The sequence below is a fragment of the Pungitius pungitius genome, chromosome 8 (assembly GCF_949316345.1).
Source record: "Pungitius pungitius chromosome 8, fPunPun2.1, whole genome shotgun sequence".
NCBI lineage: Eukaryota > Metazoa > Chordata > Actinopteri > Perciformes > Gasterosteidae > Pungitius > Pungitius pungitius.
This window is the reverse complement of record NC_084907.1, coordinates 17,687,057-17,825,499: the sequence shown is the minus strand read 5'-3', so window position 1 is coordinate 17,825,499 and position 138,443 is coordinate 17,687,057. Positions and strand designations below refer to the sequence as shown.

The 138,443-nt window shown below is 44.5% G+C and overlaps 11 protein-coding genes across 20 annotated transcripts in view; 5 read left to right on the top strand and 6 right to left on the bottom strand.

The window, feature by feature from the left end:
• The window catches only part of myorg (myogenesis regulating glycosidase (putative)), a 5,957-nt gene extending 3,114 nt beyond the window's left edge, over positions 1-2,843 (bottom strand). The window contains exons 1-4 of one of the 3 annotated variants that reach the window (XM_037447863.2): positions 2,713-2,814; positions 1,686-1,750; positions 381-725; positions 1-276 (exon numbers count right to left, since the gene is read on the bottom strand). The exon at positions 1-276 is cut by the window's left edge and continues 3,114 nt beyond it. In XM_037447863.2, the coding sequence (XP_037303760.1) occupies positions 1-276; positions 381-643 (539 nt within the window). In that variant the 5' untranslated portion in view covers positions 644-725; positions 1,686-1,750; positions 2,713-2,814. The other 2 variants (XM_037447864.2, XM_037447862.2) reach the window with 2 other exon arrangements.
• A 2,952-nt stretch (positions 2,844-5,795) lies between these two features.
• On the bottom strand, positions 5,796-10,944 carry zgc:109965 (Nicalin-1-like). The gene is made up of 16 exons (XM_062563950.1): positions 10,887-10,944; positions 10,547-10,737; positions 9,659-9,849; positions 9,439-9,583; positions 9,258-9,355; positions 9,077-9,154; positions 8,883-8,986; positions 8,613-8,701; positions 8,352-8,491; positions 8,088-8,266; positions 7,899-7,986; positions 7,752-7,790; positions 6,745-6,917; positions 6,624-6,677; positions 6,471-6,549; positions 5,796-6,362 (listed from the first exon to the last, which is right to left on the bottom strand). Exons 2-16 carry the CDS (start codon positions 10,704-10,706, stop codon positions 6,306-6,308), a joined length of 1,674 nt encoding a protein of 557 aa, XP_062419934.1. The 5' UTR covers positions 10,707-10,737; positions 10,887-10,944; the 3' UTR covers positions 5,796-6,305.
• A 442-nt stretch (positions 10,945-11,386) lies between these two features.
• Positions 11,387-20,446, bottom strand: fam219aa (family with sequence similarity 219 member Aa). 3 transcript variants are annotated; one of them, XM_037490986.2, is made up of 7 exons: positions 20,199-20,446; positions 19,649-19,744; positions 15,883-15,979; positions 15,558-15,651; positions 14,898-14,978; positions 14,255-14,330; positions 11,387-13,817 (listed from the first exon to the last, which is right to left on the bottom strand). In XM_037490986.2, the coding sequence occupies exons 2-7, from the start codon at positions 19,670-19,672 to the stop codon at positions 13,659-13,661; spliced, it is 531 nt and encodes a 176-aa protein (XP_037346883.1). In that variant the 5' UTR covers positions 19,673-19,744; positions 20,199-20,446; the 3' UTR covers positions 11,387-13,658. The 3 variants fall into 3 exon arrangements, with proteins under 3 accessions (XP_037346883.1, XP_037346881.1, XP_037346882.1); XM_037490984.2 differs by lacking the exon at positions 19,649-19,744; XM_037490985.2 differs by lacking the exon at positions 19,649-19,744 and having other exon boundaries at positions 14,276-14,330.
• A 252-nt stretch (positions 20,447-20,698) lies between these two features.
• dnai1.2 (dynein, axonemal, intermediate chain 1, paralog 2) lies at positions 20,699-35,345 on the top strand. Its single transcript, XM_037448339.2, has 20 exons — positions 20,699-20,893; positions 21,133-21,192; positions 21,327-21,419; positions 21,599-21,679; positions 21,935-22,061; positions 22,344-22,399; positions 22,512-22,667; positions 22,841-22,900; positions 23,011-23,139; positions 23,324-23,408; positions 23,520-23,637; positions 23,844-23,887; positions 24,058-24,305; positions 24,556-24,645; positions 24,887-24,959; positions 25,356-25,438; positions 27,527-27,675; positions 29,107-29,206; positions 31,343-31,528; positions 34,800-35,345. Exons 1-20 carry the CDS (start codon positions 20,885-20,887, stop codon positions 34,899-34,901), a joined length of 2,049 nt encoding a protein of 682 aa, XP_037304236.1. The 5' UTR covers positions 20,699-20,884; the 3' UTR covers positions 34,902-35,345.
• An 8,113-nt stretch (positions 35,346-43,458) lies between these two features.
• Positions 43,459-45,214, bottom strand: LOC119194189 (transmembrane protein 233). The gene is made up of 3 exons (XM_037448341.2): positions 44,889-45,214; positions 44,390-44,524; positions 43,459-43,964 (listed from the first exon to the last, which is right to left on the bottom strand). Exons 1-3 carry the CDS (start codon positions 45,066-45,068, stop codon positions 43,953-43,955), a joined length of 327 nt encoding a protein of 108 aa, XP_037304238.1. The 5' UTR covers positions 45,069-45,214; the 3' UTR covers positions 43,459-43,952.
• Positions 45,215-46,744: 1,530 nt separating this feature from the next.
• On the bottom strand, positions 46,745-67,217 carry LOC119229727 (RNA-binding protein Musashi homolog 1). 2 transcript variants are annotated; one of them, XM_037490393.2, is made up of 14 exons: positions 67,078-67,217; positions 66,509-66,549; positions 65,729-65,810; positions 65,453-65,537; positions 58,017-58,058; positions 57,463-57,555; positions 52,297-52,345; positions 51,622-51,704; positions 51,314-51,431; positions 50,276-50,356; positions 49,894-49,950; positions 49,155-49,214; positions 48,803-48,957; positions 46,745-48,722 (listed from the first exon to the last, which is right to left on the bottom strand). In XM_037490393.2, the coding sequence occupies exons 1-14, from the start codon at positions 67,134-67,136 to the stop codon at positions 48,648-48,650; spliced, it is 1,080 nt and encodes a 359-aa protein (XP_037346290.1). In that variant the 5' UTR covers positions 67,137-67,217; the 3' UTR covers positions 46,745-48,647. The 2 variants fall into 2 exon arrangements, with proteins under 2 accessions (XP_037346290.1, XP_037346291.1); XM_037490394.2 differs by having other exon boundaries at positions 46,745-48,689.
• A 6,808-nt stretch (positions 67,218-74,025) lies between these two features.
• LOC119194116 (protein unc-119 homolog B-like) lies at positions 74,026-78,188 on the bottom strand. Its single transcript, XM_062564055.1, has 5 exons — positions 77,778-78,188; positions 76,945-77,058; positions 76,635-76,725; positions 76,265-76,437; positions 74,026-75,196 (listed from the first exon to the last, which is right to left on the bottom strand). Exons 1-5 carry the CDS (start codon positions 78,004-78,006, stop codon positions 75,084-75,086), a joined length of 720 nt encoding a protein of 239 aa, XP_062420039.1. The 5' UTR covers positions 78,007-78,188; the 3' UTR covers positions 74,026-75,083.
• Positions 78,189-79,170: 982 nt separating this feature from the next.
• Positions 79,171-96,508, top strand: LOC119229677 (golgin subfamily A member 6-like protein 24). Of its 2 annotated transcripts, XM_062564049.1 has the most exons (12): positions 79,171-79,436; positions 81,616-82,620; positions 83,488-85,002; positions 85,213-85,486; positions 85,517-86,134; positions 92,873-92,979; positions 93,538-93,631; positions 93,805-93,949; positions 94,094-94,233; positions 94,345-94,544; positions 94,654-94,739; positions 95,568-96,508. In XM_062564049.1, exons 2-11 carry the CDS (start codon positions 81,626-81,628, stop codon positions 94,727-94,729), a joined length of 4,164 nt encoding a protein of 1,387 aa, XP_062420033.1. In that variant the 5' UTR covers positions 79,171-79,436; positions 81,616-81,625; the 3' UTR covers positions 94,730-94,739; positions 95,568-96,508. The 2 variants fall into 2 exon arrangements, with proteins under 2 accessions (XP_062420033.1, XP_062420032.1); XM_062564048.1 differs by having other exon boundaries at positions 85,213-86,134.
• An 842-nt stretch (positions 96,509-97,350) lies between these two features.
• On the top strand, positions 97,351-98,661 carry crybb3 (crystallin, beta B3). The gene is made up of 5 exons (XM_037490640.2): positions 97,351-97,428; positions 97,569-97,684; positions 97,820-97,952; positions 98,029-98,171; positions 98,296-98,661. The coding sequence occupies exons 1-5, from the start codon at positions 97,354-97,356 to the stop codon at positions 98,582-98,584; spliced, it is 756 nt and encodes a 251-aa protein (XP_037346537.1). The 5' UTR covers positions 97,351-97,353; the 3' UTR covers positions 98,585-98,661.
• Positions 98,662-99,117: 456 nt separating this feature from the next.
• Positions 99,118-133,878, top strand: cita (citron rho-interacting serine/threonine kinase a). 3 transcript variants are annotated; one of them, XM_037490636.2, is made up of 50 exons: positions 99,118-99,230; positions 99,475-99,597; positions 99,712-99,853; positions 100,260-100,435; positions 101,348-101,449; positions 103,919-104,061; positions 104,436-104,529; positions 104,623-104,829; positions 104,966-105,119; positions 106,371-106,560; positions 110,459-110,564; positions 111,089-111,232; positions 111,399-111,518; positions 114,000-114,170; positions 114,381-114,434; positions 114,532-114,585; positions 114,909-115,049; positions 115,197-115,322; positions 115,868-115,963; positions 116,105-116,221; positions 116,962-117,071; positions 117,614-117,788; positions 119,320-119,517; positions 119,731-119,784; positions 120,271-120,468; positions 120,635-120,828; positions 121,058-121,193; positions 121,432-121,536; positions 121,776-121,916; positions 122,115-122,222; positions 122,306-122,498; positions 122,891-123,052; positions 123,726-123,749; positions 124,229-124,366; positions 124,498-124,678; positions 124,767-124,858; positions 124,938-125,042; positions 125,252-125,421; positions 125,786-125,830; positions 127,525-127,605; positions 127,786-127,921; positions 128,262-128,401; positions 128,541-128,633; positions 128,754-128,862; positions 129,015-129,143; positions 129,739-129,819; positions 129,923-130,001; positions 130,244-130,426; positions 131,542-131,929; positions 132,071-133,878. In XM_037490636.2, exons 2-50 carry the CDS (start codon positions 99,496-99,498, stop codon positions 132,092-132,094), a joined length of 6,411 nt encoding a protein of 2,136 aa, XP_037346533.2. In that variant the 5' UTR covers positions 99,118-99,230; positions 99,475-99,495; the 3' UTR covers positions 132,095-133,878. The 3 variants fall into 3 exon arrangements, with proteins under 3 accessions (XP_037346533.2, XP_037346535.2, XP_037346534.2); XM_037490638.2 differs by lacking the exons at positions 123,726-123,749; positions 125,786-125,830; XM_037490637.2 differs by lacking the exons at positions 123,726-123,749; positions 125,786-125,830 and having other exon boundaries at positions 115,194-115,322.
• Positions 133,879-135,652: 1,774 nt separating this feature from the next.
• On the top strand, positions 135,653-138,217 carry myl2a (myosin, light chain 2a, regulatory, cardiac, slow). 2 transcript variants are annotated; one of them, XM_062563948.1, is made up of 7 exons: positions 135,653-135,729; positions 136,086-136,178; positions 136,783-136,858; positions 136,965-137,054; positions 137,181-137,259; positions 137,490-137,538; positions 137,771-138,217. In XM_062563948.1, exons 1-7 carry the CDS (start codon positions 135,727-135,729, stop codon positions 137,873-137,875), a joined length of 495 nt encoding a protein of 164 aa, XP_062419932.1. In that variant the 5' UTR covers positions 135,653-135,726; the 3' UTR covers positions 137,876-138,217. The 2 variants fall into 2 exon arrangements, with proteins under 2 accessions (XP_062419932.1, XP_037346730.1); XM_037490833.2 differs by having other exon boundaries at positions 136,965-137,069.
• Positions 138,218-138,443: the final 226 nt, after the last annotated feature.

The following is a 138,443-nucleotide window of genomic DNA, read 5'->3' as shown; positions in this document are numbered from 1 at the left end:
GTAACGAATGGTTTGGGAGCATGTTGGCCAGAAATAGAAATAGGCCAGTGTTGAATTGCTGACACTGCGCCCCCATACCAGTGTGCAAACGTGTACGTCATGGCATGCTCAACCGGAATGTCAGGAACCAGTTCCTCCCAACGCACGCGGTAGCATTGCACCGTGTCTTTGGGTCGCACTGTCTCGATGAAGAAGTTCAGGTTCCTATCGGTGGTGCGTCCGCAGCTCAGAAGCTCCCCTTCTTTGGAGCATGAATCCAAATCCAGCGTACCTGACCTGTCGGGAGTAACATACACATTAATTTTAAATATTTATTTGACGTACTTTTACATATTCTGGAGGTATCTTAAATATGTATCATTATACAGAAAAATACCAACCTGAAATCCATTCTGAAAACAATAGACCCTCCCTGGTTGCGGATAATGTAGCCATCTTTATTCAGATCCAAGAGCTGAGTCTTAAGCAGTTCAGCTTTGCGCAGAGAGGCTATGTAATAACACCACGCAGTCACTGCTGCAATTAACAGAACCAAGCCGATTACTCCAGCCCATACCAATGGTCGGGTGTCCTTGCTGTGCTTCTGCTTGGGGATAACATCTGTAATTGTGCCTCCCGCTCCTCCCGGAACAACTTGATACATGACTTGTGCCGTTCAGTGCGCAAATATGAGAGTTGCTATTCCAAAGACCATAGAAGGGTTTTCCAGGGAACGTCGAGAGAGTCTGTGGAGAGAAATAACAAGATGTGAAAAGTCAGCGACAAGATTTTCACGTGGTACATGCTTTTATATCTACACTGGTTTTGAAAGGGAAATGGGTTTAAAGTAGTAACAAAAGAAGGCTGCTTGTACTAGGAGCCTTTGCACGTGGCATTTTGCTGAATATTGCTTATGAGTTCCGTTTTGTCAAATCATCCTTTCAAACCACTGAACTCTGAGGGACATCAAGGAAAATATCCCCGGCCGGAGCCACATGAGATGCCGGCCCGTTTGTTGGTCGATCTCGTTTGCCTGTCAGTGTAAAGCCTCTGCAAAACCTGCACTAAGTGAGTCCACAGCACTTAGAGGCATTACACTGTCAGGATGTAAACTTTAAAGATGTGTCGGAGATTTAACAGAACAAATCTACTGTCAATTATCCATAAGGGGATAAAGTCGAGGTTACCAGCACTACTTCTAACATATTGGTTTTATTGAAAGAAAACTCATTTGTATGTAAGGAAGTAGAAAGGGGGATTTGGGCCTTAAAGCTATGCCAAAGCTAGGAAAGAAAGGAAAACAAATACTGAACTGTGTGCTCCTTTAAGCCAGACCAACAAAAGTAACCTGGTTCATTTGAGCCAAAAAAACGTTTCATTGTCTGTTGGATCTTGACCTGGCTGTCCTTTCCAGCAGCGATGCAGCAAAGACTAAGGCAATCAACCGGTTGATGTTAGTTATTGTGGCTTTAGCTAATCACAGTTGATTAGATTACGATGCACAGCCGACATTCCCTGTTTGCTGACTAGTCCTAACGGCAATTGACCCGATGGTCTGCCTTGGCAGCAAGGGTCGATAATAAAAAATGCGTGCGATTAATTAGCAATCTAATTGACTAATTCTGTGTTCAACTACCTTTAGTATGGATTCCCCACAACAACAGGAGCGATAACATTAGCCCATCATTAATTAACGGAGAACTTACTGTTGGTTCGGAGATCCACTGCTGGAATTGACCAGGAAAGTCAGATTTACTGCACTTATCCCCTTCTTTTTGAGTAAAACAACAGATATAAGAGTTCTACGATTCAACAGTCACAACATCAGTCTTTGTTATCAATCAATATGATGATTTTTTAGTCCATAGAAATATACTGAAACTAGGTCAGATATGTGCACGGTTAAGTCAATTGTTTTAATCAATAAATTATCAAAATAGACTATTTTTTAAATAATCAATTGATTAATTGCTGCAGCTCTAGAGAACACATTTCTAACTGGAGAAACAAAATTATAGTTTAAAAGGTTTTTTTCCTTAAATGAGTCGATCAATCAGTACTTTTCACACATGAAGTGGCTTTTGTGAACACACCATTTAACGCTAACGTGTTTTTCTCAGTAGTGGAGAAAATGTTTGACTGGAGCCCTCCTTAGTTTCAACCGTGCGATCTGCCACTTCAGCCGATTCACCATCTCCTCCGACTTGGAGTAAATAAACACAGAAGCGCTGATGCAGTCGGAACAGAAACATGAGAGAAGCTCACCAGCCTTAAAACGCGCGCGCGCGCGCCTACAGGTAGCGTGCGTGTGAGGTATGTGGCAGCGATCTCATTATTCTGCACTACTAAAGTTACCTCAGTCTGCGAGTCACAAGCCCAAATTCTACTGGAGCTGAATATTAAGCGGTAGAACTTTACACCGCAACTGTGAACGCGTCGGATTCTGAGACATTTCCAACACTTGCGCCCCGCTGGGAACAAGCCTTTAATAAACGCAACGTGCCGCGCGTACACACGTGTTGATGAAGTGAATAATCGTACAGGAAGAAGAAGAAGCCTCATATGTGTGCCGAAGCCGTCGTTGCGCGCGGTTGGTGCGTCCTACAAGAAAGTTAACGGTGCGGCAACGCGCCCGCGATCCGTGCCAGAGAAGTGCCGCGCTGCCGTCCTTGTTGCGCGCTCGGTTTCACTCTCAGCTGTTCGTTAAAAATACACAATAGTTTGTTTTCCTACCAATCAGCCTGCAGCCGCTCCGAGCTCAACTTGTTTTTGCCACAGATCACAGAAAAACCCCAAGACATGCGTGTCAAAACGAGTCCGCCTCCGCTACGCCCCTCGCGGCGTGGGAAATGTAGTCCGGAAGATGGGAACAGGCCGGTTGTTTTTTCTAGGACAAAAATGTCACACAACACACTGGATTCGAGAGACGCAAGTTTGGTTTTAATGAATAACTGCGATTAGCCAGAAGAAAAAATATAAGTGCACACATCGCTATTTCTGTGGGGATTATCTATGCAATGCAGAGTGGCATGGCCATAAATTACCTATAATAATTAAAAAAAACAATAATAAAAATAACAAGTATTTACTTCCCCAGTGTAAAGTTTCATGTTTTCCAGTAGTATAACTGTTCAAACCGTCTAATCATGCATTAAAGAACTCCCATATCACGAGTATAAAACACTATTAATAGTGGGATATAAATTGAATGCCACAGATACGTAAGGGGCTCAGTGCCACATCCGGTTTCATCACCACGAGCCCCTTATGGGGAAGATCTTTGCTGCTGATTTAGTACTGAATTGTAAAAGTGGCCCCGCTGTGTGTAGGGGGATAATAGTGGCGAGAGTGCAGCCTACCGTTGCATTATTCATTCTTACATCTTGTCTCGCTGGGTTAATTAGTGGAGAATTAAACAACAGTGAAGTGGATGATGTCCTCAAGGAGCTCGCAGGTCCTAAGGACGGCATTCAGACACAAACTCTGGGTGTATGATGTAGTGTCCCGCTTCGGAGGGCTTCACCACATGGAAGCAGCTGTAGCACCCGCTGTTGAGAGGCCATCACACACAGGAAAATTAGACCTACTTGGTTATTATTTACGACTTATTTTTAATGAAAAGATGTTTTCATAATTTGCCCCTATAATCCTGGCTGCTACTATAACTAGACCTCCGGTATTGTGTCCGTGGAAAGCGGTGTTGTGGGTTGATGGTTTGCGGTCTTGCCCGAAGCTGAGCTCCTCCGTGTTGCCTGTGGAAAAAAAGTATATTTAGACACAATCAGCAAAAAATCGCGCAGTATTGATCACCAGTGTATGTTGTTTTTCAGGTTATCAGGGTTTGAAGGTAGCAAAGAGGGGTCAAAGGTCATTCTCTCACCTCTGTTGCTGGGCTGAGAGTGGATAAACATTCCTCTGATAACTCATTCCACTGATAAAAAAAAGAATGCAATCAATTAAAATCAATGTGAATTTGCAGCCATTTTGGAGCAAAGGTCAAACTGGTGTACGGCTACCTAGTTGTTTGGAGTTTAAATCCGGTGTCAGAAGGAGCCTCAGTCAACTGTAGGCTGTGGAGTCGGCCAGCAGGGGGCAGAGCCTGTACCGTGGATGGGCGGGCAGGGGGGTGGTGGTTTGGTTGGTCCACTGTGGTCAGGTAGTCTGGACAAGTCGTAAGGGGACTGTGGAATGACACATGTCTGACAGGTGGGAAGAGTGGCCCTTGGCCACCGTCCGCAGAGGGGGAGGCGTGTGGCAGTGTGCTGCGTGACCTGAGGTCACTCTGAAGATTACGGGGAAACAGAAAGTCCTGGAAAACACGGTAAATGTGTGAATAGATAAGAAAGACAAGATAAGGGCAACCTGGAACATTAGTGTCAAAATGCACCATACAGCAACTCACATTCAATATCGGGTTTTTTTTTAATTCTCATTGATGAAACCTTCACTGAGAATAGAATGTTTTTGATCTTTTTTTGGTAAACAAAGCTTTTAAAATGTCGTTTTTTCCTAAATCATTAAATTACCCTCAAAACCGTTCTTTTTTAAATGCCTTTTCAGGTGTTTTCGGTACTGTACTCTGTGTTTTTAGCTCTGTTTACTGTATGCCAGGATAAATAAATAGGCATGAAGGAAGTACTGAATAATAGATGTCATGCAGCTTTCACCAAGCGCAGTGAAATGTAAACAACCAGTCGCCAATTAGTGCAAGAGTCCTTAGTCTTGCTTAATGAAGAGCAATAAAGAGAGTGCCAATAATAAGTGTTCCAATTAGCCTTGTTTGACCTGGCATGCAACACTCGGAAATGTGTTTAATTTAGTAACGTTTTATTCTAGAAAGCAACACAAAAAGGAATATTAAGTTGATCTTCTCTTTTTCTCAAGAAATCACACCCGTCTTCACAAACAATGGCTTTGTCCCTTTTAAAAGCAGAAGTTCCATGTGCCCGGGCCTCTTACCGGACGGGGCTGGGGGTTGTTCCTGCGGTGGGTAGAGGTGGGTCGAAGCTGTTCTCTGATCGCTGTGCCAGGAGGGGCAAACTGCTCTTTGTACATGGTGAGGTAGAGCTGGGGAGCCATCTTCACTTATTCTCTTACCGCTTTCCTTCCAGTCCGCTGGAAAGTCACAAACAGTGCTCTCCTCCCCTGTCACCTGGTGGCTCCTCCCCTTTCCTCATAATGTCTGTGGTACCTTTACTCGCTCCAAAAAAAGAAAAAAAAATCTATGTGTGCATTCTTTTTTCATCTGAAAATGGCAGCTTGGTTGTGCATGCAACCGGTTTTGTTGATGTATAGAAAATCCACCTCTGTTTAATGCATCAAACCTGCATTAATCAGTGCATGTATCAGCCATAAAGCCATCAGTAGCTCCTGGGATCTCCATCAACAAACAGATAACATGGAGAAAACTATGTTGAACCGGTAGCTATTGTGATGGATCTACATGTAGGGGGTAGAGAAAAGTTAAAAGCATCATGCCGAACCAGAACGACGCTTTGTGCTACCTGAGCACTTGGCCACCAATTCTGCTGAAGCCCAAGGCCCCCTGCGGAGACACACGTGCCTCGGGTCTCTGTCCGTGACCTACTTCCCCCCCCCAGAGGCCCACACAGACGACAGACCAGCACTGACCTCCAACACTCACAGTTAAAACGCCCCCCTTCGTACCAGATCTATAGAACTGCAACAAACCAGAGAGATGGGATGGGATTTCTAAGAATCTGCCGCCCCCCCCCACCCCCCCCACCCCCCACCCAGGGTCACCTCTCTTCACTGCCAGCATGCCACGTGGGCATCAATAATTCACCAAGCGCCGCAGGGTGCTTTTGTTTCGCCGCTCCTCTCACGGAGTTATCTGTGACAGGGACGGGCTGCTCATCTCGCCGCGGTGGGCCGGGCCTTCGTTGGACAGCCGCGTTAAGCCCAGTCAAATCCATGTCAACAGATGCAGAGCAGGGGGCATGGGGAATCATAGCAATGATGCCTCACCGCTGCTTAAATCAAATCCAACCCCACGGGTTCCCTTCCCTTTTTCCGTATACTCTGCTCTATAGGTAAATCCCATTCGCTTTTTTTTGTTGTTGTTACATTTACATCTCCCCCACACAACAAATTACAGTCTGAGAAATGGTCTACAATGCAGTGTATTTATGAGAACAACATACATTTCAAAGGCAATGCACACGTTGTAAATTGTGCTTATGATTGGTCATTGGAAGATTCGTGCTGCAATGCTTTCATCTTCTGCACGGCCGGTGAAGCGGGAGTCCAACATTGTGCGATGCAGACTTCAAAGCCCTTTGCAGCGATTTAGTATTCAGTTTTATTTACTCGCGCTTGTATTTCGCTGCCGCTTTGAGTTTTGTGTAGAGATAACTGAAATTCTGTAAGAGAGAACAGAGAGGTTGCGTAAGAGAACAAACCTGGTACGTCAAGCGTTAACATTGTGTATGGTGCTGTACAATACAGTACAACAGTATGTATAAACAAACCTGGATGGCATAGTAAACAATCCCCAAATAGGCAGCAATGCAGCCTCCGAGGAAGAGATCGAAGGCTGCAGGTTTCACTCTGGGAAAAAAAAAAAAACATTGTCAGCGACGTAGTGGCTTATTGAAATGAGGAAAATGCGTTCAGATATTTACCTGTACATCACTACAGGTTGGTTCATCTGATCGAAAAAGGTAATATCAGGGTCCCTGTGTGAAGAAATACAGTTAATAATGGGTGGTATTTGTTGCATCGGGACAACATTTCACGTTTTACCTCCTATCCTGTCGGTAGGTGTGTCTGTGGACTTGCTGCAAGTAGCGTTTGAACTCGTGCTCCAGTGAGTTAACCAGCAGGATGTGACCGGGCTCCTTGTCCAGCAGCTGGGCGGCTCGGGGCACCGACGTGAGGAAGGACATCAGACTGCTCATGCGACTGTCGTGAAACTCCTGCATCAAGAGTTTTAGATGTGGTTTCACAGAACGAAGAAAAAAGGCTTTATCTGTGCCATCATATAAAAATAAAAGTACTCAATGTCAAGCATGAACAAACTCATTTCTTACACTGCAAAGTATACACTGACTGTTGAAAATAAAAGTTATTGTCCCAAACAAAAACACAAACTGATGGCTGAGAGGACAACTCTGACCCGCAGTGGAATAAAAATAGAAGAAATCCGTCATCACTGAATGAAACTAGAACCTTAGCATCAACATTTTTGCAGATTTAAATAGTGTCAAGTGTCAGTCAATTCTGAGCTGGAATATTAAAAGGTGTGTTGCTTTAACAAGGCTACTTTAAAAACATAGAGATAGAAATAGAAGGCTGGTGAGCAATATGGGACACGTATCACAAAACATCAGCTGGACAATCAGATGATTGTATCAGACATCACAGTTTGAATCTCCTCATGACAATCATCAAGTAGACTATACAGGGTCCAAATGATATTATGTTCTATTAATCCAGGGTGAATAATGCCTTTCAGGACTGAAAAATATATTCAAAATGTAGACTAAACAAGTCTTTTAAAAGTTACATAATTCTTATTTTAGGGCTCAAAACTATTTAAAATCGGAATTATATTGTTTTTCCCTTTGTTTAAATAGTTATTATTGAAAGGAGATCAATGTACCAAGTGCCTCAAAACGTTTGCAGTCTAAATAAGGGGTTTCATACAAAAACGCTTCCATCTTTAAATGAAGGCTGCAGTGCTCATGAGCTAACACTAGAGGTCAGCACTTACCTTTTTGTTACCAACCAAAATGAAGGAGCCAACTTACCAATTGACCCTTGAAAACTTGCATATCTTTTGGTGAATCCTTGAATATAATAAAGATTAATCACACATTAAAATGCTGATGAAAAATGAAGGCACAGTATATGTATTAGGATAGATGCATTTCGTTTTTTGTATGAATTTCAATCACCTTGTCAGAAAAATTGTACATATAACGGGCCAGTGCTTCTGCTATGATGATGCCATTTCGCTTCATCTTCCTAGCGTCCACTTGTGACCTGAGAGAAGAAACAAAGCCATCCATGATGAGAGTCTTTTCATATCATCTCATCTCCTTGATCATAAGTCATAATAATCCAAAACACAATAAAGAACCCACATGGTGTCAAGCATGGAGCCACGTAATTCAGATTTGGGGTCTTCCAGATGAGACAGAGTAAAACTTGGTATCCGGCGCAGGCTATAGCGTTCATGCTCCCACGTTACTGTGGACTCCACCAAATTGATCTTCTTGTGGACCAATCCCACCTTCACCCAGGGAAATCTGGAGGACACCACCTAGCGGAGTGATCACACATTTAGATCCATGAACACGGAAGAAAAACCTGCTCCATATTTTGGACCTAGCAGTATAGCTTGTTACCTCTTCCAGCTGTTGGATGAAAGCGTGCATGGGAGTGTCGGGTTTGGGAGGGCGGGACACGTGCATGTACAGCTCATCACTGTTTCCCAGCGTGTCCAAACACAGAACAAATGCCACATTGTCATGGAGCAGGCTGGACTCTTGTGAAGGACAAAAAATAAAAAGGTCTGGATCCAATAAACCAGAGTAATTGTTTTTTTTATGTAGGGTGGTGCTGCAGGATACTTTCAAAAAGTCCAAAAGAGTTCAAGAAAAACTCACCAGCATGGTCCAGATTATCTTCAATCCATCTCTTTGTGCCCAGGAAATTATACTTTCCTCCTCCAGTTAAGGAGAACATTAAATGATATCTTAAAAAGAGCAATCAAGCATTAAAATAGTATGTTGTTTGCCTTTACATGACAGGAGCCATTTTTTCAGAACACAGCAACAACATCTATACAAAAACCAGTGGAGCCCTGGGAATTGATGCCAAATCAGGAGGTATCTCTGGGAGAGGGTTAGGGGGGGGGGGGGGGGGGTGTAACTCACGGTGGTCTGGTACCGGGGCTGCTATAAAGCTTTTGGAAGAGACGCGCCAACTCTAGAAGGATGGTGACCCCGCTGCCATTGGAGTCTGCTCCGTACGACAACCACTGTGTTGCAAACAAACCACCCGCCATCAAACCAGCATACTTTCACCACCAGTACAGGAAAGTGCGTTCCAAGCTTTTCATGTGACTCACTGGGGCCAGTCCGTAGGAATCATAGTGGGCAGCGAGGACGACGGTGGGGGCATCCTCCCCCGTGCCGGGGAGCACTCCCTTCAAGGAAACATCAGGAGTTATACGGTGCAGAGCCGAGGACAGAGGACCAAACTAAGTCTAAATGCATCGAGAGGTGGTCAGTGGTCGGTTCCACGGTCACCTCCAGTGTGGTGATGATGTTGTCAGTGGTGCCCTTAATGGGGGCATTGTTGGTCACTATGATCTGAAATGCCGTAGCTGTGACCATACTTCGAAGCACTGCGGGAGAAAACAAAACACATCGCATATGAAACCAGAACCCAGAAATAAAAAAAAATATCACATCCTGTTGCTCGTCTTACCTCGGACGAAAACAGGTGAAGTCCTGGCGGCTGCGGCTTGCTTGACCTCCTCGTACATGTAAAGCAGCTGCTCGTCCTCAGGCACCACATACACCGGTATGAGGGTCTCCTTCAGCAAGGCCTCGCTCTCACTCACCATGAAGGACTGCGAGGGGGGAGGAGGAAGCACTGATCACACCACTTCACTAAAGCACAAGAGGTGCCTGCATCCCCTCGTTACCTGCACAGCGTCACGGGGGAGAGCGGAGATGTTTTTGGGCAGCAGGATCAGGACGGCGGCGGCGCTTTGCCTCTGGGCCTGCAGGTATCTTTCTGTGGTGAAGTCCGGCACCTTCATGACGACGCAGCGGCGCGTCAGCACCGGTTCGTCTGCCGAGCGCGCCTCCGCCAACACGATGGCTCCGCGGCAACCTCGCAAAGACACAAGACAGGTGACACTGGTAACCAAAGCCACTCCGCTCCGAGTGCTGCACTGGTGCTTCATGTCTGTTCTCAGTTAGGCGGAAATTTAGAATTTGTATTTGGCTGATTTGGTCCGACCGTTGACGAATTAAATGTTCAAGATACCTGCAAAACGGATTAATGTGTCAATATGGATTCCCCAACAGTATACGTCACAAACATCTAGTATAAGTATATAACATAATGTACACTCTGAATCAAGTCACATGCATTATAAGTACCTTTATTTATGAAAGATCGAAGGGGTGGGAAGACAAAAAACTGTTCTGCAGCACATATTTAAACGTTTTCTTTTATTTTAATCTTCACTTTTTGCAAAATATTGGATGATTTGATCACAACAGTTATTTAAATGTAAGTCAGGATGGTAAATCCCTCTTTAACAAGTGAGTGATCTGAAACAAGACAAAGCCCCTCGGCTAGACTTTATTAGCTTTATTATAAGAGGTCACAAGCCAAAGAGGTACAAGTACAAGTAACTGTAAAGTAATAGCAATACTGGTAACTACAGGTACTGATAGTTCCCTCTGAAATGTAACGGAGAAGAATTAAACGGTTGCAAAGCACCTCAACGCTTGTGCAGAGCCTGAGTCAACGTGCAGGACACAATCGCTCTGGAGTTGAGGTGTGAACTCTCTGAACTCACCATGCGTCCTCTGTGCCAGGTTGAACTGTTGCATCCTGTAGGCCGTGAACTCGTAGGAGGAAACAGCAGGGAGAGCGGAGCCCTGCAGGCGCCGGGCACAGATCATCATCAGCACCAGCAGCAGCGCCTCGCCAGCTACGCCCGGGTCTCTAGGCAACATGGCGTCACGTTCTCGACTTCGTCTTGCTGATCTACGAGGGAGAGCTGATGTTACGGTCAGCCAATGCCGTACTGCACACGGCACCACGGACCCACTCCCACAGTTTTTACGACAACGTATTCTACCAGTGACCATCGAGTCAATCATGTTCGAGCATTCTTTTTGGGGAATTTCCCTCACCCGTCTCCCAGCGCTCCCGTCTCACGAGCCTTTGTTCTGCGTGGACACAAACCGGATCCTGGGATTCAAGTCGCCTTCTGTAGGTAAGCCGCCATTCGCCATCTGCTCCTTAGGGATCAACTCCAGGCTAATCACAGATACCCAACCCCCCCCCCCCCAATCGCACACACTCACTATTCTTCCATCTATCTATGCGTACCTTCTCCCCGTTCTCTTTCCTGACTTTAAATGTTGGCCTTCAGTCGCTCTAGTAGGTGACCACACATCTCCAGCAGAGGCCTTCGCCATATACAGATGGCTGTTTGTTGCATGTCATGCAGGGACAATCCGTGTGGAGCATTCTGAGGAGCTGATCGGGCAGGAGGTCTGGAGAGCCGACCGAGGCTGCACAAAGACCTGCCCCCCCCCCTCTGGTCGTTGCATCCACTATTATAGAAAGTGGAGAAAAAAAACCCACTAATGGCTAAATGTGTTAAAATTAAAAAGATGACAGAAACCCATGGCATTATCACACTTCAGATATCCAATATTTATTTTTTGATATGTTGCACTATACACAGAACGTTGACACTGTTAAAATCTAAATGGAACCAGTTCACGATCATAGTAAACACGTGACAAAAAATAAAATTAAAAAAAAATGTCTGCACATGAATGTATCCCATCTTAAAAAATAACTTAAAGTCACATGACTGCAAATAAATAGCTTATGTTACAACGCATCGATTAACACTCTGAAATCAAAACATTAGTGAAGCTACAACCCAAGTGAGACGACGTTGGCGCACGCACACACGCCACGGCCCGTGTGCGAGTCTATATGGATGACGTTAACGAGAGACAGAAAATATCAGCACCATAGTCATTTACAGTCCGTCCTTACATGTTAATGTGAAGTGCAAACAACCACTGGTCAAACACACACCTCAGCTAGTAGCTGCATAAGTGACATAACACCTGACCTAGTCTTCTATTCTGGTATTTTTCTACTTATTACAAGTCATTTTATCATCTACACACATGGAACCTGGAACTTGTCTTAATGCTTGTTTTCTTTAGTGCTGTGGAAGCATTGGGGCATTTTAACCAGGTTTAGCAGTGGTGCTCTTACAGGAAAATAGATTGAATGAGCCTTAGCTTCTGAATCTCAATTTACATATTGAAATTCATTGAAAAATATGCCTTCCTTTTTTTTCCCCTCTGCTTAAAGATCTGGAATTTTCCAGACACATGTCTATCTAGGTTTTAGTTATTATGATTAGAAAATATCTTTTTAGTTGTGAAAATGTGCATTTTGTGTTTTTGGGGTCTGTTCTTCAGTCTCATTTGTTTCAAAACAGATTCTCATGCAAGTGACTTTTACCATCTGTAGCTCTAACAAGGTGTGATGTAAACAGTACAAATAATCACTATGCATTATTCCTACTCAACACTATTGGAAAACATCCATTGGCATAAAGCATCGACAATACACAGCTGTGTCCGGTGCTACATACACGGTCCCCAATCAAATAGCTCATAATGTAATTCAAGGGGGAATATGCACAGATGTACAAAAAAAAAAAAAAATGTATTTCTATCCAAGCAATATGGAACCACTTTAAAGACATTCTTCAGAAGCCATAACACAGGTACAGCCAACAACTTTCAATGTATTTGCTGATTTTCTAACCCTCCCACTAATATTATTTTATTTTTTTTGTGACCACATTCCCTGGTGGCGACTGCCGCTGCGTTCCTCCTGCACATCCACTCATGTCGGGGCTTTACTGGACAAACACAAAGGTAAAGGAAGGAGTAACGCGTGAGCGGTTTGTGGATGAACCGAAATACTAGTGGGTCCATGTTTTTTTTTTTTTTTTTTTTTTCAAAAGCACGCAGCACATATTTGTCTCTTCAGCACAAGGGTGCGTTTAGAAGTTGACAAAGACTGATAGATCATCTGCACAAGCCGGTCAGTAGGACGCCGTGTTCACAGGCAACATGCAAAACGGTTTGTTTTCAGTTTCAAACTGAACAACCAAAGTGGGACGGACCAACCAAAACCTGGGATTACTCCCATTGTGTCGGAAAAAGTGAGCATTAGTGTTTCACCAGCGGCCTGATGGTTTAGAACCGCTTCCTCGGATATATTTAGACACACATATGTCATTTTCACGGTTGACACATTTATACACACGGGAAGACAAAGCAGACTGGCTGAAAGAGAAATGAGAAAGACAAAGAAAACGCAATGGCCACAACAACACTTCCAATCTCCTCTTGTCCTTTGTTTTGACACTTTCAATGACACACCAGTAGCAGAAGTGGACTCCATTGATGACGCACTGTCACGGTAATGTCACCTCGTCACCATTTCGGGTGCTCCAACCGACGCTCCGCTCTTCTACAATGATGCGCGGTCCTCGTAAACCAAAATATCCACAAGCATGAGATGGAATTCAAACGAAGGCGTAGCGAAAGCAACACGTTTCCCTTAATGTTTCTGCCCTCGCCCGAACCAACAACGCAGTGAAGTGAGATGCACAGATCCTACCATAGGAGGAACGTGTGCACAGGTACTGTACATCTCTGACGACTTCTCCTTTCTCCATCTCCTGACTCAGCATTTCCAACCGTCGTTTTCCCTTAGTGCCACTGCCAGCTTTTCCTCCTTGCAGACACTCCTGTCCGTTGTTGGCCTCAGCGCAGGTGGCAGGCAGGAAAGGGGGGTGCGGGGGGGCGGAGGAGGAGGAGGGGGAGGGGGGGGGGGGGGGGGGCGGTTTGGGGGCGCTATTGGATTTGACAGGCTGTAGAGGGAGCAGCTTGACAGCACATGCAGGTGGGGTTGACGGCTTTTGGGGGGATCAGATCCAGGTCCTCGTCATCCGGGATCTCGTCGAGCCGGTACCCGTCCTTCAGGAGCTGGATGTTCAGGTCCTGGTTGATCTGCTGCAGAGGGGAGGAGACACAGAATGAGCCGGGCGTCGGGACAACTTCGACAAACCCTTCAGCTCGCTAACGACCTCGTTAGTAAAATTAGTTTAAAAAAAAAAAAAAAACGTTGATTCTTCAAATCTCACTGGAATTCACTTTTACAGAAACAGAGGGCAGCGACATGATTTTTGCAGGCAGGTTATAGGTGGCAACGGGGGGGAGGAAGAGCACGGAGTACAACAAAAAAAGCATTCTGCTCTAATGAAGAGGGATTTGAATGAGAACTATGGAGAAACCACTACAGATGACTGTGACTATGAATCCTCAAAACGTAAAACGTTTGTTTCAGGCGGGTGCACATGTACCTGGTGTGAAGTGGTGTGACAATGGAACGGGGTGATCGGGCGTGGACCAAATGACGCTGTGAAACAGTATAATGCGTGTATAGATACCTGGTCCCTCAGACATCTCACCTCGGCTGAGGAGTATCCTGACGAGGAGTATCTGGACATGTCAAAGTCATCATCACTGAAAGACAGGGGACCTCACCGGTTAGACAAAGGTTTCGAGAGAACGCCGAGACGTCGTGCATGAGTGTTTAAACTGTTTTGTTCAGTAGTTTGCTCTTCACCCCCATCATCTGCTTTCCAAACAACAAACAGGGCGCCATTGTTTTCCGAAGGCTCTGCACGCGAGTCTAAACTGTGGACAGTGAACAAACTGGTGTCCTGTGTCCAGTCAGAAAGCTTTTCACATGATGTAAGCTTGACTGGCTTCCAGAGTTCACGTCAGTTTCCCGTGTGGCAGCAGGCGGAGCGCACAAAGGGTGACACTCGCATGTGTCAAAGGCAGACCTGCTGGTACGGGGGGGGGGGGGGGGGGGGGGGTGCTCCCTCTGAGCCGCTTTTCCCTGCCCAAATCCTCGCCCAGCTATCCTCTAATCCCGCACCCTGGGAGCTGCTTTGTCCCCCTTTTTATGATCCCTTCTGTTAAGAATTCCAGTTTAAGTTGCTCCGTGGATTAGTGCAATCCGGCAGCGTGACAAATGTCTCCTGTTCTATCGCGTCAAAAAATGTACATATGTCACATACATACCTGTCAGTGTCCAGTGCCACCAGGGGCTTCTCATCTGGGCTCTGGTCCAAAGACGAGTAGCCTTTGTTTGGAACCACCAACCTGAGGGTGGGCGCAGACAGTGAGAAACAACTCGGGAGAAGACAACGCGAAAGCACAATTTCTGACATTTCAGAAGTGTGGAAGGGAACAGGATCATGGTCGCTCTTCTTACAGGCTACAAAGAAAGAAAAATAATACTAATCGGTAGCCTTCAGGCTGCAGCGGTTTCTAGATTCCCTGTCTACCTGTGGGACATTGCGGTGCATAGCAGTCGGTAGTCTTTCTTATATTTCCACTAATCCACCGGCGAGTGGGATTAGACAGATGAGCCAGTTGTGAATGTTGTTGGTTACAGCGGGTTTGGGCCCGGCGCTCTTGACTCTTTCATCACGAATCCCAGCAGGGAAAAAAGCCTCATTCTCTAAAACGCTCTGCGGAGCATTTGGTTAAAACCGTAAGAAGGTCTGACGGCACCCAGAGGAGGCCGGCAGAAAGTACAGCGCCTTCATTAGCAGGCCGAGCGGGCGACACTTATCTAAAGAAAATAAAAAAAATGAGATGCTAATTGATGCAAAGTGTAACGCTTGTGTTCGAGTTGGTCCACATAACAGGAAACAAGTAGGCAATGGGAGCGGTTACCTTGTCCTAGCATTCTTCTTGGGTTGTTGATTGACAGGACTGCCCACGGTGCCATTCTTCACTGATCCCTTCCTGGCATGGTCCCTCTGTTTCTCTGGGCAACCGCAGGGTGGGAGGTCATCAGTGAATGCATCGAGAAACCTCAACTTCATGACCATCACACCCCGATTTATAGGAATTTGTTTGTCTCGGAAATTCAAATGTGTTCAAAACAAGGACTATCATTTTACCAACGAAAAGGACTCTCTGTAAATACTGTGCGGTACTGGATTAGAACAAACGCTGAACTTTATGATGCCTCAACACAAATGATTTGCTGTGATACCTATTTGGACTTGCAGTGGTGAGGGCTTGTAGTTCATGGCCACGGTGTCTCCCTTGGTGTCAGCGTCAGCCTCTGAGCTGGAGGACGCTGCGGGGTCCTAGAAACAGCACACAGCACGTCACCTTTCACATGACCAGATTACAACAATAAGAAAAGACTTCTACATGTGTGCTATCATCTCATCAGGGACTAAATTGTTTGCTGCTGCAGTGGCCCGGCGGGGATTCAACTTGGACCCCGAGTTGATTCGGGGAATACGATTTCAAACCAATTTGTGTCAAACTTCCACTGGGAAGCTAAAAATTCAACAAAAGGCCCGAGGGCCCAATCAAGTCAGTAGCAAGAGCAAACCCACTGATTTATCGCCCGGCCCACACAGACCAGGAAAATCAGCTCTTTTTTCAGAACCTGCTTGTGTCCAGTGCCCTGGCAATATCCCCCCTCCCCCCTCCCCGAGGCCTATGCGCTACTATAGCTGCCTGCTTTTCTGCATCAATGGGCTCGAGTGTTCTGGCTATGGGCTCGGCTCTGCCTCTTTTATGTGAGAGCAGTGATGGCATGGGGAGGAGGCCCGGGAGAGAACAGAGGGGGTTGCTGTTGGAGCCACGGTTTCCCCAGATCGAGAGAGAGGGGAGCCGGACCCGCTCTGCTGACAGAGCTCCACATTATGTCGACCCCACAGTCCTCCCCTTGTAGCCCTCTGAGGGTCTCCACAAGGACTACCAGGCCTTTTGGCTTTCAATAACTCTGTGGTCTGTGCAGAAAAAATGGCTGCTACATTTAAACCATCCTTTAAGCAAATAAACAACTGGAGCTGAAAAACGTATATTGGTTGAGACTAGTGCTTTATACTCACATAGATTATGCTACTTATGTAATATATATTTTAATAAATGAAAAAGAAATGTTGGGTAGCTAAAAGGAACATAACAAGTAATGCATGTTATACTATACTTCAAAAAATACTTTCATCAAATACTAAAGAGTCTTTAAAGGTTTCAAAATAAATAACTAGACACAGATATGCCTCGATCTTTTTCATCAAAAACCCTTTCATGGTGTCACTATGAAATACTACAAGAATTTAGGCCAATTCAGTGAAAGCAATAGAGCTTATCCAATCTCGCAAGGCCTGATAAAACATTCATGAGTATTAGGGGAGACGGTGAGAATATCAATTCTCTCGTAGCGCACTTAAAAACAAGCTGCCCAGGAGATAAAAAAAATCTGGTAATACATCAAAACGTAAAACGCTCATATACAAGTGATGTCTAGTTAATGCACGAGCAAAACAAAACGTTTTTTTTTTTTTATCACCGGATAAAAAGGTTTATATTGTGTCTTTGAAATATTTCCCAGCAGCCATCCAGACCCGATCCACCTCGAAGAGTGATTAGAAAAATAAGCTCTGTCCATTTCTCCACTTGTCTACAAGAACTAGTGCACTCGGGCCTAATGCACCTTTCATGCATTCAATAGTCCCATCCTCATCCGGCAGTGGAGCATCATCCATTTAACTGGAATAATTAATGAGATCCGCAACAGTGACTAGCAGGAGCAGTGAAGGCAGGGCACACAGACGGGGCATTCCCACCAACACAAGCTCTTTCTGTTCGCTGACAGGCCCTTCCCTTGGATCATTAAGGCTTACCCACGGGATTTATTTTGCTTTCATTCTTGTTTTCCCCACTTCCCTGCCACCACAGACAGATACTGTGATGGAGGTAGGGTCATATTGTCTGTCAAGTAAATCCCCTTTGAAATATGCCAGCAGAGCTGGCAGTTAATAATGAAAGGGATTTGGTATTAAAGAGAAATGTGAGAGAATTCTCTGCCACTTTTTGAATATAAGACAACTAAATTATTGATAGCAACTAGCAGGGGAGCCCATGATAAACAGATTAGACTTCCTCTTTAAATAGACCAGCTTACACTAGATTGCTCTGAAGTTTGGCCCAAAGAAATGCTACCGGAAATCTGTACATGCATCACCTCGCTCAGCGGTCATCCACAACAGTCAGCTGAAATCAAAGCCATTTAAAACATACTTTTAGAGCATCTAGTTCCCCGTCAGTAATGTCATGTCATGACTGCAACCTGGCCAATGACATAAGGGGTGCGACATTGTTTTGATGCATGCTGCTGGCCCTGACCTTGAACATGCATTTCAATACACCTGCACTCACTCAGGGTCACACACTCAGAGAACATGTGTACACACACATAAAAGAGATGCCCTCTTAAGGGGATCCGCTTCATAAACCTGTCGTCCGACTCCTTTACTGCCTCTGATGATGTAGAGCCTCAAGGTTGCTGACACAGCAGACGCCAAGCGACTGGTGGGATTACACATCACTGGCCAATGGCAGTGTCGACTGATAGGTCAGGTGACCACTAAGACAGTTACATGTTATCCTTATGACAATGTCATGACTGGGCTGCATCTGTAATCATTCGATTTAGCCAGCATTAATTATGCTCAAATATCCTTGTGCTTAATGATGGCACGGTTTGTGAAAGGCGTAGTTTTTGTGGAGATCATTTTTTACTATACAAAAAATAATTAAAATTTAGTCCAGATTCAAATTAATTTACAAGTTAACATTCACAATACAAAGTAAAGCATCTGTGATGTTAGACAATAATTCAAGGATTCAAATCCCTCAAAATGTTATAACAAAATCTCTGATTTCATGAGGGGAATATAGTCTTATGTTAAATTGGAATATGCTTTTAAAATGACCACTGTGTTGACATGGATCTTCATCAGAGTCATTCTTAGCAGTGTCTTATGAAGGCATATTGCCATGTGTGGCTTGGAATCATTTCCAAGGGAGTTTACATTTTGTATTTTACCATTTTCAAACAGCAAAACGAGCCCTTTACAAACTAGAAAAAAACACTTGAGGGATCTAAAGAGCAGCTGTATGGGTTCATTCACCACCAACTAATACTTCCATGCGTCTATAAAAAAAAGCTGCAGCATTCATGTGAAATTAATTCTCAACAAGGAGGCAGGTGCCAGCTGTATTCATGCATTTTAGCAATCACAATGAAGTTATTAGCATTTAAAAAGCAACTGTGATTCCGAAACAACTAGGCACGGTTTTTGAATGGAAAGTGGGGGACTGGAACTGAAAAATAGCAGCTAACATTTAGGAGACCATAGCATGATGATAAGCAAGTACATGATAACAAAACAAAAAAAACTATTCGATTTGCAACTAACACAAAGTATCAAAGTATCTGTGATATTAGATAAATCTCCCTGGACAAAACATTGATTAAATCTTCACAAGGAGAGACAGTAGCTGCTGCATGAATATGAGACTTTCTGTACCAGAGAAAGGGTGTTCTTCTGTGATTTCTGCTGGAATTTAGCCTCAGGGGAAACAGGAATGGAGAAGCATGGGTACTATAATGAACATTACAACTTGGAGTGCTGCCATTGCCTAAAACCCAAAGGCAATCCTAAAAAACAACAACATAGGACATCTTTTTTAGACTGCTTTGTTTTAAGTATGGCAATGTAGGGAATAAGAGCAGTGGTTCACAAGTGAGTTAATTCATTTTCATTCCAGATCTTGTCCAGAATGAGGATTGGGCCTGTATTATAATAACATTCAAACCTAGAGAAATATACCCTTGTGTTGTATACAGTTTGAGAATTGGCCACAGAACACAATGCCATGACTTGTCTGTCTAATGTTCCTGGCAGGTCTGTGTCCAATAATAAATCATGGAAGGAGAGGCTATATTCTCTTACTATGGGCCTGCTCGGGCTAGCCATCCTGAGGGTTGCAGTCTGCAGTATCGATGTGGACGGAGCTCCTGTTCACGCGATCATTTGGGCTCACAGCACCTACATCCATCCCGACCCAAATAACACGTCACCAAAATACCAAATGTAAAAACAGTGTACTATGTCGCCTATGGATGCAAATAAGCGCATGCTGACGTGGATTTGATAAAAAGACTACAACAACATGATTTAGGTCAAATGCGTGGTTTGGGTACTTTGATACAATGCAGTGAATGTTTGTTAATTATTGAACCATCACATGTTTTATTAATGCTATCACTATGGAGAAAGATAGATGACGCTATCCGCCCTCCTTTCATCTTTAGAGAATCAATCTACACACATCCCGATGGCTCAGTTTGTGACAAGCTGCAAATTGCTATCCGTTAGCTCACACACGCAGATTATGTCAGACAGCCGCCTAGATAAACCCACATTAGACTAAAATGTTGCCGTTCGTATTCAATGGGATTATTTACATAGAATGTGTGCTTTTTCGTAATTCGTCTCTTACCAAAGGCTGTGTCTCTCCGTTGACTGGGGGTACTTGAAACCGGTCGATTTCTTCCATCATTTTAACAAAGCGTTACGGAAACGGTACAATAGTGAAGAAGATTAACGTTGGTTTATGTCTAACTATGCGGGTAGACGATGCGCGGTTGTGAGGATCCTAGGTTTTTCAGCATGATAGCAGTTCGTTTGCCTCCATCCCGACAGAGGTGACTCGACAGCAAAACAGCAGTACCGCCCAACTTCCGGGTCTTTGGAATATTCACGAGCAGTCCGACCAATCACAGAGGAGATCATAATTAAATGCGTAGCGAAGTCTTTTAGTGCATTGAAATCGAAATCGAAATGTTTTACGAATTAATTTTTTTTATACGTATTTATACAATAATTGAATTTACATTACCACAACTTGAGTAATTGTAATGTTGTAAACTAGAACATATCTTTGGACCCCGACGACTTGCCCAGGCTACTGGTTGTCTTGGTAACCTAAACACAGCAGCGGGAGGATTCAGAAGAGCCTCCTGTTACTTTCAGCTAGCGTTGACTATTTAAGTTTTCTTTTTAAACTCGTGTCGTTATACTGTATACTGTATTTTGACCAGGAAATATATCTGAACTAAATTGTGGTTAAGACATTAAAACGGACTATTTTCTCAAGGCTTCTGAAACAATTGGGTTGGAGCAACAATGAGAAAGGTAATTTAATGTAAATGCCATCTTTGTTTAACGTTTGCTAACATCGACCGTTAAGAATGAGTTAAAGTTACCGGACGTGTTTTTCTTACTTAGCACAATGCTGTCACGGCAACGAAATACATTCAATGCAATAATTAACTTAACAGTTGCTGCTCAGTCAGTCATCGTACAGGTAAAGTAATATTGGTATTAACGTAGCAACATATGACGTTAGCTGGGTTTCATCTGTTTTCACGCAGGGCTCAACCATTCAGAAGGTAGCTCTACCTGGTCCCAAGTCAAACAAAAATAAGAAAAAGGTGGGTGCACTTCACTTCCAAATCACAAACCTGTGATCGCATTCCAGAAATAGCAGAACGTTTTGTCGTTTTTCTGTAATATTCAGAACAATAAGAAACACCTCATTATTACACCTTGACTTTGATCATTGCAGGATGAGGAGGAGGCAGTGGATGCCGGTGGTGGATGGGACTCTTATGGGAAAACACTTATCAAGCCCCCAGATCAACTGGAGCTCACCGAGGCGGTAAGATATCTTCATTGCCTTAGTTTATGACTGACATGGTGAGGGCTGTTGGCTCACACTGCTGCTTTCGCTTAATTCTTTTCTTTACTAGAATAATTCCCATCATCATCTTTTGATTAGTCAGACATGTGTAATCTCTGCTATGATGTGCTCTGCTTTATTTATAATGGTATCATTAGGAGCTGAAAGAGGAAATCACAAGGACCCTGACTGCAAACAACCCACATGCTCCTCGAAATATTGTCCACTACAGCTTCAAGGTAACAAAGCATCCAGGCATATTACTTTACAACACTTGCTCTAGATCCATTCATTACTGCAGTAGGTTTTCTGATGTTGGGTCATATTTGAAGATTATTATATGAGATATTCTCTCGCTTCTTTTTGTGTTTGATTCAAAATAAGTGGTTAGTTAATACATGTTTTCTTATTTTCTCGTTTAACCACAATCAAACAAAACTAACAGGTTTTCTATGCTTGCTATTCCTCACGTCATTGCTCATTGTGTATCGCAGGAACGTTCCTTCAAGGTTACCACCGCTGTGGATCAGTTGGCTGTTCTCTTTGAGATGGAAGGAAATCTTGTGCACATAGATTCTAATGAGGGTCGTAAACTGAGGGCCAAGGAGGGTCTCGCTAATGGTACTTACAGAAACATGCTGCATTCTGTGTTTACAGGTCACAGTTACACTTTGTTAGACATCCAAAACTAACATATTATTCTCTTCCATAACAACTGCACGCTGCGTTACATGGTGTTTTTAAGCATTAGAACTGATGTTTTCCTCTCTGGTGCAGTGCATAATGGGTGCCACAAGGTGTCACTTTCAGCATGTGTCATAAAATGTAAGATATGGTCAGAGTTTTCACACACGTGGTCATTTTCTTAAAAGTCAAATGATGTAACATCTCTAATGTGTCCAGAGCCGGCAACAGTCAAAACGGAAGCTGAAGCTGATGAGGAGGAGCCGGAAAACCTGGTAAATCTGTGGTGTTGATCTAAAGTCAGAGCACTTGTCTGTGTTGAACAGAATATTTAACTTTGTGTAACTTAAGCTGAAACACTGGATCGCCCCTTATGGCTTAACACAGGCCATACCTGAAGAGGGTGAAAGGGATGTGGAGGAAGTGGGAGAAGAGGACAGACCAGACAGCGTTGCCTCCAAAACTGGGACGAAGGAGCAAAAAGCTATTAACCAGTTCAACTTCAGCGAGAGGGCCTCCCAGACCCTCAACAACCCCCCCAGGGTAGGAAGCAAACCCCAACACACATCTTATAGGGAGTTGTTGGGATGGATAACATTTCAAAGAGTAGTTTTTTAATTATTAGTATGAAAGATATAAAACGATGAATGTGTAATAAACTGTTCATAGCGTAGTGCTTCTTGAGTTTTAATGGAGTTATTTTTATTTTGCTGCAGGAAATGAGCTGCCAGACTGAGCCTCCTCCACGCAGCATCTTCGGTGCCACTGTTAGTCAGGTACTGAATTCCCCGTATATGTTTTGCAGAGGCGTGTTTTCTGACTATTGAGCAACGGTGAATATTTATGCTCACATTGGCTGACTGTAATAAGTATGTTTTCTTTGCAGTGGGAGATCTATGATGCCTATGTAATGGAGCTGCAGAAACTGGAGAAAAACAAAGAAAAGCAAAAAACTCCAACTTTGAAAAAAGATGTTGACAAAAGCAAGAATAGAACCATGCTGATGGAAACTGCGGTAAAGAGAGTGCTCACCTTTTCTTACCTCATCTGACAAAATAATGTATATAATATTAGTATCTTATCACAGTCATATCGGATTATAATGCTGACTCACTAGGACATCACATTGGTCACAGTAATAAATCAATTATAGTTTGTTTCAGTATTTCTATTGAAAAAATGTCATGTTTATGTTACAGAACGATGACATCACCAAAGTAAGAAAAGGGGCCAAGATCCTTGAACGAATGGTCCATCAGAATACTTTTGATGACCTAGCACAAGGTATTCTTCAAGTGACACACCAACAAACTACAATCCCATTTGATACTCAAGTTGCTACAGAGGGAAGACTCTCTTCTTCTCATCTCCCTGCTCCCCTTAATGACATTTCAGATTTCAAATACTTTGAGGATGGATCTGATGAGTTCAGGGACCAGGAGGGCACTCTTCTCCCCTTGTGGAAGTTTCAGTATGACAAAGCAAAAGGACTGTCTGTCACTGCCCTCTGCTGGTAGGTCTGCTCAAAAACTCTGTTCACCTTTGACGAGAACCATGTTCATCTTTGTTCTTGAGGGGAATATGTAGTTGCAACTTCCCCAATATGTAGAGTTTATGTATATTCCATTGATTGTAAACCATCAGTGTTTTAGGGACTGTAAATCTCTTCTGCTGTTATGTGAAGGGCAAATGACTAATTGATTCACCTGTCCTCAACAGGAATAAGAAATATCCGGACCTTTTTGCTGTGGGAATGGGATCGTGTGAGTACACAGTGTAAAAGCAAAGGGATAAGTTATGTTAACATATCTGAGTCTATTTCAATTGTCCCGAGTTAATCACATTTTTAAAATGATAGAACTTTAATGAAGCACATTTTATAGTTGACCTGGCCTTTTCTCCGTCTCTTCTCCGGTCTCCGTCTGCTGGTCAGACGACTTAAGTTACCATGGGCGTGGCATGCTCGTATTCTACTCGTTGAAGAATTCTGCCTTCCCAGAGTACATCTACCCCACAGATTCTGGGGTAATGTGCCTGGACGTCCACGAGCAGCATTCCTACCTCGCGGCGGTGGGCTTCAAAGACGGCTGCGTGGCCGTCTACAACCTGAAGAGGGAGGGATCTGCGCCTGTGTACAAGAGCACAGCAAAGACTGGCAAGCACACAGACCCAGTCTGGCAGGTGAGAGGAGGAGGCAAGGTAGATGTGGTGTGAGTTCAGGGTGTGTATTTAAGTGCAGTCACTCCACCCTTGCAGTATTTTCTGATGTGCGCTCACTTGGAAGTTTATTTTGAGACCCCAGTTTGACTATTTGGAGGCGTATGCGGCAACACGCAGCAATGGCCAGTTTCAATACCCAGATCTAACAGGGAATGTCATGTTAGGTGAGAGAGTATTCCAGTAGATTCATTCTTTCTTTTTTTTTATTCAGGTCCGGTGGCGGAAAAATGACATGGACAATAAACACATTTTCTGTTCTGTGTCATCGGATGGCCGAGTTGTTTCTTGGGCACTCGTCAAGGTTAGCTGCGCCATTATTTCTTTTTATTGTCACTTTAACTGAGTTAATCTTCTCTTTTTTTCATGTTATCTTAGTCCAGTACTACTAAAACCAGTACAATATATTAATTTAACACAATCTTTCAGGCTAATTTCATCCTTCTTGTTTATGGTCGTTTTCATTTGTTTGTTTTAGTTTCTACACTTAGACTGCTTTTACAATATATGTATTATTACATCAACGTGTGTTTGCATGTTTGCAGAATGAGCTGGTCTTTACAGACATTATCCGACTGTCTCTGGTGGGACCAGAAAGTGCACAGCAGCTTGGCAACTGTAAGATCTCCATTGCGTATAATATATTTTGTAAATATATTAGTGCCGTCAGTGAAACTATTAACAACGTTCACGCAAACCCATTTTGCGTGTTCATTTTTTGTACCGCCCTGTTTGGCAATGATGTTTTTCAGAAAAATAAAACATGTGCATAAAGCAAGCCAATCCACTCTTCGATGTTGATAAGAGCATTAAAATGAAGAAAAAATGATGGAAAAAAATAAGTGAGTGAGTGTGATTAATTTTGAGTTAACTCTGACATAAATGCGATTAATCATTAGATATTTTAGTCAAATGACGGCACTAAAATATATGTAAGACTGTATGTGGTAAAATAACCGGCCTGTCTGTAACAGTGCGTGTCTAATTTAAGTACTCAATGCCTCTTGTCCACAGTGGCCTGTGGTACATCGTTGGACTTCCATAAACAGATTGACTATCTCTTCCTTGTGGGCACAGAAGAGGGCAAAATACACAAGGTATGTGTTGACTGTAGTCTGGATCAACTATCAACTATCTTTTGGCAAAATAGTTTTGTAAAGAGCATGAATTTATATGTTACTGCACTTCATTGAGTAGTTGTACCTTTAACTTCAGGACCATTTGTACCAGATGGTTTTCATTCGGTCTAATACTATGTATTATCATACTCAATTTTAGATTTTCAAACTCACAGGAAACCATGGAATTTTCATTAGATATTTGAAACTTGCTGGCGATAATCCGGTACTAATGCAGATGTGTCCCAGTTCCATATTGTGTGCTACATTCACCATGTGTTAATGTTGATCGTGAGCTGTTTTGGCAGATGGTGTACATTCAACAAAATAATGTTGTAGTCAATTGAGCACAAGTGTCTCAATTAGCTGTCCTCCTCATTCCCCTGTTTGAAGCCTCCGAGTCAATATGTAGCTCTTTGGTAGTATTTTACAACCATTTGGTGTTTTTCCTTGTCCTGGCTTCAAAACAGAACCAGTGTGAGATAAACAGCGGTAGTGGATGGCACTGTATCAATTATGCAGACGACCACCAGTGGAGCCACTCATGTAAATGATCACTAACAAAGGAACCAACAAAAGAGGACGTACAAAACCAGCCTTGAATCGAGATAATATCTTTAGTTGGGTGAACATTCCGATGGAAGCTTGGCTTTTCTGTCCAATTAGGATTGTTTTTAATGTGCCGGCCGGCTTTTGGGGGGTCGTCAGCTAATCTAATTCACCTGGGCCTAACCGGCTGTAAAGGTTGTGTCAGTAATAAAAGGTACTAGGCCAAGGGGTGTCAAACTCATTTCAGGTTCGGGCCGGATACTGCTCACTTTGACCGAACGCGAGTTTGGCATCTGTGAACTAGGGCCCTTTGATGAGCAACTCTTTTGAAGATCTGCCCTGAAAAACTGACACTGGTTTTGTTTGTGGTGCACTTAAAGATATAATGCTGGGCTTGCCCTCACAGGGGGCACAGGTTAGATAACGTGTCTCCTTAATTGCTGTTCTTATTTTCATACCAGAGACAAGCGGGGGGTGACCTAGGGAGAGGTGGCATGGTGCTTAGAAAGTATTTAAAGAACACACTCATTAGTATATTCACATGTGTCTCTGTGTTGAAGAAAAACCTTTTGGCAGTTTTTTTTTCCTCATATCAGACAATGATTACCCTAGAATTTCTAACTGAGAATATGATACTCTTAGTCATTGGACTTGATGCTAATCAGACACTTGTGATTGCACGCTGGATGATCTGTGACTTGGAACACAATTGTGGTGAATGATTCGTCTGCTTCCTACGATGGCTGAGGATTAGATACACACTGCCTGTAAGGACACACAACATGGCTGCAGTCCTATGAAATCAATTAATCTTCCTAACCCTCCTTGCAGACATATGGGCGGACACACACAGAGTACGTGTGATGAATTGTGTCGTCTGTCACCTCAGGGTTTCAAACCCCGGGAGAGGGCAGATTAAGAACCGTTCACCTTGCTGTAGGAAACAATCAAGCTGTCAGTGCTGCAGAAGTGCAACAGCCGTCCACACAAGCTAGGAGCTGTTTAACTTTAATCGTCCTGTTATTGTGACCCGTCCAGCTAGCTCTACTGTTGAATTCTTGCTTTTTGCAAGACCTGATGTGTCAATTGCAAAAACCAACTGGGAATTTATTGGGCATTTCCACGTTGAAGCTTACATTACTATCTTTGGGTTAAAACTGTCATCATCACCAATGTCGCAGCAAGGCTTTTCTACCAGCTGTTTTTCATGTTCTCAGATAAACGAGGCGTTCTCAAGAAGTCATTTAATGCACTTCCTGAATGTTCCTGTGGTCTTTAGAAAAAGAAGATGCAAATTCAAGTTAAATGTCATGTCCTTATTTTTCCTCTGTTTACTGCTACTCAGCCTGTGAAAATGACTTTTGAGTCACACACATGTCCAGTTAGGCCTCTTTATTCTTTTGCTCCCATTCAATCTTTTTTGCAAGCCTTACCAAAAGGAAAATATTCGTTTATACCATCAACCTTTGGCCAATTCAAGACTTTTCATGATATTTGTCTGATGTCTTTATTCTGTAGTGCTCCAAAACCTACTCAAGTAAGTACCTGGAGACGTATGAAGCCCACACCACGGCAGTGGATGCTGTAAAGTGGAACCACTTCCACCCGAAGGTCTTCATCTCTTGCAGTTCAGACTGGACCATCAAGATCTGGGACCATACCATCAAGTAAGAAAGCATGACACTGTAGATATTGCATCACTTTACAAACTATGCTATATCAAAGCTATGACAACCATTCTTTTTGTCTATATAATTGGCAAGTGGGCCGGGTGCCTTTTAAAGAGGAGGGTGACCCTCTGCGATACAGTCTCCACGAAACTGTTGGGTGACTAGAAAGGGCTCCTTCCTATGTGTTCGTACGTGACCCGTATAAAGTACATTTATATTTTAGTCTCGGCATTGAAGTATATGAACCCGCCGGTAAGAAGATGACTGGTACATCTGTCATTTATATCTCATGGGAATGAAAAGCTGTGTTATATTTTTATAGGCATCGACCTTACTAACTCTTTGTGTTCAGATATTGTTGTGCATTCAGGGAAAATATAATTACCATTCCTGTAATCTTTCCAATAGATTATATTGTATAATCAGATTATATTGATTATATAGTTTATTGTATTACCTTGCGTATAGCATCATTTTCCTTCCTTCTGACCCACAGTGCCTCCCACTTCTTGTCAGCACAGGCAGCTTGGCTGAATAATGATAGTAATCATCCTCCCATTATGAGAAACAGGGCCGTTCGACAATGAGCCACAGCCCCCCCCCCCCCCCCCCCCCAACGATACAAGACACTCCTTTTTCCAGGAGAGGGTCTGACTCCCATCAAACGTATTTTCAACTTTTCCAGTGTTCGACAACTTTCGGTGAAAACTAGTACCTTCGGTAGTGCATCCTAGAAAACTGTCACACTGCATTAGCTGGTACCGAAGAAGCCGAGGTAGTGATAGAAGAGACTTTCATCAATATTCACTAAGCACTCGTTTGAATTACTTCTTGATTATACATTTGCTACATTTTGATTTAGTTTTCTGAGCTTGCTGATGGTGAACATGTTCTACCACTGAATACACTCCTTTGAGCTGTGCTTCACTTTCTGAATGTACCCAAAAGGCCACTTCAGGTGTTTGATGTGAAAGTAGTTTCTGCCTTAGTAAATAAAACACCAATTAACATCAAGCTGCAAGTGCAAATTGCTTTCATGCACTCATGCGCTGTGTTACCTTTCGAGATAGAGCGATATATACCTACTGCATTTTTATTTTGCTCACACACGCTTCCCTTCATAATTGAAGGGGACTTGTATTTGCCTGGTTTCTTAGAAACATGGCATTTTCCACCTTGTTTCCTGTGGTGTTTTGCAGGTTAAGAATGTGAGGAAACAGTGTGATCGCCCCTTCTGTTTGATTTCCTCTGCCAGCCTCTAATGAGGTGACAGTGTGTGGGCAGACTGTAACTGGTTACCGTAGGTGATGCCTGCAATGTCTAAAGAATTGATCTTTCTCTGACTATGAGGCACATAGGTTTTACATCCAATGTAATGGGAAGTTACAGATATCCTGTCTGATTGTGTATATCTGTGTCTTTTGTCAGCACTCCAATGTTCACATTTGATCTGAAAGTACCTGTTGGTGACGTTGCCTGGGCTCCATACTCCTCCACTATATTTGCTGCTGTCACAACAGATGGACATGTAAGTGTTTACCTAAACTTACATTTTGAAGCCCTCATCTTGATTTAGATGTTTAGCAGTTCATTACTGTTATGCCTGTTTGGTATTCAGGGTAATCAAGTTCAAACCACATTGCATGATTTGTGCCTGATTTGCTTTACTCCATGTGATGTATGCTGCCTGTACAACCTTCTCAGACCTACACACACACATATATATATATATATATATATATATACACACAGCGCCTATAGGATTTCTCGCTGCTATATCTAAGATGACGTGGGCACGACACTTACCTGACAGAACATAAAGTCCCATGCTGCACCATCATCCCACTTCATGATGGGACTCCCAGACTCTCGCTGACTAAACGCTTGCCATATTCATACGCTGAACCTCAAATGAATGCAGAATAGCCTGAGGCAATGGAGTTTGTCAAACATGGTTTCTTGAGACAAAGGCGGTTCCAACCCTGCCAGTTGTTATTGATTGCTGCCAAAAGTAATATCCTGTAAGCCTGTGTTGCTTATCTCCACACATTTTCTAAGTTTGGCTGCAAGCTGTCCCCATCTGTTTGTCTTTGCACCAGCCTGCACCCCGCTATGAAAGTCCAGAGTGTTGTGTCTGACACATTTCCTGTCCAGTGTGCCAAGTGAGTTTGTGTGAGAATGATGAAAAGGAAATGAGGTGTGTGTGTGTGTGTGTGTGTGTGTGTGTGTGTGTGTGTGTGTGTGTGTGTGTGTGTGTGTGTGTGTGTGTGTGTGTGTGTGTGTGTGTGTGTGTGTGTGTGTGTGTGTGTGTGTGTGTGTGTGTGTGTGTGTGTGTTTCCCCCTCCCTTCCAATGGCAAATTGCGGCCCCCATTATACAATGCATACTATAGTGTCTCAACGATGCAAATTTTGTTTCACAACCAAACCTCAGTTCTGACTAATTATGGAAGAGAGAAAACAAAGTCGCAACTATAAATCTGCCACTTAAGGTTCACGTAAATAAAGCAGGTTTTAAACATGTACAACTTGAAACAACCTTCGTAGAAAGCATACCAAGTCTCAATCGTGTCATTTATTCTTAGATACTGGGTTAAACCTCATTTAGAGCTTAGAAGTTGGCATACATTTTTCTAGTACAGTACCCTCTCCGCTGCAGCAGGAGGGCCAAGAATATCAAATTGGAGTCGATCCAGGTCAATGTACTGGTCAATTCACTGTTGAGATTGCCGTGAGTGATGATCGTGCGTAGATTCCAACCCCAGGATTGCTGATTCTATTCAGCACGTTGTTGTTTTCTGTGCCTGGTAGAGCTTTGAGTGACTCAGCGTGAGCTGTGCGCCCCTTGACGTGTATTTTCTGTTGATGAAAACCTGGCCTGCTGCTGCTGTCACACTGCAAAATCTCAGACACGGTGGCCTACGTGTTTTTTGTGTGTGCGTGCGTGCGTGTGTGTGCGCGCATACATCAGTGCGTACATGTGTTCATCATGATAATGACTTGCCTTTCAAGTTGAGGTGTAAAAGTGACACTGACTTGCAGTGAAACAAATATATCTTTGTTCCCTCCGTCCCTGCCTCTCCATCTGAGCTGGCAAATGAGGAAATAAGAGTGTCAGGCTGAAATATTGAAAGGACCAGGCTTATCCTCCGTTGATTACACTCCAAATCCTAATTTGCTCTCTGTGCAGCTCTTTGTAACCTTCTGCACATGGAGTGCATGATATTTCAGTTAGAAAACCTACATCAGCCCATGCTAGATTTGTCAATCTCATCCGACATCATCACCCGAAAGCAATAAAAACGGCCAAAATAATATTCTAAAATTGATTTAAAATGAATATGTTCAACAGCTAAGTATGCAATCAAGTATGCGCATCAGTGCTCATACATCAAAAGTAAAAATCCTGCATAAAGGCTGTAATGATGGGGTTACAGATACCCTGGCAGAAAATGATGACTCGGTGGAAAAAAAAATGTCTGTGATCCAGTCTCTTCTGGATAGCCCCCCTCCTCCCTCGTTGTCACCGTTTTGACCCTTAACCTCATGAGTTTGCAGGTCTGATAGATAGTCAGTGTTAGCAATGATGGGAAACTCTTCAATTCTCAGTTTGGTGGGTTGTAAACAATCAACAGATATATTCTTTTGATCACCCATCTTTTTCAGGTTTATGTCTTTGACCTTAACATCAACAAATATGAGGAAATCTGCAAGCAGGCAGTGGTGGCCAAAAAGAAGACCAAGCTGACTCACATCGAGTTCAATCCCATCCATCCTCTCCTCATAGTGGGTGATGACCGAGGCAATGTCATCAGCCTCAAACTCTCCCCTAACCTCCGCAAGAAACCAAAGGTAAGAAACTGATCACGTTGGGAATTTCCATCACGGCAAAATGGTTTGAGCTACAGTATATAACCACAAAAGCTCTGCCTGTTTTCAGCCTAGCTGTGAGAGGTGAGAAGATGAACCCATCCTTCCAAATGCAGCTGCTTTGCATGTGTTTGTTTTCTTTCTCTGCTACCTAGTCTTCATAATAAGGCTCTATTGGCACAAAGGAATGGCGCTCGTCCACATTACCAATTTAGTACCAAACACTCTGCTACCTTTAGCACTGTGGAGAAGTGTGTTGTGTGGTTGTCCAGGCATTGGATTGAAAAGGCATTATCGGTGTCATGGACACAGGTCAGATGGGGCCTGTTCACCTGCAGGCCATGTATTTGATCACAGGCACAAAAACAAGACTCACTGAATGTATTTATTTGTGTTTTACTACTACTACATTAAGGTGATGTACTGCAAACAATCAAATTATTCTCTAAGTTACAAAAGTATTTTAACCCATTTGTTTTTTCCTTCCAATGTCATTAAGTGACTGACTAGGAAATTATAATTCCACTGCTTGGCCACTATAAGTAATTTGCTTCTAATGAAGGGCCTTCATGGCGGCTGGGAACAAAATCCATTTAGGAAGGTGGTCAGTTCAACCATTCGCAGGACTTTCACCTTGGACACCATTGTTTGAGTCCTGTGTGAAACCAAAAGTTCTTTGCAATGGTAAATGACCGCTGACGATGCCAATCAATCAGCTGATAACATTCTAAACCCTCTATATGCCGTCATGTCTGAGAATGATTTGAATGCGAGTCGTCCTTTTGTATTACTGTTCAATATCAGTGAAGTCCTGACCTCAAGCTTCATTTCACCAAAACAACAATGAGAGGAAGGGCACCGTTCTGCCCCCTCCTCAGCGGGTCAGAATCACTAATCACCTGTATTACTCCCCCTTGTCATTTAGGCCACTTGGCAATCAGCCACAGAGAATTCGATCATTCTAAACGAGTTTGTTAGGAAAGCAGAACATGCATCACCTACAAATGTTACTGAAAATGAACTGCTGGTAGCCCAGTGGTTTTAAAGGCTGGTTTCTGTACAAGGATTCCCACGTTAAAGGTATGGATCTGTCCTTTCAGAAATACAACCAGAGTGACTATAAATCCCAGCACATAATGGGGGAAATAATCTTAAAGAAAATAAAGATGACATAAATGATGGATTTTCAAAGTTGTAGCTATAGAGTAAATCGAAATTCCACTCTCCTCCATCTACAATAGAGGAGTCACTGAAGGCTGTTTTCCACCAAGTGACAATGGTTAATGAGCTGTGGAGTAATCACAGCGGTCGTACTAAACACAGGAGGAAACCTGTGTGTCACAACACTTTAATCAGCGCCTATTCAGAGTCAGTCCTGCAGCTTTTCTTTTGTGTTCCTTTGTGCTGGTCACACACAAAAATTCTCTTGACCGGAGAAAACTTTTTTGCAGCACAATTTTTTTTAGTTTAGCACACATGAACAATTCTGCTCACAATGAACCCAATGTGGGGGAGCACAGCATGTCCACGCACACACAGAGAGGCAAATAAGCATCAGGCTACAACATCCACTGGAAATATTCACTCATTAAATAGTAACTTGGTGGCCAATTAATCGACTTATTGTAGTCAACTCTGAAGTATTCATCATTTTTAGATGACCACTTAATAATCCCTGTAAGGGTTGAGCTCACCCTTCTGTTCAGCGTAGATGTGTTCAACCAATCTGTTCTCTTCTGGCAATATAAAAGAAGTATTGTGCAATATTTTGTAATTGTCTACTAATCCCAACAGTCTCCCCGAATACAGAATATTTGTATTCCCGCTGAATGCTAGAAAGTGAGCAGAAGTCTGGGCCTCCCATGTCTTATTGCTTTTAGAAATAAAAAAGTTTGGGATTTTACTGCTGAAAGGAATTAAGAGTACAAATCACGACGCATGTTGACATCTTGAGAGAAGACTATATTTTATGGTTATGATCACTTGTGCGGTCTTATTCAATAGAAGTGATGGTTTGTACCTGGAAAGCCTTTCACTCCACTGTGGAGGAAGCCTTATTGAGTCATTAATCATGGCACAGATATTATGTCACAGCGAGACCTGATGCTCATTTGTCTCTCTCTCTCGGTCATCCCACTCACTGTATCCATTTCAAACTTTGAAATGGCTATAACAAAATATCAATCTACATTTCTCAAGCTCCGAAGGAGTTGATGTCACACCTTCTATTCATAAATCTATTTTTTTTTTTTTAATGTTGTGCTTAAAGTGAACTATTGTGATTTTCAATACACAATAATCTGATTTGATGGTAAATAGACAGATATCTAATCACGCCGTGAGGTGTTTTTTGTTGCAACCAGGTTCTTGTACTGTGTGTTATTCATGGCGTTATGAGATGATGGTGTCAATCATTGTGTTAACATTGCACTCAAACATAAACTATATTTCAGTATGCATAAAGGGGGTTTGATCCCTCATGTTGAATGTTAGATTAGCATTATGTAGCAGCCATGATGGAATATCAATGTAGCAAGGATCCCTTACTGAGACATTTAAATGTGACGAGCCGTCGGCATCATCACCCCTTAAAAAAAGGGTTGTGCGATCTGGTCCGAGTGTGAGTCCGTCCGTGAGTGAGCGCACACCTCTTTGTCTCCCCACAGCTAATCATCCAGTCTTTATAATATTTTTTTTTTGGGGGGGGGGGGGTAGTTCTAGCTGCATGCTCCAGGATCTCTGGTGGTTGAAGTGACTTACTGTTACCCGTGCATGTTGGCACTGACTGCCTGCTGACGCCTCGCTCCTTCCTTTTGGACTGGCGGGGGCAGATGTCCCATCGCTGAATGCGGGGGCTGCCCCCCCTGCTGCACTCAAATCTGTTTACTCCCATCAGTGTTTTGGACGATACCTCGCCGCCACTCGGCTGCTGCTGCTGCTGCTGCTACGCAGGCTGACAGCTGGGTGAGCTCAACCTTCGTCTCTGGAAAAGTGGAAACTGGAAGATCTTTCTTGAATCAGCCCTTTGTCATCGTCCCCGGTTGGCTGTAGCTTCATGTCTTCAAACACCTGACCTAGGGTGGAAATAAACTACTATAGAGAGAATCAACACCACCACTCTGCTGCTGCTATTTATTTAACGTCCATTCCAATGTATGTGTGATTGTGTTGCGTTTCCCTCTGATGGAAGGACTGCCTGCTGGGTGGTATGGTATGACACTTATTCTTTGCGTCTGTGTGTGTGTGTGTGTAGGTCAAGAGGGGTCTGGATCCACTGCCGAATAATGAAAGGGAAGAAGCCAAGATGGAGAAGCTCCTCAGTCTGCTGAGGGAACCAGAGCAAAGCACAGCTTAGCGCTGCGCGTCGTTCGTTCTCGTTCATTCATTCAAAAAAGAAGAGATCTATTTCGTTTAGCAACAGTAAAACACCATCAACATAACAGCAAATATTTCTATATCTTTATTAAAAATGTTTTTTGTCTCATGTCTATATGATTCAGTTTGATTAATCAATGCATTAATGCTGCAGTACGTAATACATTTTAAACAAGCCACATTAGAATTTCCATTCTGCAGGAATTTCTTCACCTATTCTATACTCTGCTAGCTAACAGGTTCAGGTTAGCCGAGCATCTCATGCGGCGCTTCGACGGCAGCCTTCTAAAACCTCATCTATGGGTACGACTCGCGGCAGTGTCCGACTTAAGTTTGGCTTCGTATTTATTCGTTCTTCTCTCGTAATTGGCGATGGTGGACGCTCCGCCGGTTGAGTGGGCATTTCGGCTGCCACCTGAGGGCCTTCCGGGGAGGCTATGCCGGGGCCCGGGGGTCTTCCCATCCTCATGACGTGGGTCCGGCCATCACTCAGCGGGCGGCTCTGCTACGCAGTCACCAACCGGATTGCCCCCCGAAGTTTGAAATCTTAAATTCTACACACACTAAATCCTCTGATTCTCGAGTTTGAAATACACGTCATTATATCTTCTAACTCTACACAGCATGCCTTGTTGACTCTGAAGCACAGGTCGACGCCAAGAAGTATGGCTCATTTACAGTTTATTTCTTTTCCCCCATGATTGATGCGTGCGAGCTGTGATTCAGTCCAGAGCGGGTGGGACATCACGTGCAGCCGCAAGCAGATGTCAGCGTGAGGGCCGTGTTGAAGAGGACACAAATCTCCACTAAGCCTCTCTAGTCCTTATGTAACACCCTCAGCAAGAAGCTATGCCTCACAGATCGCTGGTTTTCATGAGTGACAATGACACACACAAACTGCACAAGCTGAAGTCCCTGTTTTCAGCTCAGCAATATTCTAGCATTGTCTTTGTTTTTTTTTCCCGGAGAGAGCACATAGAAGATATATTTAGAAACCTCCAGCAACAGGGCAGCCGCTCTTTGTGTACTGAACGTCGCGCTCTCTTCGCCTTTATGTAACCTACATCCATCCTTGTGGCCTTGTCCTTTTCCTCTGGATATATATACGTGTGTGTGTGTGTGTCCAAACATTCACACCAGCGGTCGATCCACCCTCGCTACCTCCGCGAGGCACAGTCCCTTCTGCCGTCGGCTCGGCCGCTGAGTCTAAATACTACAAAGGACCAGTCTAATTCCTGCACGCAGTCGGCCCCCGGTGCTCACTCGGCACCTTCTCGTGGCTGCATCTGACTCATCCCTTGGCAGTCAGGAGGTCAACAGGTACTTGTGCTGGTTCACCTGAGGGGTTTCTTCTTCACCCAGAGCCAACACCGGCAGCCTCTCCTGGCTGGAGGGGATCCCGCAGGCTCGGTAGAGGATGAGACACAGAAGGAGGAGGAGGATGGCGACGAAGGCGTTGCAGGCTATGGCCACCATCGCAGCTGTGGACAGGCCAGTCATCCGCTCTTCAGACTCCATGGCGGAGACTGGTCTGCAGAGTTCAGTGTTGGTCAGTAGCTGATGGGTCTTTTAGTTCACCATTATGGAACAAGTGAGATGGTTTGGTTTAACACTTATTCGTCGAAGCTTGGATCCATGTGATTCTAGTTACTCGTGTCCACAGATGAATGTAACTTTCTGTATTCTCATCGCATAGCTAAACGCATGAGGTGTGAGGAGAAGGAAGCCGATATGGACTGGGAATGTAAAAAGGGGCACGATGCACATTGCGTTGTGCTGAATATTTAGAATCGGACAAAAGCAGAGAAACCTGCACGTTCATCTCACTGCAGCTTTAAATGTTAATTCTTCAAGGCTCCTTTCTTATCTTCAGCTTCTTCACGGGGAGACGTGACCACTCCACCGTACAGAGGAGACATTTTCTGAGACGACGATTCCAGTAAATGCCGTCCGGGGGCCTGTAGGAGAGGGACAAATAGAAGAATTAGGGCATATTGAGCACAAGTCAAGAATGAAACCAAGCTTTGTGTTAGTCTGTTATCATACTTTTATTGTCTATTACATAACATCTTAACATTCATCAGATGCGTAGGGAGCCTGCTGTCCTCCCCCCCCCCCCCCCCCCATTCTCTCAGAGGTGTGCCACTGTGGAATTATGAGCCCAGCTGCTTCAGTGTTTCAGAGATGTTTTCAGTTCTGCAGGGGGGGGCTCCACCTCTTCACAAAGGTGACGGGTGGAGTCAAGATACCAATGTTGATGGCCTACACGGTTATTCTGGGCAGGGAACGGCTCACGACAGATTCTCATTGCGTGCTCAAGTTCTGTAATATGGATTTGGTTTGGAAAAAAAGTATCACATCGGTCATAAATGAAATGTATTTGAGAACGTTACTTGGTGTGGTGGCATTTGGTATATCGCGATACGATTTTATCACGATAGTGTGATATGTTGAGTATTGCGATATATTGCAAATTAATACCTTTTTCAATTGTCCCCAACAGAAAACTTTTTCAACATATTTTCTAATAAGATAAAAATTGTCACTGTTTGTCTCACTTCAATCATTTTGCAGCAAAATGTGACTCAAATGTTGCCTCTGACGGACTGTTTGCATTCAGTCAAGTTTGACTAAAGACTGTGATACAAACGTCTATTTCTGTTTCTATTAAAGGTATTTTGACCAACTTCCCAATCACACTGACCTGTGACCTCTGCTGACCTCACCAGAAAACGACACAGCACCACCTAGTGGACTAAAAAAGCTATTTATTTGATTATTATTTGACCAACAAGTCAAACAAAGATTGATACTTGGCTTCTGTGTATCGACACAATATCGGCCCACAAAATATCGGGATACTATGCTGTATTGATTGTTTTCCGCTACCCCTGGGATTTGGTTGGATAAGTCTTTACTGTGGTTATTCAATTAGTTTAACACAACCAAATATCTTGATATCGTGATCACATATTCTTAGGCCTAAGTACACTCATTGATTAAAAATGTCAGTAACAAGCAATATCACATTCTAAGACTGGAAATTTATGATGATGGCTTCTTCCCAATCCACTTCTCTTTCCACGCGCACCACTGCTACACCGCAGGCCTTCAGATACTCACAAAATAAACCAAATTTCCCAATTCTTTATCAAATTTGATTCTGCAATTGATTTGATTTTTGGTTCCTCATGCACTATCCTCTACTGCTGCACACATCGACACAGTTGAGGTCCTCATCTTTCTTCATAATCCTTCAAATTAACATCTGCTGTACTGCAGCTCTATGCTAATGTTAATGTAAAATATCATTGAAACTAGATTGAAAATGCACTCCCTTCAGTTTTCCATTAAGCACATTTGCATATCCATAAATTTACATTGGAATTGCACTTGTAATATGCATAGTTAACAATGAATTAATGTAACAGACATGAATAGTATTCATCTGGAGAGTTATTATCAATCATGAAACCTTTTTTTTTCTTTTAAACACTTTCCCAGATTGTTGCTGTGACCAGTTGGATTAATAAATACTCACTTATTCTGGGAACAGATCAAAAATATTCTCAGATTATAAATGTCTAATTTATTTGACAATTAATTGCAATGTGCATTCTGGTTCTTTGGTGAGCCACATTATTTAACATGAATAATTTGCAAAAAAAAACATCAATTGTAATTCAATCATGTTCGTGGGTTAATGGCTAAATCAATTGAGACAAGGATAGCCTACAACAAATATTTTCAATATTCAATTGCCATTTGTATTACTTTGCAATGCAATAACGAAAAGTTCCCAATTTAGAAGTCTTGCTCTACATTGTCAAAAAAGGGATCATGAGTGCAGTGACTTTTTGTGAGAAAAGCTTGTGAAGTGAATCACAATAATGTTTCCCGACTTGAATCCTTTGCTCAGTCAGTTAATCAGGCAACCTGTATTTTTACCTGTCTTTTTCTTTCTGTGGCTGACACACAAAAGTCTAACGGCACAATCACACTCAGACCGCACCTCCTTCTCAATCAGTCCGGTCTGTTGGCCTGATCCACCTGCCTCGGTCACAACTCTAATCCTGGTTGCCCACGGAGAGAGACGGGTGGATTTGATCAAGTCACGGATCGTTTGGTCTCGGGTGGAGAGGAGCCTCCCTCGTTGCTCTTTTAAGAAATTCAAGCACAAACAATCCCAGAGACTCAGACTACACGAGACCCCCCCCCCCCCCCCCCGTGTGTACTGTTGATTAACTTAGTGGTTGCCTCCAGTGCTGTGGACTAACATCTTTTACTTCAGCTCTCTTCAGACTCTTGCGCACTGTCACATCCCAAAGTCGAAGTCTGAGATTCATACTAGTTGCTCACTTACCTCACTCCGTCTCCAGAGTAAACATCCGTCCGTGCAATTCAGTCATCCTCCATCCTCCGTCTCTTCTCACATGGGTGACAGTTCCGTCCTCAGCTGTCCGTCGCACTCCTCCCTCTGTCTCACCTCTTCCCTTCTCATCTGCTGCACTAGGCACACGACTGAAGGCGACGCAGGACCGCACACTTGCTGGTGCGAGAGCTCTTTAACAGCAGAGAGAGAGAGAGAGAGAGAGAGAGAGAGAGAGAGAGAGGGGGAGGGAGGGGGAGATGGAGAGAGAGAGAGAGGGGGGGAGGCTTCCTAGTCGATGTCAGCAGTGATATCAAGCGTAAGAGAGAGGGGAACGGGTTGGATGGGATTACTCAGGGCGCCGTCTGCAGACAGAAGTGTGTGTGTGTGTGTGTGTGTGTGTGTGTGTGTGTGTGTGTGTGTGTGTGTGTGTGTGTGTGTGGGGAGGATGTTACGGAGAACAAGCGAAGCCGCCTGTCAGGCAAAACAACGCAAGGCGGGGAACAAAAGGAGGAAGGCTCCCTCTCGTGTGATGTGAGAGAAACCCTAATAAAGGCTCAATCTGGGCTTCGATGTAATGTTTGCACACATTTTCCAGATGAGAAAAGCCAAGTTTTATGGTCGTCTCTGTTTTGTCTTCCATCCTGCGGCCTCCATATTTAATGTGAGCTGCATAATTGTCACTGTGGCAGGGGATCGCTGTCATGTGAACTTCTAACGATGTGATTTCAGCACACAGAGGTCTTCAAGGCTGAAACGCGGCAGACAGAAGAGCGTATAAGAGAGAGAGAGAGATGTAGCAGCATGTGTGGGGTGAGGAGTTTACACACACAGGACATTATGTTCTGTTGCAAATGAAAAACTCATCCGCGTCAGTTCAATGATCTTCCTTTGTCAGTCCAAATGATTTCTCTCATTGGACGCTCAAGTTGCTCATCTTGGGGTTTGTTTGGGGCGTGTGACGCAACAGTTTAGGGCAGAATGAACCTGCATGTGTTTGGTTTGCAAGGAGAGTAAACTGAAATTACTTTGAGTGGTTGAATTTAAATACCTGATACCTGGTACATGATCGGTTTAATCAAATTAAGACAGACACCAACCACAGGCCAATGTCTCACCTAAAAAGTCCTTTCCTACCACGCGGATCAGTCACTGGAGCTGTGTTTCATAATTGTTACATGTCAAATAGATATTGGAATATGTTTGACATTGTTTGATTTGTTCAAACTTCTCTTTTCTTGACGACGTAGAGGACCACGAATGTACAATCTCTTCTTCATATCCATGGCTGTTTACTGTTCTATTCTTTCTTGGAGCTCCGGATCAGTACAAGGGGACATGTGGAACATTTAGCTTGAGGCCCCTCTACAGGCCACCAATAGTATTACTGGAAAGTGTAGGAGCGTCCGAATGAACTAAAACCTTTATGCAGACCAACAGGCTTCATGGAACACATCAGGAGTACATCTTCCCTCACGGACTGTGGGTGTGCATCGGTCGCAAAGCCGTCTTCGTCCATCCGCATCAGGTATTCATATAAACTGTGATTAATCACAAACACTGCATGATGTAACACCAAAAACACCCCAAATGAAACTTGTGCTAGCTCCGAAATTAGCATAATTTACACTGAATACTGAACTTCACAACATGACAGATGTCAAGGATGTCTTTCCATGACCATCATGATCAGTCCATATCAAGCACACAGGGCTAAATAATGATGTACTAACATACTTTGCTAAATATGTCCACAAAAAATGTGTTAAAAATGTAATGTAACGTTTTTACTTGTGTCATTTTAACTTGTCCCGATTCAAAAGCATTTTATTAAAAGATGAAACATGACATAGTTTACACTATACAAATCCTGTTATCAGTTAAAGGACATTATTTATTCATGTTTCTATTTCTTTTTCTGTTTGCTACATTCGTAATACATTTTGTGTCACCTGTGTGTTCTCAAAGGTCATTTCTGTCGTGCAGAAAACAACTTATCAGAAAACAATTCATCACTTTGTGTTCTAAATATAGACTTTGTAGGACAACAGGATGGATAGTAATTATGTGTTTAGGTAAAAGGAAAAGCAAAACTAGCTTGAGATTTAAAAAAAAGGGAAATAAATTCAAACAGACTGCATTTTTTAAATGTATTTAAATGCTAAATAAATGATATCTATAAATAGTTTCCCTACACTTTAGAGCTTTTCAGTAAACCATTTCCTGAGTCAGCTCCCCTTACTGCATGTCCCCTGCACAGCAGCGAGCTGGAGGCAGCCGATGAACATTTGAGCATTTAGAGGAGCATTTAGCAGCCAAAGCATTCTGGTCACAAACACCACTCTGGTGAATGCTGATGTGCTCCGTGCGTCTGCTGGATGTTGAAATGGGGGCTTCATACACAATGCACATTGCAACAGGTGACGTCTTTTCAACGTTGCCTCTGCAGCTCATTTTGAAGAAAAAAAAAGTTGAAACAAAAACGCTTTGTTTCACGGCTGTACCCGAATAGCGTGTTTGTGCTCCCTGTGCATCATTCCCACAGTTATCCTCTTTCACGTAGTCAAACTGGCTCAAACTGCTGCTCCCTGGGAGGAATGTGTCATGGGATACGTACGCATGGAGGCTCTATCGTGCGCTAATGGAAGCAGCTGCTTTGAGTGGCCTATTTATGAGCACTTCATGTGAGTCATGGTGTGCTCTCCAAATGAATTGGGCTAAATAGTGCAGCTAGCAACACAACAACACAGCCCCAGGTGAGCCGATGCTTTTGAATGCCAACAAGAAAATAATATCATTTATTATTCCAGATGAGAAGAAAAAAAACGCAGTTGTCTCACGATGCTGGAAAAAAAATGAGTAATGAGTAGTACCTAATCATTTGGTTTGTGTGAATTTTGTCATGCAAGTAGCTTCATTATGTAGTGAGGTGATCCGTTTCCTGTCAAAAACGTCCACCTTGATCCCAAAGTGTATTTACTAAGTGCTTTCAAGTCGCCTAATCCCAGCACTCATTTCATTTTTTTAATCTTGAGTTTTGCTGTGGCGTGACATCAAAGAGGTGGCGCCACAAGCAAGCTGTGAATTCCCCTTTCAAGTATCGGGATGATAACAGTACAAGATCGCTGCCAAAACTCATTTATCCAAGTGTATCAGAAGAGCTGCTGAAAGTTGGCAGCAGGCCTGTTGCATCACAGGCGCTGCTTTGAATTACACCTCCATACGGGAGATGGCTTTGAAGGAAAATGCACATCCTGCGAATCAAAAATGAAAGCTTTCCTGATTGTAGGTGTTAGGTAATCGTTTCCCCTGGAGAGTAAAAGTAAATGCATGAAAAGAGCCTTGATGAGGAAAGAGGATCGACGTCCAACAGCAACACGGAAAGAACTGAGTTGAGATTTAATTGGACGTCCAGGATCAGGAACTTCCTGCTTGAACCAATCCCCCCCCCCCTTTATTTCCACTCTGTCTTCTGTGACACTTTTAGTTGAAGTTGAAGGGTTATACTGTTATACTATGACATATATCAAACTACAAGAACACCTCCCAGCCAAGCAGGTTGAACTTAAGGGTTCACAAAAGTTTTCTAAATGAATGTGGGTGAAAAACGAAGTATTACAAATAGGCCAACATTGGTTTCTGTACATCATTATTTAAGAATAGTTCAACATCTGATCTTTTGATTTGTGTTTCATGTGATACGACACGAATACCCTGCCTGGAGAGCCAACTAATTAGCCATCTAATGTGACATGTACCCTGCATTCACTAAGAAAAGGTCAGATCGTTTATTGATATGATGTTAGAGGAGTATCTTAACAGTTTTCTTTAAATTAAAGCCACAAAGGCTATGTAACTGACTTTTAACCCCACGTACGGGTTTCTCATGGTGCAAATAACTACGTGTCAATCACTCAGGAACTTCAAACTTCAGCAGTTAAAGCTCTGACTATTTTCAATTTTCTCATTAATGTAACTTTTATCTGAAAGATTTGTGTTTCCACTCACTTTAAAAAGACCCATTGTTGTACACCCAAGAAGCACGTTAAATGTTCCTTTTTACAGTAACAAAGGAATGAATATGAATACTAATGAATGAAAGAGGCTCGTTACTGAACTACAGAACATTTTAGAGACAAAAAAAGAACACCAAGATATAATCTTGAAATGTGTAGAACATTTTACATTCTTTGTTGTTACAGATGAGAAAAAGAGATTCTGTACATGCCATTCATTTATTAATCCAATATTATAATAAAAATCAATGAAACATTTTTTCTAATAAAACTAAACATAATACAAGCATGAATAAAAGTATTTTAAAATAGGTATTCTGATTAAGTTATAAAAGGAGTTATTGTCATTATTCTTGATAAATTACAGGCAAAACACATCTTTCTAATTATGTTCACAGTCTAACAAACGTTTGTAGAAAGCTGTCTTTTTAAAACTCAAAGCATTTTTAGTGTTTGTTCCTGAAAGGCTCACATTCACATTCAGGTTGTGGGGTGTGTGATTGTCCACGTGCAGAACGCTCCACTGGAGACAGAGTGACGTACAGGACGTCCTTTCGCTGGCAGATGGCGCAGTATGAACGAACCAGCTGAGGCCTTCCAGACATCATCATCCAGCGTTCTCCCCCCACTCTCCACTTCCACAGCATCAGAAATCCCCCTGCAACACAGACGGGCGGATATTAAAAACATCCTTTGAACGAGGTACCTACAGCGTCACATTAGCCAGAGTCCTACCACAAAAAAAGCAGAATTTGCTTTTATTCACAAGATTAGATATTTTGTCTTGCATAACAATGTGGTGTAATATTACGTATCGCAAATATATATATATATATTTTTTAATCTCTTTCACCAGCTGCCTTATACATCATGTGGCACGACGCAGCTAGCAGACAACTTTAAATAAATAGATCATGTCATGAGTCATGAGAATACGTTCTTGAAAATAACACGCGATGCCATAATCCCTGAAAAATGACTATGACGCAAAAGCAAACACCATCAAAACCCCCACTTGATATTATCAACGTTCAAGTGAAATGGTTCCTGGTCCACTCTGGGGGGGGGGGGCGCGTGTCTCACCGTGGTGAAATGAACGATGCAGGAGATGGCGATGATGAGGAGGCCGATGATGATGGAGGCCACGGCCACATAAAGCGCGTTCCTGCCCAGCCGCCTCGACCCATCGTAGTCACCCTGATAATAGCTGCTCCTAGACTGAGAATGAGAAGTCACCGCGTCACACGTCAGTCTGTCGGTGAGTTCGTGTCGCTAACAACTGGTCAGTCACTAGTCCTCAAAGGGTCATTTAATGCAAAATGATCAGTTTGAACTAATTCCATTTTGAAAACGTTCAAAGTTTCATCTAAAGCTTTCTAACCCGATGGCACCTGCTCACTTTTGATACCTTTAAAATATTTTATTTCATTTTGCTTCAAGAGGAAGTAGGTTTGTTTAGATGGGCAGAACAGGTGTGCGTGTGTTCACGTCCCAAACGTTCATTCAGACACTGTAACTGAAACGCAGTGAACCTCTGAATACTGTATGTAGATGGTACACACGCAGGGGAGGCCACGCTTACCATGATTGAGAAGATCAGGGCCACGATGTTGACGGGGTATGCGGGACAAAAACAGGTGAAAATGGTCAAACAGAGGTAGCTGCTGAGGGGAGGCGGAGCTTCGTCCATCGAACCGCGGTCGAAGAACACGCTCCCGCCCAGGGAACTCTTTACCTGCGGATCAGGCCCCCCTAGAGACATAGTGGCTGGGAAAAAAAGATACGCAGTCGGGGGCGTGGAAATTTGAAATTAAGAGACTGTGAAAAGTTCCAAACAGGACAAACAGTTTGAGGTTGTAAGCTCTGGTAGACGAGCCTTAAGCGGTGGTCCTCCTCCAAAGCTGGAAAAACAACGTTTGCAGAGAGAGAGAAGGGATCAGGAGGGAGATGGGAGAGGATCACTAACCCCCCCCCCCCCGGGGCTGGCCTCCGCCCAGCACACCACCACCACCAACACCACCCGGGACACCACCCTGAGACCAAGTGTGAGGGATCAGACTCTGATTACCACTGCTGGCACAACATGCTGACGGGTGGAAGTGATCCCCCCGCCGCTCAGTGCCATCACACCTATGAGCGCTGGGGCTCACATATTCTGCTGTCACATGTTCCCGTGTGTAAAAGAGTTATGGTCCAATTCAAAACTGCAGAAAAAAACGGCATGTGCTCATTACCTTTTTACTCTTTGAACTTGGCCTTGATCTCCTTTGGTAGCTTTTTGCATAATTTCTCAGAAAATATTCAGGTAACAAGATGATCCTATATGATTTGACACGTTGTTTAGAGAGTTAGAAGTTGTCTGAATTGGAGGCATCGGTGGCCAAGAGAGAAGCTCCCAAATGTTTTCTGATCACTTGTGTCGGTGGTTTCTGATCACACACAAAGAGCATGACAGCGACATGTAGAGCAGCACAAACAGTACACGAGTAAAAGGTGAGCCTCGAATGGCCTTCCAATGCCAAAGGAAAGGGAACCATTCTCCTTGTGTTGCATATATCGGTGTGAGGAGATTATTTTTGCACGCTGTCGCCAAAAACTCGTTCCAAATCCATTTTTCGGCATATCCAGAATGTATCCAAATTGATTGAAGAAAGTCGGGACACCAAAAAAAGATGCGATGCAATTAATGCAAATGTGATTGAATTGAATGACACACTGGGAGCTGGTTGGAAATACGATTCTAATGTGATTTAAAGAGTTGACGTGTTAAGAAGGAGCGACGCAGTAGAGTAAGAGCAGCACTACAACAAAATACACTTTACATACGCCGCCATTGCTGCTAGCACAGAAAGGCCAGCTCGTAGGTTGCTGGTGTAGACACACAAATTCAATCAGGTCACTTGCAAATAACACGGCTTCTGTCAGAGATGTGATTTGAGAAACAAATTTAATTTGCCTGCAGTCTTCAACTGGTGTGCCATCAGTGTGTGTGTGTGTGCACATAAAGTCAGCTCTATGAATTAAAACATCAGAATCAAATGCTTTAGAATAATTTATTAGGATTTTAAAGTTGAAATTATCAGAAAAATAAAACAAGGGAAAAAAAGAAAAGCAGTGTTGTAAAGCTTGGCAGGGGACAGCCCAAATCTTCAACTTGACCAGAGCTCATGTAGAGCAACAAGCTCCGTTCAAATCATTGGCCTCCTTACATTAACACAATAAAAACATCATTAAAATCAATATACAAGGGGAACAAGATCTCAAAACAGAAAAATATAGTTTCTTTTTTTTTCTGAAAATAAGTCTTAATGCCGCAGAATCATCCACACGTCGTCTGCTTTTTACCAATAATAGTACTATTTTCATTTGTAAGGTAAAAAATAACTTATTGCTTTTATTGTAAGGTAAAAAGTTACAGTGTTGGTGTCCAGCAGTAGTTTTACGTCGTGTCCCGGTGTCGCTCTGACAGAGGAGCTCCTGGCTGGATCGGGAAGTGTTGCTGCTTGTGCTGAACATCAAACACGCTGCAGCAAGAAGGCCGAACAAACAGCCCGCTTGGGGTTTGCAAATGCTGAATTTGTTCCAACTTTTTTTTTTTTCCCCAAACTTTTCCTGCCAGCCAGTGGCGTCTGTACTGAGCTCCTGAATCAGAGCCGACTGGGAGCGAGACCCTGTTCCATTTCTGGTCCACCGACCAAACGCCCCCCCCCCCCCCTCAGTCCACCACTACAGGGAGCAGCAACTGCACATGCAGGAGTGCACTAATGTATAAGACCGTACTATGGAATGGGAGGGAGGCGGGGGGAGGGGGGGGGGGGAGGAGCAGATGAGCCTCAATGGAACAGGGTGATCTTTTCTTCTTTTTTTTTTTTTTTTCAGTACCAAAAAGGATTGGCAATCGGAATGCTCCTTCGTTGCCAAAAGTAGTTCCATATTACACCTTGATGTATGCGCACAAACACTCACTCACACACACCCAGACGCAACCACATGCACCTTCAATAGCGATAAGAGGACAGAACAGGATGGTGATGTTTTCTACAGTTGCTTCTCTTAGAATGTCCTTCATTTGTTTTTTACGGCGGAGAACACCGCGTAACAGGAATAATACAAACAAAAAAGAGAAAACAATAAAAACACAAACATTAACAAGTGAATCGCGCAAAAAATATATATATCAGTATTTTCAAAAAAAGAGGAAGTCAAGTCAAACCCCACCCCGTGAACCCCGGATTCCTGCTCCTGTGATGCTTCGCTGGTCCGTCATCTCAATCTGAGCTAGTTCTCGTGAAGATGCAGGAAATCTGTCTCCTTGTGGTGATCGATTCACAAAGACAGAGTTGCTTTTTTTTTCTTTTTTTTTTCGAAGAAGCTAAGCAAACAGAGTGAGGATTTTGTGACAAAACTGTACGGATGTGGCAGACAAACTCCCGGAAGTTTCTTTTCTGGCCATCGGCTGAAGCTGACGGGCCAACGTTCACACACTAGCATACGCGTACTGATAAAAGGAGTGAGATGACCACACGTAGTAGCAGATGACAGCCAATCAAATAGCTGTTAACCCTTTCAAACCGACCAATGACATGCGAGCTGGTTCGGTAAACCCCGCACCCCCCCCCCCCCCCCCCCATCCCTAGTATATGTACAATATCTTACAGGAAGACATAAAAACATTGCTTTAAAACCAATTACAGAATAAAATACCTTACAGATTATTATTATTTTGTCAATATTAATAACAATATTACAAAGGTTTTGTTTTTAAAGACTACCAAAATATACATTTTAGTTTTTTCCCATGTTTTCGCGATGCTAGAGTTAAAAAGAGGACTTTGTTGGATTTTGTTCTTCCTTTGTTAAAAATGTTTTTCAGACAAACGTACGTTTTCTTTTCTCTGTTCACATCAGTAACGGCTTTGAAGGATTTTATGATGAAACGACATATCACATTGAAATAAAATAACAATAATAATTAAAAAGAAACTTACAATGGACCTCTGCGGCTTTGTCAAAGATGACAACTGGTCCGCAGAGATTGTTTTCTTTTCTTTTCTCAGCTTCAAAAGAAAAATAATGGATAACAAAGGAGGGGGGGGGTGTCTAGTTATAACACTACATGAGGACAGAAGAGGAGAAACGTGGGGACGTTATGTTGAAGTGAGATTAGTACAGCGAAACAGTTCAGGATTTCAAAAAGATATTCAGTCGGTGGGTGGGGCCACAGTGAGCCACTAAAGCCTGTGGCTGGCCAATCAGGTTCTGCCATCGGAGGGCAGCCAGCATTTTGATTGGCTCGTCAGCAGAAGAGAGGCCCCTCCCAGCTTCAGTGCCCTGAGTCTTCTCAGTGGTAGCCATTAGTGAACGCAGTAGCAATCAGCGGGCCCTGGGGATACACGGACAACAGCGGGTAGACTTTCTATTAGATTTGTGAATAATGCGTGCGCCCATGCATATACTGATGTGTGTGCGTGCTCTTTGGTGGGGCGCATGACTTACCCCTAGACCGTGAGCAAACCCTGAGCTGGGGGCGGGGCTAGCGGCGCTGATGTAGCTGTTGACTCCTGAGTCCTGGTTGGCTGCAGCATACAGTTCAGCCATTGGTCCAGGGCTGCTGGTGCCCAGGAAACCAGCTGTGCGTGAAGGGGTGGAGCCTGAGAGATGGAGGAGATAAGTCAGGCTTCAGCACTTGAGGGCTTCACAGACACAGACACACACACACACACACACACACACACACACGCGTCTATAAATACTTTTATTTGTCCAAGCACGACTATGTACACACATTCTACCAAAGGCAAGTATATGCATAAGTACACAATTTCTTTGTCTCAGCACACACAAGTACCTCTAACTACTGCGGCTGCAGCAGCAGCTGCCATTGGTCCATAAGCAGTCAGGGGAATGGCTGAGGGTGACAAACAAACCAAATTACTGCATTGTCATTGCGGATGGCTCTCCCGTCAGATCGGGAGTCACGACCTACAGCTGAGTCTCGGTTGACTTGACATCTGTGCAAATATCTGCCATCCGATTTAAATCCAGCTGGAAGAGAGCGTTACCTATCAAAACCATAACATCCAATTAAATCTGACTTTACGTGTTTTGAATAAGAAACAAAAAAAAAGCTCATGATAAAAACGGGGAGGATGACAACTTGAGTACAAGTCAGAGCCAACAGGTGGCGCTGTAGCCCGCGTTCACAGAACCTCACGGAGGCTTAAAGCAGCTCAATTAGGAGAAACTGGGAAGAGGAGTTAAAGACAGGGAACGCCTGTTAATAGTTAGTCAAAGTGATCATGTTATTTGAATCCAATTGAATAATGAGTTTGATTTTAAATTGAATTCATTAAAAATTCGATGCAGTTAAGTAAGTTTTGGAATTCAGTTTGAACATTTGTAGAATCACATGCACAGGAAGTACTTATTGTCTTTTTTGCCCCCTTGTGTAAACGGTTCACTGATCTAGTGAACCACCAGGCGATCAAAGGCAAAGAGACAAGTAGTTTGACATTAAAGTCCTTATTCACATTCATGGGACTTTTCTTTGCTAAATGGCGTGTCTTATTTTTTAAGGAGCCACTGACCTGCCAGCTCAGCGGGGTGGGATGATGTCAGGAGGGGGGTCCTCTCTAAATGGAACTCTGGAGACAAAGGAGGTCGAGAGAGAGAGAGAGAGAGAGAGAGAGAGAGAGAGCTCTGTGAATACAGTAACAGAGCCACATTTACCCACAGCAGAGCGCTACTGTGGACACGCGCACATGCACAGAACGTCCACTGTGAGGACAGGCACGAATGTGTAAGCAAATAAAGAGAAGTCTGCGAACATTTGAGATTTGTATTCTTGACCAGCACTTGACAGGAAGAGGAAGAGAAGTCAGTTTAAAACATACAGTCGTTGATTCTGCAGCCTGTATCTTTTAAACGGACATAAAGAGTGCAAGAAATGATAGATGTACACAGACTTACCTGGGAATTGATAAGTGTAACCAGGAGCGATTCCAGAGTAACTGCGGCTAGTGTAGGTAGTAGTCTGGAAACCTGGATAACCTGCGGGAAATAAAAAATTATCTGTTTAGTCAACTTGGCTGAATAAAGAGCCATAAAAATTAAAAAAACGTTATGAAGTCTGACTACTCTGTTTGTTAACAAACAAGTTAGGAACCTTTCATGGATTAGTTTGAAGCTGGTAATGGGATTTTCATCATGAACCTCTGCAGCCAATCATTTTGTGTGTTGATCACAGTTCAATAACTGTCTATTTCCTTCCGCTACAATGAAGCTGAGGATGACAGTCTTGCCTTTTCCCCCGTAAGAACGAACCGAACCCCGTGAGTTTACGTCCCAAGCCGTTTGTGAGGCGAAGGGGCCTGCGATGCTGTGGATTGTCCAGTAGAGGGAGCCACGCAACCACCAGTGCTGCCACGAGGAGGCTTTCAAACCATATTTCCCTCCATGTGTGTAGAGCTCGGTCGCCCTTCAGTCTGTGACCTCTAAATTTTTACATCATGGATTTGTAGAGCTAGAATTGGTGGAACTCAGATCTACACATCAACACAATTGAGGAGCCAATTGTAGTTGCAGCCAACTGGATTTCCTTCCCGGATATTTTATGGTCAAAGTACACAAAATGTAAGCTGCCATAAAGGACATTTTCCACATGGCATGAGGTTTGTTTTGTTATAGAGCAAAAAAATTAAAAGCACAACACTGTTCTAGATTAAATTCAGCCATTGAAGCTTTCTGATGCCTAAAAACAGTCCTATATTTTGACAAAAATGCAACGGAAATTACAAATGTTTCCCATCAATAACCCACACACCGCATTCTTTTCTATATAACCAATTATGACATTACATGACGGCATATTTGATACAAAACTGTCCACCACATCAATATTTCTGTTATGTTAAGCTCCCTAATGCACAACACCCACTGCCCAGAAAATAACCCCTTCACAACCGTTTATTATTATCAGCTATTTGATTGTGTGATTTTGAGTCTCACCCAGCATCCCGATGCCCAGCATGAAGGCATCCATCCCATAGGGCATCACTCTGGAGCGGCCTCTGGCTGAACCTGTCGGCGTCATCACCTCCTTGGGCTGGGCTTTCTTACACTCCACCTGAGTACCGGGGAACCGGCGTCCGTTAATACGTCCAGTAAAAAGAACCGAGGCAGACAATGGACCGATCCTCACATCACGACAAGATAATGCTCAACCGTGGGCAGGCACCCGAGATCTATTCAATAGGGGGGGACTTTTAGTTCTTCTGTGGAAACCCTGCAGGGGGTGAGATGCGGACATTGCGTACCATTTTGTTGTTGATCTCATGGAAGTGGATCTCACACACTTTCTCCACCACGTCTTCATTCTCAAAGGTGACGAAGCCGAAGCCTGGAGGACACACACAAACAGACTCGTTGTTCCCACCCTTGACCTCTCGGGAGTGTTCGCGTTTGCCCGTGGCCAGCGACAGAGACGATTATTTTTCGGGGGAAAGAAAGATATTGTAAAAACACAGAATGTCTCTCTGACAAAAGCGTAACACAAAAAGCAAAAAGACGCGGCAGCATCCCTCGGGCGGGCCGGCCTGTCAATCAAGCTGTTGGGGCGTGGTTCGCCGAAAAAATGAGCCCGGATTTACCAGCTTCTACCCATTACCCCTCTCAGTTTGTCTCACTCCAGTTTACCCTTTTGCTTCGGCCGTCTCATTAAGTCGCCACACTGACCCTGCGCTGAATACCTCGCCTTCTTTTGTCTTTTCCGTTTCACTCGAGGAAAGAAATCTGCATTTTTCTTCTCCTTTTTGTGAAAAGTTCACGCAGTGACTCTGTCGTGCTGTTTCTCCTTTCATTAATGAGGACACGTTTGTAGGTGTCCCCAAGTGTGTCGACACATATTAACATAGCATGCGTGTGCGTGTGTGTGTGTGTGTGTGTGTGTGTGAGAGAGAGTGTGTAACGCCGTAGCTGCGCATCACACGTACCTCTGTGTCTGTTGGTTGTTTTGTCAAACATAAGCATGGCGTCATCGACCTGCGAGAAGGGAGCGAAGAATAGATGAGCTTCGACACATTAACACGCACACACACACACACGCACCATTACACAGCATGGGGGGGCCATTGTCCCTCTTTAACACTGGAATAAGAGGAGAAAACAGATGGAGAGGGTGGAGCGGGAGGGGGTGACAGGTGACAAAGGAGGAAGGAAAGAAGAAAGAAAAAAAGAGAGAGGAGGGGAGGAGAGCGATGGGGGGAGGGGGGGGGGGGGGAGGGATCGCCGTGTAAGAATTACATGAAATACAATCTATCAAGGTGAAAAAGAAGTGAATGTTTAGTCCGTCCCTGTCTCTCACACACTGTCCCGCGCTCGCTCCCCCCCCCCTTTTCCCCCCCTTTCATTGGTTCACCGTTTGCTGTCTTTCTTTCCCTCTCGACAAACTTTACTATTCCCATGGAGACCCTGTAAAGAATTTCAATTAGAATGAACCCCCCCCCAACCACCCGCCCCTTTCCGTCGCAAACTAATTTCAATGAATAGAATGGAGGGAGAGGAGAAAAAAAAGAGGGAGAGACAGCATGTAAGCGAGGGGGATAAAATGGACACTGATGAATTGTAGCAGGTGAAGTTTTGATGGAGGATAAATGAACATTTTGGATCAGAGGAAAACCAGAACAAAGTGAACTAGTGTCTTTGTCAACACGCTCTCCTTTCATTCTTCTTTTCCCTCCACTTTCATTTCTGCACTCACTCCACTGCCTATTCATATTCCTCCTCCTCCTCCTCCTCCTCCTCCTCCCTTTCAACCTCCCTCCTCCCTCCCTCACTCGCCCTTCACTGGCAGGAAAGTTAGCGGCTTCTGCTGAGCTCCGACGGCGTGAGCGGCGACAGACAGAGCGAAGGAGGGAAGCCAAGGCCCCCGGACCTCTGGGTTCGGTTTATTTGTGCCGAAAAAAAAAAAGAAAGAGGAAGAAAAAAAGGATCCTAACAAGCCTCCCCGAAACCTGCCCCTCGGATCTTTCCCTCATCGCAGCGTTGCTACGCGGCTATTTCCACACGGCAGCGTGCACTGAAACTCAAGCTAGCGTAACATGAGTGCCAGAAGCCTCTGGACGAGCAGGCCACCTGATGTGTGAAAAACATCCTGGTCTTCCAGCCGAGGTTTACGCCTCCGTGGGGGGGGGGGGGGGGGGGGAAGAGCTTTTGGAGATTTTTAAATCCTCGTTAAACGATGAATACGGACCTCCCCGACCCTTTAAACTCCCCTATCTTGTCGACATATAGCTTGGACACACACACACACAGCTCACCCACAGCCCCCCCCCCTCCTCTCTCTGTCCTTCATTCAGTTCCCCCCCCACCCCTCCTCCTCCTCCTCCTCCTCCTCCTCTCCTGCCTTCCGCCCTTCCGGTCGTCCAAACTCAATGACACAGCAGAGAGCCAGGGAACAGGACAGTAAGTAGACAGCTGCAAGCCAACATGTTATCATAAGAGTAGAGTTACACCCCCCCTCCCCCCCCCCCCCCTCATTAGCATTAGCACTAGCATTAGCATTAACGGCATCTTTTTGGGAGGAGATGCGCGGGCGGGTTAGCGCGGGGCGTCCCGAGGAGCCGCGGAGGCGCATCCTCACGCTAGCGTCGTCTCCCCCCCGTTTGGAACGGGAAAGAACATTCGGGTCACGTGTGCGGGCTTATTGCCGTGGTCGCGCACACCATCCCCCCCCCCCCCCCGTGCCCTTTGCCAGAACTAATAAGAAGACGATCTCCGATGTCCGCGGCCCCCGGGGTGCTGTAAGACGATCCGATTGGATAGCCGCGGGGGTCTGAGATTGGCCCAGGAGCGGCTCGATCGCTAAGCAGTCGGCATGCGCGCAGAGGGGGGGGGGGGGGAAGAGAGAAGTTACGGTCATATTCTCATGAGGTTGTGACATCCTCAGATGTGCCGAAAACAAGGGTCAGCTGTGATCACACGCGGCTCTCTCCGAGGGAAGCATTGAACATTTCCACGTTGTAGTGAAGCGTGCAGCTATTGTCTGGAGAACAAGCGTCTGCTGACAAGTTCATTACACTTTCTGCGAGATTATGAAAGGTGGCATTCACATTTTTTTTCGCCCCCCCCCCCCCTTCTGTCTCCTCACATCTCCCTCTCTCATTCTCCCCCCCCCCCCCCCTCTCTCTCTCTCTCATTCTCCCCCCCTCGCTGCAGCCATCGCTCTCTAAACAGGCCAGCAGACAAAGTGTTCAGTCAAGCCTCCTAATCGCCAGCTCACATGGGTGAGTGGAGTCCCAACTTTTCCCGTCTGCCCCGTCCATGCTGCATTTTTCATCTTATCCTCTCATTCCTTCGCTCACTGCTCCAAACCTACCCCCTCTCTCTCGGTAGGGTACTCGTGTTGCCGAGAAAGGAGCAGGACGGAAACGAACGAAAGCAGGGATTTCCTTCAAGTTACACATAATCGACCGTGCGACCAACGGGCCTGAAGCGCTAGTGATCTAAATGATCCAACCCTCACCCCTGATTACCAGTACAAAAACCCATTTGCTCAGATCCACACACGCTCTGCTCAGGTGTTTTCGACTCTCCACTAGGTCTAAGTATTCAGGCTAATGTCTCATACAAGCGTGGCTGCTGGCATGCGTGATCCGTAGCGGCCTGTAGTTCAGTCGGGACACCTCGATTTGGGCCAAAAACACCTGTGTGCAGTGTGCCTCCTTTTCGGCCCAGCCTAATGAGGTTTGCGTCGGTGTGCCTTCAGAACTAGACTCGAAAGAAGAAAAAAAAATCAGCCACAGCATGTATCAAAGAGTTGCGAGCGAATGCATAGTGCATTCTGTGTTTTCCCTTTGCGGGGCGGTGCTACAGTATGAAAATAAACCCGGACACCGAGTCCCGCTCCATCCCAACCTGCACCTTGTAACCAGGCTCAGATAATAAACAAGAAATACCTCCCGCTCAGCAGGAATGCGCTGTGGGATTGTGCGCTATCCACGATGCAGCTTTGGTCTCACGTGCACAAACAGTCCAAACGTTCCCTCATCCTGCGGAGGGAGTGTTGTCTTAGATACGAGGGCCTGTGATCGCCGGGGAGAACTGATTCGGCACAGAGCTGCCATTTTATGAGAAAACGCGAGTCGGGCAACGTGTCACAACATGCCCCTTGAAGTGCGGCGGTCACGCACAAAAAAACACAACATCCGCCGGATCCAAAATTACGCAAATTTGATCTAGCACCTAAAATATGGTAATACCCCCAAACATGAGTCAGAGGCCAACTGAGAGAAAAACACAGGCAGGCACGAAGCAGAAGGCCCGCTCCGTGCCGTTGGTTTCTTCCCATCCATTAGGCCTGCGATCTGAAGCGATGTTCATTTTCAGACTTCGGCCCTCCTGCTCACACCAACGGCAGAAGTGGCCGCTCACCGCTCGCGACGACCGCTGATCGCTGGCCGCCGGCCTTCGCAGTCAGTGCAAAACGAACGCGAGCTCGCCTCCCACGGCAGCGACACTCCCATGCACGCGCACACCCTTCTTTCCATTCATGCAAATGGGCACTTTCTTACACACTTTTTTTTTTTTTTTAAAGGAAACAAAAAGAAGAAGAAGAAAAAAAAAAAAACCTCTGGATTATAGTGGGACAATGGCCGAATGCAGGTCACCACGGCAACGAGCAGAGAGGGACTGGAACAGGGTGTGTGTGTGTGTGTGTGTGTGTGTGTGGGATGGGAGGGGAGTTGGTGCCTTGGGTGGTGATTGTGGGTATGGTGGGGGGGGGGGGGGGGGGGTGGAGGGGGGCGGTTACAACAGCAGCTGTTGCATTTGATTAGTTGATGCTGAAGAGCTTCAACTTGACTCAAAAACACGCTCCCGAACCCCCCAAAGTGTAGTAAGCTAAAAAAGTAACCCAGCGTCTCATGAATGATGGACACCTTGATTTATTTATGGCCCATCAGATTGGTGTTTTCCCCTTTTTCCTCCCCACTATCTCAACATTCCTGCTTCTCTCTGCCCTTCAACCCTTCCACGCCCCCCCCCCCCTCACCCCCGCCTCCGTCTCTACGGGGGGTTGCTTCTTCCCTATGAGCCCCCCACCGTCTCCCTCTTCTCTTCCCCTCCTCTCGCTGCTTTCCCCCCCCCCCCCTTCCTCCCTCTCCCCGGCCACTCATCTGTCTCCACAGCATGTTTGCCTTTCACCAAATTTCATTCAAAGGAGCCGAGCAGAACAAATGAAGAACCCTGACACCAAGAAATGATTGTAAAAGAGCAACAGAGCTGACAAAAGAGATGAAGCAACAAACTGCCTAATACTGTGGCTGGCAGAGAAGTTCATCGATGACCAAAGAGCATTTCATTTCCTTTGTTTTAGTTGTTTGGTCCTTTATTTCTCTCTTTCAGTCCTCTCCAATCCCCTTAAAATTGTGGCTGTTTGTTCTCTGACATTAGACCTCATTTGCACTTTTGCCCCGTGCCTCAATCAAATGAAGAGGGGAGCGAGAGTCAAATAAAAAGAGCAAAATTAGCTTTTCAAAAGCAGAGAGAAATTAAGGGAATAAAGCCTACAGATGAGTTTAATCTATTAACGGTCCACAGTCCATTAGAGCAGCAATTCCCAAACAGGGCGACAGGACTTGTACCCCAGGGGGCACTTCTGCTGTTCCCAGTCCGGAGACTCTGGAGCAGCTCAAGTCATTTGAGGAGATAGATTTTTTTGATTTTCATAGAAAAAAAGATATAACAGAGTCGGTTTTACACCTGAGCACCACAATCTGTAACTAAGTGTGTAACTCTAAACATTTAACGTTAGCTAAAAGTGACGAATTAATGGTTGAAAATGTAATAAAGTGATTGAAGGAGTTACGAACACTAAAACAATAGCAATTGGACCAAAGATTGAAATAGCTAATAGTTTCACTCCTCCATTTGGTAGTAGCAACAACCAAAGACTACGAATCAATGCAAACAATTTCCTTTTATGAAATAACGGTGTTGATTGTAACATTATTATTTCCGCTTCCATTACAATTATTTACTATGATTTTTTTAAATGATCAAAACTGTTCACATACTCAACGTTGATGATGTTAAGAACTAGTTCAGTCTGACAAAAAAAGTCCTTGAGGCGGAGTGGGATAGATTTGTGTATGTATTACCTTTCCAAACTGGTCGAAGTAATGCTTCACATCTTCGATGGTGGTATTGACTGACAGTCCGCCGACAAAGATCTTCTTTGTCCTGGTCACCAGCTGGAAACGCAGAAGAGGGAGAAGGCTTCGTTTACCACTAATCACTTGAGGCAGGGGCTAGATGCTGGTGATAAAAGAGACTTTGTGTTTGTCGGACTTTATCTAATCTCAGAAGTTTCTAAAAAGCTCTTTGGAGCGTTCAACCTAATTCACTTCAGTTTAAGGTCTGTCACATGTAAGGCTTTTAGGGCTCTCAAGACATTCGTCGCGGCATTCATTTATGCCTACGCCGGGATAAACCTGTGTGTGTGTGTGTGTAAGATGTTGGCTGCTGCTGGTCGGGGGATGGGTGAGGTCGGGGCACGGGGGTCACGGGGTCACGGGGGTTACAGGGTCAGTGCTGGACAAGTGGATTGCCGCTCATCTCTGGTCCCTCGCCTGACGCTAATCCCGGCCCGGCCAGGGCTGAGGGATGAGCGGTGACACGCGACGTCCCGACTACTCGCCGTTCGCCCACTCACCTTAGGCTGAGCCCGGCGGGGAAACGCCACCTTCGGGTCGATCTGTAGGAGAGAGAGGAGTTAACGTGAGCTGGAGCGAAACATTTCGGGGGTTTGGGTTTTTTAGCACTCGCTTATTAAAGATTTTAGAGGACGTTGCTGACACATGAGCAGCGTTGTTGACACAGGATATACCATCTCGATGTTGGGAGGGGCACACAATATAATATCATATCATGATAATTGCAAAATAAACATGACATATTTTTTTATTGAAATTGCATCGTTACTAAAGCGAAGAAAGGAAATATTATTTTTTTTTAGTACGTAGCATTATGCATTATTATGTATTTTCAATATTTCTGTGGTTGGTCCCTGAAGCCCCATACAGATGTAATGTGTCTTTTAAACACGCAATCACTTTGAAATCGTATCCGCAAAATTATTTATTTAAGTCAAATGTATTTTTGAGACGGAGAGTTTCTTACCCCGGACGCCCCCCCACCCCCCTCCCGTTTAAACGCATCCCCCCCCCCCCGCCCCGCCCAGCTTGAGTTTATTTGAGCGAAGACGGGGAAATCTGTCCCGGCTCCGGGTACGTTGTTCAGTAGCCGATCATGTACACGTGTTAACGAAACCTCACTTTGGGCACCAATGAATTATCGCTCTGTTTACTAACTAGAATGACTTACAGAGCCTCTAAGTCTGAGCCCATCTGACGGCCTGCGAGTCCAGAAATAGAACGTATGCTAATCCGCGAGGATGTATAGTGGACCCTTGTTTATGCGAGCGCCGAAAAATCTAAACAAACAGGCGCGGGGAACAAAATACACACAGTGAGGCGTGAATGCGTACATTCTCCGAATTGAGACACAACTAAATGCATCGTCGCCACAAACAGAGAGAGAGAGAGCGGGGCCGCCTCCAATCCAAAATGGGCATTTCAAATGCGGAATACGTTTGTATTTTTTCTAAATCTCACCAATCTAGGCAGCCTCCATTTTGGATTAGCCACTTTTGACTGTATCCATCATTCTTCCAAGTGGAATGTCCCCGCTGTGGTCAAGGTTACAGATAAAATTAGAAGCAAATGCGTTTTGAATGAGCTGGCCTTTAATAATGCTAAATATGCAAAGCCCGGGCCTGGCATTTTAAATGTGTGAGGAATCTTGTGTTATTCTCACTCAAGCCAACGGGGGAGATGATTTTAGGTCACAGGACCTTGTGGAGCATTATGGTCTTAGAGTTCCATCTTTGGTCTAATAATTGGATGTGTGAAGTGAGAGCTCTAGTGTCTCACACACCCGCTATCAGAGGTATTGAATTGATATTGGCAACTAAGAGGGAGCCTATCAAGAGGCCAGAAATAAGTACTTGTAACGTGAACAATGCACACAATACGGGGTAGGGTGTTCGTTCAATATTCAAACGACACTTTCATCTCTTTCCTGCAATGATGCCCTGCTTTCGACGACAAATCTACAGACAAAAATATCCCACGAGGACCTTAAGTACCTCCGATTTAACACTGCTTTGAGAGCACGGCTCTGTGTAACTAAGATGCAGCTGCAGCGTCCTTGGGAGGGATTGCAGAAGGTCTTTGCACCTTGAAGTGGGCCACAAAGACGAGAGGAGTGGTGTCACCTCCAGCTGGTCCGAGCACAAAGACAACGGTGACAAGGACACGCAAAGCCACCGGCAACTATCGGCAACAGCAGTGCAACAACAGAGCGGCCTCACAAACAATGACGACAGCGCATTTCTCCCCCGGCCCCGAATGTAGCATTCGTGCTCTATCGTTACCTCCCATACAGTGAGCTTATCGCAAAGCAACAAATACAAATACAAGTATAGTGAGAAAATAGTGAAAAAATCCTGCACGTGCATTTCGTGGAAAGAACCCCACCAAGCGATAATAATCAAAGGAGGAGCTGCAGTGACCCGAAAGGATGAAAGCAGGAGACTCGGACGGGAGGCAGCAATGTTCCTCATGACGATTCAATATTGTGTCCTGTAAATGCATATTTCCCCCCCCCCCCCCGACTACAGTCTGCAAAGTGGGGGGGGGGGGGAATCGCAGCTGCTGAGAGGTGCCTTTAACTGCTGTAACAAACTAGCGGGCAGGTGCAGCCCTGAGGCCATAATGGGGCAGAGACGCAGACTATGAGCTGACAATGACATCAGGCAGAGAGCAAGTCCCTCATCGACATAAGGCTGCCGTGGCCTGTGTATACAGTACAGCGGATATGCAAAAGATCATCTGAATTATTTAACAGCACGTTGTGATTTTCATAATCGGCCCCCTGTCAAGAGGTCTTTAAAAAGGTATATTTCTTCTTCAATTCTGCTTGGGAACAGATTTTTTTTTAATGCTCAGGCGTTGCAGATCAGTAATGTTGATTGTGTATTTGTTTTAAATACATACAGAATATAGCAGGATGTGCTCTTTAAAAACCGATAGGAAAACTTTTGTTTACGGCTTTTACAGTGAATGAAACGGACGCATCAAGAAACGTCATCACGCTGATGCAACAATCGTGTGAATGCAACAAGAATGGACACATAAAAACACCAAATCCATGCTACAAACGGTGTAGAAAAATGTCTAATACTATTTTTCACCCACATTTTATATGTTGTCACAACAACGTCATTTCAAAGCCTTTAAATCATCATGAGCTCTTAAAAAACATCCTGGAATTCAGAAGGTTACCAACTAGACTAGGTTAGGCCTAATGCATTATCTACAGTCATGCCATGCTGTTAACAAATCATTCCACTTCAGTGAAAAAAAACAGAATATGTCTACTAATTTCTAAATCTGGCCGTACTCAAAGGAAGGCTGAAATGAATGAAAACTAAAGCATCTATCAGACTGGCTGATTAGCCTTAAAGAAGACAGACAGGCCACAAAGCAAAAAGGTTGCAACACTCAGAAATAGCTCTTCGGGGGGTTTGACACTCTGCGATGTAACAGTCCCAATCAGAACCTGCTCCTGAACGGTGTTTAAACATTTGCAGGATGGAACAAAGTTGCTCTTCCCGAACTGACGACGAAGAGTTATGACTGAGTGTTCTCGAAATGGATCTGACTAACATCCTGCTTCGTGACATCCAACCTGCGCTCGATCTAAAGTAGCAAAGTGACGGCAGAAGCCTACGAAATGATTTTAGTGGTTTAGCTTTTAGGACTAGACTAATCTACGACCAATAGTCACCTCGTGTGGCCCGGCACGTCCACCAGTGTTACAAACTGGAAAAAAAAAAAAAAAAAATGGGCGTCAAATCAATGGGTACAGGGGGGAGAGAGAGAGAGAGAGAGAGAGAGAGAGAGAGAGAGAGAATAAGGAGAAAAGAGGAGGCATTCATTTGTAAAACAGAGTCAGCCCATGAGAAAGTGGGCCTGTCCGGTGTGGCGGTGCAGCGGGGCCGTCCCAGCAGGCAGCCCCTCTGATTTCATTAATTAACAGGACAAAGAGCACAAAACAGATGGGCCCGTAGAGGAACTGGGGCTCCCCTGCTACCCCCACAGGCACAAACACACACACACACACACACACATAATCCAGCATAAACATAAACACAACAACATGTACACAAAGTGACGCATACATGTAATTAAATGAGCACACGCGCTAATCCCCCCTCCACAGACAACAAGTGTATTGCCGTCCCATAAATTCAGTCGGGTCTGAGCTCTGTGACACGTAGGCCGATCTGCCAGCGCACCCTAGCAACAAAATGGCAAACACCCACGAGAAATAGCACCACGGGCTGCACCATTATGGCGATGTAATCAATATAAACTAAACAACAAAAAAAAGCCATAAAAGGAAGAGGACACAAAAGCAGTGGGCTCGTCAATGCATGCAGGCCGGGTGAGAGAGAGAGAGAGAGAGAGAGAGAGAGAGAGACCCGGTCCGGGCTCAGGTCAGTAAGGTCAACCTGCACAGCTGAACAGCGGCACAGTAATTAGTTAATGAAGCTCACTAATGAGGAGCCCCCCCCCCCCCTTCTCCTCTACCTCCAAAACTCAACCCCACCCCTGTGACCTTGGTGGGGTGCCTCGTCAGGCCATGTGTGGTGGTGGTGGTGGTGGTGGGGTGGGTTTGAGCACACGCAGCATGGAGGGAGAACCCTGGATCCTCCTTCTGAGCCCCGTCCCGCCGCCATCGCCGGATCTGAGGCCCGGGCATGGGCCTCGGACACCCAATCCAGTTTGTGTCCCTCAATCGGATTAGTTCCTTTTCAGATCCATACTAATTACAGCACGGGAAGCCGGGCCTCCCTTCGCTCTGCCTCTCTCCTCCACCGTCTCCACCCCCCCCCCTCCCCCCCCTCACCTCCCATCCCCAGTTGGGTCCACGTCAGCGCTACCAGCTAAGCTCCAGGAGGGAGCGAGGAGCCGGCATCTCCACCCTCCACTGAGCAGGTGTTCGGCCCGGGCCGGTGCCAACATTTGCTGTCACAGTGCACAGGACATTCAGGAGGAGGCAGCTATACCAGCACCGGACCCCCCCACCCCCCCACCCCCCAACCCAACCCGACACACATTCACTGTTGGCTTTGTGCCAAAATGATAGAAAGTTTGGAGCAAGTAAACACGTTACTGTTTTGAGTTTAGTTCCACTGTTGTTTTGACTCTAAACAAAAGCAAACGGAAAGGACATTTTTTAAAGGAATTTTTATGTTGCTTATTTTTCTAATTCCCTTCTCTAAAAAAAGGTTTTTCTTATAGATAATAATAATTATTAAATAAAAGAGAAATGACAACACAGAATCATGAGCTGTCTACTGTCCTATTTCAATGGTGTAACCGATTACTTTATCAAAAATGTGCACAAAACAATGTTGCATTTTCTTCAAATTTCCTTGTCACAAACCCCCCCCAGCGCTGCTTTTTCTGCTCATCTGAAGACTCTCACCTCCCAACTACACTCCCAAAAAAAAATAGAACGTGCCAAAATCTAAAATCGCTCCTTTGTCCATCCGAGCGAGCGAGAAGTGAGCGCCTTTCAGGGAATGTCTGTTCCCGTCCTTTCTTCTTCCCCCGAGAAAACAAATACCAGTTGTGCCCTTCTTCTCTGTCCAGAGAAACACGTCAGCACGCCGCGGCCCCCGAGGCCGCGCTCTGCCCCGACAGGAAGTCTAACCTCCAACCGAAACAATGGACAACCCCTCATTGGTAGCATTCAAGCTCTTAGCCCCACAGGTATTGAAAGTAACCATTATGTTCAATCACTGCTGGAGCTTCCTAGCCAGGGATTTTACACTATTGGACGTAACCGGACTGTAAATGTTTAATACCACTTAACCGAGGCATGAACCTTGGCTCCAGGTAATGTTGTTTCCTTCCTCACCGCCGCGTCCCTGCACACCCCCACGTCGCCCTGTCACATCCCTTTCATTCACTTTCTCCCGTCTCCCTCCTTCCTGCTTCGGGCCTTGCGGTGTCTTCTCTCGCGAACCAAAGGCTCAGAAAATGAAGAAAGAAAAAAAATGAGGGGTGGAAAAAAAAAGAATCCGAGCATCGAATATTCTTCTTCGTGTCCTTCTCACATCTCCTGCTGATCAAACAATAGCTGCTCTAACTACGGAGGGAGGCGGGAAAGGGCCCAGGTGTGGGGGGAGACACAAAGTGCATGGAAATAAATAAATGTCGAAACAATAATTAAACTGGGACAGGTGTTGGAAACCTTACAGAGAGGTTGACACTGATCCCATGAAGCTGCGCTTGTTATTAAAAATATTCGCCTCAGAATTTGACCCGCAGTTGACTCTAAGCTTTGATGAAAAATATTATTGAAAGACTTTATTCATAATTATTCTTACTGAAGCAAAGCCGGGCCGAGTCATTGAGGAACGAGCTGTCTTGGCGCTGGGTTGTGATTTTTTTTACGTATTCTCGTAGAATAAGGCTATATGCAATAAAGAAAAGGGGGAAAGCAACATTATTATTGTTCTAGGTTTTTATTCCCAAAATGGAACGACAAAATGGCAACCTGTTTAAAACGCCTGGTTGGGTAAATGTTTCCATGGTGTGTCGTCCCCCCCCCCCCCCCCCCCTCCCAAGCTGCTGCCACGACAACCTGAGCAACCAAAGCTGCATTTGAGTGATTAACATTATTATTGTTGTTTAGCCTTATGCTGTATTTTGGTTTATAAGCAGAAGCCGGCCAACTGAAGGTTCACAAAACACAGAGCCGTGATCTGGCTCCGGCTTTTCTTTTATACCTGGCTTTAATAGGAGGTCATTTGACTCACTGAGTAACAGTGAGTTGCTCAGAACTCACTCCGAAGAAGAAGAAAAGGTCAAATCACCAGTCCGCATCGCTTATTTTGTAAATCAACCTCACAGTGGCTGTTTGCAGGCTGTTGCAGGTCCAACTCGGCAACATTTGAAAACCTTAAGTGCACACGGATAACCTCCCCATCACGCACAGACAGGCTAAGTGTTTCTGTTCTGTGAAACAACATTATGAGAGCGTGTGTGTGTGTGTCACAGCTCTGCTGCCCAACGGAGCAAAGTGTCTTAAGTTAATGCAAAATAGCTCAGAAGTTGTTATGGAGACATAAATCCCATCAGGCTGTGCAGTCACTGCACTGTCTCCCGTGGCTAGCGTCACCCCCGGCAACAGGCTTGCTCCAACAACTAACCAACTCAACTTCTCCACCCCTGGGCTCCGATGCCTCTCCGTGCCACCGATTTTCACTCTCAAACGATCCTGATGTGTGTGTGTGTGTGTGTGTGTGTGTGACCATGTGGTTAGGAGAGGCCACAAACTGACACACCCAGACGCCATTTCTGCAGCGAAACTCCGAGACCGAGACAGCAAAATTCACACCTTCATAGATGTTAGATCTTAATAAGCAGCTTTGACCCCAACGTCCTCATAGTCCTGCTCTCCCCCGTGTAGCCGAACACAAGCGGGACCTTTATCTCTGTTTTAATTTACCCCATATTTACATGTGTAGGACATCACAGAGAATCCCCTTCCTGATCAACTTAGACTCATTTGCACCTAACAGACTTCCCTCTGACATACGTTTTTTACCTCCCCCCAACTGTTTCCTCCCCTCAAAGTGTTTTCTTTTCTTTCTGCCACTAAAAAAAATGGTGCTGATCATTTATATGAGAAAAAAAAAACATGTGAGCTCTGTGCACAAACCCTGTAAGGGGGTTTAGCAGGGGCTCCTACCCCATTCAGGTCCCCCCCAGGTAACCATGGCAATGAAGACCAAGAAAGAACGCTTTCATGTTGGCGCCCTGAACCAGGATTTGTAGGGGGAAATGAGCAGAGAGGGGGGGGGGGCTCAACTTTACAAGCCATACGGTGGGAGGCAAACTGCACCGAGGGGGGAAAAAAAAAAAACATACTACACGGATTTGGAAAAGTTTACCCTCACGACTCGCTGGCAGCATCCAGCTCTTCAAAAAAAAAAAAGGAAGAACTCACCGTTTTGGAATCCAGCTCGTGTCTGTTTTGCGCCAAAACCTTCTCCACGCCGGCCTGCTCCGCGTACGTTACAAACCCAAACCCCCTGCAGAGGAGAGGACATAAGCACATGCAATTCTTTAAAAAACAGATCAAGTCAGAATGCAAACTCGCAACATCTCAAACCCCCCCCCGCCCCCCCCCCCCCAAAAAAAAGAAGCAGAAAAAAAGAAGCATGTGGAAGAGGCATGAGGCACGCAGCGATAGGACGGCAGCGCGCACACGCCTCCTTCTTACCTCGACCGCTTGGTAACGGGATCCCGCATCACCATACACTCCTTCACCTCGCCGAATTTACAGAAGTACTCCTTCAAGCCCTCTGCAAAGACAGCAAGGGGCTGGTTACATAAATACATGAGACCGATTTTTACAAAAAAATATTTCAGGCCCTGGTGATGCGCTGGCAGTGGCTGCACAGAGACAATGGGGTCGGGAGGGGGACCACGTTGTGTTTGTGCCCCCCCCCCCCTCCCCAGCCCCATCCTACTCCCCTCCCGGTCCTAAGAGACTGTTCACCCTTCATAATAATAACCCATTAAGGCCCCGCGGACCACAAGCAAAGCTGCACTTGGTGATGATCGCTTGTTTTTGTTGTTTTGTGTGTGTGTGTGTGTGTGTGTGTGTGTGACGGGGGTAAAAACACGGGGCCTCCGCGGGAATGAACTGTGTTCGCGCATCAAGCCCGCGCCTGCGCGTCTTAAAACGAATGAATGGATTCGGCGACACGCCGTGCAGACGACGAGCACGCCGAAGTTCTGCTCTAGCGGCGAGCCGCCGATGCCCTTCCGAGGACGCGGCGGAGCGCCCGCGAGACGGCGGACGCGCGCGTTCACGTCGCTGCGTGTAAACCCCCTCGCCGCGGTCCCCTTTTAGGATCTCAACTGTTAAAAAAAAAAAAAAAAAACACGGAGCTCGTGCTCAACTCCGGGAAGCATCTCGGGGGTGACGTGCGTGCGTGCGTGAGCGAACAGCGGGCTTTCGCTCACACTTGTTAAAGTAGCGTGCGGGACAGCTCACCTTGTGTCGTCTGCCAACTCAGACCCCCGATGAACATTTTGCTGAATGAGAGAAACACAAGCTGTAAGTCACAGGTAAATAACACGCGGTCTTTAGAGCACAACACATTCGGAATGGGGAGGGTGGGTAAGGGGGGGGGGGTGTAATATAGCATGAATAAAGTAAGAAGAAAGCATCGGCCATGTTGCGAAGTCACCAATCGGCCAGTCGCGCCGTTATAATCCCCTAGAGGAGGGAAGAAAAGGGAAAACGAGAGGATTTTTTCTCCCCCCAGATGATGGGGGAGAAGTTGCAATGTGGCCTTCTGGCGGAAAGACCGAGAAAAATAAACAAACAAGAAGGGGGGGGGACAGGCGGAAAGCAGCGGCGCGTCTGTGTCTCCTTCGCTGAGTGGATCCATCCCACACACACACACACACACGCACACACGCACACACACGCAGCGTGCTCGTCTTTTGTCTCGGCGCGGCTCCCGCACGGAACTCCGCTAAAGTCCAAGGTGAACTCGGATTCGGCGGCCGGGAGGCGCGCGGAAAGGCGCGCGCGGAAAGGCGCGCGCGGGCTGTTACCAGGGGTCGTGGGGGGAGTTGTCGGAGGACAGGCTGCTCTGGCTCCCTTCCGTCTCCATTCCGCTCTCCGCTGCTGTATTCCCGCACTGTGAGGCGAGGGGAGGCAGTGAAGCTCCGCTGCTGTGCTGCTCCAGACTCAGGGGCGGGCAAGCCGAGAGGGGACGGGCGAGGGGGGGGGGGGGGGGGGGGAGGAGGGGGGAGGGGGCTAAAAGGAGGCGGGGAGAGCGAGGAAGCACACAAATACACCACACACATATGCGTGCACGCAAGGAGATAAGCTCCGCCTCTACCCTCTACCTCGTTTTCCCGTAGCCTACCCGGGGCCTAGGACCCCCCCCCCCCCGCCACCTCCCTCCCTCCCTCCCTCCTGCACGTTGCCTGCCTTTATTCATGCTGCCACTGGCACTCTCTCTCTCTGTCTCTGTGTCTCTCTATCTGTCTCCCCCCCGCCTCTCTCTCTCTGTAGTGTTTCCCCTCCGTCCTCGTCATTGCGCGCTCACAACAGCATGCTCCGTTAAACGCGTTTCAGATGCACGGCCGCTTTTCTCTCTATTTTATTTTAATCATAATGAAAACAGAGAAATAAAGATTGAGAAATAAATTAGAAGACATGAATGCGATCACACTGGATGTTTCCATGCAATGGTACGCTTCTAATTATGGACGTCTGTCATTAGAAATGGTTGGCCTTTATTAAAAGTTGGCTAGTATTGCTGATGGAGTCTTCTTATGGTACCGGGTTAGGTCTCGGGTGAAATGAGGCATCTGTGATCAGGTACCGTGTTGTTACAAAACAGGATATGGAAGTCATTCTTCTAGTTTCAGATTGCAAGGAGGACAACAACATGATTCTATGATGTGATCTCACGTAATGTAATAATCTTTTATGGGATCATATGTGATGTAATGTGATAGTGATGTCGGCATGATCGGATATGGGATACAATCATGTGATATTGTCACACATGCTGTGAGTTGTGATGCCAGATTATGTGAAATGATATGATGTAATGTGATGTGATCGTATGTGATGTGTTCCATTAAGCTTTAATTTAATGCCATGTGATCTAATACAGTGTCATCTGATATGACATGGATCTGGACATGGTGTTACGTCATAGTATATGACGTATATGTGTTCATTTGCTTACCTTATTTTTATATCGTCAACATTAACCCCACATACCCGAAACATTTCAGAACCCAACACAGCCGCCTTCTCATCTTTTCCCGGTCCAACCCTCACAGAACCCTCAGCCCACCTGTTCCTGCTGCCGAGCTCTCATCCTAATCCATCGCATCCAAAACAGCTGTGATCACCACTCTCCATCCTTCATCCAATCACAGTTCAACCGGTCCCTCTCTCTTTCAGCCCACGTGACGGGCCGTCCTAACCAGCTAAGTGGTAGATTAGCAGTATTACCTCTAAGTCAGCCTCTCTTTTGGCCAGGCCAAGCCCGGTCAGCTGAGCAGTTTCGTCACATGCCTCAGCTGCTCCAGAAAAAGTGAAACAAGTGCTCACAGAGTTATGTGAAATGCACTTGCTTAACTCGTCAGATGGTGACCTTGACACCCAGCGGAGCTAGAAATCACACGGCACACAGCAAATTCTCTTGATGGGATCATTTAGGATTTGTTTCTGTTTTCTTACAGTACAGAGGAAATGTATCAAGCAAAGATTTAGTTTTCTGTGGTTCGGGTAGGATAAAGACTTGACTTAAACACCTTCTTGTGTGTGTGTGTTTGTGTGTGTGTGTGTGTGTGTGTGTGCACGTACCATGTTGGGAGTGAGATTGAATCACACCCAGAAGTGACTTCAAGTTTTTGGTAATAACGAGTTAACATTCCCAGCACCACATGATGATCCCTGGATGTGCTGGTTCTGTGCAGAGTGTTTGTGTGTGTGTGTGTGCATGTGTGTGTGTGTGCATGTGCGTGTTCGGCGGTGGGGGAAGTCAGTGAGGGGAGGCGTATCGGTGGGAGGGTGCGACTGTGGCCTGGTGGACCATAGCAAGAGAGCAGTATGTAGGACAAGGCCCTGCACTTGCTAACCTATCCTGGCGAGAGCTGTGGTTGGGCGTGCTGAACTTCTGCATGCATGATCAATGGCACTGAATAAAAAAAGAGAGGAGGAATACGGCGGCGTGGGGGGAGGGGGAGGTTCCAAGTTAGAGCGATTTGAAAAGATACGAGTAAAGCAAAAACACTCAGCTTTTTTTTTCATGATAATAAAATAATGCATTTATTTGAAAGTGAACAAGTACAACAGAAGTACAGAAGTACTTGTGCGAACTGTACTGTACGTTCGGCCTTTATGCAACTTTGGCTAACTTTTTCCATGTGGGCATTACATTTCTATTTTCATTTTCTATCTGGTAAAGAATGCACGAAGGCACAATGAATGAATGTGGGAGAGGCTTTTTTCTGCGCTCACATTGCACTCTTTACTCCTGCCTCTCCTGTCGCCCTCCCTCTGTCCCGTTGTCACTCTTCCACCCTAAAACACTGCGATAGTTTGTCCAAGCCATGTCTGGACTGCTTTTGTTTCCTTGACCACAGCTGACCCACAGTTGGGAACACATTGTGTGTGAGCGACCTCTGACCATCCAGGGCCTGGGACCTGCTCTGCACCACCCTCGAGGCCATTTGAAAGAGAGTTGAGTAGGGCATCTCCGAAGAAAAGAGTTCGAAAAGGCAGCTTCTGGACCATTGAAAAGTGAGAAGCCGCCGCTTTAGCCGCTGGAAGCTTTGCAGCAGTTTTGAGAACCAAAAGCCATGATTTGCATGCGATGCAAAACATGGACGAGCAACAAGTAGCTCCAGGAAGACTGCTCACTGTGAATGCAGAGAATGAAAAGGGACACAGATGGAATGTTTGTTAATGGATCTAGACAAACCGAGCAAGAAGACAAAAAAAAAAAAAGGGCTTTTAAAACGGAAGCACTCCATTTGCTGTGGGTGTTTTTTCCACCTGGCAGGTGGCGAGCCAAAGAAATCATTACATGAGAGAGGAGGAGGGAGGAAGCAGGCGCACACCTGTGGCCGCGCCAGGAGCCCCACCTCCGTTCCCCCGATCACAATCCCCCCCCCCCCCCCCCACCCCCCCCGCCCCCTCCAGGGAAAGGTGTGGCAAAGGGAGAGAGAGACAAAGGGAGGAGAGAAAGGGAGAGGAAGGAAGAGATTGTGTGTGTGGGGGGGGGGGGGGGGGGGGGGATATACAGGTCTCTTCAACAGTTGACTGAAGGTTGCGTTAACCTTTTATCAATCGCGTGCGCACAATAAAACAAACTGGACTGGCGGTGCTGGAAGGAAGGCTTCCAGAGGCTTCCTGCGAGCACCAACAGACCACAGCCTATTTACCCCGATGACTACGGGACTATTTCTGTCTGTGGACTGTGCGAGCGCAAGATCCACACTGTAATGCCGGCCGGACGGCGGGGCTGATGGACGCAGAAAAGGCTTCTGGTTACAAATCCGTGGAGACCCAACAGTTTAAGACAGATTGTCAATACTGCTCCTGCCACCGTGGAAATGGGAACGGGAGTCAGAGTTGGTTGAAAGTCAGTCTATCCATCACACTGGTGTACTGAGTGCATTATTAACTCCCTATCTATTGTCACATCTACACGGCCCCCGCTTCGGCATGACATCAACTGCTGCATCCATTCAATGCGAAATGAGAGGTTCGTTTGATAGTGACACATTATTGATACGGCAGCAAAGTCGAATCTCTTGATTGACAGCTTGAGCGTTTCAGAAGGAGGTGGCCATGATCCATTTGCTTTTTCTTGCTTTTTTAAATTAATTTGCATTACCGCGAACCATCGTCTGGCCGGACCTCTTTCAGGGGTGAGATGATGTCACTAAGCAATGGCTGGAAATGACATCATGACCTAGAGATGTGTCACGGACCATCTCTGAGACCATTGTCGCACCGGCCTGAAAGAGACGACTGTGCCGTGACTCATCATCTCCTTATCGCAAGATGTGCTGCGTGTAGTGTTAAGACATGATGGATTTCACGCCGGGGGCCGTGGAGGAGGACGGAGGAGATATTTTTAAAAAGAAGGGAAGAGTGAGGCAGAAAGAAAGAGGACGAGGAAGTGTGAGTACGTAACACAGGGAGTGAATGAATAGTGGGGTTTTTAAGGGGGGTGGGGGGGGGGTGAGGATGGGGGGGGGGTAGTACAAGGGAGAGAGAGAGAGAGAGAGAGAAAGAGAGAGTTTTGTTTTTAGCAAGAAATCCATACCACCTCTAACTCACACACACACACACACACACACACACACACACACTCACACACACGGACACGCATGAACCAGCAGCGTTGCAGAGCGTCCCTGTATCTCTTTTAATCCTTTTTCCACTCCCCCCTCCATTTCTTTTCACAAGACCCATCAACGCCATTCCTTGCTACTATTTATAGGAGACCACTGCCCCCCCCCCCTGTCCCCTTTCCTGACCGTAGACCTGCGTGTGTGTGTGTGTGTGTGTGTGTGTGTTTCAGGGTACCCTCAATAAACCAGTGCTTCTCACTCCTAATCTCAAGTGGTATGATTCAATGAAAAGGAAATATGGGATCCGGTTTCCAAGAGAGGTATGTGTGTGTCTGTGTGTGTGTGTGTGTGTGTGTGCGTGCATGTGAAGGGGAAAGAGTAAGAGGGGTTGGTTTATCCCACCTGTCCGGTTGTTTCCTGTGCTGCAAGACTGCCGATATTCCACCAAGGAAGTTAATCATCCCCCGGGAGTTGCAACGTGTGCGTATTAACTGCTCCGGCTGTGCGTGTGCATATGGTAAACATTTTGTAAACACTTTTTGGATGACACCAACACGTGGCCCAGTGCAGTGCCGCTGTTTCACTTGCGTGCTGCAGTGTGCAGGCCCTCCAGCCTGATGGAAGGCTGTGATCATTGATTTATGAGCTCACAGTTAAATTGCGCCCTGCTCTGTAGTCTAATCAGCGACTGACACATTACAGCTTCACACCATTATTTTTCATGTTTTTTTTCTTCATAGGGGCAGTTCACGTTTGGGGGAAAGGATGTGCGGTGCGCAAACCTGTGGGTGCAAGCATCAATCCACAGGCTGTTTGAAGCTTGCGGCGGTGATTCGTGAGATTAGTTGGGTTTAGCTTTGAGGTAGTAAGCTGACTAAACCTCCCTTTGTTACGTCTCTGTTTGAAAAGTTGCCCGTGTCCCCGTTAAATCTGTCCAGATCCATATTTTATTATAAAACGGTGGATCAAATTGATAGGTGTAACGTGCAGGAGGCCTGTCAAACGTTTTAGGGCATTTCAGCTCATTGTTCTGGTCTTCAGCTTTTTCACTGTATTCAGTCTCATCACTCTCAGCAGCGTCATTTTGCAAGCCTCTGCTACCTGCCCAGTATAAGGATGGCGGATAGAAAGAGTCAGTGAACAACGTGGGTGCTGTGTTTTTAACACACACCAATGTAAGTTGGTGTAAAGCAAAAACAAAGTGTGAGTATTGGACTTGCACTTGATTTTGGTGATCAAAATCTAGGCCCCACATGGCTCCTGATGTCGCTACGTATCTGCTGGGCCTGTAACTAGGCAACTGTTTGCTATCAGGCTAAGTAATTAGCCTTACGAGCGTTAATATGTCAGTGCTCTGTTTACCGCTCACTGCTAAATTGTACCTCGCCAGGGCATCCAAAACTCTAATCAGTTATTATTGCTGTTAAGAAAAAAATGTAATCGTGCCACTTTTTAAATGGCTTCACCGCAGCCGCAGAACCAAAAGCTATGAGGTTTATTGGAGACCCACAAGGCCATTAGCAGTTTTATAAATGCGCAATGTTTTGGATAGATGACAAACAACAATCTCAAATTGAATTTCAAATGTGACTTAGACCCTTCCAGCTTTCTTAAGGGTACAGCGGTTCGGAGGAAGGCTAAACGTGAGTGAGCGCACAAAAATGTTTAAAGGAGAGATAAACACGGAGGGTTTAGTTGGAGAAAAGATGAATGAGAGCTTCATAAAAAGGAACGTAAAAAATCAACAGACTGAGGAGGTTAACGGGAATAACAAGCAATGTGTGTGTGTTGTACGTTTCACCGTGTGCGTGTGTGTGTGTGTGTGTGTGTGCAGCTGTGCAGTGACAGAGTCAAGGGAGGCGAGAGCAGAGGAGGTCCATTGTGGGTCTTTGTGTGGTTCAGATTGTCCTCTTCTCTGGGAAAGTGGAAACTCAACACTCCTCTCCAGAGATCTGGTTACCAGGTGAGAGAGGAGGAAAGACAAGGGAAAAACAGAGCGGGAGAGCGAGGGAGGGAGAGCTACATAGGTGTGGAGAGAGACACTGAAAAAGAGAGGCGAGGGAGAAAAGACCATGAGATTTTGGGCATGACAGCTGGAAACCGAGGGAAGCTGAGATGGAGCAAAGAACACACAGATAGTAAGAAACAGGAGGCTGAGGAAGAATAAACGTGAGAGCAAGCTCAGATTTTGGTTCAAATCCCACAAGACTCCAGGAATGGGTGATCGAAGTGTAACAAGCCCCGAACACATTTCAGAATGCATTGCATTCTATTCGGATTGTAACATGTGGCCTGTAGATGGAGTCGTTATGTGGAATTAAAAATGATATTTTCAGTGCTGCGTTCCCTCTGCAGTGAAACCACAGCCATAGAGGAATATAAAGGGATCATGACCTTGTGAGGAGCTTTAATAGACAGAAATGGGATCATGTTCCCATGTAAGGATGAAAGCCCCTGCTGTGATCTTTTACTACAATCCAACATGGAACTTAACTGAAATCAGTTATAACTTAAAAGTTAAAACATAACTCCTCCTAGTGGCCACTTCCTGGGACTTCTAAAACTACCAAAAATCAGCTCATCTTCCCGCATCTTTCTCCTCCCCAGAAAGAAACACATCACACATCTTATATCTGAAAATGTACATTTATTCTTCTTCAAGCACTTTTTACAAACTATATATATATATATATATATATATGTATACATTCTTAAAAACACCACCTTTTACCCTGAACAACTGAACAACGTTTACAAAGTACAAAGAGGAAGTACACTATTTACCGTAGCTAGAAATACCACTCAAATTCCAGACGGATTCCAACTTGGGAGGAAAATCAACATGTGATGTGACGCCCAACCTTTGCACCAAGTAAACTTATTTTTTCCATTTTTTTCCACTGTATATCTGTTATTCAGTATTTAATTTCTCACAAACCATTTCCCTCTTTTCTTGGTTTATATCATCACATGCATCGTGGTGTCAGAACCCGTGAGTATTTACTGCATGAAATTCCCTTTTCTACCGTTGTTAATAACGTGGGGCTGTGGCCGTGTGTTTGGTTGCCGTCAGAAGTTACAATCGCATTGCAGTTAACTGTTACCTGATTTGTGCTGCTTAGAGAAAAACAATGATGTCAGAGACCTCTTATCTTATACAGTACTGTTGTTGCTGATGTGTGTGTGTGTGCGTGTGTGTGTGCGTGTGAAAGCTAAGAGGGGGGGGGGGGGGGGGGGGGGGGTCAGGTAGACGGAGAGGGGAATGGCAGGAGTGACCATGTGTTTTTGACAGCAGTGTTCCTGTGGATGCTTTCGCTCCCCCGGTGTTATCTGGAGTGGATTGTGGAGGCGGTAGCTCAGAGAACAGCTGCTTCTGACAAACACTGCGTAAACAATATGCCCGTCACTTGGGGATTGAGAGTGTGTGTGTGCGTGTGTGTGTGTTGAAGGGACTGCTTTTAAGAGGGGAGCTAACCATCTATCTAATAAGCATTTGGTCTGTTAGAGCCTTCACATGGCTCCTGGAGTGATGCGCCCTCTTGTGGTTGAAAATAGAACTGTTCATAATTAATGAGTCTCCCTTTTTCTAATAGAAGCTCACTGTTTGTATGTCATAGTAGGGACTGATCAGTGAAATATGACGGTGTGCATGCAAGTATGTACATAATATATTTGCAAGTCAATATATGTGAGAACGTGTGTGCATGCACGCATTCATGTGTTGTATATCAGTGTCCTCCGTTATAGGCGTAGTCCGCCTTGTTGTGCATGACCAGTCTGTTCTCCACGAAATAGAAGCTGTCAGACCGGGTCTCATAAGGACACTCCACCATCTGACGGACTGAAAAACAGACAACATGTGCATGAAAGTTTTTTGATCATGTAAAAGTGTGAAACGATTGGGTCAATACCACTGAAGGATTAATTATTCCTTCGCCTCTCATTGGGGCCTCCATTCCAATACAAGTACTATTGTCCCTCTATAATGACAATAATGTCACAATAGTCCAGTTGATGAGGAAAATTATGTACTAGCAAATATGAAGGCCACCATAGTTGTTGTCACACAACGCAAGTGTACTATCAGTCTTTTATGTGAAAGGATCAAAGCACAGTGTCAAATACGTCTCTGAAAATAAAATACCAATGTGCACATAACGCACATCCAGAGTCACATATTTTAGGATAGGATTTTGATGCTGGAAGTCCAGCCTGACAGCGAGCACTGTGCCCCCTTGATTCTTTGAGATCAGACTGCTGTAGTAGATTCAGCTGCATACATTGCATTTTAACCCATGTTTTTTTACATTTAGCCTGGGGAGCATTTAGGGGTTAGGGGTCTTGCTCAGGGACACTTTGACATGGCACCACTGTCACGCCACTGTCACCGTTGCACCCTTTATTATTAAGATGAACCAATTTTTCTCATTATATGGAACTCTAATCAGATCATCTACTCTGCAGGGGAAACTAAGAATTATAGTGTTCACAACATGCCGTCCTCTGTATCATAAATAACATAAATAACGGCTTGCGCATGCGTGCACTATGGCATATTTTAGACAAAACTATGCAACATAAAGCATAAATACTGTGAATAAAGTTAAACAAAATTGCCACATTGTAAGCGTAAGAGATTGAAGATGTTGGTGGCAATGTGGGTTTCTATCGCCTCCAGCTTCTTCAAAAGGATGAGCTAGAGTTGTTAATAAAGCGTTACATCTGTTAAAGTGCTCCATTGTGACACATAGCTATTAAGGAGTCATGAATCTCCTTAATGGGAATATCACTAGTGAAAAAGACTGATCTGTTACTTTGGTGTTTGCATGGTGCACATAATAAATGAAACAAAACACGAAACACAAAAACAATACCCATATGGTCTGTTATTTAGGAAAAGACGACTCACCCAGGCTCTCAGACAGCTGAGGGAACTCGTAGAGGTGCTCACAGGTGTTACGGCTGTTTGGGATACAGAAGCCAAAGTCAAAGTCAAAGCTCTTCAGCAGGTGATCTCGGAAGTAGTGCCTCTCGATCATGCGGAAGTTGTTTAAAGGTCGGTTTCCAACGGTGAACTCCACGCTGGTTGAATGGTACAGAGAGAAGGGATACCAGGTTGTTCCAACAAGAGGCTCGTGTAATTACTAGATCATTAAAGTCCAATTGCAACGATTCCCAATGAGCGCCTTGCTCTGTGTGCAATTGTTTCCATTGTTGGTGAATGGAACAGGTGAGTGTGTTGTTCTTAGGTGTGCGCTGAGGATGTGTGAGTCACTCACGTAGCTCCCACGGTCCTCAGTCTCAGGAAGGCCGGGGTGAACTGGTAGCGTACAAATCGGCCCGCGCTGGCATCCACCTCTGCGTTGTCCTCTGAGACATGCGACGCAGGATGGAGACATTTACACATCATTCACACTGAGGACTTCTTTTGATAAGAATGACCATGCACGTTTCTGAACCTGAAGAGGCTTAAAGGCCTCTATTTTAAAATGTAAACAAGAAAGTGTGTAAGCTAAAATATGTCAGTCGACAGCTCCATTAAATGACACTAAAGAAAAACAGTAAAGGAAGGAGGCGGATGGACGTTACCTGTTTGTGGGGGTTTGGCAATCTCAAACAGGACCGTGCCCGTCCCCAGGTCCCTGATCTTAAAGCGCACAAAATCGATGTTATAAATATTGTCCTGAGGTTTACAGAGGTACCCTGCAACAATGACAGACACCATTCAGACGTAAAAAAAAAAAAAAAAAACATAGGCAGGATTTTAAAGCCCATGTAGATTATGTGTGTACGGGATGCTGCAATGACAGGCAAAACACTGTGCTTGAACAGGTTGACACTCTGTGACTTGAAAGCAGACACATGCAACGCTACGTTATTATTTATATTGATATTTCTTGAAAGAATTTGTTAGGATAAGAACATTGATCGATAATTGACACTTTTCACATTCCACCGCCACACACTCCTTGCCTCGGCAATGTAATACAGCTTTACCACATTAATGAGGATCATGTAGTCGATCATTTTCATGTCAAATTCAGGCCACACAGAGGCTCGAGGTGATCGATGTGATGTGCACATTAAGCTGCTGGAAAATAAATACGCTGTTGTCTCAATGACTGTCGAATTAAGTCTAATACTTTGATGTGTTCATGTGTTAGATATTGTATTTTTCTATTTTGTCTTACATGATGGTTGTAGTGTTATATCAGTGAAGTCCCCAGTGTCACATTGCAACTATAAACCCCCTCAAGTAGACGTCATCTAGCTTTATGTAACGTGTATAGATTTAATGTAACCTCTGGTCCATTAGGTTCCGGTAGTTCTTGATTCAGCCCAGGCAGCACATTCACCAGCATGTGTCAAACCCACAACGAGGGACAACACCGGACACAAGACGGAACGAGGGAGACTCAAACCTCGCGCGGCCACCCGCAGCCCGAGCACGTCATCCGGCGTGATGTGTCCACTCTGTGTCCGCAGGTCTTGCTCCGTCACGGGCCTGCTCTCCGCCTGGTTCCTCCGGGACTTGAGCCTCTTCAGAAGCCCCGCGCCTGGTTTGCGGTCCCGCGGTGCCGCCGCGGTGCCGTGTCCACCGGGGACATTTTCAGCAACAGGCGCGTCGCTGCGGGCTTCGGCTCCGCTCATGGTCGCCTCTCTGCGGGCGTCCCCTCTGTTTGCGACGAGCGTCTCGGGTCTTCTCCTCTGATGAATAAGATGGCGTCGCAACGTTAGATTGTCGAGAAAACTGTCGGGGAACGGTCAAGCGCTTGTTTTTATAAGCGCACGCTGTACAGTTGCCGTGACAACTCGTGCGGTGAGCCGTAGGCGGTAAGAAGTAGTTCCGCGAAACGTCCACCAGGGGACGCCATTTTTTATTGATTGGCCCACTAGTAGTACCGCCAGCTATTATTTATACCAGTGTAATTATCTATAATCATAACATTAACAAAAACTGTGATTATAATAGTAATACATGAGTGCAAACTAGTTTTAATCCACAAGCTATACTATTATGTTGTCATATTATACAAAAGCAAAGCACGCACGTACACTTACACACGCACACAAACACACTGAAAGGCGGGGGAGTTGTATTCCTTGCGTTTGCTAAATGGCAGCGAACGCGTGACTTGTGTGTGACGTTTCCTGTCATAATGCACAGCTAAGCAAATTGAACACGGCCCAGGTGTTATGCAAATGACGTTAGGCCAGTGTGTGAGAGTTGATGAGCACCTCCTGCCGTGGGGAAGCCCCCTGGGACTCAGCACAGCGCCCACTCGCCTCCATGTCCATTTCAACTTTGTTTAAAGTAGCTTTTCTTCTCTTCTGGGAGAACCTGTTAATCCAGCGCTGAACAGTCCACTGGTTTGAACCTACAATTAATTTAGGGAGCACTTCTGGTCAAAAAATACCAAAATAAAAGGGCACAGCGCACTGTCCACATGTATAGTTTTGCTTTCGATTTTAATCCTGGCGGATCCATTCAAACCATCATTGCGTTCATTTAATATAATTTACATTTCTTTCTGCTGAATTTATTATAATTTACAGATGCATTTTAAGGCATTATTCTACCTGCTCATTCTGTGATCCCCTAATAAACTATGTTCATTTACCTGCCGTCATTGGTTGCATTCAAACTAACATAACTATTTCTGTGATGCCCTTCATACTGGAAAACTTGCATCCAGCTGCCTCAGTGGGACACAACGGAGACAACGCCCCCCTCAGCAATGGACTTGTTAAGGGACGTTGTGCTTTTATTTTGAAGTAATCGCCCACCGCTTCCTGTCTAATCATGCGCAGCTTGAGGCTTGGAGCACCGTGGAGGACAGAGGGAGTGTCGGCTGCCTAGAGGAGCAGCCTGACGTCCCATGTGAATGACTTGAAGAAAGAAAAACACACACACACACACACACACGAGCACGCACACACACACACACACAAACACACGGACATACACACTGACAGCAGCGCAGCAGGCGAGACGACCCCGGAAAACGGAGGAGACTCGTTTTTCTTTTGAAACTTCTTCCCCCCCGTCCTTCACCTGTATGGCTGCGTGACGACCAAAGGTAAATACACCTTTACAACTGAGTAGCTGAAAAGTTCAACAAGTTGGTGTTAAAAGCAGGTGCGCGTATTTTATTTGCCTCGCGGAGCATAGTAACGTAAATATTCGGCGTAACGTCACAAGCAACGTCGTCCTCACCAAATTGAACGAAAAGCCACATTCGTGCATGTCCACTTCCAGTAAACACACCGCCGGTTCAACGACCGGGAGTTCATCGCTGACGCGTTTATTGGTGACTTATAAACAACCCGGGGCTCAACACGGCCACTGCGGTCACAGGAAGCCAGCTGCCAAAGTGTTAATGCGCCGAAACGCCGTCCTCTCCGAGGACCACAACGTGTCCCACACCGCGGGGTCGAGAAGAAGGAGTTTCACTCAGTCCGTGAATGTGGCCAGAATGTAAGCAGCATAAATCACCAGTCATCTGCAGCTTCGTGCGGCCGGACGGTGTTTATTAATTCTGAGGAATTCAGCTGTAGAAGAAATAAAGAACAAAAGGGGTGAAAGGAACAACCGATGAAAGCATTAACAAACACAGGACACAACCTAAAATTCCAAACTGAGCCTTTCACACACTTATTATGCAGGGTGGAGCAATGTGCGCTAAAAACAAAGATCATTAGAAATCGTACCAACGTGCAGGAACAGGTCCTGAATCGGTGGACCAGCTGTAGATTGGTAAAATTGAGCAGGACTCTTATTTGACACAGGGTGTGTGGAGTTACCTGTGGTGGCAAAAGAATTACAGGTTCAACCAGATGATACACAGCGCCTTTGGTATGTTGTGTAAGAAAGTATGATGGGTTACTGCGATCTTTTTTTCATCTGTGAGTCTTTTTTTTGCTCATGTGACGGTTTACAGGCCCAGACGCTTGTGCGTGGTCAGGGGTTTCAGTTCTATTGCAGATCTTGTGGGATCTTTTTATTCAGGCCATACTGATGTGAAGGATGATGACTCATCGGGCCTTCTTCAGGCTCTAACAACACGCCTCCTACCTGTCTGGGATTCTTATTTAAGTAGTTTGCTGTGCACACAGGTACTTATATATTAGTTATTGTTTAGTTACTTCTTTCTGTTCATTTAGATTGACTTTAAGTCAGGTTAAGGACATTGTCTATCGAGATGAGCTTATACACTTATGACATAACAATATTAGTGTCACTGACTGACAGGTTAGGTCTTTGGAATGAGGAAGAAAATGAATGACCATTGAAATGTTTTCCTCTGGTCGGAAACAGTTTTATTGTTGTTAAAAACTTAATCTGATGAGGAAAAAGAAGAAGATCCTGCCAGGAAGACTTTTGTTAGTTTCTGGTGTTAGTTTCAGTGTGATTGAATTCTTTCTGTTGGCCCCTAGAGTGAGTTTTTCAACTGTGCTGATTGTGTTTGGTGATAATTTAAGAAATGAGGCAAAGAAAACTTTTTCTTGCAAGTACAATCAAGCAAGACGTTTACCTCGAGGGGTCCTTATTATGGTTGGATTTCTGCCAAGTTTACACTTTTGCTTTTAATGTCTACACTTAAGACATTTTTTTGCTCAGGCATTTATTTTTGTAATATTAATAGTTTATTAGTTAATGCCCAGTTATCTGCATGTTTTTTGTCTCTTCAGTGTCCTTCAGTTTGCAAGTGTGGAACTGTTAGTGTGCCCAACTCTGTCTTTCCTCCTTTGTGTCACCATACTTACAGTGCGTCGTCTGGACATCCCAACAAGTGTGGTAAATGAGTAACACGCGTATCACGCAATATCGAAACTGTGTTTAGATTTATGCCCTGAGTCTAGATAAGAGTGCAAACCAAGCCACCTCAAAGTCTGAATATTTAAATAAGATACCTGCAATAAAAGTTCAGAGTTAAGACTGTATGCAGTTAAACTTGTTTCTCAGTTACCTTCCAGCATCTGGCCATTCAGGTTTTGCTGCTATTCAATTGATGGTAGAAATTGTTTTGAAGCATTGAAAATTACGGTTACAACAAAAGTTAAACAGCAACATGTCCTCAATGGTTTGTCTGGTGTGATTGATACCTTTGTCTCTGCCCTGGTGGAGGTATTGTGCCTACAAAAGTCTAGACGGACCAGACTCCTTGAGTCTTCTTTGAAACAACATGGTGACCTAAGGAGAAAAGATTTTTTCAGTGTGAATATGAAGTTAACACTTCCTCTGCTCCCCTCTTTCAGCGACTAAGTAATGGAGAGCTCCGTTGAAGTGTCCCAGATGGCTGGCCCTAAGCCTTCTGTGGCCACCAAACCTCGACTCACTCCCAAGCCCTTCTCCTTGCAGAAGAATACCACCATTCGCTCCATCAATGCCCCAAAGGCCACTGGTGTAACCCCTAGGACGACGACACAGCGCAGCGATAAATCTAAGGCCAAACCGCCCGCCTCCACCCCGGCTCAGAAACCCCCTAAACAAACCCCCGCCTCCGATTCCCAACCCAGCCCTGTGAGTGTGCTCAAAGAAGAGCTGCCCAAAACAGCCAGGGAAAGGAAAGCAAGCCCAGATGGAGAGGACGCTCCCGATTCTGGTGTAGGAAAATCTGATCCAGTCACACAAACCGCTCCACCAAAAGAGACACCCAAGTCCGAGTCAATCCGTAGAGATGATGTCAACCAAGCAAACCGCGACGCATCCAGCGATGTTGTAAACACACCACAGATACACGGAAAAAAGAAAGGAGACGAGACTCCGACTTCTGCCGTCCAAAATATTCCAGAGTCAGGAAGCAACGCTCCTTCTGCAGACAACGCGGAGAACCGATGGGGCGGCGGCAGGAAGCGCCTGTCCATGAAGCTCACCTCAAAGTTTGAGTCAGTAGGCGTGTCTGTGCCCCCTCAGCCAACCATACCTGCAACCAGCACCAAAGATGATGCCAGCAAACCAGAGGTCCCGGATCCTGAGCCGGGCCACGCAACATCGAAGCCCTCAGACAGAGAGATTGACGAAGGTGCACCGAGGGAGGAATACAGCGGAGGAGGCAGCATAAAGCGCAGAATCAGTCTCCTGTTTGACTCGTCGTCGAGGCCAGAACCCATGACAAAGAGAGACGAGCCAGAGGTTGTAAACAGTACAGAAGGTGTGAAGGGTGTAAAGGAGAGAATGAAAATCTGGGCCATGGAAACGTCCCCAGACGGTACGAAGGCTGAGAAGCCGCCTCGGGTTGCACCGCGAAATCGCTCAAAGAGGTGAGTGAGCTTCCACTCGTCTGTGCAGATTTGCATTTGTTGACATTTTAACTTGAGTAAATGGAAAATGGTATTTTGCCACTGGTGTATCCCAGTTTCTGTCAAAAAATCATGCAGAGAAGACTGCAAATGTAGAACTGTGTGTATCACCATCCCTGTCTTTGTCTCCTTTGTGTCTATAATACTTTCAGTACTTTGCCTGGACATCTGTCACAGTGTGGTAAATGAGTAACATAGCTTGGGGTATAAAAAACGCGGTCAGATTTTTGTCCTGATAAGTTTGCAAACCAGACCAGCTCAAAATGTGAATATTAAGATTAGATGTTCAGAGTACAGAGTATTTGTAGTCCCTGCAGTATCTCGCCATGATTCCAACAGCAGTACAGTGGACGTGAATATAATTTGTGTTGCAGCATTAAGGATGACGTTAAAACGATTCAACAGCAAGTCCTCGCTGGTTTTCACTGTCAACAGTGAGAACTTTTTTTTCCCCAAAGAAACCGATAAAAACTCTCAACAGTTGTAAATGTGAACATTAAGAGCTCTGAGCACCACAGATGAAATCCAACCCTACTGTGGTGATTTAAAGGCGTAAACCTTAAGGCTATGTAAATAATCTGAATAGCTAGATACAACCACAGGGGAGTGAAAGAATAATGGTTTTCTTTTTGTATTTGGGACCAACCAATTTCGCTTAACAAAACGTAGACCCATTGAAACAGGGGGGGCGTCTACCCTGGCTACAGTATTTATGCCAAGCTTCGCTGACCAGCTGCTGTCTGTAGCTTTGTACCGCACACACGTTCTTGAGAGAGGTATCAACGCTCAATTCCTTCGAGGCATTAAACCTTGAACTTTCTTCCACAGATTACAGCCAGCAACCGCTCCAGCAGCGGTGAAAACCCCCCAAATACCAACTGTTAAACCTCCCGTAACGGGGGCGTTGTCCAGCCAGCCAGTGGATCTTCCTTCAAAGGTGTCCCCTGCTGAACCGCCCACAGATATTCCAATGGAGACAAACAAAGACGCTGCCCCTGAGGATGAGTTGTCGAAAAGCTGGAGAGTAGAACATGTGCAAAACCCATCAAAAGATGTCGATGTCCAGCTACGCAAACGTAGCTCCTTTAAAACCCACACTGCGGCTGATGAGGGAGTCTCGGCTGAGGGGGACAGTGCTCAACACGCTCCAAAGAGGGACAACGCCAAACGCCGCTCCGTCCGCTTCAGCGTCGTGGAGAGAGACGACGGCGGGCCGCCGGTGTTCCTGGGCTCCGCGTCTGACTCCAGCGACGAAGAAGAAGAAGGAGAGGCTTCTGAGGATGGAGCTGAGGAGGAGATCCCTGTTTCAGTGCCTGTCTATAGACGAGTAGGAGGTCTTCAGAGGAAAGATGATGATGATGGTGACAAAGAAGGGGAACGACTGAAACATTTGGAATTTGAAAAAAAGCGGAGATCAGAGGAGCACGATCAGCCAGAACTCAAGATGGAAGACGAGCTGAAACGAAAAGAAGAAGAAGAGGAAGAGGATGAAGAAGAAAGGGAGAAAGAAAAGGCTAGGCAGAAAAAAGAGGAGGCAAGGAAACAAGACAGTCTGAAAGAGGAGCGCTTAGAGAGACAGAGAAGGGAGGAATGGGAGAGAGAACAGTTGATAGAAGAGGAGAGGAAACAGGAAAGGTTCAGAGAGGAGGAGATGGAGAGGGAAAAGCAGATGGAGATGCTGCTGCAGAGACAGAGAGAAGAGGAAAGAAAGAGTGCGAAGCAGAAAGAGCAGAGACTTAAACAAAATCAGGAGGAGAGGGAAAAAGAAAGGCTGAAGGAGGTGGAGAGGAAAGAGGAGAGACTGAGGCAGGAAAGAGAAAAACAAAAGTTTAGCGAGGACGCGATTAATGAAGAGAAAAAAAGAGAAGACGAGTGGGAAAAAGAGTGGGTGAAAAAGACAGAGAGACTGAGGGGAGAAAAGGAGAAGGGAGGAGAGAATGATTTGGGGCTGATGGAGCAGAGACAGAAAGAGGAGAGACTAAGGGAGGAAAGAGAAAGACAGAGGGGAAGAAAAGAGGAGAGATTGATTGGCAACCATGCGGATTACCATTTGGAGGGAAAACTGAGAGAGACTGAAATTAACAAAAAGAAACAAAGAGAGGAGGAGTGGGAGAAAGAGTGGGTGAAAGTGACAGAGAGGTCAAGAGGAGAAGATGAAGAGGAGGAGTTGATGCTGCAGAGAAAGACAGTGGAGGACAGGGAGAGGGCGAGACAGAACGAGGAGAGACTAAGACAAGAGGAGAGGGTGGAGGAAAGATTAAGAGACGAAGAGAAGGAAAGAGAAAGAGAGAGGCAACGCAGGCTGAAAGCACAGCAAGAAAAAGAAGAGACAGAGAGGAAGAGGCAGAGAGAGGAAGAAGAGGAGAGAAAGAGGCAGGCAGAGCAAGAAGAGGAGAGGAAGAGGCAGGCAGAGAGGGAAGAGGAGAGGATGAGGCAGGCAGAGAGAGAAGAGGAGAGGAAGAGGCAGGCAGAGAGAGAAGAGGAGATGAAGAGGCAGGCAGAGAGGGAAGAGGAGAGGAAGAGGCAGGCAGAGAGAGAAGAGGAGAGGAAGAGGCAGGCAGAGCAAGAAGAAGAGAGGAAGAGGCAGGCAGAGAGGGAAGAGGAGAGGAAGAGGCAGGCAGAGAGAGAAGAGGAGAGGAAGAGGCAGGCAGAGAGGGAAGAGGAGAGGAAGAGGCAGGCGGAGCAAGAAGAAGAGAGGAAGAGGCAGGCAGAGAGGGAAGAGGAGAGGAAGAGGCAGGCAGAGAGGGAAGAGGAGAGGAAGAGGCAGGCGGAGCAAGAAGAAGAGAGGAAGAGGCAGGCAGAGAGGGAAGAGGAGAGGAAGAGGCAGGCAGAGAGAGAAGAGGAGAGGAAGAGGCAGGCAGAGAGAGAAAGAATTGAAGCGTTGGTACGGCAGGAAGTGGATCAAAAGCGAGAACAAGACCTGGAGGAAAAGTTAAGACTGGAGGAGGAGAGAGGAAGGGAAGAAATAGAGAGCGCAGTGGACACAGCAAAGTCTAATTTAATCCGCTTTGACTCCAAAGATGTGCCTCCAAAGTCAGAATTCCCAAATTCCCCCACTGCAAAATCCTCTCAGCCCACAGAGGGTCAGCTGAAAGTCGTGTATGACGACTTCTCCGCCAGGCCGCCTCTGGCTCAAGTTGTATTTGACGACTTTTCAGTCAAACCGAAGCGATGGGGCTCGCAGGCTAAAGTGGAAACCAGTCCGCTCAGCAACAGTCGCTCAGCTGTCTCTGCGGATAAAGAAGAAGTTCAGGTGACGCTGGATGTCACAAATAGAGCGCTGGAGCAGGTGGAGAAACCAGGGAGCGCTGAGCCTACATTAAGCTGGGAAAATCCAAAGAAAGAAGAGGAAGAGCTCATCTCCATGGAGGAGGACGAGGAGGACGAGGAAGAGGAAGAGGAGGAAGATGAAGAGGAGGGAGAAGAAAAGGAGACCCAGAGGGAGGATGAAGTCGACGAAGAGGACGAGCAGGAGGTAAATGCCAAATCCAGTCTAATTCTTTTTCAAATGCAACGTTGTTTTATAAAAGTAAAGAAAATAATGTTCAAGCCTGATGTTACTTTACTCACTAAATATCCCAATCCCTTCCACACAGTGAGCAACACAACTTATTATCTTAACACTGGTATCCAATTGGCATTCTGAATCAAGCGATACCCAAAGCCCAGATATCAATTGGGAATTGAAAAGTAGGATTGGAACCCGCCCTTGATGAACCAGCACACGTGTTTTTATGTCTCACATGGGGTGGGGCTCAGTATAGAGACGGGAGTGTACAGTACACTCACCAGCCCATCGCCATTCCAGTTGCACGAGGAAAGACATTTCGATATTCTCGCTTCACAAATGGTTCCGTCACAGCTTAAGAACGCGTGTTTTCGTGTAGGCGTGACATTGAGCAATGAACAAGAATGGCCTGAAAGAGACATCTGTGGGTCATGTGTCGGTAGTAGTATCGGCTCTTGCTGACAGCGTGATCTTATTTGTTCAAATTCAAATGGAACACACCGATATTCTCGGAGAAACATGAAAAACGTACTTTTTAACGTGTGTGTGTTTTTTTGCATTCACATTACTGAAGATGTTATGTCGGTGGGGAGAAAGTCCGTCAACTGTAACAGTACATCAAACAGAATGAAATGAAATGTGTGGTTATGACAGAAATAAGTCTCTACAGGAAGTGAGGTTACGACTTCCTCTACATCTCGTTTCGCAATAGTCTTTGTTCTTGTTCTTAATTGTGCGCTTTATCTTCAAAGTCTAGGCCTTTTAAAAAAGGAAATAGATCTACATTCACAAGCATGGGCCTCTTGAGGGGACTATTTCCAGCTGCTATGGGTCAGCTTTTGCAGAATTTAATGTTTTTAACACAAGTGTTGGTGGTTTAACATTAAATTACATTTAATTAAGTGAGATCACATGTTAGATAGATATGATGATGAAGGAGTGATTTTAATATTACCCACTCTGAATTTGACTTTTGTGTTAATTGAAAAACATTACACCAATTTAGGAATATAATATTAACTTGACAAACAACAACAATTAGTGTGTTTTCTAAAATCAATTTCACCCCCCCCCCCTTCCAATTTATAATTCAAGTATTAATTTATAGCTTGTGTTCAATTGTAACTCATTCATTTTACGTCTGCAAAGAATCGGAATACTTTTCTTTTACAAGAGTATCACGTGTTTTATTTGTGCTGCTGGGCTTACTATATGGTGTCTGGATAACACAATGCTGTTTGTGTTCTGCCTCAGATGAGTCGCTTTCAAAGACTCGTCCTTGTTGTTCAGCTGAAGCCAACAAACCATGTTTGAGGGGATTCTGGGTGCTCCCTCAAATACACGTCATCGCTCTACTGCCATTAAGAAGTAGTGTTAATGCGATAGCAATCTCATTTTGCTGGCAACTTTAGTGTTAGCCTCGCTATAAATAACAGAATTACAGATCAAAGTGAAGATTACAGGCCTATCACACCTCAACAAAAAAAACCTCAAAGGTCTAGCGCATTATGTAACAAGATGAACAAACTCACATCATACAAAAAAAAAAAGAACTCTGAAAGAAGGAAGGAAATCTGACAACTTTTTTATGAAACAAGACAAGGCAGCGAACAACAGAGCAAGGCGTAGTCGCGGCACCTTTTTATTGTTCATCAGAGTGAATGAACACCTGACGGAGCCTTCCAGTCGAGACAGAGCGCTTCACCACCCGTTTGAACATGCAACATTTTTGCAAACTTCATAAAAACACTAAACTCTGGAGCCCTGAACGTTGTGTGTGTGTGTGTGTGTGTGTGTCTGTGTGTGTGTGTACGTGCATCTTTGTGATATCGTATTTCCATTTGCCGTGTGTGCTTAAGCAAACAAACCAGCTCACAAAACCAGTGGGCTACTGTAAGGAAGCATTGTGCGCCACGGAGCTGCTGTAAGGTCATTGGTGTGGACGCTTTGAAGGACGTGGGGGGCTGAGAGTGCCGCCCTGTTGTCTCCACTGAGTGGCACTGCTGCAGCGCAGATACCATCAAGCTTTCTCATGTAGAGCACAACTATGATATAGCACTACACAGTAAAGTTCAATACAATCTAAATATTGTCCGCAGCAAGTAAAAACCTTGACATCAGAGATGCTATTGGGTGGCATGGAAGGGCTTCTACTCTAAAAGGACAGAGTAAGTGTTTTACTGTACCCGCATTCAGGTTACTGACTCAAAGACAGGCAGACGGACAGATACATGTTCCAGTGAGAAGAGACAAGCTGCTGTGTGGTTACCATGTCCTCTTTTGGATCTGGTCAGCAGGCCGGCGGGTCAGAATGACCATACATGGTGCCCCTCTTTCTCTGTCTCTGTCTGTCTACTCAGTCTCTCCACCCTGTTTTGGGAGTTCCCTTCACCCCCCTTACACACACACACACACACACACACACACACACACACACACACACACACACACACACACACACACACACACACACACACACACACACACACACACAGACTCTGTGGCTGCACATACACTCGAAGGAGGATGGGCAAAAGAAAGTTCACATTCTCTCGCTCCTCTAGCGCTCCAACTGCCTCTGAACTCTCCAAAGGTCTTCCCGCTTTCTGTTGTTCCCGCCGCCTGCTCCTCTCACAAAGCCCTGACTCATTGAGTTACCTGCATCCTTTACCTACGGGGAGGGGGAGCAGCAGAGGGAGGTGCAGGAAGCACCCAGGCCCAGCCTGCCGCACCTTTCCAGCCCCTGGGATTTTCCACAGACCTCCGCTTTGTGGTGACGTTCTGTGAGAACAGGTCAGGTGTGGAGGGGTGATCTACATCTCTCTACCTGGCTTCAGAGGGTTGAGATGCCAGTTATCTCCTACGCTGCTTTTCTTTTTTGCTGAATGGAGAGTGGAGGTTGTGATGTGAACTGGGACTGAAAAATGAGACTGTCGACTCAGGAAGTGCACATGAAAAGAGGTAATCTTTAAAAACTGTTGTGTGCAAGACTAACAGCTTCATTGCTATTTTTGCCAAGGGATCTCTCTTTTTTTTGTAGAGTTCTTTGTGTATTTTTTGAATGGATTATTATGTGATGATGGGGAAAGTCTTTCTTCAGTTCAGGACGTCACATCCATCATTGTGAATGCTCCAGTGGAATAGTTTTGTCACATGGCTAGTCAGACTATCTGCTTCTTCGCTGACACTAAAGCTGCTACAGAAAGTCTGTGTGACCTGAACCATAGAAATATGGAGATGGAGGATGAACGGAAGACGGACTAAATCTGCTGCTGTGTGACGTCCGAAACCTTTTCACCTCTCTTCACCTTCTGCTGATTGGAAATCACGACTGAAAGGCAGATCACAGACGTCACCTTCTTCTCTGCCAACGCTCACCCGCAGTTTCTACAATGGCCCGTCTCCCACGGTGACCCCCAGTGCCCGGAAGAGCAGCGGGAGCATTTCAACCATGCAGTACTTTGGGGGGAAGCTGTCGGCCGCCCAGCTGCAGGTGGCGGGTTGGGTGGGGGGCGTGCGGCGCTCCCTGCAAGGGGCCCTGGAGCTGGTATTGGGCAACGCAGAAGAGAAGAAGGAGGAGGAGGAGGAAGACGAGGAGAAGGAGGAAGACGAAGAAGGTGGAGACGGAGGAGGAAGGTTTCAGAGAACCATGTCCCCGCTCCGTGGTTTTGCCCGACGTAGCAGGAGATCCCTCCGTCGCTTCTCCGTCAGAAGTCGGCAGAATCTGCGGAGGAGAGCCGCCGAGCCCAGCTGCGTAAGAGCCCATGTGGTGAACCAGCAGAAATCACTGAAGGCTCTCAAACGTTCCGTTCTAATCATAGCCAGGTCGTATCTAAATAATTCAATTTTTGAGGACAATCCGATTTCAAACGAATAGCTCATTTTAAATGACAGTAGTGGCAATGATAGAAGAACACAGCAGCTTTTAGGGCCCCGGGTTGAAGCCCCTAAGGTTTAGGTGATTAGAACAGTTTGCACCAAAGCTCCATGTCCCTCGCTGTAATAATCCCTCGCTCTTATGTTAACAGATAACCATGCAAATGTGAAACGGGACTGCAGTGTAGGCAGTGTTGGAGCAAGGACACAGTTATCTGATAAAGTTGTCCAAATGCAGTGTTTTTTATCAGCGGACACGCATTCCCTTTCCGCCTGTGTCCGTGGTGTGTGTCAGAGATAAAGCAGGAGCAGAGTGACACAAGAAGACAGAGTTTAGACAGCTGCTGCCATTTTATAACGTTTTCAAAGATTACATTTGGCAATTTCATCTATCATTACATTAGAGAATAATAAACTAGATATATTAGAGTACCCATTGCATTGGATTATAATAATGTTTTACTTACATAATACCGATAATAAATACATTTTAACATAATGGTTTTCATTAATAAGAATAATTCAGGGCTATTTTTGGAGGGAGCACTCTACCCCAGTACACATGTTTATTTACATTTTATAATATTGGTTTTCAGACTGAAGCACAAATATTATAAAACGTAATTAGGAAGACACCTTAAATTAAGTTGTAAAGGTCTTGAGAAATCGTTCTGCCAAATTAGCATTGCAGCTACACGTGATTCACTTTACACTATTCCCTTTCTGTATTTCTCATCCAAATATATATACAAATATATCTTCTCTTGCCATCAGCAGTGCGGGACTTTATTGAGACATATACAAGCTGAAGTCTGTCTTGATAGTTTTGTTGTGTTTACTGTCGCTTCTGGCTGCTGGCTGCAACTAGGTGTGAGCATGTGTGTGTCTGTGTGTGTGTGTGTGTGTGTGTGTGTGTGTGTGTGTGTGTGTGTGTGTGTGTGTGTCTTTTTATACGTGGGTTTCAGCCACAAAGACCAAAAGGCAAAAACATCCTGCAGGCTACATCCACTTTTAATTTGACGTCACTTTCCTTTATCAGAGGGGATCTGTTATTTGGTAACAGAGTCTCAGTTAGTTGTGCATGTGGGGCATCTTTAGAAGTTATTTTCCTCCACTGCACCACAAACAAGCTGCGTTACACATTCCATCAAAGTTGACGAAAATCTTTCTGAGGTAAACTATAATAAAGCCCACTCTGTCTTGACTTGTACGTCCTCCGCCCTCCACAGCATTCTGGAACATTCTCACTCACGCAGGTTTATTGCAGTTCGGAGTTGTAGTTTTATTCGTTCCTTATATCTGAACTTAGAGGTTGTGGTTGTTGTGTGGATCCTTTTACAATAATTGTAAAATAAGGAACACACTATCTGTACAGGCCACCATAAAAGCTCTAATTAACCCTTTACCTGCGACCGGCACCTGATGGACTGCAATTACGACTAGATGGCAAAGATAATGCAGCATTTAGCTGCTATAAAGCTGAATCATTCTTTAATTTTAAAAAGAGAAATTATTGAATGGTAATTTGCCAGGTGAGATACATGACTCTCAACAAACACATGCTATCACGTTCACCATATTAATTAGGGCTTAGTGGATAGCGTCTTCAAGAATTCAACAAAGTAGATGATTCACTTGTGTTGAAATGTAATTCATAATAATTATTTATCACATCAGCGAACACCATAAAGCTTCTTCCATTGCCTCTAAGTCTTACCTGAAATAAAGGAATGCATTTCTCTGTGGCAGAATAATATTTTGCATTTCTCTGACTTGAGGAAAGCTGCACATACGACTGAGATCCACGTGGCCATTGTTGCATTCTGTACCCAGACCACTGCCAAAAAAGGAAACATATATTAAATGAATAAAAAAATGCCTTAAAAACCACAAGAAGCTTTTGGGGACCGTATAAAATGAACGTTTTCAAGCCACATAACTTGCTGAAAGACGATGTGGTTTAAAACGTTCTGTTGTGAAGGTGAGCCAGATTCAGAATGAATGCATGTTGCTGTAATTGCACCACTGGGTTTTAAGCGGACTGTGTTTGTCTTTGTTTGTCTCTGCATCTAGACACAGTCTGTGGTTAGAGGAAAATAACCAGAAGCATATTCACCCATGCTGGGATGCTGCCAGATAACAGGCATTGTGCAAATGACGTAGAGTAATGAATTGACTTATGCAAGAGAGGTGAAGTCATACGGACCCAGAGGTGTTTACGAGAGTGTTGTTTTGTATCCAGGTGACAATATCATACGACACAACAGTGGGATGTGCTCCTTGACAAGACAGGAATGTTTGCATTGGAAGTACACAGTAGTGGCTTTTGTTTGGAACGTGTGTGTGTGTGTGTGTGTGTGTGTCTGTTTGTGTGCGTGTGAGAGATAGAGCGAGTGCCCAAGCATTCCAGCATGTGGGCGTGACAGCATGAGTGTGTTTGGTGTGTCCGTGTGGGCACGTAGGTGTGTACGCGGGTGCTCGTGGTGTTTGTTGAGCACAGCCCAGCCTCTGTGACCGGCTCATTAAAAGATGCATGCTCGGCTGGGCCTCAGTCCTCTCGCCCCTCTGTAGTCGCGGATCTTGGCTCACCACGCAGTCTGATTTCTCTCTGCCTCGGCATCCGCAATGCGAGCTTCCAATGTGCAGATTTACAGAACAACACTGTTGGATGTTGTGTGATAAAGCAGTGAAACCAACAGAGAGAGAGAGAGAGGTTGAGTAGTACAGGTGGTTACCTGGAGTTGAGTTTTTCTCTGGTTCCGAGGCGTGATATGTTTTCTGGTTTTGTTTGTCACATTTAATCTGAATGTGTTTCTTTCTCTGTCTCAGGCACCAGTCAACAGTTATAGCACAAACAGCGAGGACACTGACGCTTTGATAGACAATGAGCCAGACGACCACAATGAGGCTCCCGAACAGACATCTGAAACAGACGGGTGGGAAACAACACACACACACATGCTTTGAACTGCACACTGTATCTTTTGGTGGCTTCAGGTCCTTCATATACACTAATGGGAGACAGACAGAACCGGACGTGTTTGTGTCTTGTGCAAAAGGCGTGGCGTCACATTTTATTCAAACTGAGCACACCTGCAAACAGCAACTCTGTAGCTAGGTCTTAAACTACGTAGCTTTAAAAGTGCAGCCTGGGTTCGGAGGGACATGTTAAGCCCCAGGTTTCAGAGAAGGATCAGCGGAGCATGTAGTGCAGCCAATGGTGAAACCTAAATATACATTATAACGAGACATGCAATTAGCAAGTTCTGCTTTTTAAATCCTATGACAGCGAAACCAAGTGTAGCTGCACACCCAAATAGGAAAGACCTGAGCTCTCTGTGCCCCCTTGTGGCAAATAAAACACGCCACAGGAGCTCAAGAAATTGAACCAAGAAGACTCGCCAACTTCAACTGAAAGAGCATCCCGACGATGCCCTTTCTAGTAATGATTTGATTCTGTGCTCGTGATTCTAAATAAGCTCGTTTCTCTTCAGGCCAAAGCTCGTCCCTGACCAGGTTCCGGAAGTCTCTGAGGACGTTGATGCCACTGATTTTCCCAGGGAGCCTGAGCACGCTCCATTCCCTGAGGTTGGTGATTCTTTGTTTCTTTGTGGAACGGTGACACAAACACAACACTGCAAACATCAACACGTGGTTTGGTCGCTCATTGGCCAACCTACCTGGAAAAGCCCATACACCCGGGGATTTAGTGTGCTTTCTATTCATTGCTTGCTAGATTTTGTGTGTATGTTTGTGCGCAGAGCTCCACCGATCTCCTCGACACCAGCGCGCAGAGATCGAAGGCCGATCTGGGGAAAAGGCGGAATCGGACACGTCCGCCACGCTCGCTGCGTGGAGGTTTTTCTCATTTGGAAAGCACGGACTGGAGGATCGACGACTCCACAGGTCACTGCTCCATCCCAAATGTTATCTAAACTTTCAGAATGAATGAGCATTGGAGCAATCAAGACTCTCCACTTCAGACAGAAAGACGTCTGGAAAAGTCATTTTACTGCATGTTCTGACTGGACGTTATGTCTATGTTTTCAGATGAAAAGGAGGTATCTTCCAAGCAGAGGGAAGTAGACTCTGAGGATGAGCAGCCAAAACCGAAAATAATCTGTTCTCCTCCTCCTGCCACCTCTCAGAGAGTCCCCATGTTTTCTGGTTTGAACCCCGCAGCCTTAATAGTAGGTTTAAGAAGAGCTTAAGGGAATGTTCCCAGTTTCATAATATATAGCATGGTGCATAACACGGTGGTTGGCATTTGTAGGTTAGAAATCCTATACTTTCTCCCCAAGGCTCAGTTAAAAAAGAGGACAAGTGGAGGAAGAACTGGTGGAGGAGACAAAGCAGAAGAAAACAAGGGACGGGGTGTGAAGGAAAGTCGAAAGGAGGAAGTTGCACCATCTCCCTCACAACTGCCGCGCTCCCCTCGCTCTGCCGCTCATCTGGCGGGGGCCGCTCGAGTGCTGCCTCCCTTAGGCGCCAGGGACCAAGGGTGAGAAAACCAACATGACGTTCGCACTTCCAAAAATATGCGAAAATCCACTGCATAAATTGGGCGGGGTTTTAATGGTGAGGCTCCTGTGTTTCTGTGTGTCATTCAGGGCCGTCTCCTCTCCCGCTTGGCTGAAAGAACTGAAGTCCAAGAAGCGCCTGAGTCAGTACGACAGCGGGACTTAGCCACACGCAGGTGGGCAATATGGATGTGATGAGAAGGGGAATATTTCTTTCTTTCTTGTTTTCTAGTTTGACCAGTATTCCAATATTGTCATCTAGCCGTTTGTAGCTCATTCTCACACAAAGATAAATCCAATCGGCACATCATCGATTGGGTGACTTTTCTATTTAATAGTTAACGACAAACATTGGAGCGTTCGTAACCGACAAATTGTCTGACATGTCGAACTTAAAAGGCCATCAGCCATAGAGGAGCGTTGAGCAAAAACATGTTGACAATCATGTGAATTAGACCCAGAATTACTGTAGGAGGGGATCTAAAAAACCACTATGTTTGGGAGTCTTAATGCAAGACATCTGAAGAGGTTTGCAATAAGAAGAAGCAAATTGCTTGAACTTTGCGACACTGCTGTCAAGAACACATGTTATGAGTGTTATTTAACGTGACTGTGTAAAATACTGACAGCGACAATCAAAACAGGCAGTGGGACATATTTATTTTTTGAAAAGCCTTCTCCTGTCATAATCTAAATTGCACCATGGGTAAAGACATCCTCGTTGGGCCTCAAAGCAGTTTGCTCTGCTTCTCTGTGGAATTGCTGCTTGCAGCTCTATTTTGCTCCTGCCTCCGCGTGTATAAATGACACTAAGTGAAAAGGACATGTGGATGTAACATGTTTATGGATATCAGGGCCACTTGGTGCTGAAAAACGAATGCCCTCATGGGAGTGTAGAGTACTAACAAATGTCCTGTGATGAAATATGTAAATAAATTCAACGCCTCCTGTAGTCTGTGAGTTGTAAACTTCTTCCTCAACTCTCTTTCTCTTCTTTCCTTTAGGAGACACTGTGGCTTTGCTGTTCAGCACGAATCGATCCATCTCAGCTGCTGATGCTGACAGACGCCTTGCCATCATTGCTCCATTTTCATCTTTGAGTGCCTTAATTTGGATCCTTACTGAGATATGCAGCAGCAGGAGTGTTCAGGCTTTTGCTTAACTTTCCTGGCTTGTAAAGGAAATATGGTGCCACTGCTTTTTGTGCCAAGACTGTGACGTGTTAATGCCAAGTAGATGTTTTATCTACTGCCGTACAGAGGCTCAAAGGAGGGGGAGGAAACTAACGTCATTTAGAGCAAAGCCATGGACTGTTTTACTGTTTGAATGTTTTAGTCCATCATATAGTGACAGGGACTGATGACACTAGGCCTTCAGCAGGATATCTACATATGTATGTACAGAAAATGATGACTATAAATAATGTATGCCACGTTGAGTGTGTTTAGTTTAAATTGTACAAAAGGCCTTTTAAATCTTTTCAATCGCAGATTGTCTCAAGTACACTTTCAAGCACTTTAAAATATATATATATATAACAAATTACCGTCCATACAGTACAGCCAAGCAATAGAACTAATCAAGGTCTCAACTGTAGTAACATGGTCATGAGAATTTTTATATTTGTTACACCATGAATATCAGTCATCTTTTTCCAGGTCCATACAACTTAAAGATATACTTCATGTTTTATTTCTTGGAAAGGCCCAATAGCTGGTCAAAAAAAAATCAACAATGAGCTTGGAGGGAATTTTGAGCATGCTATAACAGAACCAGAATCTGTGCTTTGGGACATCTTTAACCCAGATTACTTCACTTGATGTTTTTATGTGCATTTTTGATGTTAAGGAGTCACTGTCATCAATGCTGTAATTGTTCAAAATCAACATGCTGTATGACAAAAGGAAATTGAGGGAATTTTATTAAAACTTTTCTATGAAATGCAGTCGAGTGTATATTTTGATGGGAAGCTTACACGCAACAGTGCAATATGTGTTCAGCATGTATGTGTATATATAGTAAGTATTTGCACTTTCATTCATACATTGTAAGCCACCTTAATGAGTGCAACTTTTTGAAAGCCAGATGAAGAGAGAAGCAGAGAAACAAATAAATGACAGGAAACGTGAGTGCAAATTAGCTGGGTGGGGCCAATACTGCTGAGTGAGCCTGATCCCTGTTCATTCTCTTGGCTCGAAGTCAGTGCATGTGCCCACTATAGGATCATGGTCAGGATGGCAGCATGGGCAGAGCAGGGCAGCGTGTGCCAGTGTGCCAGGGACAGAGGGGCAAGCCTATTGAGAAGCAGTGTGATGGACACAATGGGTGCGACAGACTTGCTGCATCAACAGGCTTTTTGCTGCTGTGGTCAGAAATAAACCATAAATACCCCCGCTGGCCTCCAACGATCGCTCGCCCGGCCTCCACACTCACCCGCACCCTCAACACCGAGACGGACAAGAAACAGAGAAAAGAAAAGGGAAAGACTGAGAGCGTGGCATTTACGTGGTGCAGTGAAGCACAAGCCATCCAGGTAAAAAATAAGCTTATTCCCTCTCTCCGAAAGGCCTCTTTTTCTCTCTCCTTTCCTGCATTCTATCTGATTCCAAATCGTTCTTAGGTAGCATCTGGTGTGTGCACTAATATTTGTTATTTTAAAATAACTTAGACAACAGACACAACTAGGATCTGAGAGTTTTTAAGGTCTTGATTATTACAGTGTTTCTCTATAAATTTAACCGAATGTCAAAAATCCTGTGCTTTGTGCATGCTGTGCTTGGAAGAAGCAAAATGACAGATCAGCAAGGGAACCCAGACCAGCTGCCTGCAGAGAAGGGCCAAGGAGGGGCCGGAGCCACATATAAGGTACCTAATGGAACAAAAACTTTTCTAGAATCATTTAGCACGCAAATGACTACATGCGTTTAAAAGATAGAAAACCATGCATTGGAAGGATGCCGATGGTGCAGTTGTGAACACATCGTCCAACTCCATCTGTTTTGCAGTTGGCGGCTTTTGAGTTTGAGAACTTTCGGGGAAAGAAGTTGGAGTTGTCCGGTGAATGTAAAGATGTGTCGGAGAAGACGCAGAAAATTGGCTCGATTATTGTGGAGTCTGGACCGTGAGTAATAAAGCTTTTCTCTATTGAGTTACAGTATGTTATTTTACTGCATCTACATACTGTTTTCTAGTTGTTACCCTTGATTAAAGGCTACTGTGTGTATTCATACATTCTGCTATTTTTTAAAACCTTCAGGTGGGTGGGGTTTGAGCGTCCAGATTTTGCAGGGGAGCAGTTCGTGCTGGAGAAAGGAGAGTATCCTCGTTGGAGCACCTGGACCAACTGCCTGAGTATCTACAGCCTGAGCTCATTCAGGCCCCTGAAAGTGGTCAGTGCTGTCAGTGCAATATGAGCAGATGTAACATCCTGACAAACATGCTCAAACCTACGTTTTCCCCCTTCAGGACAGTGCAGATCATAAGCTGCACTTGTTTGAGAATCCAGGGTTTGAGAGTAGAAAGATGGAGATTGTTGATGATGACGTCCCCAGTCTCTGGGCTTATGGTTTCCAAGACCGTGTGGCCAGTGCCAAGGCTATCAGTGGAACGTAAGCTGTAACCGTGCTAAACCTTTTTTTTTCTTCTTTTTTTTTTACAATTAATGGAATCGCTTTGCTGTAGTTACGTTTTTGAAGATAATGTAACATACTGCTCTTTCTCTGCCCCCTGAAGGTGGGTAGGATACATGTATCCAGGCTACAGAGGAAGCCAGTATGTGTTTGAGCATGGAGAGTTCAAGCACTGGAACGATTGGGGAGCCACTGCACCTCAGATCCAGTCCGTCCGACGTGTGCGGGACATGCAGTGGCACAAGAGAGGGTGCTATATTGCCCCTGCCCCTACACCTCCCAATCCCAATCCCGCTCCCACCCCCAACCCACTTCCCAGCCCAACTCCCAACCCAAAACCTACTCCAAATCCTAACCCTGCTCCCAACCCCAAATCCAAAACTCAACAATAACCTTAACACCAGCACCTCCTGGGGCAGCCTAAAGGCAGCTGGCCAGTCCCTGGTCTCTCCACTAAGCAAACTGTTAGTCTAGAATATTTGACCACAACATTTTGAAAAACTGTGACTGACAAAAATGAAACCTGTGTTGGAAATAAAAGTTTTTGGCCCTGATTTTGGTTATCTGCAAATTATTGCAAGTTATAAGGAATGGGTTTGATTCACAGGCTTGTGATGACTCTTGGGGCCTGTTTCATTGTTTTATTGCTGTTATTAAAAATATATTTGACAGTTATATTTCATTGAGCGTTTTTAAAAAGGGAAGATGGCAGGTCTGAATTATGAATCAGCAAAGAGGCTGTGTTTTAATATCTCTTTAAAATCCTTTACATGTAATATACAGTACTGTAATTGTCACTTTGAAGAGGGACGCGTCCAAAACATCAGTCATTGGTTCAGATCAGCAGCAGGACCCGCCCAGAAGATTCCAGTGATCCAATCACACGCCACCCTTATTATGCACGCGAGGGAGGGAGGCGGCGAACGCGCAAAATTTGAAAGTTTACCGGAAACTGTCGAGGAAAACAGTGTGCTCTTAGCATGTCACTGTGTAACGTTATATTAAAAGCTACATTATAATTTATTTAATGGCAGTTCGGTGAGTAACCTCGAACCAGTGTACCGTTAAGTCTCTGTAAATGTAACCGAACGGCATAACAGTTGCGTCAACGTCCTCGTAACGGAGCTAGCTAGCGTCAACTTAGCACGCTAAACGGACGCGCTGTGGTCGGTTTTTGACAGTTTTCAATACCCTTTAACACTTTCTTTTACCTTTAACTTGCACACGTTAAGTGACTTCCTTTCAATTCGACCTAACGTTACTCTTTTGGTCCCTCGCTCAGGTTGTCTTTTGTTACGAAGCCATGTTGAAGTTTAAATTCGTAAATCAGGGCAACATGAAGACGCTGCCGTCCTCCGCGGACCCTCTGACCATCCGCAGCTCGCGACTCAACCAAGTGTTTCAGGTATGATCTCTCACGTCCCGACGATGTGCATTATGCATCATCTTATGCCGCATCAAGGGAGTCTCCTCTAAACTGTCAGAGGCTGACTTCCGTTTCCTGCGCGTTGTCCCGCAGGGTCGCGTCTGCCTGAACGGGCAGCGGGGAGAGTGCAGCTTAGGCCGGGAGGAGTTCCTGGAGGCTCTCCTGCTGCTCTACGAAGAGTGCATCTCCCCAGAGCTGATGAAGATACACCATGTGGCACATTTTGTCCATAAGTGTGAGCATACATTTGACATATTTTGTGGGATTGATTTGTTTCTTTAGGCCTATCTAATATATTCAAATCCAATGCCTTGGTACAGTCTGCATTGATCACTTGATGGTAGTTAGTGCAACTTTAAACATGAATACTTTCTTCTTTTGCATTTAATACCGTTAATACTAGCCAGATGTTTTGAAAGAGATCATTATAATTCACATGTCACAATTAGTGACTACAGGGTTCAGATGGAATTTATTTAAACCTAATACCAAGTTTGCGTGTGTGTTAGATTCTGTTTGTTTGTTTTTGGTATGTATGTACTGTATTGTAAGTTTACATCCTAAAAACTTTACTTTACATTAATTTCTCAGAAACTGTGTGTGGAAAAATCTCAGTGCGTTTGTGTGTGTTTGTGAAACAGTTTCAGAAGTGGTCTCAGAACTGCGGTCTATGCAGCCGGGGGCTGATGACTTTGAACTGCGAGCGGTGGTGGGTCGTGGCCGCTATGGCGAAGTCCAAGTAGTCCGCGAGAAGGCCACTGGGGATGTGTGTGCACTAAAGGTCATGGATAAGGACGTTTTACGCTCTCAAGGAAATGTAAGTAACTGAGCGGTAAATCATAAAAACGTCATTATGGAAATCTGTTTTTCTCTTTTATTTTTTTCATCAATCATTCGGCTAGGCCACATAATAGACATTTTATACCAATTATATTTATATGTGAACTCCTTTTTGAGGTGTTTTTAATTTGAGGCATTCAGAGTTGTCATATTTTCGTGTCCCATTGAGACACATCGCTGTAGTTAAACTTATTCCTGATTCCTAACGGGGTTCTTTGTGCGGTGACGTAAAGTCAAAGTCTCTGATGTTAAGAACGTTTTTGTCTTAACGGTTCTTTCAACCATTATAAGTAATTCTAAAAGGTAATTAAAGGTTTGCTGTTTGTGATATTCAGAGCATTGTTATAGCTGCAAAGATGATTCGCTGTGTAAAGATGAAGTGTTTACCTGAGCAGAGAATGAAGTCGCTTTCCTTCTGCATTTGTTGTCAAAATTTGCAATCTGAAAAATGCCCACTGGAGGCTGCTGAAGGGTGACAAACAACATAACACATTTGGGTACCTTATCTCACAGCTGGGCTCTGTGACTAATAGAGTAGTCAGAATGTGACATGACACTAGACGTGACAGGAAGGGATCTGAAATGAGCAATACAACCAATAACTTGGATGAGCAAGAAACCTCTTTTCTGCAAGCCACCTGTCACTTCCCACATAAAAAAAACTTCCAATAATTGAAGCAAGGAAAGAAGGGCATGAACTCAAAATGTGTGAATCTGGCCACAGTTTATTTAAGATATTTTACATGTAAACCCTGATTAAACCCTAAAAGTGGTAGCTTTTAAGTTTTTCAGCCGCGTGAATTTATGTGATTAAAACACTTCTAAGAATAACAAATTTGTGCAGCAGTGCTATTGCCTTTATACTAATGGCCTTTGTGACTCTTCTCAGGTGGTTTTTCATGAGGAGGAGCGCAAGATCTTGGGTCTGAACAGCAGTCCTTGGATCCCTCAACTGCTCTACGCCTTCCAGGATAAAGAACATGTCTATCTGGTGAGACTGCAGCTCTTTTTGTCTCATCCTGAGGCTGGACCGAATCTAACATTTTACAAAGATCATCATGAAAGCTGCCACAGGCAAAAAGGGAGTAATATTGTTATAAACATGCCAAGCAAACACATGCTGGTACTTGGTATGTGTATTATACATTTTAATATTCAGGCTCGTGACAGACCTTTATGGTGCACTGCAGGTCTGAGGGTACTTAAGTTAGTAACTAAGAATTATACTAACAACAAAAGCTGCAGTCCCTAGCCCAACCATTGTTTTTTGTGTTTATTATTTTTCTGAATGAATTTCTTGCACTAAACTGAACCAGACGGGGGTGCAATTCTCCCATTCCATACATATTCTAAAGAGAATAGTTTTTAATGTTGCCACATGGATTGAGTTGTTCACTTTATTAATTATATTTATTTAACTCAGCCACTCATCCTTCCGGTGGTGTCTGTTAATACTATTTGCTATGTCATTCTTATCCATTGATATTTATTAGTATTCAAATCATACTCTCCAATGTTGTCTTGACAGTGTGGGTACAGAACTTTCCATATATATTCAATTCAACAGCATTTTGGAACATCTTTTTGTCTTTTTGCCATCAAAAGCCCATCTACAGTAGGTGAGAGTAAAAGGATGGTCAGGACCTTTTTACCTATCAACTAAACAAAGAGTTTGTTCAGGCAAAATGGCTTATTTTCTTCAAATGTAAAAAATACACTTTCCAACACTGCCGCCCGGGCCAAGCTGTGTTTGTTTCAGCTCAAATGTGTAAGATAACTGATTCCACAACCTCTTGTTTGGTTTTATATTCATATAAGTGTTTTATGCACATAGTACAGTGCAGATTACAAAGAGCTGTGTGTGGGGGAAAACTTCGTTGGAGCGTTTCCCTTTTCCTAACATGACTATTAGAACAGTAAAGATCAGTCAGAATAGTGCATGCGCTGCTAAAGGAAGGGATCTGAATTGAGCTCTGAAAGGAACAACTTGTATGTAGAAGAAATGCTTTGAAGCAGAGGGCTTCTACAGAAAATCACCTTCCAGCAACTTCATGATTGTGTTGTAGCATGGTGTCAGCCTGCAGTCTGACTACCAGTACACACAAGAAGCACCAGGGTTTCTTTTCGGATTAACAACATTGTTCAATGTTGGCCACTCCGCAGGACAGAACCCCTGAAGTGCTGCAGCGTTTTGGCTTGGCTGGTGCTGTCATTGTCGTTTTTGTTGTTGTTTAAACTGTGATTTAGTAGCTAATAACATTTATATGACATTCAAGAAACTACAACTGTGGGGGAAAAAAAGTCAAGTCAAGCTGACCTCACAGTTTCCCCAAAGCTTTGTGTGTTTCACTTATTGGTGAGACACCCTCTGAATCTCTGAACTTAAGGCGAATCTATTGAATGATGATCACCCCCCTTGAGGAGGTCACCAGGCATATTTCTCAGATTGTTAGTGTCCTTTAAATAGTCTGTCCTGACGTGTAGCACAGTGTAAATGTTCTCCTCGGAGGGAATGTTCAGTGAAGGCTGTAAACCTCACAGAGAATCTATATCTTCCCTGATAGAACGTTAGACCGGCTTAGGGAGCAGAAAAGGAGCCTTTCTTGCCTGTTCCTGCCCAATGTGGTATACCGGCCTTTTGTTTTTCCTTCACTCAGCCTCTCCTTACACCTTCCTTCATGTCACCGTTTTTTCTTGTCCTCTCTTTTCACTCCCCCTCTGTCTCCCCCTGCTCCCTAACTGAGCATGGAGGAAAATACAAAGCATCCATCTTTATCCGTGTGTCAGAGAGGAACCCAGTCTCCCTGTTGCTAGGTAACACTGGAGAATGCTCCTGTTCATTCAGACTGGCCGACCATTCATGCACCAGAGGCTCTGGCTTGTTGTGGCTGTATGGTTGGCACATATAGCTCAAAACAGCCACACCAATGCTTTTCATCTCAGGATGCAGGCGGCAGAAAAAAGAACAGGGCCGAGATTGATTTGTGTTTCCCCGACTTTAAACATGCTTAGTTAGATGTATTTTTGATGTGGTCTTGTTGTGGCAATGGCTGCGACTGTACACTGTGTCTTGTTATAGCCCATGACCACAGACACCCAAGGATGTTCCCGTTATTGTTGGGGTTTTTATACCTTTTCAAAGACCAAATCCTCTGACTGCAGAACAACAGATGAATCTCCAATAGTATTCAGTGTTACATAACTAAATCCATAATAAAGAGAGCCATCCTAGAAGCTGTAGCTGAAATAGAGCTTTGATGTGAGCTCAGACACACATGGCCCTACACTTGTTGCCCTATTTTTCTATATATAGTCCTGATTGTTAGACAGTCATGAATGTTTCAACAACGTGGGCTACCTCTTCATTTAAGTCACCTTCATCCCCGCATTCAATTGAATTGCAAGTTCCAACCATAGTTTTATACTGCCAGTTAATGACTGCATACAAATGTGTCTTCAGGCGATGGAGTACTTGCCAGGCGGTGACCTGATGTCCCTGCTAAACCGATACGAGGATCAGTTTGATGAGTCCATGTCTCAGTTCTACTTGGCTGAGCTGGTGGAGGCCATTCATGCTGTCCACCAGCTGGGATATGTTCACAGGTAAGATGCCAGCCCCCAAATTCAACCTCTCATTGATGAGTTCTTGACGTCTCTTGAGGAAGAATTTGAGGAATAATAGAGTTCTGGAAATAGGGCCAGAGATACAAAGGTGCTATCCATACTCGTACATCCTCGCTAAATGTCACTCTTGGTTTACCTTTTGTTTCCACTAGGCCAAATGCACATGATTCAGGAAAAGATGAACTGGAAATTATAAATGTAGCAGTCATTTAACCTGGAGCACTCAGTGTGCTCTTATGTAACACAAAAACATTGCTGGAGTTTACAAATGTATTCAATTATCAGCAGAGCAGTAGACATATTATGGCTCTGTATAAACACTGTCAAATGTCTTCTAAACGTTCCACTTGCAGAGACGTCAAGCCTGAGAACGTTCTCATTGATCGGACCGGTCACATTAAGCTGGCAGACTTTGGATCAGCTGCCACGCTGACCGCAAACAAAACCGTAAGAAGATTACAGGGTTCGCTCAGCGTATTCCCGACTTCAGGATGCTTGGTCGGTGACTCATTGTTTTTCTTTTTCTTAACACGTTTCCAGGTGTTAGTTCCCACAGTGCCTGTTGGGATCCCAGACTTCCTCTCCCCAGAGGTCTTGGCAGCCAGCAATGGGGGCTTTCAGAGCACCTACGGGGTCGAGTGTGATTGGTGGTCCCTCGGGGTCATGGCGTATGAGATGATCTACGCCAGGTCGCCTTTTTCTGGTGCTACCTCAGCCAAGACCATTCACAACATCCTTAACTTCCACGTAGGTAGACGGGCACCTCGACTGGTGGCCGGTTGTATCTGATCCGTCACGGTCTGCAGTCTGATTTTACCTGAAGTAATCCCTTATCACTCCGAGGCGTCATCATTAAAATCGTTGTCCATGTTTTTCCCACCAGCGGTTCCTTAAGCTTCCAGAAGAGCCGCGGGCCAGTAAGCCGTTTGTAGACCTGCTGCAGAACTTGCTCTGTGCAGCCAAAGAGCGACTGGATTTCCAGGGACTCCGCTGTCACTCCTTCTTCTCCAGTGTGGACTGGAACCACTTGAGACAAGGTGAAGAGATTCCTCTCACTTTAGACTTTCCAATGCTCAATTCAGATCAGAATGACGGGCGTTGCTGCAATCACGCTGCTGGACAGGTGGTACATTGACGATCCTCAAATGTAAATTTTATACATATGTGCGTTGTAGGCGCTCACGTGCGGCTGCACATACACAACAATTGCGCTGTCATTTTTTGTAGTCTGTAGTGAAATAATGAGATTCTGCGTGACGCTGGCAGCAGGCCAGCTCTTTGCTGAGTGCAACGGGAGGAAGGCAGAGGCAAGAAGCGAGGCAGACAGATTTAAGATCTGCAACTCATCTGCGTCTGAACAGACGCAGCGCAGATCTTTTAACGCTCCCCGCATGGGGGAAATGTACGTGTGTGCATTTCTTGGTCATCCTTGTTGCCAGCCAAATCTGAGACTGCACCAAAGGACAGTGGAACATTTTCACCTGGTAAAACACACCCATAACATTGGGACCAGTGGACATTTTCAGTGGCAAGTGTTCTGTAATGCACACGCGTGGAGCTGCATCCGTGATGAGTGTTTGGTTTGTTTAGCAGAGGAACATCTTGTGTCTTGGGATGCATAAACCTTCCTTTTAGTGATTCTGGAGCGATTATCAAACATCACCATGCTGGCCATTTCCTCTGAGCTGTTTTCCAGTTATAATATTCTGATCAACACTGAATATTAATGACTAATTGTTTGTTCAAAATCCTCATTGTTATCAGTGTTTAGAGCGCAGGAGCTGTTTGTGCTCGTATGTGTCTTTAAAGATTTATTCGATTTTATAAAATTCTTATTGATTTCATTCCTTTTGATTAGAGAAAAAAGCTGAAAATAAAAGCTGATTAAATATATTTGCATTATTTGTATGATAGATATAGAAATGGTTTATTGATAGTTGGACACAAATAGAGCTTTTTACCTCAGCCATGGCTCCAGCTGATTAGCTTGCTCTGCTGCAGTGAGGGAGAGCGGGTGAGCATGTGTGTGAGAGGGAGAGAGAGAGCAAAAGGGAGGGAGGGAGGGAGACACAGACAGAGGGGCAGCATGTGCATCAACGCGCGACTTACCGCACTATAGGCTCCCACAGCAGCGGTCCGCCTTGCTCCCTTTCTCTCCCCTTTCTCCTTGTTGTGTTTTGAATTTTTTTGTTTTTTTACATTTCATTTGTACTACTTTGTTCGTTGCTGCTTCGACCCCCCCCCCCCCCCTTTCCCTGCCCTCTCTGACTCCATCCTTTCTCCTGCAGTTCTCCCGCCTTTCGTTCCTGCGTTGCACGCTGAAGATGACACCTCTAATTTTGAGGAGCCGGAGCAGGCAGCCCCCCGGCCAGCCCCAGCAGCCCAGCGAGGAGCTCTGCCAGCGGGCTTCCAGGGTCAGGATCTTCCCTTTCTAGGATGGTTCTTCAGCAGAGCGTTGACAACATTGGCTAAAACTGAGTAAGTGCTACCAGTATACTTGGCATGCTTTGGCTTTGGCTTTTTTTCCCCCTATTTACAAAGACGACCCCTCTTCTTCATGTTGTCAATGCATAGATCTCCTGCATACACCTCTCTAATGCATCTTTGTTGGTCAGAGACCCCGTGCTACCTTTGGCTGCTGTTCTGAGGTTAGACTCCCCATTACTTTGGCAACATGTTTCAGGTGACCTAATGTGGAGCCCCGGGCAGTTGGTGTTGTGTCCCTGTCATTAGCGTTATGCCTGTTGGGGCCAAAATGGGTTTGGCCATATGCTGTGTCTGACAGGGAGCAAGGGGTGGGGAGGGATACCCCGGATCTCCGGTGCTTTTGTTTTCTTCTGTTTTTTTGTGCTTTGTGGTTGCACGTAGTTGATGCGATTCATAGATGGATAAAATGAATGGACCAGAGGAAGCGAGCTGGCATTATCTTGCCATCGGCGCTGATTGGTATGCGGATGAGTGTGTCAATGAGGTTTGCTGAGACGTGGAACCCCAGACACACACTCCCACCCTCTGCTGCTGTTATTGTGCATTCTCTGTTACCGTGCAGCATATAAAGCACCTGACTGCATGGGTTTTGGGGCTGTAATTATCCCTAATGGTGTTTGGCTTATAACCTCTGATAATCACAAGAGAGGATTGGTTTGAATTCTGCAGCCCCCATGGCAGTGCTTCAGCAGGTTAATGGTCCTGGAGACTGCGGATCATGACAGCAGCAGCAACTGAACGGGAAGAAAAAGCGTTAGCTGATTAGACAAGGAAAGGGATGAGAGCTCAGATTGTGGGAGAGAATCTATTTCTATGGTTACTACCGTGATGTTTTTTTTTTTTTTTTTTCCAGTCCCCACCCCCATCTTTACCCGTCTCATCGCCTCTTCTTATTTTCTCCCTCTTCTAATGCCTCTGTCCCTTGCTGTTGCACCATCAAGAGAAGCCAGTCATTTTCTGTGCTGCACATGATTAAGAGCACGCAGCTCATGGAATGTGTCAAATTTGTGTGTGTGTGTGTGTGCTGGTGCATGAATACATGCGCAGCCATAAGGTTCTGTACCATGCAGAAAAATTGACCTAGAGCCAGGTACAATTAAATTCTGATTTTGTATTTTCGGGGTTCCTGCTATTCTGTTTTCTCTTTTTTCATTCTGTATAAACTTGTCCGTCTGACATTATACAAGGTTCATTAGTCAAACTCAACAACAAAATCCCCTTAACAGCTTTCCTCAAATTTATAAAAAGCTGTTTGTAGTTTAGTTTCTGAAAACCATCTTTGACAAATGGCTTTAATGTAGGCATGTAAATCTGTCTTTTTAAAGTGATACTATTAGTTTTATGTTTTGGAAATGTATTCATTTGATATGCATTTCACAAGTTTCAGTATATCGTTGTTGTTTTTTTACATATATCTTTCAACATATTTGGTCAAGATCAGAAGTGCTGACTAGATCGCGATGCATGGTTACTGCCAGATGGCCATGGTGTGGATTTTCATAGTCCCCGGAGGAAAATCGCTAATTATTCAAGTGACCAGTCGACTGCCATTTCATCAATGCTACCATTTCGCCAGAATCTTCCCTAGACGTGGAATTTCGGGATCAAACGACCCAATTTTTCAGACATCTGTGGTCTTTGGAAGACGGTTATGTTTTAGATGACTCTGTGGCACGTCTTCCCGTGCCGCCGTTACACCAAAGTGTCCATTTGCCCAGAAGAAACCCCCAAAAAATGGGACAAAATGTATGAGCCCGTTTTTGCTTCAAAGCAGATTGATCTATTGACCCATTATGACAAAATTAAAATCTTTAGGGCCACTACTATTCAGACTTTGACAGTGTTATTATAATTATCTTTTGAAAAAATACATTTATTTACAGCTTTTTATTTAATTACAACCACCACATTTGGTTCTATACAACATCATTTCACTCTGGGTTGAATTTCCTAATTGATGAGGACACATAAATACATGAATATATTCTGATCAATTAAGCAATAAAAGCCTTCTGGCCGTGCCTTGGTGTCTCCGAGGACACATGGTCACGCTCCTGAGTCTCCTCCCGGCCGCAACTCCTCGCATGGCCACAGCCGAGCAATGTGAGCAAGGGAGTTCTCTGTATGAATGGCATCTAGGTGCATGCACAGAGATGAGAAAACCAACCTGAAAATAGCAGCTTTCAGCTACACCACTGCAGGATGCGTCCAACTGCAAAGTCGGCGTTCTCGGTCAATACAGCCCATTTGGAGGAATTTATTGCCTCTATCGACTACATTTACCATCGGCACCGATTGGAAAAAACTGTTGAAGGAGGTGTATTCACCCGTAAGCGTAGTAATCAACTGCATTTGGTCTACGGTGTTCCTGCAACATGGTTTCATGTATAGGCTTGGTTACGGTACACAATTAATTAAGATCATAAATTAGTAATCTTTAAATTATGCTTCCATGTTATTTCACCTCTTTTTACATCTCTACTTGAGTAGGATTATGCGTATTTGTTTGCATTTCCGTCAGTGAGCGCATTGCTGCGTTAATGTATGTGTTGTATGATTTTCCCCCGGTCCTGTAAAGCCTTTTTCCTGAGGCCTTGTATCTCTTTGATTCTCTTCAACAACTCAGTCTGCACTAGCTATTCATTTATTTTCCCTTCACTGACGGAGACATGACAAGCACCCGGTTCCTCTGCTAGGAAAGCAGCGGCCTGGCGTTTCTCTCTTGTAAAATAATTTATTACCTATTTGGCCCACAGTAAATATTACCGACGTCTCTGTGAAAATGTTATCGATACATGCTCCAGTTTTCAATTTGAAGCACACATAACAAGAAGTTTGCCGAAACAGTTGGAAGGGGAGGATATTTAAATTGCCGTTTTATCTGCACAGTACCCCCCCCCCCCCCCCCCCCCCCCCCCCCCCCCCCCCCCCCCCCCCCCCCCCCTGATGTCTAACATCAATTTCTAATTGACAACAGACTCCGCTTGTTGGAACGCCCTCTCAATTCATCCAGATTCCTGGGGAAAGGACCGTTTTGGGTCCTGCCGTTTTTGGGAGAGAGAGAGAGAGAGACCTTGAACCTGTGTGTGTGTGTTTCAGGGGGATTTGATGTAGAGGCGAAGGGGAGCAGTGCTTGCTTTGGTGATTCTTTTTAACACTGACATTCGAACAGACCCATTAATATATTTAGAGAACTTCTATTCATGAAAGAATTTTTGTCTTTTCTATGGGTGAAAGGTAAAAAAAAACACTTTTTTCCCCTAAATCACTCCCAAAGAATTGAAACAAAATGGGACATTGTCGCCTTATGTAAACAAGAGAAATGAGTGCTTTGGACCACTGAGAGCTCTGTGTGAATCAACAAGCACAAAATCGACAGTCACATTATTTATTCTGGCAAACGGCAAGAATTCCCAGGTCTCCACATGTGTTTGGTTCGTGCAGTCAGTTTTGTCCTGGATGCAACGCAATGCTTCTACAAAACCCTCTGAGCGTTATTATTGTCAATAGGCTTACTGTTATGACGTGATATTCCTTTCAGTACTTCTGGCGTGAAGGAAAGTGTCAGTTGCTCATCCACAGTGCGTGGGTGTTTGCATTGTTATTAAATCAAGATGGAATACTGTCACATGATGTGGCTCTCGGTCACAGTGATGTAGCTGATGGGCTTGCTTGATTGGAGAATCTGAGATGTTTTTATTCCCTGCTTCCTCAAACAAAATATCCGCTAATTTCTTTAACTTTCTCAAAGGACATTGAAGTGTATCAATTAATCACGAGCTACGCTGGTAACACACAAAACTTAATGTTTGAAGTTGCTGCTCGGATGAGGCAGTTCGTATTTGTGTTTGGCATTAATGGTAATGAAATAATGTGTGGTTGTTCTCAGGTCAGTGTCTGCAGGCCTCAACTCTCCTGCCAAGACAAACTCAATTGAAAAGAAGCTGCATCTTAAAATCAAAGAATTACAAGAAACTCAAGACAAATGTCACAAGGTGAGTCTGTTCTTCAAGCCTTTTTTTAATGCTTGTATTTATATTTCAGTATTTCTTCAGTAAGTCTATTTTGACTGACTTACACAATCACGGCGGGCAGAGATGATTAGAGCAGGACCACTGGAGACTATTAAATTGTATTTGTGTGAATTAATAGTGTTCGACTTTGTTTTGAGCAGAGAGAACATTTGTGGGTTTTATTACCAGACGTTCTGTGTTTATTCTGGCTGACTGACTGATAAAAGGCTTCTGGTGCTGCTCTAATTAGCCAACTTAGTCATGTTTGTGAAGCATTCTTGGTTGAGTAATATTTAAAATACTTCAGCTATAATCACAATCTACTGTTGATGGTGCCCTTATCGTTGATTTTATATAACCAATTTAAATGGGACATACAGTATCTTCTAACCATTAATGTGACTGTCCAGCATGTCTACCAACCCTCAAACTGTGGAATAAACATCTTGTGTAAATGTAATGAATTAATTGAAACTGGTAATTGTGTGTTTCTCCGGTGGATTCAGATGGAGCAGGAGATCTCCAGGTTCCAGCGTAAAATGACTGACCTGGAGTCAGTGCTCCACCAGAAGGATGTGGAGCTGAAGGCATCCGAGACTCAGAGAAATGTTCTGGAGCAAGACCTCGCCACGTACATCACAGAGTGCAGTGTGAGTCATCGTAACAGTGTGTGTTTGTGTGGAGCATTTAAAGGAATGTTTAAACCTAATGATGCTACATAATAACCACAAGGCGTGTGACGCCCGTCCATAACACCTCAGAGATCCACGTTGATTCGGACGAACAGTAGCCATTAGACTGTCTGTGTGTTTGCAGAGCCTAAAGCGGAGCCTAGAGGAGGCCCGTGTGGAGGTCTCCAGAGAAGATGACAAGGCCTTGCAGCTGCTGCATGACATCCGCGAACAGAGCAACAAGCTTCAGGAAATTAAAGAGCAAGTATGTAAATCTTCACATTCAACCGAACCCCTGTCGCCTCCCTCTCATTACAATAATGATATGGTGCGGTTGGAGATTTTTAAAAATAATTTTTAATTGACACTTCAAGCTTTTTATACTGAAAGGAAGTGAATGATGAAAAATGCCTCAGCACTTCATCCGCTACGCCCTAGTCTCATCCTTACCTCCTTCTCCTTTACACTGTCTCGGCTGAGATTATCCTCGTCTCAGTGTGTCCGTGTGACACAGGCAGGGCTTCCCCTCGGAGGACTCCCTTGTCCTCCACCCTCATAAAGGTCATCCCTGCAGATGGCAGCCCAGCAAGGTACAAACGGGTGGGAGACTTTGATCATTACTCAAGGGATTCGCCCGCCCTCCTCCCGGGGGAAGGACACGTGTAGAGTATGTCTCTGCTGTCCCAACATTCCTAATTCAAATCGCTAATTAAAAGGTGACTCCTTTTATGACCCCCATTTCTGTAAGGTGTTGTAATACTTGTGGAATAAGAATCTCCTTTGAATTTGGTTATAGTATTGTATAATTGGTTTTATAATACTGGTAGATGAAATCCAGCGTTCTGATTGGTTGAGAGGGAGTCACGGTGGGGGGGGGGGTGCATTATTGAGCGATGATGTACAGTTGCTGCTCACATTGACCCGAGCGTTTCTTATCACTGCGCACTTAAAGTCAACAGGTCAGATTTTGTGCAATCGTTAGTTGACATTTTAGCTTTTAGCTCGGTGGCGATCACCGAATAAAACGTAAATCCCACAATTGATCGTTTTGAGGCAATGAGAGCTTTCACAACTGGACAATTAAGTGGACATCATTAGCGATGTGAATGAATGAGATGGTGCGGGACCCAATGCCGTTTACATGCACGTACGGGGACTATTTGTCTCTATACTACTGAAATGCAACGTTTGGTGGCTAATACTATTTTTGCTGAAAGGCAGCTATTTACTTACTATTTATAACTTTACTGGTAACCATATTATAAAAGCAATAAGGTTATAATAAGGCAGTACTCAATAATGTAATGTTTGAGGGTTCCTAACAACACCTCCAAACCGTTACATTATTGGATGACAAAGTACAGCCTCTCGTACCTTATTGCTTAAATAAAGACTCGGAAATATATATTTGTATACATTGTATGTATAGAGCATAATGTTTTAGTCCCGTAGTAACGTGTTTAATGGGATTATGTGTTGCTCCAAGTGACCACTGTTTGCTTTAAGTAAATCTCTACAAATACAACCGATTCAAATAATTATTTTACTCTACCAAAGACAAATAATTACAACTTGGAGTAGCTTTGATTCACATTGATTATAATACCTCATCAGTTCATAATGTATTACTATGGGAATTTCAATACACTATTTTTCATGCAAAATAAAATGTCCAGCAACTCTTAATGTATTTTGACACTCAACCTAAGTGATTAAAAAGGCTTTAGAATGTGTTATAATAATTGTTCTAAAGCATTATGAATGTGTATGAGTGCTTAAAACTAAAATGTGCAATAGACGCAGGTGTCCAAAAATAATTCTTGCAAGTTTAACTTTGAAATATATTTTACAGACATAAACACACTGAATGAATGAATGAATTCTGGGGAGATGATGTCATTTATTTATTTAAACTCTAGCATGGACTAGCTGGATGTAACTAACTATAGTTCCCTCTCCATTTATTCACGGTACGAAATCTTAAGTGTCAAAAAGCTGAGTTTACCAACAGCACTACAACATGTTGTCTATGCAGAGATTTTTATAAACATTGTTTTTAAACTTTTTGTCTCTGCAGAGCAAAGCTACCAACTACAGCTTCAGCTGGTAATCCTTAACTTTGAGTTGGACACATTTTGTGATAAACGGCCATTGCTGTAGTGCACTGCAGTTTCTCTGCATCACTGTAGTCAGCAGATTTGTGAAGTGCATCTGTGTCTGCAAAGCGTTGCAGCAATTGTTGCCTTGGCCAAGAGCTTGGTTCCTCTAAACAAGCTCTCTTGGTTTATCTTTAACATGAATACGTTGAAATACACCAGAAAATGTATCTAGGAAGAACCCCACTGCGTACCCCAGCTTCTTAAATAGGTGAATAAACAGAATAACCCTAACCCTCTGTTAAAAGATGCGATCGCTCAAAACGTAGAGTTGTGCAATCTTCTTATGAACCGCAAAACTGCAAAGATATTTTCAAAGTACACATGTTTCTTCCTTTGAGATTTCTATTGTCTCCAGCTAGAATGAGTGTGATGAGGGCAACTTTCAAATTATTAATTATAGTGATGATGCAAATCAGCTGTTCAGTTCAATAATCAACATGCCTGTCATATAAAGGAAGTACATGCATAGAGGAAGTACTGTCAGGTGGTCGAGCACAGTGGTGCTGAACTGGTTCTGGTATGTTCATGGATGTACTGTCGGGTTTTCCCCCACGTTGGTGACCACCGTGTGCTGTCTCTGGACTCAGGAGTACCATGCTCAGCTGGAGGAGATGCAGGTCACCATCAGGCAGCTGGAGGAGGACCTGTCCGCTGCCCGGCGCCGCAGCGACCTCTACGAGTCCGAGCTCAGAGACTCCAGGGTAACGAGTGAGGAACTCAAGAAGAAAGCTGTGGAATACCAGCAGAGGATCCAGAAGGTATGTTTGCACCAGCGATGATGTCATGTTATGTCAACAGACAGAGGATTCACTTCTTCTCTGGGAAAAACAAAAATTTGTATTAGAGTCCATAAGTTGTGAAAGCCACATGTATGGTACTGTCTTTTCCTTTGGTTGCAACTTCTATAAAGTGGATGGATTATAATTTTTATGATCGGTCTCCACAACATGGTATACATTGCTTTACAGGCTAAAGAGCAGGGTAAAGCTGATGTGGAAGAACTTCTCTCCAAACTAGAGAAGGTAACAGATCAGTCATTTCTTATCGTTATGCTTAGAGCTGTTGTTGTTGTTTCCGTGATGGTTTCCTGATGGAGTTCACTGTGCTTTGGGTTTTCAGACCAATTCTGAGCAACAGGTGAAAATCCAGGAGCTCCAGGACAAACTGTCCAAGGTAAATGAATTGTTGTCATGTAATAAGAAAACCTATATTTAAATATTTTTTGAATATTTAATTTGCTCTTCAGAGAAAGTAAATTTGTTGTCTTTTCTAAATAATGCAGAGGCAGATCAACACAATATATATATCTATATTCAAATATACAGAATTTAGCAGTTTTTCATATCTCTTTAGTCTGCTGTAGCTGTTTATTCCGTAGAGAAGCTTTCTTTTCTTTCTTTTTTTTTTCAATGTCTCAGTGGGTAGAAGTTGGCGAAGCATATCAAGAGGTTTGTCTTGGGATCTATTAACAGCCTTTGACCTCCTGACCTCCCCAGGCGGTGAAAGCAAGCACAGAGGCCACTGAGCTGCTGCAGAATGTCCGGCAGGCCAAAGAGCGGCTAGAACGAGACCTGGAGCGTTTGCGAGGCAAGACCGACTCCAGCGACACTTTAAAGCGCCGCCTGAGAGAGACCGAGGTACCAAAGTAAACCCACAGTCCTGCAACTTTGCTAAAACTATTCCGGTTTCTTTGTTAAATGCTGTTTCCCTTGATTCACCGCTGCACTAATCTGTGTGATTAGCACTACTCTTATTCTACGCTATTGTTTTTGGTGCGTAAGCAGGAGGGCAGGAAGACCCTGGAGAACCAGGTAAAGAGGCTGGAGATGGTGGAGCGGCGGGAGAACAAGCTGAAAGATGACATTCAGACCAAATCCCAGCAGATCCAGCAGATGGCCGAAAAGATCCTGGTGAGAGAACTAGAGATAAGGCTTGCTAATACTTTGACCCATTCAACTCCTAATTCCCCCCCTCCCATTCATCTTGCCCTCTCCCAATGTATTCCTCATCAGTTATCTTAGCACACACATGAACGCTCTCCACACATCTCTCTGAAGAGCTCTTTGCTAGCTGAGACCCCTCAAGTGGCTACTCGTCTACCGGTGCCATTACGTAAATAGATTTTAACATACAACAGATTTTACCGGCTTCAACATGAGCAGGCATCGCTCCAGTCGACTTATGGATTTCCATCTTTTCACTGCAAGTTCTTTTGTTTCCTTTTCTTTGAATGCATTTGATGTTTTGCAAACTGTTTTAATGATTGTGTTTTACACTTGATTGTGCCGTCATGGGCTTCATAAGGCAACACTGTGATTGTTTGAGTGATCGTATGGTTAATGAATAGAGCTATGCTGCATGGTTAACCGTAATGTGTGAACTTTACATTGTATTTTGAGTTATCGTCTGTCTGGTTCAATGTCTCCAGTAATATTTGTAATGCTGCACTCTACAGGAACTGGAGGATAACCTCAGGGATGCCCAGTCAACAGCCCAGCGGATGGAAACCCAACTGGTTCAAAAGGAGAAGCTTTATGATGATAAGATCAAGGTGAGCCAGCTGTGTCTGTGTGTTTGTGTTGTACATTAAACTTTTCTTTCACCCTGATTGATTTATAAAATTAGATAATTACAGACTTCCTGTGTGAATTTGTCAAATGAATGGATATTGGCATGTTTTGTCTGATTTCAGGTTCTGGAGGCCCAAATTAAGGAGGACCTGGCCGACAAAGAGAGCCTCGAGGCCCGCAGAGCCCAGCAGGAGGAGGAGTCGAGGGAAAATTGCAAACTCATCAGTGAACAGAAAGCAGTAAGGAAACTTGACATTCATTTTATGATGGATATCCGCTTCATTTTTTACTGTTATTGGATTTTTAATAACCAAAGAGATTTAAATTGTATATTAAATACTGTAGTTGTTGGTAATGAATAAATCTGCAACAGTAGAAACAGAAGCAATGCATATTATCTTTTTTTAAAACAACATCGTTTTTAGTAATATTTCAACAATAGTAGAAACGGTTTCAATTCAATTCTTTTTTTTTTTTCTAATGGAAGTCAGTCTGCTCTCCAAGTTTCAATGGCTGGAAGTTGCTTGCTTTTACTTTTTATCTCTCCACAGAATTAATTCTGGGAATTTTTCTTGAAGGGTAGAATCATTCAATATGTTGTTTCTTCACACAGTAATTTGTTATAGTGGTTCAAATGTATTCGAATGTGTATTTGGATTAAATTGTAATTTACTTCATGTTGCACTATAAAGCCTAAGCTCAAGTCCTAATCTGGTTAATGTTGTAGAATTGAGGCAGTTAAGAAGCTTTTAGAGACAGTCATCTGACGTTACCAGTAGAAGATTCAGGCAACACCTTAATGGTTGCTAATAGGATTTTACTGAAGTATAACATTCTGTTTTCAAGTAATAAATAAATGGTATTGTTGAAATATGTGTTTACCATGATTCTTAGTGGGCTTTGGAATTTTTATTTAAAAGGCTTGGAGCATCTCTTTTGGGATATGTGACCATGTTATTGTGTTTGCCGCTTCCTACAGACCCTGAATGCTATGGATTCCAAAATGAAGAACCTGGAGCAGCGTATCTCTGAGCTTTCAGAGGCTAATAAGCTGGCCGCCAACAGCAGCATCTACACACAGAAGAATATGTGAGTTGACTAGACCTTCTGCCCCCACTGTGCTTTTATGAGTGACTCCACCCACACTGATTTTGTCACCATCCAGCCTCGAATTGCTCCTAGTGCTCGCATCTTTGTGCTCCCACGTGTGCAATGCGTATCATCTTTTAGGTTAACTACAATCAACATTCTCAAAACTCTCGTAGTCATGAACCTATCTTCACCTGAATTTCAGCCCTCAGATTAACAATTTTACAATGAGATTAAGATAATTGTTGAGCACTCTGACCTGCAAGTTCACTATTTTGAGAGATGTATCAACTTTAAATATGATGTGTCAATGTGTGCACACGGTATATTTAGCTTGGTACAAATCCATTACAGGTTCAATTACAGAAAATGCTGCTTCTAATAATATTAGTTTAGGAAATAAGTACTTTAAATAAAAATAATATTGTATTGTTTGTATGATGTAAGCGTTTACTGACTCTGTGTCTGTCCATAAAGTGAGTTGCTCTTTTGAAAGAAGACAAGCCAGTGATAGCGCATATGTTTGGGTATATTCTTGTCAGGAAAGCTCAGGAGGAGATGATCTCAGAGCTTCGGCAGCAAAAGTTCTATTTGGAATCGCAGGCTGGCAAGCTAGAGGCCCAAAACGCCAAACTGGAAGAGCACCTGGAGAAGATGAGTCAGCAGGAGCAGACCAAGAGGACCCGTCTGCTGGAGCTAGAGAGCAGGCTGCGGGAGGTAATGGAAACTGGACGCAGAGATACCAGGTTTAAGATTAAGTAATTCACTTCAACTAGCGAAGCCTCGCATCATCACAATGCACAAAAGGGATTAATGCAACCGATCAGCTAGCGAGCTCAGATCCCTTTCAGATAAACCCGCTAATTAACTACCGTAGGTCTGTAGTGGCACCTCTACACAATTGCCATTGGGCCTGTACTCAGCCTGTGCACCTGCTGGTCCAGTTATGCCTTCATCTGTGGTGCAATAATTACTTTGCAGGTGAGAATATGTTTAACCACATTAAATAAAGCAGGACATTGTTGCATGGCAGTGAATAGTTAACAGGGGTTAAAGCTTATCGTGTTCTCTAGCAGCCACCCTGCAGAAATATCCATCAGCAAGATGCTATTTGTCTTACATTTATACATCAAAGTTACATGTAATTAAAGAAAATGAAGGTTCACTTTTGCCTGTTTCAGATATATACACATATAAAAAGTGCACTATGTGTTCCACCTGTTCTGAGAAATTTCTCATGAAATCCATTAGCTGGGGTGCGTCCAGTTTGAAAACCTCCGCTAAATAAAAATGTTTAGCTGTAGTTGAAGACCCACAATGCTCCCGCCCCCACTCTGCCTGTTTGAGAGCTCTCACCCCCTGGTGTGCTGTCTGCCGCTCTTACCAGCAGACAGCCTGCTGGCTGGATGTCATATCTCTACCTCCACACACTCATCCCCACTGAGACGTGATACACGGATTGGCACTAATTGCGGGCCTGTCTACACTCCCACATGCAAACACACTCACGCATATTGTCCTCTCTCAAACAAAAATAAATACTTAGATGAGATCCATTGTACCATCTCTGTAATAGTCTGAAGTATAGGGAGACGCTGAATACCTCCATGAGTCTGTACTTTATTTAGTTTTTGGGACTCAAACCACTGGGTTTGGATGCGTTCTTTAAAAAGGCTTTAAAAGGTCTTAAATTATTCTATTGTATAAATCCAATTACCAGAGTTCTTATTCTTCTCTGTGCACTGTGTAGAATTTGCGCCTGCATTTCTAGTAAATATGCTCATTGAATTTGTGTCCCCTTGACATCTTCTAATTAATCTCCTTTTGTTGTTTTTCCTATACTTCCCATTCAGCTTGTTTCACGTCAGAGAAACCATTTAATTGGATACTTTTTCACCTTTATTTCTTTACTTGGATCTTTTAATTGGTCTTCAATTTAAGATGTTATTAAGAAAGTTCCTGAAGAGTTTCGAAACGTGTTCAAACCTACGTGATGCCAAGTAGCCATTATGTAGCTTCAATGTTGTTTTTCTGTTGTGTTGTAGTTTCTAATTCATATAAACAATACCATAACATGTCTGCAAATCAGACAGATGTGGGTTAAATCATTTCAAGCTGTCCTACATTGAGGGTAAACTTAACTTAAGATTCTACAATGTGGGGGTCAAAGAAACGCTGAAACAAATACCTGCTGTCTGATTTGTACTGTGACATAGACATCATTCACCGTTGTCCTGTTTCCTCGCAGATGGGCTTAGAACATGAAGAAGAGAAGATGGAGATCAAGAGACAGGTGTCAGAGTTGACCCTCTCCCTGCAAGAGCGCGAATCCCAGATCAGCAGCCTGCAGGCGGCACGTCTGGCCCTCGAGAGTCAGCTGCAGCAAGCAAAGACTGAGCTGGAAGAGACCACCGCTGAGGCAGAGGAGGAGATCACCGCCCTGAGGGTAAGACAAACATGTGCTCGCACATGTGTGGAAATACAGGTGCCCCTACATTTCAGCTATAACCAGCTGTAGGTAAGCTGTACTATGTACGCTGAGCGAAGGAAAAGCTGCGTTGAGTCTTCTGCCTATTTTAAATAATACAGTCAGCACCATTCTTTGTCATTTTACGTAGCTGTCTGATGCGGTTGAGTTTTTTGCTCTGGTTTCTCATAGAATCACAGAGATGAAATTCAGCGCAAGTTTGATGCCTTGAGAGACAGCTGCTCGGTAAGTGCCGTCCTTTGTCTGCTTTCAGTGGCAGCAAAACCATTTTCAAAAGATTTCGCAAGACATTTGAATAGATGGTGATTAACGTTCATTCTAATGGAGCATTGTAAGCTCCTGAATCAAGCCTTTGGCAACAAACCACATTCAACAAACAATATGCATATTTGCTGTAGCTCATAGGGTTACCATTAACAACGTGTACATGGATTACTGCATGCAAAACATTTAACAAGTCACCATTCAAATAAAACATCAACGAGATCCTATTTTATATTTGACTGACTAGATTAAACATCTTTTGCTAAATCTTAAATGGCCAACACAAGTGTCGTAGTTGGCATTTTGGACGTAACTTCATTGTACACATTGATAAGACCATTGTTTTTTAGAAGCATTTTCTCATTTGTCTTTTGTTACAAGACCCCAAAAATCCATTTGCCTTCTATATGGAACGACTAACGCCTGTACCTATCTTTGTGTCATCAGGTGATTACGGACCTGGAGGAGCAGCTCACACAGCTGAGTCAGGAGAATGCTGAGTTGAACCGCCAGAACTTCTATCTGTCCAAACAGCTGGATGAAGCGTCTGATGAGAGGGAGGACCAGCTGCAGCTCAGCCAGGAAGTGGACCGGCTGAGGAGGGAGGTGGCTGACCGTGAGATGCATCTCAACAACCAGAAGCAGGTAACACACACACGCACAAAAAATAGTGGAAAGTTATAGATATAACTGTTTCTAAGCATTACGCCTCATTATACTGATATTGTACAGGAGACACCTTTAATCATGTAGTTTGGCCCAAAAGCTGTGAAAGATGTTCATCTTCACTTTTGCTCGTTTGTCCTCCCAGAACATTGAGACCCTGAAGACCACATGCAGCATGCTGGAGGAGCAGGTGGTGGAGCTGGAGTCACTAAATGACGAGTTGCTGGAGAAGGAGAGGCAGTGGGAGGCCTGGAGAGGCGCCCTGGAGGACGAAAAAAGCCAAGCCGAGAGACGCACCAGAGACCTGCAGAGACTGATGGACAATGAGAAGCAGAACAGGTGATGTACAACGATCAACACTTAAACGTACTTGCGCAGTTATTACAAAAGATAATGACATTGTGTGTGTGTGTGTGTGTGTGTGTGTGTGTGTGTGTGTGTGTGTGTGTGTGTGTGTGTGTGTGTGTGTGTGTGTGTGTGTGTGTGTGTGTGTGTGTGTGTGTGTGTGTGTGTGTGTGCGCGCATTCATTAAAATGTATTGAAAGTCTTTCCATGCTGCTGTTCACAGGCTGCGTGCAGACCAGCGCAGCACTGAGTCTCGCCAGGCAGTGGAGCTGGCAGTCAAAGAGCACAAGGCTGAGATAATGGCCTTACAGCAGGCCTTGAAGGAGCAGCGACTGAAGGCTGAAAGTCTGTCCGACACGGTCAGTCAGTGTTTTTGTTTGCTACTTACACTATCAGTCAAATCAGTCACACCTTCTCATTCGATTCAATGAGAAGGAGAGTGGAAACTTTTGACTGTTACTGTATGATTTAACTTGAATCCCCATCTGCAGCAAAAAAAATTCCCCCTGAGCGAGAAAATCCACGCTTGTGTTTTTTGGAGTTGGAATTCAACTTTGGGTTTGAACAATTTAACACAAACTCGTCTTGTTCTCACAGCTCAATGATCTTGAGAAGAAGCACGCCATGCTGGAAATGAACGCCCGCAGCTTACAGCAGAAACTGGAGACGGAGCGAGAACTGAAGCAGAGACTGATGGAGGAGGTAGAAAGTGAAACACAGCATTATTCATTAAGCTTAAATGATATGTATTTATTCATTTAGCCAACTTGTTAAATAAATGTACTTGGAACTAATTTGAATAGAATTCCTTTTAAATAATAGGCTGAAAATAGTCTCCGGATTTGGGCGTGTGTTTTTTTTTAGTTATTTTCCACCATCCTGAAATGTGGCTGATTTAGAATCAGATTTCCTGCTTCAAAGATCTGCTGATGTCCTCACAGCAAGGAAAGCTGCAGCAGCAGATGGACCTTCAGAAGAGCCACATATTCCGCCTCACCCAAGGCCTGCAGGACGCCCTGGACCAGACCGACATGCTAAAGACTGAGCGGACCGACTTGGAGTACCAGCTGGAGAATATACAGGTACTCAATGAAGTACCTTTTGCGATACAATACAGCCGTCTCCGGGGAGAGACAGGCTCCTAGTTAGATATTAGAATAACCACGTTTCCCAGGGGACCGAGAGGATAAAGGAAATCCCAATTAGTCCTTAAAGGGATTTCGTTTAAGGTAGTGTTCTGAGGCACTTCCTTCTCTGAAGGTTTGTTTTCCTTCATGTAGGCCGTATACTCCCATGAGAAGGTGAAGATGGAGGGGACGATCTCCCAGCAGACCAAACTCATTGACTTCCTCCAAGCCAAAATGGACCAGCCCACTAAAAAAAAGAAGGTCTGGGAAAACATTTTATGACCGCTTTAAGCCTTTCATTCATGATGAAGTGTTTTTCAATAACATGTCCCCTCTTTGAAAAGGGCATATTTGGACGTCGTCGGGAGGATGTCGGAACCACGACTAACGGGGCTTTGGTGCCGCAGGCCCAGCCAGCGGTCCCCATGCAGTACGGCGACATGAAGCTGGCTTTTGAGAAAGAGCGATCGAGATGCGCTGATCTGGAAGACGCTCTGCAGAAAATGAGGATCGAGCTACGATCCCTCAGAGAAGAGGGTGAGTCCCAGTGTGAGGCAGCACCAGATATGTGATCTGCTTCATGTCTTTTGACAACGGCAGTGAGGACTGAGATGACGTGTCGTAGCTGTTCTTGTATCATTAAAATCTTTAATTGTTTTTTGACAGTCAGATATTTTTTGTCCATCAAAACTCATGCCACCATAGTTAGATTTGTAATTGAAGTACAGGAAATTCTGTATTTTGCCTGCTTGCTTATCTGTACCAGACATCTTTTAACAGCGTTGCCATGGCAGCATCTTGTTCCATCGCCACAGCTGCCCAGTCCTATGAGATTAATTTCAGGATCTTTTGGTTTTTTGGTAATGGAGCAAGACATTTCCAGCTGCTGATCTGATACGAGGTTGTTTTATTTGTTTATGGGGAAACAGCAGCTCATTTCAAAGCCCAGGAACATGTGGCCCCTTCCACGCCGGCCCAGGCCCGACACCAAATCCTCATGTCAGCCATTGTCAAATCCCCAGAACATCAACCAAACCCCAGCAGCCTGCTTAACCCCTCCACCCGCTGCAAGGAGACCTCCACACCTGAAGGTCAGTCTCACATTACACACTACACAGGTAAACCCAATGTTGCCAATCAGCCTGAGAAGAACTCAGGATTTACTCTTCTGAAGCGGTACAGTGCCTTCCATAGGAGCGTGCACCCTTATGCTCTCCGTTGCAGCCCAAATAAGCTCTCTGTTCCCTTACTTTGTTTGTATGTGGTGTGTTCATGTGTGTGTTTTCCTATGGCCTGTCTCACAAAGCAGGATTATGAAGTTGGATAACTCTGCACATCTTAAACCTGGAGTTTGCTCCAAACCAGTGACATGGACTGAACTAAACACTGGAGTTTTTTTCACAGTGAATTTATCCTGCTAACCTTGTAACCCTGCTTAGGCCTGTCTCACGAAGTAAGAATAGTAGATTAGCCAGGTAATACTGGTTTACATTAAGGGCTGTCTACCATGACGTTCTCTTTTATATGGCAATAACCACCATACTGCATTCACTTTGAAGTGAAGGGTGTCACACCGCACCTCACAGACCAGATTAATCTTTAACCGCATTAGTTATGATGCCCTGTGATGGGCCATGTACTGTAGCTTGGTAAAGTTGAACTTGCTTTGTGATTCAGGTTCCTCCCAGTTCAGGTTCCTTCGCGTTCACATTGCTATTGTTAGACTGCTCTCTCCTTTCTGTCTCTCCCCTCCGCTCCTCACAGAAAAGAGGAGGGTCACCTTTGAAAGTAAGTTAGCAGTCACCATTGTGTGTCATCCCACATGCATGAGCTCATCTCCATGCATGTCGTACTGCACATCCGACCCGGATGCGCAGATCATACTGCGTCTTATTGTCTCGCTAACTGTGACTTGACCAAAGAGTTGATCCTCAAAGTCAAGTTTGACTTTATGTACTCCCTTTCTTATTTATTTTTTTCAACATCGTTCCTGGAGTCATTACTGGAGAGCATCTGGTTGGCTAGATAGCCTTTCACCCAGAAACATTGTAATGCTTTGGTCATTGGCATGCATAATCTGATTTCTAATTATAATATCCGTATCCTTCTAACGTGAATTTACCCAATATTTTTGAATTAGAAGTCATTGGTGCCTGGAGAAAAACTGAATCAGATGATTAAAGCCTGTAACAAAATATTCCGGTGTGACAGTTGTCTCTCAGTAGCTCGTAACCCGACCCACTCCTTCGTCACTCTTTGCGTTACAGAGTTCGGTCGTCGCGTGAAAGAGAGAATGCATCACAACATCCCTCATCGTTTCACCGTGGGCCTCAACATGAGGGCTGCCAAGTGTGCCGTCTGCCTGGACACTGTGCATTTTGGACGACAGGCTGCTACTTGTCTAGGTCAGTTTCCAGCACTGTACCTGGTAGTACTGAATATGGGGTATTTCAGAAGACAAATCATCTCTGAACCCCCCCCCCCCTCCCCCCTCTTACCAATGACTCTTTTTTTCTTCCCCCTTGTTGTATCATAGAGTGTCACACCCTGTGTCACCCAAAGTGCTCACCATGTCTCCCGGCCACCTGCGGTCTGCCTGCTGAGTATGCCACTCACTTTTCAGAAGCTCTGTGCCGAGAAAAGGCCAACTCTCCTGCGCTGCAGGTCAAAGAGGCCAGTGGGCACGTCCGCTTGGAGGGATGGATGAAGCAGCCACGGTAACGTGAGGCCATAATCCTGCACCATCATACTGACCATGTACCACAGATTTCATAGCAGTGTACATTTGTGTCTTTTCTCACACAGAAATGGAAAGCGTGGTCAGCAGGGCTGGGAGAGGAAGTACGTGGTGCTTGATGGAACTAGAGTATCCATCTTTGATACGGAGCCCAGGGAAGGTCAGTGCTTTATTGTTGCAATTAGAGGGAGATACATTTTTAAACCGCAGTATCCAATTATAATGTTTTCTTCTGCTAGACTATATAAAGATGGAGGAAGAGTTTGAGCTCTGTCTGCCCGACGGAGAGGTGACTGTTCACGGAGCTGTTGGAGCCTCCGAGCTGATCAACACTGCCAAGTCAGGTACTGGATCAATACCACTTAATCCTTCTGCACTGAGCTTATTTTAGAATTTAAGTATATTGTCCTTCTGCCAAATTTTTGATTTGATCCACATGATGTTCAATCTGTACTTTAAATCTCAAAATACAAGTTCATGTACAAGTTGACGGTTAAATTAAGCTTCTTTTTTCTGTCTTTTTTTCTACGTGTGTGTGTGTGTGCGTGCACAGACATACCGTATGTGCTGAAGCTGGAGTCACATCCCCACACCACCTGCTGGCCTGGCCAGTCGATCTATTTCATGGCTCCCAGCTTCCCCGACAAGCAGCGCTGGGTGGCTGTCCTGGAGTCTGTGGTGGCTGGCAGCCGCGGGTCTAGAGACAAAGTGGACTCTGATGCTGTAAGTACCGTGTGTTCTTCCTGTGTGTCGGGCCTCTCTGGGTTCATCATGGGAGCTGTTTAAAAGGACCCAGTGTCTCCTTTATAGAAGACACACCCACTAATTATGCTCCTTTCATATAGTAAATTAATCCAAGGGTTACTGTATTGTTGGGTAAAGACTGGGTCAAATATATTGAATGCCTCCATTAAACATCAGCCAGTGCCTTCACTTCTTTTTCTCTCCCTCCCTGTTCTTTCTCTCTCTGCATGTTCTCAACATCCATGTCTTTTTTTTATTTTTGTGTTGTCATTGTCTTTGTTGATGTGATTTATGCTGTGCGTGTGTATTTCCATTCAACTCGGTTGTGTGGATCATATTATAGGCAGGTGTTTCTAAAAGACAGAAGAACCTTTCCCCTCTGGTTCAGGTACAGTAAGTAGCTGCACGAACGCTCGGGCTTCAATCCACCGGCCGACTGAGCATGCAGTAGCTGTACACATCTTTGCACACGCCCCAGGGGGCTGATTTATGAATATATCCCCAATACACAGATGTAACTGGCCTGTGAGACACACACATCAGTTATAACATACACTCTTACACCTACATAGTGCATGGATGTGGATAGTCCCTGCTGTGACCTCTGGTCTGGTGTCATATGCAATGTCATGCATGCTTCTGCAAAAGCCATGCAATGCAGCAGCCCCCTCCTCTAAAACCGTCAGACACACACTCATTCAGTCTGCAGGCTTCTGCTAATGATGATTGTGTGTTTTTTTGCTCTTTTAGGAGCACTCTCCCATCAGTCTTTCATTCTGTGATAAATCTGGGAAATCATTTTGGTTATCTCTCAATTACAGTACCACTTTGGACTAGTGCTGTAATTGTTTGGACTGGTACTGTATATGCCAGCGTTACCAAACGGTGTTACCCCTGCCTTGTTAATTGTGTTATCAAATATTTTAAATTTCAGTGTACGTTTATTTTTTTCTCATTTTTGCTTGACAGTAGATTGCACTACATGGCCAAAAGTATTAAACCACCCATTTGAACCAATAACTGAACCTTAAATAAAACATTTCCGAAATGGGCTTTAATAGGCTCCACAAATGCCCAGCTTTGTGCACAAGGTAATGCTGCAAATGTTCACAGCATGAAAAATATGTGACCAAGATGTACAAAGTATGCGAAGCACAGTCACAATCGGTAAGAGTTGCACACAAGGAATTAAGCACAGTGGTAAGTAGCTGCCTGCCCCGACAGACTGAGTTGTATTACCCGAGAATCAAAGCTGCCTTTACAAATTGTGGGCTGTGCCTGACTGCTTTGCCAAACCGTTTACTTTCTAAAATATAATATTATGGTGGCATTAATGTCTCTCTTTGGGGAAAAAATAAGAAACAGCAGCGAAGTACACAAAAGTATGTGGATATTAGTGTCTTCTTTTGGCCACGTGGTTAATTCATTAAGTCTCCTTTTTTCATCCTGCTTAATCAATTTCACACTGGAGTCCCTCAGAGACTTATTATTAGCTATCTATTATAAAATGATCATCCACACTGAGATGAACTTGAGCTTGATGAACAGCCAGTGTTCAACAGTATGTTTTAACAAATTTAACTAGCTTTTGCAGCTGCTATTGTGTCTGTGAAACGGTTGTTTCTTATGGTCAATCAGAAAATGGTTCATATTCTGTACACAGCCATAAACTATGTTTGCCATATACGCTTAAAAAAAAAAATTAAACAAATAATGTTGTATTTAGTCAAAGTTCCGTTTCACAATTATTTGTATCAAGAAAACATTAAACACATACAATGTTGTTTGTTTGCAAAGTAATGTAATTTTAATGTTTTGGCATTCAAACTATTCCTCCAAAATGAGAGGATTATTTTAATTTTTTGGTGCAAACCTCCTTAGCGTACCTTTTTCTAATTTGATATTGAAAGATGGATTCACAAATACAAATAAGATACATCTCCGTGTTAGAGCCCTCTACTGTCATCCCTGCTGGGTCATCGTTTCTTGCTTTTAAAGCAACAGATTAGTTGAAAAGTAACCTAAGCTTGCTCGTTCTCTCTCTCTACCCCCCCCCCCTCCTTCTACTTCCTGTCTTTGTAGAAACTTCTTGGTAATTCTCTGCTGAAGCTGGAGGGTGATGACCGTTTGGACATCAACTGCACTCTCCCTCTCACTGACCAGGTACGAGGACAGAAACCATCGACCGGCACAGGATGATGCATTCTTTTTTTTGCTCTGTTTGGCATGTTGCTGACACAATCCATATATATATATATAGGCTCGATGTCTCTTCTGCATTTTCTGGCCACCAGTGTATGTTCCAGCTGTTAATCGTATTATCTGCCCCCTCCTTTCCACTAGATCGTGTTGGTTGGTTCTGAGGAGGGTTTGTACGCTCTTAATGTCATAAAGAACTCTCTGACCCACATCCCCGGTCTTACCTCCGTCTTCCAAATCCAAATCCTCAAGGAGCTTGATAAGCTGCTGATGATCACAGGTCAGTACATGATCTTAAATGGACAACTTATACTGAATTATAAGTCGTAAATTTTAGTTCTCTCATCAGTGAAAGCTAGCAATTAATGCATTACTGCATTAATGACTCAACGTGGCTACGCTGCCAGATCATTTATTTATTCTGCAGCCACACGCTTTTTGTAATAAATTACTGTTCTACACACACAACCAGTTAATGTAATAAATGTTTTTAAAATGGAGACACAAACAAGCCTCTTCTGCTGCCCCAAATGCGTCAGATAATCCTGTAATCATGTAAATGCACTGTAGCAAATACATGATGGTGGGATTCTACGGGCTGTGTTTGTTGTGACAACCAGGAGAGGAGAGGGCCTTGTGTCTGGTGGAGATCAAGAAGGTGAAACAGTCTTTGTCGCAGTCCCATCTCCCGGCTCAGCCCGACCTCAACCCCTTCATCTTTGAGACAGTCAAGGGCTGCCACCTCTTCTCCTCTGGAAAGGTGGGCTACGTTTCCGCCACTTAGAGCGGAGCGAGATTCTTCCTTGTTAGACGGTCATTTAGTTTGAGTTAATGAGCTGAACATCGGTAGCAGAGCAATGTGCTGCCGCCCCGATTATGACGTTGTTCTTTCTTGACAGATTGATAATGGGACCTGTATCTGTGCTGCTATGCCCAACAAGATTACAATTCTGCGACATAATGAAAGCCTGAACAAGTTCTGCATCCGAAAGGTGAGTGGGCTTTTGAAGATGGATCAGGACAGGATAAAGTCATGAAGGAAAGGTCGTGTTTTCGAGGTGGCTATTTTGGTGCAGGGCGCGTTGAGTTTGAGCTTGAACGTCTGTTTGCAGGAGATTGAGACGTCAGAGCCCTGCAGCTGTATCCACTTCACTGGCTACAGCATCATCATCGGCACCAACAAGTTCTATGAGATCGAGATGAAGCAGTACGTGCTGGAAGGTGGGTCGCATCGGCACACTAATACTGAACTTACATTTAATAGTGTGAATAAATAACTCTCTGTCACTGGCGATTCTGTCACTTGAGTTTTCAAGATCCACACCTGAAGTTAGCTGAGTGACTTTTTCCCCTTTCAACACCTTTGTTTACAGAGTTTCTGGATAAGAACGACGTGACGCTAGCTTCGGCTGTCTTTGCCGCGTCCTCGCACAGCTTCCCCATCTCCATCATCCAGGTCACCACGGCGCCACAGAAAGACGAATACCTGCTCTGTTTCCACGGTTAGAATCTGCTCCTCTTTGTTTGGGCACGCGTGTGCAGTGCATTGTGGATGCGGTTTAACGTGAAAACAAACAATCAGAAAGAGGAAATGTGCGACAGCCGATTTTAGCTCTTTAAATTAGGATAACGGTCAACTGTTACGTCCCTCGACTTATGTCTACGGGGAGCCGGGGAGGAAAATAACTATAATAAAAAAGGAATTTGTAAACAAAATGGATTTATTTAACAATAAATCAAAAAATGGGATCGTAAACAGAACTCAAAAACGTACTGTCCAACAGTAGGAAAAAGCCACGATAACTAACTGCCAACACATCGGCAAACACAGACACCTCACACACACACACACACACACACACACACACACACACACACATTGCAAAGGGCGTGCCTTCAACTCCAAGCTCTTCCCGTTCTTGGCTTCCTCCAGCCTTTTATCCACCATGGCTCCAATCAGCTGATTGCTTCCACTAAGCAGTTTCACCTGGTAATTCCCGGCAGGATGCCGAGATACCTGAAGAGGGAGAGACCACCTATAACATCAACCTTTTAAAAAGTGCAGTTTTGTGTGATACCCGGACATTTTTGTTGCAGAGTTTGGTGTGTTTGTGGACGCCTACGGCCGCAGAAGCAGAAGTGAAGATATCAAATGGAGTCGCCTGCCCCTCTCGTTTGGTAAGTGTATACCCAAGTTTCTCCTACACCATTTTCAAAATGTCCTTTTCTTTGTGACAGTCGATGTTTGATATGATTTTAAGTGAATGTTTTGGTATTTCAGCCTATAGGGAGCCCTACCTGTTTGTGACCTACTTCAATTCTCTGGATGTTATTGAAATCCAGGGACACGCTGCCCTGGGGTGAGATGCCTTCCATCAATTAGGGTTTACACCAATTAGTTTTCACCCAGTCACATCATCATCATCATATTGTGGGTCTTTACTGAGTGTCAATGCATTGTGTAGTGATTTGAATTGTTCATTTCCCATTACTGCTAAAGGGCTCATTAAACGGCTCGACAAGAATCATCCATTTCAGTCTCGGCTCTTCTTTTATTTATTTTTTCAAGGATCCAGCGTCTGATGTTCTCCTCTCTTTCCAGGCCCCACTCGTATGCACACCTGGATATCCCGAGTCCCCGCTACCTTGGCCCAGCCATCTCCTCCGGGGCCATCTACCTGGCCTCCTCCTACCAGAACAAACTGCGGGTCATTTGCTGCAAGGGCAACCTGATCCAGAGCCAAGAGGGTGCAGGGGACCTGCAGCGAAACGGCTCCGGACGCAGGTGAGGACGTTACTTATTATAACCCAGCTCCAGGGGATTTCGCTGCCTGTTCTGTCTGTAACCTATTTACTCAGTTACACTGTTTGGGTTTTGCTTTGGTGACCCTTTTCTCCTCTGAATTTTCTTTTTTGCGGTCTGTAAAGTCACAACGCGGGTTGAGCTGTAACAACATTGGACATTTTAAGTTAGATTCAACACTGAAAGTAGGAAACTCTCAAGCGGCACATTCCTTCAAATATCCTGTCACTTTCAGGATTATTTTGTAGCTTAGAAATAATTCATATGACAATTTAGGACAAAGTACTACAAAGCTAAAATGAATTATGTACAGAGGATAAACCATGCAGATGGAGAATTTATCTAAAATATAAGAAACATAGTTTTCTAGTCACACAATTTGATTTTTTTTTTAAATTAAATTTACAGTTTACTTGAGCATCTTACTTACAATATTAATTTATTTTTTTAGTGAGGTTTAGTTCTCCCTACCATGCAGAGTGTAGAAGAGCAGCATGACTGCATGTGCACTGGTGGTGTTGAAGGGTCAATGGGACTAGCTGGCACTTCTGGGCACAAGTTGTGGCCTTTATGTTTGGTTTGGTCATCAAATAGGAGAGTAACGCCTCCATTTTGCTCTTTACAGGAGGAAGGGTTCCTTTTTTATCTGTAACAAATCCTGAGTGCAGTTTTTTTAAATTAATATTGCTTTTTAGAATGCCACCTGTGTGATGTAGACAAAAAAAATCGATGAATAAAGACTTCTGACTGAGACTCGTCTTTTTCAATTTGAATCTCACCTACAGCTGAGCCTTTATTATTCATAGGCAGTTTTTTTTAAACTGGCTTTGCCCTTGAGTTGTTGCAGTCAGCCTCTGACTGGATTTTCATCCAGGAAACAAAATTGTGTCAATGGTTTCAATCTTTTGAAACCGTTAATAGCAAAGTGCTAATGCTTGTAAAAGGAGTTTGACCACGAGTCCCTCCTCCAAACTGCATATAGTGACCATTACAGTGCCAAGCAAAGCCCCTTACCCGAGACACAGCATTTGCCTTCCTTTTACCGATGACACCCTCCCCCCAACTCCGTCTTTGTGTCCTCGGTTCCTCCCTAACAGCCCCAACAAGCGCGGGCCTCCTTCATACAATGAGCACATCTCTAAAAGACTGGCAGCCAATCCCCACGTTCACTCTGATCCCGGCACGCCGCACCGCTACAGAGAGGCGCGCACCGAGTTCCGGCGGGACAAGTCCCCCAGCCGCCCCCTGGAGAGAGAGAAGTCTCCTGGCAGGATGCTGGAGAGCCGCATGGCGGGGTCTCCAGGAAGGGCCATGGCGGACCCTCGGCTAGAGCGCTCCCCTGGCAGGGCCATGGCGGACCCTCGGATGGACCGCTCCCCCGGCCGGGTGATGGACGTTCGCAGGGAGAGGTCCCCCGGGCGCTTCGAGGAGCGCCAAAGGCTTCACACGGGTTCCGGCCGCACGCCGATAAACCCGGTCAACAAGGTCTGTTAACGTCTCCGGACCTGTTGACTCTTGTGTCGCTTAAATGATGGGCTTTGGCTCAAATTTCCCATTCGTGTACTTCAAATGATGCTAACGATCTAAAGCCACGCGCTGACTTTATACATGGATTTGATCCCGCAGGTATGGGACCAGTCATCTGTTTGAGGGACAGCGGAGCCGCTCCCCCAGCGCGGACCGGGAAGTGCGTCAGTGGCCCGGAAACTAGTAGAGTCACCAATCCATGACCAGCCGCTGCCACCCAGCTGAGGAACCCACAGAGGAAAACAAGTGTAGCCACCAGAAGAGAGCCAGAACCAGACAAATAAATAAGACGTCAGGGGCTTTTTCTCTGTGAAGCGACCCGAGTGGATGAATGTCAACTAAAGGCCATTATTAACTACTTTTTGAGCGGTTTCTCCTGCGATGTATTTAAATATGCATTCTGCTCTCCGAGAGGAAATGAGTCATTACAATTAGATTTCATCTTCAAAAATGAAACCCGAGTGACCACGATGCGTAAGCACAGCCGTAGAAACTTTAACTCACAGGTCAATGCCTGAATATTTCCAAAGTCCACCGTTAGTGAAAACGACAGAATTTCCCTCGAAATAGCATTAAAAGGTCAGGCTCAATCCGGGAGCCACAGACCAGCGCAGAACGCCGCCGCCGTTCGTCTGATGACGTTTGTGGCTCCCGCGCAGACGTGTCCACACACAATCATTGTCCGCCACCCACGACCGCACAGCACAAAGATATTTCCTCGCCACTAAAGTAGCTGAATCCTCCCTGACCTCGGATAAGTCAACACTAAAACTGGACTACCCACAATCCCCAGCAGGACTTTCTAAACCTTCAGAACGCTATCTGACTGTAAATAGACGAGACATAATTTTATACATATTGAGAAGGAATTTCCAGGCTGGATAGGCCATGTCTATTTTTGTTAAAAACAAAAAAAGTGATTATGTGTCCTCTTGAATGTTCTTTTAACATGTCCACGCGTCCTCTATCAAGTGAGTGATTGTATCTGGATCCAGCCCGTGTATTTGCACAGTGCTATTTACTCAGAGCTGAACAATGTGACAGGAGGGGAACATGGGATCATGTTTGAAGCTTACAACGTAGTACTTGAGCATTTGTTTTTTTACGATGTCCCTTATATTGTATATAACCCCAAAATGTTCAAAGTGAAAATTCAAATATTTGTTCTTTTTTCCTGGTTTGTAAATGGCATGGATACGTATATCTCAAATGAAACAGTGTTGTCTTCTGCTTCTGCCACATTTAGGTTATGATTTTATTCCACAATTAACAAAGCACATGAAAGAAACCTTTCATTTCTCTAAATATTTTGCACAGTCAATTCATAAAAGTATAATTTCGTGATTATCTTCTTTCTTTCTTGGACACCGGTCCAACTTTAAGAGACACTTAAATACATCCAAATGTATTTAGGCTTCCATGGTCAAGCTGCTTACCCTCAACAAAAAAATGAATTTCTGTAAATCATAATTTGAGCTGTAGGAATTGAATATTATTTTGGTTGTCAGTATATATATATTTTTGAATATATACAGATGAGCTGCCTCACTTGAACTTGCCCAGTGTGTCTGTTGACATTCCCTTAACTCTGCATCCACTCTTGTTCTTTTTAGATGTCAAAAACATCCTGAATGTATTAAAGCTGACTCGTTTGTCCCAAATTCAACAACAAGCCCCCAATGCTACAGATTGCACAAGTTTTCCACTGGCCTCTACAGAACTCCAGACTGAACGGGTTCCCATCCTGTTTTTGTTTTAATATTATTTTAGTATTTCTGTTCACATGATCCTGAATCATAATGCTGTAACGCTGGATATGATATCGATGTCTGCTAACAAATGTTTTATTAGCGTTCCCAGTAGAGATTTTGTCACAGAATATTAAATATTATAACCATTGTCTTTCACTTTGCCACCTCGTGTTGTACTCATTTGGCTGCTCTCCTTTCGTCGTGTTTGTTTACAAGCCGCAGACACGGAGCTCCTTTGCTCTCGGATGTGAGGATAGAGGAAACGGATCGCACTGCTCACACTGGAGGCGGCCTTCCAAATGACCGTTTGTCCACGTCCATTGTGTTGGAAGAGGTTCGTCTATTTATAGGCGACTGATCCCAACGCAACAATGGCCTGCCATTCCAGCCCCGGTAGCTGCAATAAGAATCTGGGAAGAGCTGAAGAGGGGAGGGGGGGGGTTGGGTAAAATCTTTTCCACAACAGCATGTGCAACAATAACTCAGTTAACTGTGACCCGCTTGTAGCACCATGCTGTGAGAGGATGGCAGGCACATCTGCTGCCACTTCATCACCAGCCTTTTATCTGACAGTGAGTGGACTGAGAGCAGGGAGGCTTTCAGCGCCTCTCCTTTTTTTTATAGGTCGCACGTCCACGGCCTCACCTCCTCACACCCCCCCCCCCCCCCCCGGCCCACTCGGCTCGTTTTCACAGACTGTCGCTTTTCTCGACCTGGGCGCTGGCGGACGGCGTGTTAACAAGGCCACGCCTGCAGCACGTTGCGAGGGTATGTCGCACCGACTGCTGTTGACGACGCCGAGCAAAGTTTCACGAGCGCTTCGGAGTTAACACCAGTGTAAGTGGGCGGAGTGGTACAAGTAGCTTTTTTTGGGCCTCCTCAGAACGGCCCCTTGCCTCCGGTACTCCTGGTTGCAGCTTCCTGGGGAGCCGCGGTGCCAAAACGGCATCACGGTTAAAGCTGCTGCTTTGGCTCCTAAACCAAATAAAGCCGTGATGAGGTTTGGGGGCTGAAGCTCTCACATCTGCAGAGAGCTGGCTCTATCGCCATAGTGCTCCGTATGCCAGAACATCAGTAAGGTCTTAAAACCACTCGTATTTCTATCTTTCAAACTTTGAAAGCATACAAAGTCCTAACTTCTGTTCAATTATATTTTTTTAATCGATCCACATTATTATTTAATCCAAAGACCTTTCTTAAGAGTTAAAGTTCTTGAACACACCTCTTCTTTAATCGACAAATCGTCCTCCTGCTACTGAGGCAGTCTGGTTAGTTTTATAAAGGTTAAGTATGTTAAGTAGTCTGTTCCATCTGCCTCAACAACAGTTACATTTCTTTAACTGATTTGGGGAAAACTGCAATCGATATCATTTTAAGATTGAATCCACCCTTTTAATGTTCATAGTCATCTGTTCAGATTTTTTCCAATTTTCCGACAGTCTTGTAACATTTTACAAAAATTAGTTAGAAATTTTGATTCAAAAAGGTTTTTAAATGGAAAACTTCAAAAGTATGCGAATAGATCACCGCTATTTCTCCCGTACGAAGAATCATTGTCTTTTGTGATTTGATGCCCTTTGTGGTCCAAGTCCGACTCCTGGGTGGCAGCCGCATCGTTTCCACAGAGTGGTGTCGATAACATGCCTTTCATCGAGTTAATTGTTTCTGTAGTTGAAGACTGCTCTCTGGACAGAGGGCACTTTAAAGTAATTAACCTTCTGCTCCAGATATTCAAAACAGTCATTCCTATGTCCAACGTGTGTGTGTGTGTGTGTGTGTGTGTGTGTGTGTGTGTGTGTGTTTGTGTGTCTGTCCATGTGTTTCTTGTGAGCATTTACTAGCGCTTGTGATGTATGAAGAATTGTTTACCTGTCACCTCCTAAAGAGGACACAGTTATAAATATCATCCAGTAGAGTGGAGCTTTGGGGGCTACAAAAAGGAGCGCACAATCTCCCCATTGTTCACTTCCATCAGTGTCCTTCTGACCTCCGAGCTGCTCAGGCATGGTAAGTGTGTGTGTCTGTGTGTGTGTGTGTGTGTGATGGCTATGACAAATATGGAACATCATTTTTGGGGGGTTCAAGGATGATTAAATAAGTTTATATTGGACACATGATACTCTAATCTGTATATATCATTTTATACCATATATTAAATTTGTCTCATCATGATATACTTTTTGTCAGTAACTTAATGAGATGAACACCTTGTTGATATAAAACAAAGTATATTTTACAGGACAAAGATAGCATGTTTATGCACTAGTGTTTTTCACTATAACCTACCAGCTCCAGACGTTTATAATTTACATTGATTTAATGTATTCTGTCTTAACTCTTCTCTTCTTTCTTTGTGCCAAAAGGCCCCCAAGAAAGCCAAGAAGAGGACAGCAGAGGGAGCCAACTCCAACGTGTTCTCCATGTTTGAGCAGGCTCAGATCCAGGAATTTAAAGAGGTGAAAGTTGCCCAATCAATTGTTTGTTTTCACACTGATTTGAAATGGTGTCCGTATTCACGTCACCTCGTCGAGGATTATGATAACTTATTTATTTCTTTACAAAATACGACCTACGGTTTATTTCTTCTTCCCTCCGCGGCCTCCTCTGCCCTCTTCCATTGTTTCATCATTGCATTATGCATTATGCCCCCCCCCCCCCCCGTCTATTTTGACCATCCCTGGCTCTGCAGCAGTGAGGCCTGTGCAAGGCTGGTATGACAGTCGTTGGTGCCCAGACATCCCGTCTGTGTCATCAGCGATTAGGCTTCACATAAAATGCCGGGCATGCCCTGGATGCCCGGCTAAACCATGGAATGGGAGGTTGGGGGGCGGGGGGGGGGGTGAACACAAGTTTGAAATACTTAACAGTGCTCATCCCTGGAGATGGCTCAAAAATATTCCCGAGAATCTAAAACCATGTGACAGGTCGATCATTTTTCTTTCTGAGAAGTTGGTGTTCAAAGCGTGGGTCTGCGATCTGTCTGCTAGGGTCACTCTCCTTCTTCCAGGAGCAGAGATTCATGTGTGTGTTACTGCATCTTCCCCCGTGTGCTGACCTCAGGCCTTCACCATCATGGACCAGAACAGAGACGGTGTCATCGACAAGAATGATCTGAGGGACACTTTTGCTGCTCTAGGTACGTCTACGCCCCCCCCCCCCCCCCCCCCCCCCCCCCCCTCCTTCTGTCTGCTGTGAGATGATTTTCATTGAAATATTTAACGTTCGCATTTTGAATGTTTCAGGACGTGTCAACGTGAAGCAGGAAGAGATTGACGAGATGCTCAAAGAGGCTGCTGGCCCAATCAACTTCACCGTCTTCCTCACCATGTTCGGTGAGAAGCTGAAAGGTGTGGACGTACAGACTAATGATGGAAATGATATCACCGAAAGTAATGAGATTTTTTTCTTTTGCTTTGAGATCTTTTCCCAACGTCATACTGACGTTCTTATGATTCTAGGTGCTGATCCGGAGGAGACCATCCTCAACGCGTTTAAAGTCTTTGACCCTGAGGGACAAGGAGTGCTGAGGAAAGACTAGTAAGTGACTCACACACTCCACTTCTCGCACAAAGGAAAATTAGCAATATGCAAACTCATTGCGATGGGTGCTGCGTGAGCTTTTAGCCTCACAATAATATGACTGTGCGCAAGTCTGAGCGCCTTCATTTATACATTTATACGGGTACAAGTTACTCACCAGCAGCGCCTTTCATCTCCACGTGAAAACACGTCATTCAATGTTGTTTCCTTTTTCTTTTCCTGTGCAGTGTGACTCAGATGCTTACAACACAAGCGGACCGATTCTCCCCCGAAGAGGTACATTGTACTCTTCCCCCCCTTAATTATCCTCATTATGTATAAGTGTGTGTGTGTTTTGGGGGGTCGGGGACTCCAAGGAGCACAGAAGGATGAACGTCACCATGGTGATCGTTGAAATCTACGTCAGCATTCATTTTTTTTTATACAAACTCCGTGAAAGAGGCAAACTCCTTTTCATTCATGCCCAGCTGTTTTTTTCTGTGAATTGCCGACGCTCTCTGTTGGTTAGATGGTGCAGATGTTCGCTGCCTTCCCCCCAGATGTGGCAGGAAACCTGGACTACAATAACCTGGTTCACATCATTACCCACGGAGAGGAGAAGGACCAGGAGTAAACATTTCTGTCGGTTTAAAATACAAAGTCACTTTGTTGCTAGTCAATGACATGGAACTGACCCCTCTGGCCTTGAAGGAGGACGGCGGTTTATTGATGCAGATTGGCGTTGGCGGTATTCTCTGTAACAGTAAAAATCAAGTCAACACCCAAAAGCATCAATAATTGCGACATTGCGGGTTCCCTTTCTGCTTCCTCCCCAGGATGCTCCCACATTCGCCCGAGATCCATTACATTATTTTCTTTATTGTTTTGTGCACTCCACACCACCTACGTGTTCATTTTGATATAAAATATCCATTCGTTTGGCCTGTGGATGTTTATCTAATAAAAGTTTTAATGGCGGAAGCCAGCCTGCTTTCTCTTTCTTATTTCTGAAACTTCTTAATCTTACTTTAAATACTATAATCAGAATAGAGGTCAAATTTGTTTATCGGATCACCAGATTACCTCTTGAACACATGGAAATACCGGCATGAATGTGTATTCCACTGAATTCCCTGAGAGATTATTTCCAAATATGTATGTGGCATTTTACAGTTGCGTGCATTGTGTGTGCACAAATTAAG

What these genes read in the sequence shown, in the direction of transcription:
- LOC119194189 (XM_037448341.2), bottom strand. Translation starts at nt 45,068, where the DNA reads ATGTCTCTAGGGGGGCCTGATCCGCAGGTAAAGAGTTCCCTGGGCGGG. An exon ending in CCCTGATCTTCTCAATCATG is followed by an intron (nt 44,525 to 44,888) that starts GTAAGCGTGGCC and finishes TCTCATTCTCAG; the next exon opens with TCTAGGAGCAGCTATTATCA.
- dnai1.2 (XM_037448339.2), top strand. An exon ending in CCATGCTGATGGAAACTGCG is followed by an intron (nt 23,140 to 23,323) that starts GTAAAGAGAGTG and finishes TTTATGTTACAG; the next exon opens with AACGATGACATCACCAAAGT. An exon ending in TTTTGATGACCTAGCACAAG is followed by an intron (nt 23,409 to 23,519) that starts GTATTCTTCAAG and finishes ATGACATTTCAG; the next exon opens with ATTTCAAATACTTTGAGGAT.
- LOC119194116 (XM_062564055.1), bottom strand. Translation starts at nt 78,006, where the DNA reads ATGAGCGGAGCCGAAGCCCGCAGCGACGCGCCTGTTGCTGAAAATGTC. An exon ending in TGCCAAACCCCCACAAACAG is followed by an intron (nt 76,726 to 76,944) that starts GTAACGTCCATC and finishes CGCATGTCTCAG; the next exon opens with AGGACAACGCAGAGGTGGAT. An exon ending in CTGAGGACCGTGGGAGCTAC is followed by an intron (nt 76,438 to 76,634) that starts GTGAGTGACTCA and finishes CCATTCAACCAG; the next exon opens with CGTGGAGTTCACCGTTGGAA.
- crybb3 (XM_037490640.2), top strand. Translation starts at nt 97,354, where the DNA reads ATGACAGATCAGCAAGGGAACCCAGACCAGCTGCCTGCAGAGAAGGGC. An exon ending in ATTATTGTGGAGTCTGGACC is followed by an intron (nt 97,685 to 97,819) that starts GTGAGTAATAAA and finishes TAAAACCTTCAG; the next exon opens with GTGGGTGGGGTTTGAGCGTC. An exon ending in CATTCAGGCCCCTGAAAGTG is followed by an intron (nt 97,953 to 98,028) that starts GTCAGTGCTGTC and finishes TTCCCCCTTCAG; the next exon opens with GACAGTGCAGATCATAAGCT.
- cita (XM_037490636.2), top strand. Translation starts at nt 99,496, where the DNA reads ATGTTGAAGTTTAAATTCGTAAATCAGGGCAACATGAAGACGCTGCCG. An exon ending in GACTCAACCAAGTGTTTCAG is followed by an intron (nt 99,598 to 99,711) that starts GTATGATCTCTC and finishes GTTGTCCCGCAG; the next exon opens with GGTCGCGTCTGCCTGAACGG. An exon ending in TCCAGGACAAACTGTCCAAG is followed by an intron (nt 114,586 to 114,908) that starts GTAAATGAATTG and finishes TGACCTCCCCAG; the next exon opens with GCGGTGAAAGCAAGCACAGA.
- zgc:109965 (XM_062563950.1), bottom strand. Translation starts at nt 10,706, where the DNA reads ATGTTGCCTAGAGACCCGGGCGTAGCTGGCGAGGCGCTGCTGCTGGTG. An exon ending in TGTACAATTTTTCTGACAAG is followed by an intron (nt 7,791 to 7,898) that starts GTGATTGAAATT and finishes ATTATATTCAAG; the next exon opens with GATTCACCAAAAGATATGCA. An exon ending in TTGTTTACTATGCCATCCAG is followed by an intron (nt 6,363 to 6,470) that starts GTTTGTTTATAC and finishes TCTCTCTTACAG; the next exon opens with AATTTCAGTTATCTCTACAC.
- myl2a (XM_037490833.2), top strand. An exon ending in GGACACTTTTGCTGCTCTAG is followed by an intron (nt 136,859 to 136,964) that starts GTACGTCTACGC and finishes TGAATGTTTCAG; the next exon opens with GACGTGTCAACGTGAAGCAG. An exon ending in GTTCGGTGAGAAGCTGAAAG is followed by an intron (nt 137,070 to 137,180) that starts GTGTGGACGTAC and finishes TTATGATTCTAG; the next exon opens with GTGCTGATCCGGAGGAGACC.
- LOC119229677 (XM_062564048.1), top strand. Translation starts at nt 81,626, where the DNA reads ATGGAGAGCTCCGTTGAAGTGTCCCAGATGGCTGGCCCTAAGCCTTCT. An exon ending in CCGCGAAATCGCTCAAAGAG is followed by an intron (nt 82,621 to 83,487) that starts GTGAGTGAGCTT and finishes TTTCTTCCACAG; the next exon opens with ATTACAGCCAGCAACCGCTC. An exon ending in GAAGAGACAGAGAGGAAGAG is followed by an intron (nt 85,003 to 85,212) that starts GCAGAGAGAGGA and finishes GGAGAGGAAGAG; the next exon opens with GCAGGCAGAGCAAGAAGAAG.
- fam219aa (XM_037490984.2), bottom strand. Translation starts at nt 20,258, where the DNA reads ATGATGGAAGAAATCGACCGGTTTCAAGTACCCCCAGTCAACGGAGAG. An exon ending in ACGGAGAGACACAGCCTTTG is followed by an intron (nt 15,980 to 20,198) that starts GTAAGAGACGAA and finishes TGCTGTTTCTAG; the next exon opens with GACCCCGCAGCGTCCTCCAG. An exon ending in ACCACTGCAAGTCCAAATAG is followed by an intron (nt 15,652 to 15,882) that starts GTATCACAGCAA and finishes GCGGTTGCCCAG; the next exon opens with AGAAACAGAGGGACCATGCC.
- LOC119229727 (XM_037490393.2), bottom strand. Translation starts at nt 67,136, where the DNA reads ATGGAGACGGAAGGGAGCCAGAGCAGCCTGTCCTCCGACAACTCCCCC. An exon ending in ATGAGATCAACAACAAAATG is followed by an intron (nt 51,432 to 51,621) that starts GTACGCAATGTC and finishes CCCGGTACTCAG; the next exon opens with GTGGAGTGTAAGAAAGCCCA. An exon ending in GGTTTGCTCACGGTCTAGGG is followed by an intron (nt 48,723 to 48,802) that starts GTAAGTCATGCG and finishes CAAATCTAATAG; the next exon opens with AAAGTCTACCCGCTGTTGTC.